The sequence below is a fragment of the Alligator mississippiensis genome, chromosome 5 (genome assembly GCF_030867095.1).
Source record: "Alligator mississippiensis isolate rAllMis1 chromosome 5, rAllMis1, whole genome shotgun sequence".
NCBI classification, from domain to species: Eukaryota; Metazoa; Chordata; order Crocodylia; family Alligatoridae; genus Alligator; species Alligator mississippiensis.
The window spans coordinates 45,705,868-45,850,046 of NC_081828.1; the positions used below are offsets into that span (position 1 = coordinate 45,705,868).

At 45.3% G+C, this 144,179-nt stretch overlaps 1 protein-coding gene and 1 long non-coding RNA gene across 4 annotated transcripts; both read right to left on the reverse strand.

Moving 5' to 3' along the window:
• Positions 1-48,170: 48,170 nt before the first annotated feature.
• On the reverse strand, positions 48,171-56,962 carry GORAB (golgin, RAB6 interacting). Of its 2 annotated transcripts, none has more exons than XM_014596068.3 (5): positions 56,790-56,939; positions 56,304-56,607; positions 53,563-53,664; positions 52,823-52,963; positions 48,171-50,177 (listed from the first exon to the last, which is right to left on the reverse strand). In XM_014596068.3, exons 1-5 carry the CDS (start codon positions 56,851-56,853, stop codon positions 49,718-49,720), a joined length of 1,071 nt encoding a protein of 356 aa, XP_014451554.2. In that variant the 5' UTR covers positions 56,854-56,939; the 3' UTR covers positions 48,171-49,717. The 2 variants fall into 2 exon arrangements, 1 of the variants encoding a protein (XP_014451554.2); XR_009462426.1 differs by having other exon boundaries at positions 50,089-50,177; positions 52,724-52,963; positions 56,790-56,962.
• Positions 56,963-57,281: 319 nt separating this feature from the next.
• Positions 57,282-86,675, reverse strand: LOC132250805 (uncharacterized). 2 transcript variants are annotated; one of them, XR_009462428.1, is made up of 3 exons: positions 86,337-86,675; positions 62,339-62,437; positions 57,282-57,379 (listed from the first exon to the last, which is right to left on the reverse strand). It is a non-coding gene; the product is annotated as an uncharacterized LOC132250805 (long non-coding RNA). The 2 variants fall into 2 exon arrangements; XR_009462427.1 differs by lacking the exon at positions 86,337-86,675 and adding an exon at positions 67,031-69,849.
• Positions 86,676-144,179: the final 57,504 nt, after the last annotated feature.

A 144,179-nucleotide genomic window follows, 5' to 3' on the forward strand; every position in this document is an offset into this window, starting at 1 on the left:
ATGGCAATCTCTCATGGCACATCTCCTCTGAGGCCCAGCATTGCGCTGGATGCCAGTGCAGCAGACTCCCACCTCACACATCAATGGGCCTCTTGACTTCTTATTTAAATCTGGCTTTTGATGGCTGTTGCGGCAGATCTGGCTTTTCTGGTGGGTGTGAGGGAAAGTTGGGTGAGCCTGGTGGGGGATTTGCATGCTCTGGCTCTGGCTAAGGGCAGCCACCATGACTCAGTTCAAGGGTTATTCTCTGTGAGGGGGATTGGGGGGGGCGGGGTGAGGCCACTCACTCCTGCCTCTGCTGAACTCCAGGGGCAGAGCTGAAAGCCAATGGAGTGCTCCCAGTTAGACACATGCCAAGTCCCTTCTCATCTGCCCCTCTGGAAACCTCTCCAGGGCAGGCAGAGACAGCCCAGCCACACTACCACAGCACGACACCTTCTCTGCCCTTCCCCTCTCCAGCACACCCTTCTAATCCAGCAGGCTCAGAGAAAAAGAAGGTGGGAAGGGACCTCCTGAGGTCATCTGGTCCAGCCCCCTCAAGGCAGGATCACCATTCACTGAACCATCCCAGGCCCATGCCTGTTCAACCTGCCCTTTCCAAGGATGGAGATTTTAGAGCATCCCCAGGAAGCCTGGTGCAGTGCTTGACCACCCTCACAGACAGAAAGTTCCTCCTTGTCTCTAACCTAGATTTTCCCTGCTGCAGCCTGAGGAAACATTTCATAAACCCCAAGCACTAGCCAGACTGGAATGGGTCTCCCTTGCTCCTGCCTATACCCCAGGGGTGCAAGGCTGAGGGAGTTTATCCCAAGGAAGAACCTGCCCTTGATTGTGTGCATCTGAGACAAGGACTGCCTGGGGACCAACTGCTGTCATTGGTCCCTGGCCCATTGGCTGCTGAGGATCTACCCTGTGGGGGTTGGGAGCCTGAGCTGAGAAGGGGTGTAAGGAGAAAGGATGGTGTAAAGAGGAAGGAACCTGCCAAGGACAGCCTTGGAAGCTGACCCCTTCCCAGGGGGCTTCAGTGCTCCGTTCCCCCTCGACATCCCAAGTCAGTATGAGCTCTCTGGGGAGAAGCCACCCAGGACCCCAGCTCCAGCAAGGACATGCCATAGTCAGCTTCCCCTGAAGGGGTGCACCCTGAGGGGCTCCTGATCCACTCTAGAGCTAAGGGGAGTGATCCCTCAGGTCTCTGCCTGAAAGCTCAGCTGCTAAACTAGAACCCCCTCCCCCACAGCCCGGGACCCCCCAACCTGTTCTCTGCCCCACAGCCGCAGGCTCCATCCCCAGCCAGTGCAGTGGGAGCAGCAGCCGGAGCAGGACATACTGCCCCCCAAGGCTTGGGGCAGAAGCTGCGGCCACCCCTGCCCACAAGTCTGCGCTGGAGCTGGCACCAGGGGTGCAGACCTACTGCTCACCGGGCATGTGTGGCGTGGACCGAGCTCTGGGGGCAGCCCCTTGCCCCACCACGGCTCAGTCAGGATGCAGAGGTGCCTGGCAAATGGCACTCAGCAGCCACGGCCTGCCGCATCAGGCACACCTGGCCCAGCCGCCAGTTTAATCTGCACCGAGGCAGAGGCCCCTGGGTGGGCCCAGGCCTACCTGGCCCATGTGTTAATCTGCTATGGCTGATATACACAGTCTGTGGTGTTTCTTTATTCCTAAATCAAGAATGCGGGACCCCATCTGCCTCTGCAGTGCTGGGGGACAGGACAAAATTAAGAGAAGTGCTAGATTTCCTTCAGAATAAACAATGTCTAGTTTAGCTCTTGATGTAGGAGACCTCATCAGTAAACCAAGCAATGGAAACAAGACCAGGCCACTAGGTTACTGGGGCAATGGTTGCAAAGGTTCCACGAGTATACAAATAGCAATGGAAAATACCTGCCTGATATGGCCACAAAGCACAACACGCAAAATAAACCCATGTACCTGTAGCTGTGTGATATTTCCATGATGCACAAACCTACAATGCAATTAAATATACAGGTAGCAATGGAAATTGTTTGCATGTTAAGTTATGACCCTGATACACATGCAACCCATACCATTACATGCCTTGCTATAGATAAGGTTTGCATGCTATTATGAGGATACACAACATTTATGATATGAAGATAGAGCCCCAGGCAGAAGAGTTACTTTGTGTGTAACTGGAAAATGTCACTATGCTTTTACCATGGTACATACCACATCCATGCATGTACCTGTACTTTTGTAAAATATTTACATCGTACTACCACTGCACACAATATAACTAAATGTACAAGCAGCTAGGTCAAATGTTAACTCGATATTATGGTGATATACAAGCCTATACCAAAAGTAAATGTGTATGTAGCTCTGTACAATGTCTGCATGCTATTACTGTGAAGGCACACATACAATATAATGAAATGCACATGTAGCCATGTAAATAGTTGACATGTTAAACTTGTTACATGTACATACAAAATAATTAAGTTTACGCTTGACTATGTAAAATGTTTGTATATCATTACCACAATACATTTACAAACAATATAATTAAATGTACATATAATGAATGACATAGACATTTAAAATGCAGAATTTAATAGATCACTTCAAAACGCTTAAAACCTTGTTCTCTTTCCTGAAACATCATTCTGTAGAATAATAAAACTACTCTTTTTCTCTATTAGATAGATATGGCATAGTTATAAACTAAATTAATATGAAATAATTTATATTATAGAAAATATTAATTTAGCTTATAACTGTGTCAGATCAAATGCATACAATCTTGTCTGAGTTTAAAAGCTAAGCACCTAGAAATCTTGGGTGCTCCTAGTACAAGCCAAGGAGCTGTGGTTAAACACTTGGCAGATCTTAGACCATAGAAACCAAGTGAATGGCAAAATGTCATTTGTCCTCATCGTTGCTACTGAGCAGACTGATGGGAATCAAACAATATTAATTTAAATATTTGCACTGCAATGATACTTCTTAAAATGTGATTCTATTTTCCTTTGATATATCAGACGTGTGTTTATTTTCCCTTTGTATGCAACTCAGGAATGAACTTCTTAAATCTGTACAAACAAGTGGAAAAAAAGCCCTTTGTGGACTATAATGTTTCCATTTATAACTTTGGGGATGTGAAAGGAATGTTCTCTCAGCTTTCCCAAAAATTTACAAAAATGTAATTGTGACAATTCAGGGAATTGGTTCATGTACCAATTATGAGTTCTGGTAGATGTTAGAATCATAGAAAAACAGAGCTGGAGGGAACCTCAGGGGGCTATCTAGCTTAATCCCTACTCATAGCAGGATCATCCCTTTCTAAAATATCTCAGCCACATTATTGGGACTCTAACTTCTCTACATAAACCATTCCAATGCTTAACCACTCTAATTCTTCCTAATATCCAACCTAAATTTCCTTTGTTGCCATTTAACACTGTCACTTCTTGTCCTCTCCCCTACAGTCAGAAAGAACTGTCAGTCACCATACTCTTTATAATCAGCCTTCATGTATTAAAATACAGATATTAAAATCTCTTATTATTCTTTTCTTCTCCAGATTAAATAATCCAAGTTCTTCAAACCTTTCTAAGTCATGTTTCCTAGACCATTTTTTGTTGCTTTCTGCCTGATTCTTTCCAGTTCGATTATCTCTGCCTTGAAGTGCAGTGTCCTAAACTGGACACAGTACTCCAGGTGAGGCCTCACCAATTCTGAACAGAATGGAAGAATCACTTCCTATCACTTGCCTGTGACTCTCTCACAGAGGAAGCTTGATAAGGAGAAAGATGCACTCAATGGGGCAAGCTCAAATGAAGCACACACAAAAGGAAGGAGTGGAGCATGTGTGTGTAGTAGAAGGGTTCACTCAGGAACAGTAAAATTGGCTGCACAGGAGGGACAAACAGACTGACTCTGTGATTCAGAGTGCAAGAAAGCAAAGCTGGACTCTGTAGTGGAATGTGACTCAAGTCCAAAGAATGCTCAAGAGAGGTGAGGAATAAGAGTCAGAAAAATGCATGTAGGCATTTATTATTTTGTCAAGAATTTTTTATATCTTGTGCTACCTAAAGTCAAGAATAATTAGCTTTTGGAACATTTACAAACCCTTTGTGTCAGGGAAAAGGTTTGGTTACACTTCTGGGAAATGCATAGGGGAAGGATTCAGCAATGTCTTGGGAAACTTAGGGGCACAAATACCACAAAAATTCCATTTCCATGAAAGGGTAACAAACAGGGAGCATGTGCCCAAGAAGTGCACTGGAGAGGCTAAGGAAGGAGCCAATGCTGTTGTGCCTACTCAGAACAAGGGGAGCACACAGGGTCCATATGGTGGGGCCCCAAATACGACAGCCTGAGCAGTGTCCAGCTGGGGGATCTCCATCAAGTGTGTGTGACAGCATGAAAATGAAATAAAATTAATGCAAGGAAACAGCAGGAGCAGCAGGTTATTTATTCACATAAAAAATGAGCAAATAACTGTCCTCAAATCAGGAGCTGGAAGCTGTGCAAAGGAGATATCTAGGTCCCCCCGCCCCCCCATGCCTACCTCCTTTATTTTATTTTATCAGACTTGTTATCTGATGCCTTTCATGAAGGCAATTACTGAACTCTTTATTGCTTATCAGTTTGGTGACTTTGGCTTCCTTCTTTGTCTAAGTATTACAGTGTGAAAGTATCACAGTCTAGGGCTTTCATAGTCAATATTTCATCCTGCTGGCCTCTTTCTTCTACACCTCAGCCCTGCTCATCTGCAAGCTCAGATCTTGCCAAGGACTGCAAACTATTGGGCACAGAGAGGCACATTTCTTCTCTCTCCCTATCTCCCGTCTGTTGCAGATTGAGGAAAATACGCGGTTGTAACTTTGAGGCCTAAGCTCAGAGGCCCTGATTAAAAGTGGATTTGGAACCTCTCCAAACAATGAACAGGAGACCCCCCTCCTCTAGCCACTTCTCTTGATCTGATTCAAGGTTAAAGCCAACCCTGGCCCTGCACAACTGTTTGTTCTTTTCTCAGGTCTTTTGTTTTCAGTCTGGAAATGTTTATTAGACCTGTTAAAAAACCTGCAAAGTTTGAATGTCAATAAAAAGCGATGCTTTAGAAATTCTGTTTCAGCTATCTAGTGCATGCAGTCTTGCCATCCAGCTAAGGTTAATTTAACTCCTTTGGAAACTTATCACTATCCATTACCATCTCCCATACATGCCCTGTTCAGATGGCTGCAGAAACAAAGCTCTGTCCAGTATCCACGTCGAAGGAAAGGGACAGAGTCTCCTGACTAGCCATAACCTAGCTCAGACGCACTCGCAGAATCTACCTTGGAATGCTACAAGTCCCAAAGCAAGAAATATTAGGGTGCTCCATGACCCAAGGGTAGGGTGGAATAGACACAGTTATGGGCTTATTATGATTAAGGCAGTGGATTGGAGGTTTGGATTTAGTTCTCAGCTGTCACTGGCATCCTGTGTGGCTTGGGATTTTTTCTTTGCCTCTGTGTTTCATCTGCAAAACCTAAATAAACAAACAAGATGGACAAAGCAAATCACAGCTGTAAGCTACCTCGGGCAGAGACTGTCCCTTTCTGTGTGTATAGAGCCCTACTGTATTGGGCCCTATCTTAGTTCCCACAGTATTTCATTATACCAGTGAGGACATCAAGCTCAGTTGCTCTCCACAAGATGTTGTGCATACCTAACAATGTTACCCTCATAGTAGCAATATGCTTCACAAATATTACACGATAAAGGCTACTGTCCTTATTTTATTTTACAGATGTGAAGAGATAATGAGGTGACTTGCCCTCAGCCAACAGCAAGTATGTAGCGGAGGGGAAGCTCCAAACCAGAGCTCTGAAGCCTCACATTAGCCACAAAACTATCCTTCCTCTACCACTCCTGGGGAGTAGGGACACAGTAACAGGATTTATATGGTGTAAGTGAACAAAGACATAGCCAAGGATGAAATAACATTTTATTTCAACACTTTCCAGGTCATGAACCTGTTATTTCAACACTTACTAACATATCACTAGCCTGCCTCAAGCCGAACACACAGTTCTCTTCCCAATGTTAAGCTGCCATCTCACCCAAACATCTTCAGCCCTTTCTCCTGGTCTTTTCAGTTATTCCAGGCTATAGCTCTACTTCTCCCCTGCTCTTTTTTCCTAGCTTGCTTCATAGTCCTTGACTTGTGCCCACTGCATTGGCGGCACATCAGTGGGGCATGGGGAGGGACATGCTTCCCCAGATTTCTGCCCAACAGTGGGGCACAGGGCCACAGCTGGCCAGAGTAAGGGCCCAGCAGCAGTGGGGTGGAGGAAGCAGCACAATTTCTATGCTAATGGTGGGGTGTGAGGCTGCAGCCTGGCTGGACTCAGTACCTGGCACCAGCATGGCAGCGCAGAGTTGTGTTTCCCCAGTCAGCACTTGCGCATTGCCAGTGGCCTGCTGTGTGCCACCAGCTGAACTCCCACTGTTTTATCAAAGCATGACATCTACCGCTTTCTAGCAGAGGGGACTTGAGTGATGTCCTCTTCTCATGATACCTTCTTAGTCATATATTGCTCCTGATCAGACTATAAAAGACCACTTCAGTGAGGATGGACTTGGCTTTAAAAGAGGTCCTATTGATCCTTCCTTCCTCAGCCTTTGGCCTAAGTGCAAGATTCTGCTACATCGGTGTCTCAGAGAGCAGAAGCAGAGGCTATTTAGGATTAGCAATCTCCTAATTTGGAAGCAGGCAGAGAAAACTAATCTATAGGTATTACTCATGTGAGTAAAGTCTGCAGGATTAGGACTGGAGCAACCTCTACCTGATTCTCTGATGGCCCTTCAGATACCTTTAAGCCTCCATTTTGCTTATCCTCTTTCAGATATCACCAGCAAACAACTGCCTGACTTATATTCCTATTGGTACAACTGATCTTACACAGCTCACCAGGCTTCTTTTTCATCTCCCATCTTCTCCCATGGGGTGAATTATGAGCTCAGCAGTAGCAACTGCAGATAAAAGATATATATTCAGAAAGCATCCCAGTTGCATATTCTGCATAATAGACAGGGGCTTGATTTCACTTTCCAAATGATGAACTTTTTAGTGCATTCTTTAACAATGTGACCTTAATTAAAAGGAACAAGGTAGTATGCTGTTTCAGAAGATAAAGTCTGAATGGGGGCAATATGGTCTGAACTGAGTTTGGAATCTACAATCTGAGCTTTCTGATTGGCTGTCAGTGATGTCATAGCCATTTCTAAAATATCCAGTGATTGGCCTAATTATTGTACGTTTTATATACCAGTAAATTCCATTTCACACCAGCAGTAAGATACAGTCCAGACTGTACATTTCTCAAGTGGTAAAAATCAGCCTTCCTGCTTTATGACACTACCTGAGGTGTGTTATCATCACTCAGAAATGTGCTGTTCACTCTCATCTTATTGTTTAAATATGTGCCTCCAGGAGACTGTGGCTACATTTTTTCAGTTTGCAAACTGTAGCTAAAAGGTGACTTCAAGACTCAGGCAGGAAAACAAGAGACATAGCTTTACAGATTACCAAAACCCTAAAGGCTGAGAAAAAGAGAGATACCGATTCAAAAATTGTGCTGCTTGAATTCAGGGGATGTAAAATTTTACTCAGGTAGAATGTGAGCTGTACAGCCACACTGAAATGGCCTGTGTTGTATCATGTTGCTCTGCATTGTGCCACCTTTGTGTTGCCCTGGTCTCTAGGTATGATCCTGGTGCCTTAACTCTAGTGATTAACCTGGGTCTCTCTCCATTTCAGAAAGACTACATTATCGGTAATCAACAACACCTTTCTGGCAAAGCACTTAAGCTAATAAGACTATTCATCAGACCAAACTGGCCAAAAGTTACATGGCGAACATCTACAGTGCAGGGATTGCAACTTGTGTAGACATCCCCAAGAGAGCTCTAGCATTGTAGCTGTGGGAACATGGAGCTTAACACAGGCTTCTTGAGTGAGTTTTACATCCTGCATAGAGCTCTGTGCTGTAAGAACTAGATTGCAAGCAGTCTCTGAACTGGCTAGCTGACAGGTGACTCAGGTCTGTCTGAATGAGCTGCAGTCACTGAAGTGTAAACATGCCCACAAAGCGTCAGGCAGAGCCAGGACATGACCTCAGATCTCAAATCCCAGGTTAATGTATCGATTGTAAGACTATCTTTCCTCTCTAAGCTTGTTGCTCAAAGCATTGTACAATAAGGGCATAGTAGTCCCATTGGTTTTAGTGTGTTATTGTACTTTTCCCCTGTACTAAAACAGGCTGCATGCAATAAAGGTGTTGTCTTCCGATTTATAAAAAACCCAAAAAACTACAAAACCCCCCCCCATTAAATTAGCTTATAAAACAGAAGTTAAATGCGAAAGAAAGGTGTTGGGTTAATAGATAGATACCCTGGCTACTCCTATCCCTTTGAGCCTGTGTATTCCAAGAGAAGGTCCTGTTAACGAAAAATTCCCTCACCCCTAATTCTAATTTATATTAAAGTAGCACCTCCAAGCCGGAACTTAGGTCAGGGCTGCATTGTGTCAGATGCAGCACAAGCACAGAATGAGAAACAGTCCTTGCCTCAATCACTTTACCACCTTTATGGATCAGAGGTATAAGAAGAAGAAAGTCATTTGTGCAAAATCACCGAGCTGGTCACTGGTAAAACCAGGGTTAGAGCCAGCATCTTGTTTTCACTCAATACTGTGTTCTGTGCACACCAGAGACACCCCAAGTTCCCACTACTCTGGCTGCCAGGTGGGTGTCAAGAGTAAGGGTAATGTCACTTGGCATGCCCATAGAATCCTGTCACTTAAAATACTATACATGCAATTCTACTTTACACTTAAATTGCACTGCTGGCCATGTTCTTAGGTTGAAGAATCAGGGAAGTGCTGAGTGCCTTCCAAGAGATACAGAGCACCTCACTGCTTTCCCAGTGAGATGCAAGGTCTCAGAAGCCCCTCCATATCTCACACAACTAGGTCTTTACATGAAACAAACACTTAGCCCCTTCTTCTGCTTGCATTGAAGTCAAAGGCTAAGCTCCAATTAACTCAAAAGATGGAGAACTGGACCTTTAAAGCTTATGCTGTAAAACATCTGGCACTGTATAAAATTCTGCTTAGCGTCAGTACAGAATTAGTAAGTGAAAAATCATATTTCATGGCTTGAATATCTGAGCTGAAGAATATATTTTTCCCTTACTAGTTGTTAATGAATACTTTGTTATGGCTTGTAGATATGCACCAGCCCTTAACATTCAATAATTATGAGTCAGCCCTGCCTGCTCCATCATAAGATTTTATTAAAAGAAACCTAATAGTTCTAAACCATTTTTAAAGATTTATTTTCTAGTTTCTTAGCCTTTGGCAGTGTCACAGGCTCAAGCTTTTGCCTACAAAACATATTTGAAAATGAAAGCTGTACAATCACATAACCTCAGGGAGCTGAAGCTTAAAAAAAGCCACCATGAAAAATTACAACAATGTCTGTGTATAGTGGGCATGTGAATGTGGTTCTGATATGAGTTGCAAGGATTTTTTTGTGAATTAAAGGCTGCCCTGTTCCAATCAAAACAACGACAGTTTTTGCAAAAGTCAACTGCAAAACTAGATTTCTTCCTACAAGTGGTTTCTGTTGGCTGGATTCACCTCAAAGATCTGGGAGGTGGTAAAACTTACTTTCATCCCCCTGTGTGCCTATGGGGATGGTGGGAAAAATCACCCTACCTGAAATCAGGCAGTGATACCACCATCTTCCACTGATCAAGGGCTCCAAAAGGAGGCTGTCAAACCAAAGCACCAAATCACCCTTCTGGCTGGGCTCCACCCCCTCCAGGGTTGGACCTACTCCCTCTGCAGTCCTGCCAGACAGTGAAATGCCCACCCCTGTAGGAACTGGAATTGCATCTGACTTGTACCTGTGCAAGCCCTCTGCTGGTGACTATTGAGGCCCTGAATTCAGCCTTGGTAAACAAATTTGACTGAAAAAGATTTTCTTCCATACATTACTGAGTGGGTATAGTTTTAACACCTTATTCCATGTCATCTTTAGGTTGGCCAAATTTCCAGCCTTAGCTGAACAAGAACTACACAGCACTTCAGAAAAGGACACATGTAGAAACATGTACATGTATATTAATGTATGAGCGCACATGTATGCATGCATATACATTTTAACATAAGTACATGTCCAAGAATGCACTCTAATGCATGCGCTCACACATTTGACACATGCATTTGCATGTAATGCATACAATATTACCAGAAATCCCCTTTCCCACTAAGCCCCAGATGTGTTTTGGGACCAGTATATATTTTCATATTCCATTCTTCATAAGGGTGCATTAGAGGATCTTTGGGTATAAGGTAGTCTACATTCATTTTACACAGCAAGCTCAGCATTTGTTTTTTAATCCCAAACATCTTGATATCATCTGGGAAATGCTACAAGCAGTTTATAATTAGGGTTTAGTGCTCCACGATTAATACAGGCGGCTTTAGGGTGAACAGACCAGAGCCCAATCAAAATTTAAATGGGGCAGCAATTTAAAATCAAGATTTATTATTCTTCTGTATTATATTTGGAGCTTGTGAGCTCGCATCATGTATAATCATTCACTTTAAGTGCACAGTGCTTTCATTGTATGCTCTTATTTTTCAAAGAGGTAGCAATCAGCTTATTGTTTTTTTCTAAATAAATATTGAGAAGATTATTTGAAGAATGCACAAATTCTGCATTCAGAATTCAGACCCTGTGCTGATGGAACACTCAAAGACATGCTTAACTTTAAGCAAGGTTGTCCCATTATTTGTGTGCTTAAAGTTAAGCATGTGTTTAAGTGCTTTGCTGGACCCTGATCTTAATGAAGAAGAAAAAATAGGGGAATGGAGCACAAGGTACTGCACTTCACATCTATTGGCCACTGACTCTGATTTGAACCAGGTAAACAGTAATTACACAAGTTGTTTGTTTTCCCTATTCAGAGGACAATGGCACCAGTGGATGAAATGGGTTGGGTGGTCTCTGCTTAGTCTACAGCAATAAAATCAGCATTGCAACTGGCATTATCAGACTTTTGACAATTCTCAGTGGTATAGTGAGGAACTAAGCAAGCTTGTAAACTCCCCTCAAAGGGATTGACTATACAAGGCTCCTGAAGGCCAAATCCAGGTGGCCATGATGGGAGCTAAACTAGAAAGGGTCTCTAGTGCAACCTTTATCAATCTTGACCTGAGTTGATGGGGCCCATGGGCCACTGGGCCACTAGAGGTACAGTTGTTTGCAGGGGTGACTGGTGCCTCCTGAGTCTGGGGGGGCACAAATTGTGGGCTGGCCCAGGGGTGGGCCAAAAGCCCCTATACTTCTGTGCCATGGCTTAGTGCCTCCCTCCTCCCTCCCACTGCAACATGCTGCCAGTCCAAGCAGCAAAAAAACTGTCCCATCTTGAGTGGTGCTGAGTTGAGGGCCAATCTCAAGGGGGACATGTGCCCCCCTGCACCCCATCTACCTCTCACCTGTGGTTGTTTGGTAAAACATCAGGGCCTCTGTGTTCAGTATAAAATGGGCTGCAGTAGCAAAGGATTCCACCAAAATCACTGCCTGATTACAGGTCCTCGTAAACACATTTATTCCTTGGTTCCAGCATTAGGAGCCAAGTATCTTGCTGGTGTCAGTTCATGGAGTTGCACTGAAGCAAATGGAGCTAGGTAATTCATTGTAGCAGAGAATCTGGCCTTCAGGATTTTAAATGGACAGTGCCCCTTTCAAGTAGCAGTATTCTATGTCAGTCAGATGCTCTGAGGATGAGGGCTCTCTAAATGTCTGAACAAGTAGATATAAAGAAGCATATATTAATTTTAATTGTATTCCTTAACACTTACATTGGTCTTCAACTCCTTTATGAGTGGAAAGAGATCACTGGTTTAATGATATAGGGCGAGATTCTAACTCTATTGTAATCTACAGTAAAGTGTTACCATGTGGGAGTAAGGAAGCAGGGCTGTGAGAAACAGCACCGTTTTATTTCGACTTCCATTTTTCGCTGTTTAGATGGGACAATGTTTCATTTTGGGGGTTTTTTCACTTTGAAAGCACTGTTCCATTTCGCTTTGCTGAAACTGTTTCGCTGTTTTGACACTGTTTCAATGTTTCGCCCATAGGCTATAATGGGGAAGCACAAAACTGCCTATAACTTTGTTATTTTTTGGCAGATTTGGATGAAAACAGCAGGGATGATAGACCCTTCTGAGGGCATGACGCTTGCCAAGTTTCAAGGAGATAGGTTTAGGGTTTCTGGGAAACTGCACTTCAAAGTCTTGAAAGCAAAACTCGTGTCACTTGTAAGTGTGAAGGCACAGGGGGTGAAAACAGCAGGCACAATAGCCCCTGCTGAGGCCACGAAGCTTGACAGGTTTCAAGGAGATAGGTGCAAGGGTTTTGGGGAAACTGCACCTCGATGCCGACAAACAAAACTCATGATGTGTGACTGTGTGTGTTCATGTTAAGGTGCTGGGGCCTCTACATGACATGGTAGTGTGCCCCAATGACGCATCCTACTCCCCTACAGCCTCATTCCAGTCCACCACTTTAAATGACAACAGGTTATAACTTAGTAAGCAGCACAGTAGCACCAGCAGCATCTCAGGCAGTTGAACAGCCACAGTCAATATGAGAACAGTACTCCCCCCCCTCATCCCCCTCCCTCCCTTTACTTTGCGTTTCCCTGCAGGCAAGCCCATCTTCAGTTTCAAAACTCGAAACATTTCAAAACTTTTGAAATGTTTCACCTGCCCTCATTTTGTTTCAAAGCTGTTTCAAAGCCCTTCGTTTTGCTTCTATTTCGAACTCAAAATGAGTCAAAACAGCATTGAAATGAAACGTCCGATGAACTTTTGCACAGCCTTATAAGGAAGTACTCCTCTTGAGTAATGGGGGTGGATTCTGGCCTTTGATTTATAGTTCCAAATCAGATTATCATTAGCCACCATTCTACACTGAGTAGTTTCCAACTCCACAAGGAGTCACACTGGAATCAATACTACAGCTTATTTATAAGGGTCTGACTTGGAGCGAGTAAAAGGGAGCCAACTTAAGCTCTGAGTCCCTGCTTTCCCATTTAATGCCAGCTGCTGTGTTAATTCCCTGTGCCTGAGACCTGAACTGATTTTCGAGGTTTTCCACAGAAGAAAGGAGAGTTTGGGTAAGCCAGCAGTTTAAACAGGTTTTATTACCAGTCAGGGTAACAAAAGCACTCAGGGGTCATCCAGAAACTTTAATCAGCACCAGGGGTCATTGGAGAGCACTTTGAGACAGCAGACAGGAGCAAGGGGGAGGGAAACCAAATAAATAAATAAATATGACTACCCCCCCCCTTCAAATGATTAATAAATATTATATATAATTTTTTAAAAAGCAACAGCAGTGTTCTTTACCATCAGAAATGTTAAAACAGCAGTAATTGCCCAATGGAAATGACAGTCTACTGCAAATTTAACCAACAGTTTTATCCACAGACTTAAAAAAAAAAAAAGTCTTCACTGCTGGAGATGAAAGTTTGGCCTTATGGCTGCTTTCAGGATGGATATCAGATATCTCTGACCCTGAAGGAAGAAACCTTCTCAGCAAACTCCTCTCCCCTTCAAAAAAAAAAAAAGGTCCCATAATCAGAGTCTGGGCAGACAAATTGGCACCACTACTTTCCCCCTACCCCACCCCCCAGCTTTCCAAAAGAGGAATAAACCTTCAGAGTTTAGTCACAACTCACAAATATTTGGGGGTATTATATTTCAGAAGGGAAAAAACCACAGAAAGGTAACTCTGAAAAGCTTAGCCCTTCAGTCATAGAAAGCAAATTTATGCTTTTCCATAAATCTCCTTTGTAAGTGGTCATTAAAACAGCATCCAATTTAATATTTTAAAATTTGTTTTTTTAAACTTTCAAATGCATTTTTTTTTTATCTTACAAACAAATTATGCTATTTGTATGGTAGTAATTAATTACCGAACAACTTCCCAATACATTTTGGGTTCTTCTAAAAGAAGACATTTTAATATCAGGCATTAATCCAGGAACACTTAAGCCTGTGCTTACTAGTAAGCATGAGTAAGAGCTCTGTTGGGTTGGTGCCTAACTCACAACTTGTTTGTTAGTCCTGGTTCCTTCAAAGACATATATTACTGTGAGCAATTACAGTATTACACACTCAACTTAAAAAAAAAAAAAAGTTCAACAGGAGTACGGGCATGCTTAGAATTAAGCACATATATAAATCTTTGCAGGATGGGAAAACTTAATTAACTGATATTCAACAGTCCCAAAATTGAATTTGATTTATTTACTTTCTTAAATCAAATACTTGCTACATTGTTTTTAAGCTACTTCTGAGGAAATGGAAACATGATTAAATGCCGGTCTCTGAAGATGGAACGTGTGAAAATACAGCCAACATTTTTTAAACTAATAAATAGATATGTTTTTAATTTAGAGACTATTAACTCTTTCAAGGCTGAATGACTATGCAGGGCATGAAACCATGCTACACAGAATATATGAACTCCTGACAATGCTGTGGGTTTGCTTTTTCAGATAATATAATGGGAAATAAATACTTCCGGTGTTCTCAGAAAACTAAGCCAGCTTTAGTATTATGGCTGTGAAAAAAATATAGTAATTTGATTCCAAGAAAACCATTTGTTGTATAGCTTGACGGTAATAAATATCAGTTTTGTTTTCTTGGTTTTTAATACATTTATGTCTGAAATAGATCATTTTATTATGTTGTAATGAACACACTCATTGTCCAGATCTCACAGGGAAGAGAACTCTAATCATGTCACTTAAACTGCAGTCAAGCACAGAGATAGGAGGGGAAAAGGGCTATCGCACACCCAGAATGATCTAACAATATGATGGAGCTGCATTTTTATCATTAATATCATAGCACCTAAAGACTCCGACCAAACACACCAACTACAGACACCCAGATTGTCATGAAGTAAGCTAAAGTGTGAACTCAGAACACATCAGCCAGTCCCCAGTAACTTGTTTAAGGTCACACAGCCAATCAATGGGAACAGAACCCAGGTCTTTCAACTCTTTAGCTAAGTACAGACAATAAAAAAGCCCGAGGTTGAATCAATTCAGTCTTCATAGGTTACTCTAGGCTGAGTAGGTTGAGTTGATAAGCAAGTGAACAGACACTCACTTTTGATTCCGGAAATGCAGCCACACGTCTGCAGTGGCTCAGGCCAGAAGCAGGAACTGGAGCAGACAGCTTGAGCCATGGCTAGCCCACCCATCCTGTGAATGGGGGAGTGTGGGGGAGGTGCAAAGCATCCTGGGATATTGGGGGACTGAGTTAACTTGGATCTGGAGGGGTCTGGGCCATAAGCTCAATAAACTGATTTAACCTAAATCAGCGAAGTGTGATACTACATCCACCCAGGTTTATCTTAAACCAGTTTCAGCCATTTTGAAAGTGTTTTATGTGTACACTGAACTTCTGTTGTGTTACAGATTTGAACTGGTTTCTGATCACCTATACCAGTTGATGTGTAACTTCTGTCCCTAACGCTAGTCTAGCATTCATGACATCACACACTCTGTCTTGTACCCTTGTAACTATTTTTCCATATAATTCAAATACTTTTTTTCCCCTCGTTGGCAACTTAAAATGTTAGAGCCAAGTCAGTTAGTCTTTCTCCAGACTAACACTCACACATTTTGCATTTTGCTTGGAGACTTCTTTTTGCAGGTACTTCCCAGCTAAATCAGGGTTCTCTCAATGTATAGTTATGCTCCCATCCTCCATCCTTTGTCCAAGATAAACAACTTTCAACAATAAAAGTGAGAGGACAGTATATGAGTAGAGCATAGGGAACTGTGGGAGATAAATAATCACTATTTCCAGAACTGGTTTTAGCAGTAAATAACAAAGGCAATTGTCCGGGGCCTCTTATAAGTCATGTTGTTAGAGTAACATTGATAGTTATTCAGTGGGTGGGTGACAGAAGGAAGGGGCCTATGCCTCAGCTTCTGCCCAGGGCCCCCACAAGTCTAATTCCAAGTCTACATATGTCCCAAAAAGGTCGCTTGAGAATTATGCTTCTTTAAGCTTATAGTGTCTAAACATGTAATCTAGATGGCACACAGCATGCAGCCCTTAAATTTCATGCACGCCCCCCAACCCCGCATTGCGTAGGTTGGCATTCTGAGAAGAATCTCCATTCCTAAGTTCTACAGGGACTGATGTCCAGATAAGCATGTACAGCACAACTGAATTATACAACAAGCTTTCCTAGGGAAAATCTAAAAATTACAGCCAGAAATAAATAGATTCTATGCTTGTCAAAACAGCTCTTTAAAGCTTTTCTTGTGGGATACAATTAGCGTGCTGGTGTGATTAAAGCTGCATTTGACTGAGAGAAGGGCCAGATGCACCCAGATAACATTTCCATTTAGCATACCAAGCAGTTCAAAGCTGAGGCATTAGTTATCTGATTTGCAGCCAATCAATTGGAAATAAAACGTTCCTTTCTGTATAGCTACATCATGCTGTTAAACAGCCAAATCCTCTTCTCTTACATGTCCTTGAGTGAGATGGGTTCCATCTGGTTTGGAGAGAAGGAGCAGGACAGGAATGGAAAGAGGAGTGAAAGCAGCAATTCTTAAAGGCTGATCCACATTCCCCAAGAAAAAAAAAGAAGTTCTTCTACTGGCTTTGGTGGGCTTTAAAGCAGGCCCTTACTGCTTTATTGCTATTTGGGACTGCTGTGCATCAGATCTGGTGACTCTACTCGCTTGAGTTTTCTTACTGGAGCAGCAAGTCCAGTGAAATCCCATTAACTGGCTTGAGAAGGGTGCTGGGCTGTACCCTCTCATCCAGTAAACCATTTTAGCACATGTTTAAGTGCTTAGCTAAATAGGGGCCTGGGACCTTGCATAGACCTGACCCAAAGTCAATGGGAGTCTTTCTATTGACTCCAATGAGCTTCAAATCAGGCCTGTGTGAGCTGCTGCAACCAATTTTCTTTCTAAATGGACTTCCATATGTCTAAAAATGTCTCCCATGCTGGCATTTGTTACAAAGCAGATCTGTGCTTTGTTACTCTGTTCCCAGTTTCAACCAATTCTCCCTCTTAATTCTGTGATCGCACGCTTCTAGCCTTTATTTTACTCACTCTAGAAGCACCTTCTAGTCTAAAGCAAACTTTTCCACTACAACAGATTTCCCCAAGTTAATTTTTCTCTTCAGGGAATTTCCATACTTTGAAATTATTTGAAAAAAGAAGTGATTTCATATGTTGAGAAAAGGTGAAAAAAACCCAAGGACATCTGACTTGCTGTTGTCTTGAAAGTGGTTTCTCCAAGATACAGATGCTTTTATGAAAAAAGGTGTTTCAATTACTTTTTGTAAGATAATTCCTATTTTCAGTTTAAAATACTTGGATTTGCATTACCAAACCAACAAACCAACCAACCAAACCAAACCAACCATACAAATTAACTGACCAAAGAACAACACTTTTGCAGTTTGCAGCTTGGAAATTCTAACAATTCTAACTTACTTAATATTTTCCAGCTTTCAGCATAAATGTGGGGAAAATATTGAAGAAAAATGTAGGCAGAAATGCACATTTTTTTTTGTTTTTGTCAAAAAAATAGCTAGATTTCTAAATATCATTTATGAAACCAAGTCACTTTTTAGACATGTAGGAGCCTAATTCTCATAGTCTTTCAGTAACATTTAGGATACATCTACAATGCACAGTTCAGTGTCAAGATACCAAGCAAGCTCTGAATGAGCTAGCTCATGTATTAGAAGCAGCATACTCACATTAGCATAAGCTAATACAGAGTATGTGAACATAGCTACTCAAGGCACCCCCTGCTGACCAGCTATACTGAAGAAGTCTTTACTTTGTCATCTCCTCTCCCCGCTGACGTGACAGGTTAGCCCAGACTGAACCTGAGAGCTCTGCTGAATCCAGAGCCAGAAGTCAAGCTTCACCCACTCTGTTCTGCAGTGCATAGCATGTTCAGACTTACACTGGAGGCCACAAACATAGGAAATCTATCAGAAGTGACACTAACTCTCTAGTCCTAACTTCCATAGGTTCTGCATCCCACTTCTTTCTGCTACCCTTAGAGCCAAACAAGACAGACAAGTGGTAGAAAATCTGATTGCTTAACTGTTCTTTCCCTCCTAAAAAAAAATAAAAAAAAAAAAAAAATAAATCAGTCTTTCCACTGCTCACATGCCACAACTGAAACACAATGCAGACAAGAGTGGTTTAGGTGGATCAGGTTATTTAAGATTACCCCCCAAATAGCAGCATAAATATATCCATACTCTGCTTCTCAGCATGGCTAATTAGGACAGGTGGAGCCCCTTCTAATGTGGAGACAAGTTTCCAGTAACCAGACTAGTTTATTTAAAGGTAGCTCAGTTGCTTCTGCACAGTACATTATTGTCATCTAAATGTACCATTCGATTCCTAGCTCTAGTCACAATAACCTTGCCAAGTAGGAAGGGAAACTAAGTCAGAGAAAAGCTAATATCTGCAGATTTTTATGAACATGTAGATGCCTAATAGGTGCATATCAGTAAAAGCCCAGCAACAAAGTTCCTTTAAAAATCTATTGCTACATGTCTAAATTACTTTTTAAAATGGGATTTAGGTTCCTAACTCACCTTGGTATTTATGAAAATTGTACTCTCTGCGTCTCGGTTTCTCTCACTGCTTCAAAGAGCTGTGGTAAACACAACTGTGTGAATAGCTGTTTTTTGTTATCTGGATGAACTGAACCATCAAAAAGTGATTTTATTTTGGGTCAACATTAAACAAATTCTGATCTCCTTGCTGAAATAACAGTCTAGGAAAAAAAGTTTGGAGGGAGGAAAGCATTTTGTTCAAAAGAAAAGATTTTTTTAATGTCAGGGTTTTACATTTATTTTAAATAAAATTTAAATGCAAGTAAACTGGGCCTTAAAGGGTTGTTTCAAAATGAAAAATCAAAATGTTTCATTTAAAGACTGTAAAAGCAAAATGTCTTGACTTTTCAATATTTTTTATTTTGGTTAATACTATTTGCCAAATTTGTTCTAGACACACACACAATTTTGTTCAATGTAAAACATACTGGTATTTTTTCAATAAGTAATATTACTTGCCTGGAAAACACATTTAGCTGTAATTGTGAGGATACTATCATCATGTAAGGATTTGCAATGATGTAAATAATGCTGGAAGAGTGATGGCTATAAAGAATAGAGAGGCGATTTTTTTCTTGTTATTTAATATATATATTATATATAAAATAATGAGAAAATGTATATGCTTCTTTCCCCCCAACATTAATGTTTTCAGCATAGAAGAAGAAAAAGAAAAGATTTAGTGCTGTTCAGAACAAGTGTTGTACTGTGCCTTATAGATTTCAGCAAGCCTCATTAAAATCAATCTTGAAATATACATATCCTTTAATAAATACAGTTTAATGTGCATAAACACTATATTGGATATAAATTATTTTAACCAAGTATGCAGGGAGAAAAAAAACAAAACTTACTGGAACTCCCCAATCCAAGGCCATTTTACAGTAGATGAGACTTCATCAGTGGTTTTATGTTTTTATTTGACTTTGGAGTTCCTGTACTAAAGCTGTAAGTTTTGTAGAGTTTATTTTGCACCTTGTAATTTAAAACATAATACACCATTGACATTTCTTTTAAAAAAAGAACCAAAGTAGTTAATGTTTTTGGGTTTAACATAGATTATATTCCACTCTTGCAAAAATTCATAAAAATAAGAGATGGGATTAGGAGTTTAACAGCCTCACACATTTGCAGAAGTGTAGTATTGACATATGTTTCTCTGTCCTTGTAGAGCTGGGAGCTTGTCTCGCTGCCTTTGGACAATCCTGAGTCACTAGAAAATGTCTAAAAATTAAACAATTGACTACTGCATATTTGTTTCTTGAAGGAACAAAACGAAGCCATCTTCCCTTGGTATTTTCTGTATTTTTTATTTTGTTGCAGGATATTCTATTCTTAGTAGAATTGATAGGAATGTGGTCCACTTATTTCATTGACACTCCAGGCATGTCTAAAGCAAGCAGGATTTGACTCTTGATTAAAGAAGCCTGTATGGTAAAGTGTTTGGAAAGTAAAACTTGTGGAGTTTTACCTCTGTCATTCTAGGGGGGATGGAAGTCTGACTTTTCCCCTCTCATGGGATCCAAATCCACTGAACACAGAGCTAAGTGAAATGTTTGGTGAAAGGTAAATTTGGCAAAAACAAAATAAAATAAGTTTTGGAGGGACAAAAAAATTCTCACAAAACTGGGTCAAATATGGGAAATAGTTTCAACTGAAACAAATGTGAGGCAAACCTTTTAAAAGTTGTAAAAACTTTTTGGTCCAACTTTTTCATACCAAAATTTTTAATCTTAAAATGCCAGTATATTTCATGTAGACATTTCCAAAATAAAAATGATTGAATCTTTGTTTTGAAATTGCATTTTTCATTTTAAAATATAGTTTAATTAAATAATAAAATTAACAGGTTTTTAAGAGCGGATTAAGTAATACCCATGTGAAACAAAACATTTAGTTTTCAGCTGAATAAAATGTTTCTGGTTGACTCACAATGCTTTCTCTTTTTTAAAATTCTATTGAAAAATGTCTGTTTTGGTTCAACCCAAACATATTTTTTCCCCAGTTTTTCAGCTTTGCTACCAACCAAAGAAATTCTCTATCTATCTATCTGCTTTTGAATGCTGAGGTTCATGTACAACAGGGATCTCCAAATGGCATTTAAATCATAGTTTAATTCATGGCCCGCAGATGCTGGCTGCACCAACACAGTGGCTCTGGCTGCCATGGTAATGGGGGGGGCGAGAAGGAGGAGGTGACAAGTGGTGGTGGCATTAACTCCTTGGCTGCTGGTGCTGACACATCAGTTCTGGCATCTACAGTGAGAAGCCCCATGGCCAAATCCAGAAGTGGGTCATCAAGCCCAGAAGTTTGTCTCCAACCCAAGAGAAGCCTTGTGATTCAGCTCCAGACTGCTAGCTCATTTGATTTGGACACACATGAGGGACACACAGATCTTGATGCACAACATCAGCTTTGTGGTCCACAAAGAAGCTTTGGGATCTCCCACTGACTCCGGCTACTCTGTCTCATTTTAAAGTATCCTCATGAATCTGCGGTCAGGGGTGATATTTTCTAGCTCTCCCTTCACCATTGCACAAAGTTCCTGGAAAAGTTTCCTTTCAGGATATATTACTCAGTCTTTTCTGGAAGTTAATTTTCTACTAGCCAGTAGAGGCTGGGAATGTCCATCAGGGCTTGAGTGCTTTGCTGCATCCTCATATGCAGAGTCATGTTAGCACTCGCTAAGGATGACGATGATGATGATTATTATGTTTTGTATTACTGTGACTACTACAGGCCTCAGCTGAAATCAGGGCCTCATTTTTGGTCAAATAAAAGATTCTGTTCCATCCAAAAATGAAACACTGAGATATAGTGTTTGAGTGGGCTCGACCTTTTTCCTTTAAAAAGAAAAAAAAAATCTTGGGCAAATTTTTAAGCAAAACATCATTTTGAAATGAAACACAGACGTTTCAGTGAGGAAAGGTCAGCCAAAAGAGTGTCATGTTTGCAAAAAAAAAAAATTCCTTCTGAAACTATTTAGCATAATTTACGAATAGTTTCAGTCAACCTGAAACTCACCCAAACTTATACAGGAAGTCAGTGGCAGAGCGAGGAATTAAACTCAGGCTTCTTTAGCATAGCCCTAATATAACCATTGGGCCAGCTTTTCTCTCTCATAACCATAACCATTAATAAAGAGCCAACTAAGAGTAGCAGTACTTTTGTTGGCAGTATTAACATTTTCTTTCTGAAAATACAAAGAGCCAGCTCCTTATCTGGTGTAAATTAATGTAGTTTTAGTCACATCAATGGAGCTTGGGTGAGTTATACCAGCTGAGAAGCTTCATGTCATGCATGAGCAGTAGTATAGAATGGTGCTCAGCCTATTTTTCATTTTTTTTGAGGTTGGATGGACACTGAGGGTTGGGTCCAAATGGAAGATTATTCAAATCTAGTCTATTCTAAAGACAATTATCTATGTTTATGTCTAGAACCACATCTATGTAGCCCAGGTAGTACCTAGTTGCATACTCCCTTCTCCAATCAAAGGGCAAAGTTAGCAGGGCAGGTGCACTATGGGGTGAAACTGCTGCTGTACACAGTTTCCCTCCTACTCCTATAGGGCCAGACCTGGACACTCTATGAACTTAACTATGTACAAATTTATTTAGTAATAAATAAGAGTTAAAAGTGAGACATACACACACACAATCCTATATACCCCCTCAGGATACAGGTAAATAACATGACAGGCTAGGATCACAGGTAAAGATAACAGGTAAAGGATTAAGACCAAGGTCTTGAATAAAGATTATACAACCTTAAACTTTATAAAATGTGAACTCACCAACATAAAACACAAATATACAAAATATAAGATGCTAATTTACAGAATGTGAGGCATAAGAACATCAGATATAAGCTTGGGGTGGAGCACAAGTGAGGTGCTCACCACTCTGGAGCTATTACAAGCTCTGTGGGAGCTTGCTTGCAGAGCAAGCAGGGAAAACCCTCCCCCAGGAACCATTTTAAGGGGGAAGGTGGGTGGCAGAGCACATCTGGTGTCTGCCACTTTAACAGCTGGTGGCAGGTGATGCCCCATCTCTGATGAGTGGCCATTTTAGATCCAGACCAGCAGAGCTGGAGGCAGTAGTTTGCTGCCTGGCACCATGGAAGGAACATCTCCTGGTGGAGCTGCTGCTCCTACAAGAATTAGGAGGTAAAAGCAAGAGCTTATGGGGATGACTAGGAGGCTCTTGGTCCTGGGCATGACCTAAAACTGCATCCTGCCAGGGAAGGGTGGCCTGGTGGGGCTTCTAGTGGCGTGGGAGCCCCCAGGAAATGCCAGGCCAGTTAACTCCCCAATGAAAGGTGAGGAGGGGTGCCTTAACCCCAGCCCCCACCTTCAAGTGGATTATTTAACACCAGATGCAAAAGAGGACCAGGCACAGCTACAGCCACCTGAGCCTGTATAGGGTACAAGACCCCAGGGAGTGGGTAGTGGGCCCAGGCATGACTGTGGCCACCTGAGCCGGTGTGGGATGCAAGACCCTGGGGAGTGAGAGTTGTGGACCAGGCATGCCAGTGAGTGATGCCTGAGCCTGTGGGAGTGTTCGACAGGGGCCACTAGGTAAGTGACAGGGGCCAGGGCAGGCTTAGGAATAAGGGGACAGCATGTGCACCTACAGGAGGCCTCAAGTGCCTCTACACAAATTCTTGAAGCATGGGGAATAAGCAGCAGGAACTTGCCCTCCTGCTACCTAGAAAAAACACAGACCTAGTGGGCCTCATGGAGACCTGGTGGGATTCTCCCCGTGACTGGGCAGTGGACATAGAGGAATACAGGCTGTACAGGTGAGACAGAGCAGGGGAAAAAGGCGGGGGCATAGCATTCTATGTCAAAGAGCAATACAAAGCCTCGATGATCAGGATGGGGTCAGAGGAGGGGCAAACTGAGGTGCTCTGGGTAAGAAAGCAAGGGGGTCGTGGGGAAAGGGACTTGACAGTGAATGTCTACTACAGACCGCCTCACTAGGGGGACGAGCTGGACCTGGAATTCTCAGGTCAGCTCTCAGAGGCTGTAAAGTCAAGGGACGTGGTTGTCATGGGTGACCTAAACTACCCAGACATCTGCTGGGAGGAGCAGTCACCCAGGTCTGACCGCTCACGTAGGTTCCTAGCTAGGATACAGGACCTCCATCTAATCCAGGAGGTGCATAGTCCCACAAGGGGAAATGCCTTGCTGGACTTGGTCCTTGCCACAGGCGATGACCTGGTAAATGTTGTGTGGGTACTCGACCACCTAGGTGACAGTGATCATCACCTGCTATCCAGTGCAGGGTGGTGAAAGCAAGCAGCAAGGTAAAAGTCCTTGACTTCAGGAGGGCCGACTTCAATGAGCTAAGAAGGTTAGCAGGAGAGGCATTGGGGTCTCGGAGCTTGAATGAGATGAAAGTCCAAGACAGGTGGTTGTTCCTCAAGGAGAGGATCCTCCAAGCTCTAAGTGAGTCAGTCCCAATGCGTACCAAGCAGGGGCAGGAGTGCTCAAAAGCACCCATGGCTCAGCAAAGGCATCCAGGAATGCCTGAGGGCAAAAAAGGAGGTGTACAAACAGTGGAAGCAAGGGGCTATCACCAAGGAGGATTACACCTCCGTTGCTTGTGATTGCAGGGAGGCTGTTAGGAATGCCAAGGCAGAGATGGAGCTAGGGCTAGCGAGCAGACTTAGAGATAACAAAAAGTCCCTTTTCAAATGCATAGGGAGAAAGAAGAAGGCACCAGGTAACATGGGGCCCCTACAGTACAGGCTTGGCAATCTGGTGATTGCCGCAAATGAAAAAGCTGACCTCTTTAACAAATTCTTTGCCTCCATATTCCTGAACAGGGACCGGAACATTTCTCCCACTAGGATTACGAATGGACTCAGGGGAGGCACTGCCATGCCTAGGGTCAGGGATGACCTAGTTAGGGAACTTTTGAAGGGGCTGGACATGTTTAAATCAGCAGGTCCAGATGCTCTTCACCCAAGGATACTGAGGGAATTGGCAGGGGTCATAGTGGGGCCCCTGGCATGGCTTTATGCGTGCTCATGGGGCTCTGGCCAGGTACCAGAGGATTGGAAAAGGGCCAATGTGGCTCCCATTTACAAGAAGGGGAGAAAGGAGGACCCCGGCAATTATAGGCCAATCAGTCTTACCTCGGTCCTTGGGAAGACCTTTGAGAAAATTATCAAGGAACACATCTGCAGGGGAGGTAATGCCCAGGGGCAACCAACATGGGTTCATTGAGGGCAGATCCTGCCTGGCTAACCTGGTTTCCTTTTATGATCAGGTCACCAAGTCCTTGGATGTGGGCACTGAGGTGGATGTCATCTACCTGGACTTCAAGGACGCCTTCGACACTGTTTCTTACCCCATTCTCATAAAGACTAGGCGACTGTGGCATTGATACCTACACAGTCAGATGGGTGGCAAATTGGCTAGATGGTTGCACCCAGAGAGTGGTGGTGTACAGGTAATTTTCGACCTGGAGGGACGTGGGAACTGGAGTCCCCCAGGCTTGGTCCTGGGGCCTAAACTGTTCAACATCTTTAACAGTGATCTGGATGTGGGTGTGGAAAGCATGCTGTCCAAATTCACTTATGACACCAAGCTGTGGGACGAGGTGGGCATGCTGGAGGGGAGGACAGAATCCAGCTAGATCTAGACAGGTTACAGAGGTGGTCAGATAAGAATGGGATGGAATTCAACGCAGACAAGTGCAGGGTACTGCATCTAGGGAGAAGGAACCAGCAATACACGTATAGGCTGGGGAACACCCTTCTAGTCAAAACAGTGGCAGAAAGGGATCTTGGAGTCATTGTTGACTCCAGGATGGACATGAGCTGCCAATGTGAGGAAGTGGTCAGTAAGGCTAACCGCACCATGTTGTGCATCTACAGATGCATCACAAGCAGGTCCAGGGAGGTGATCCTTCCCCTCTATGTGGCATTGGTCAGGCTGCAGTTAGAGTACTGCGTCCAGTTCTGGGTGCCGTACTTCAAGAGGGATGTGGCTGGCATTGAAAGGGTCCAGAGAAGGGCCACTCGCATGGTCCAGGGCCAGCGGGTCAGGCCCTACAAAGAGAGGCTAAAGGGCCTGAATCTATTTAGCCTTCACAAGAGAAGGCTGAGAGGGGATCTGGTGGCCATTTACAAACTCATGGGGCGGACCAGCAGAAATTGGATGAAGCTCTGTTCCCTCAGGCACCACCAGGGGTTACTAGGAATAATGCCCAGAAATTGTCAGAGAGAAGGTTCAGGCTGGACATCAGGAGGCATTACTTTACGGTTAGGGCTGCCAGGCTCTGGAATGGACTCCCAAGGGAGGTGGTGCTCTCTCCTACCTTGGTTATCTTCAAGAAGAATCTGGATAGATATTTGGCTGGGGTGTTATGACCCCAGCACTCATTCCTGCCTGGGGCAGGGGGTCGGACCTGATGATCTGTTTAGGTCCCTTCTGACCCTAAGCAGTATGAAACTATGACCCCAGAGCAGGGGGCAGAGTATGTGCCTCAGTGAGAGGGAGGCGGAAGTGCAGAGGGGCACCTGAAGGCTTGCATGAGACTGGTAGTTATGGGGCCCAGGAGAGAGGGGTGTGTAGAGAGTGGTAACTGTGAGGCCCTAAGAGTAAAGGGGCATGAGATAAGGCCCAGCAAGTAAAGGGGCATGAGTTGGGCCCCTGTGAGAAGTGGGCTTCAGGGTAGGTCCTTCTAGCATGGGGGCCAAGTCAGGTCCAGGTAAGCCTTTGGGTGCCTGAGGTCACAAGTGGGCCTTAGGCCAATTGGGAGGTGTGGCAGAGGAGGAGCCGCAGGTAAGCAACAGGGTGAGTCAGAAGCCCCGTGACTGAAAGCAGCTAGGTGAGTGACTCGGCAAGAGACCACAGGCTGAGTCAGATCAGTGCTCTGCGAACTGCCCAGCACTCATTCAGATGAGGGTAGTGGGAGATACCCAAAAGGCTGCACGCTTGCTGGCCAGGAAGTGATGGGACTCAAACCCGAGGACCACCCCCCAGGATAGGGCAGGTTGAGTGTGGCCCCAGGGAAGTGAGGGGCGGTATGAGTAAGGCCCAGGAAGGACAGTATGAAAGAGACCGGGTGAGAGCTAGTGGAGCAAGAGAGACCTCAGTAAGGGGGATGGCAGTATGAACGTGGCCCGTAATACGGCAGAAGACGAGAGACCTAACACTATGATGAGTTGGGTCCGGCCTCAGGCCGACTACAGCACAGCTGTTAAAAACATCTGCGAGACGCAGGACACATTAAGGGGTGGTAGGAGTGTACTTTCGGCCCTTAGACATCAGGGCCCTCGAAGGGCAGCCTCCCATTTAGTTACCAACTAATAACAGCAAGGTGTGGCAGATGAGAGAGGCAGTTGGCATGCCCAGAGGCAGTGGGAGACCAGCACTGTGGCTGGTTGGGGACCTCCCACTTTGTCAAAAAGCTTAAACCTTGAAAGGCACAAAGAACAGCCCGGGCTGCCTCTGGATTAGTAGCAGCACTCCAGAGATAAGGAAGGAGGAAAGATCCCCAATACCTCTAGGCCCTCAACCACCCAACTGGGATAGTCCACAAGAGAAGTCTCCAAACCCAGGGGTCCCTCCCCTTCAGGCTTCTCTGCCCAAGGTTAGGCTTATTGATGAGTATCTCCCCGCTCCCCTGCGGGAAATCCCCTTTCCTGGGACTCATGACTCCAAAGCCCGTTGAGGCTGTCCCCGTCTCTCCACTTGTGGCACCTTCTGGCTCAGGAGGGGCCTACAGCTGCCCTGGGCTCCTTCCTCTGTCAGCCTGCTTGGGGCCCTGTGCACCATTTCATACACCAGTAGCTCTCCCTTATGCGAAGGGGTGGAGACCCGAGCCTCCTTGTGCAATACCAAGGTCTCAGTCTGCTCCTGGACCTGGCTTGCATCATCCATGTACCGAGTTTCTGGCCTCATGCCAGGGGTTGCCTTGAGCAGCAACCAGGATTTTGATCCACTCCTGGACCCAGCATGCACTGTCCATGCACTGAGTTCCTGGTCTCATGCCAGGGGTTGGAGACCCGAGCCACCTCAAGCAGCTCTCAGGGTCTTGGTTCAGTCCCTGGACCCAGTGTGCACTGTCCATGCACTGCTTGCCGTGCTCCTTTGTGGTGGGGCTAGGGAACGTAGCCGGTTGCCACTTTCTGTCCAGTGAAGGGGGTTCTTTGGGCTCTTCAGGGCAACAGCTCTGCCCTGTTGGTCAGCTCTGCCAGCTCTTCTTTGCCCGCCCTCTTCACTGTCCCTTGACGCAGCTGCCTGTGTGCCGGGCATGCTGCTCTTTTATCCCCTCTGGAGGCTCTGCCTCTGGATTGCAAGTGGGCCAATCAGGGAGAGGGGGTGTAGTTCTCACCCAGGTCCCTATTCTTCACCTCACCCCAGGTGGGGGCAGAGCAAGCCCACCACATCTAAGTTTACATCTGTCTATTTCTCCAAATCCTTGAACAAGATCTCTGTGGTCCCAAACAAATCTTCTCTGATGCTAGGTGTCTCTTGTTTGGATGAGCCTGAACACTGCTGAAGACAGGGGAACCACCTCAATCATCCATTAACTTACTTGGCAGAAATTGAACAAGGGATTCTGGCAGCCACTTCTAGCATATATATCTACAAGTATTATCATTATTATTTTTGTGACTCTTCCCCTACTACCCAGGATTCCAGGGGGAATACACTCATGCAGGTCTAACTTAGTCACTTAGACCAAGGTATTAGTGAGATCAGAATCTTAACACCTCTTGTAGTATTTCAGTTTTATCCATCAGTGTTGCTTCCAGAAGGACCCATGGTTTTATAATAGCCATTTCACAGTTTATGCAGTACTGTTTTGATATTTCTGTTATGAGATCCCAACATGTCACAAAGAACTATTTTTAGGTTTATATCCTTCATGCCCTGAATTTTCTTCAATTACTGCTGTAACTGATAATATTTGTCAATCTCTTCTTGAATACGTTCATCAAATAGAAAAGTTCACAATGAAACATATTTCTCCATTCTTTTTTATAATCAACTTTTCTGTTTTTAAGCATGCATTTTGTGAACAGTAATGGTGGAGAACCCATTGTTTTGGCTTATAATAACCCATTGTTTTGGCTTGTTGTTTTTATTGCTATGGGACTTGCAGACCTGTAACAGAGACCAGAATCCCAAAGTGCTATAAAAACCAAACTAAATGACATTCTTTGCCCCAAAGAGCTTACAAGCTGCTTACAGACATAAGAAAATGCTGCTTTATTTGAAACTGTACATACCCCCACACCAAGCCCAGCACATGCCCAGAAGAGGCATCATGTTAGCTAGACCTGGCTAGCCCAATGTCTGTATAGATCAGACACTTAAGTGGGGATTTTTGGCTGACTGAATCAGCTATTAGATAAAAGCTATTAGACAAAAGCACCAAAAAGCCCCACTGAAGCACCCAATATATATATAGACACTGTGGAGCTGGGTCTAACTAATGCACTGCTTCTTCCAGTAGAACATGTTTTTCCCCCCCCACCATATCTGTCAGTACCCACAATCTAAGACTCAGCTCCTGCAGTGGACAGTGCCCCCCTGTCAGCTGCTGTACCCATAGAAGAGGCCTGTTAAAGTTCATGGAGCTCCATGAAGACCTATCATGTTGGTGATGGTAAGATAGGGGTCTACATAATCACACTTGTTCTGCTAGATCATACTGCTACTGACACATGCCATCGCATGTACTTATATGTATGCATAGGCATCTGGGGGACCCAAGATGACAATTTTTTTTTTTTTACCTGACCAGATAGACAATAGGGCTGTGTGAAGCTTCAGTCACTGCTTCGATTTGGCAGAGATTTGGCCCAATTCAGTGGCTGAATCTCCGAATCCAAATCAAATCAGGAGACCCTTTAATCTCTCCTAATCAAATCAGAACCCTCTGAATCAATTTGGAGCGACTCAGAAAGATTAGACACTTTGGACATAGACATAGCTTTAAATATTTTTTTCTAAATATGTCAAGGTACCAGGCAGCTCATGAATGATGAGATGCTTGGGTGGATGGAGCATCCTACAAGAGCACAGAAGGGGAGGGGGACAGTCCCCAGCGCGCGCAGACTGGGAAGTGGACCAGAAGCACTTCCGGTCTACTTCCAGGTACACTGGGGAGCATGCTGGGGGCCCCCCCACACCCTCCTGGCTCAGTGACTGGTGCCTCCTGAGTCGGGGGGGGGGGGGGGCACCCAGGGTCCCTCCATGGCTGATCGCCGAGCTGAGGGGTGGGGGGGAGGGGCCCACGTGCTTGGCAGTGGACCCAGAAGTGGACTGGAAGTACTTCTGGTCCATTTCCAGGTTTGCCGCTGAGCGCACACGGGAAGCCCCCCCCCCCGTGGGACGCTCCATCCACCCCAGCATCACAGTGTTCACAAGCCGCACCTGGTATAGAATCATAGAAGCAGGGTTGGAAGGGACCTTGTAGATCTTCAAGTCCGACCCCCTGCCTGGGCAGGAGGAAAACCGGGCTCAAATGACCCCAGCCAGGTAGGCATCCAGTCGCTTCTTAAAGACCCCCAGGGTAGGAGCCAGCACCACTTCCCTTTGGAAGTTGGTTCCAGATCCTAGCCACCCTAACTGTGAAGTAGTTCTTATGGATGTCTAATCTGAACCTACTCTCCAACAACTTGTGGCCATTATTCCTTGTTATCCTAGGGGGCGCTAGGGGAAACAAGGTCTCCCCCAAACCCTTCTGGTCTCCTCTAGTGAGTTTATAGATGGTCACCAGGTCCCCCCTCAGCCTTCTCTTGTGAAGGCTGAACAGGTTCAGGTCCCATAGCCTCTTGTTGTAGGGTCTGCCCTGCTGTCCCCGGATCATGCAGGTGGCCCTCCTCTGGACCCTCTCAATGTTGTCCACATCCCTCTTGAAGTGGGGTGCCCAGAACTGGACACAGTATTCCAGCTGTGACCTGACCAGTGTCGCGTAGAGGGGGAGGATCACCTCCTTGGCCCTACTTGAGATGCACCTGTAGATGCACGATAAGGGCCTGGTTAGCCCTGCAGACCGTGACCTCGCATTGTTGGCCCATGTTCATCTTGGAGTCAATAATGACTCCAAGATCCCTTTCTGCCTCCGTGCTCTCAAGAAGGGAGTTTCCCCATCTTATAAGTGTGCTGCTGCTTACTACTGCCCAAGTGCAGCACCCTGCACTTGTCAGTATTGAAACACATCCTGTTTTTGTTAGCCCACCCCTGCAACCTATCCAGGTCTTGCTGCAGTCTTTCCCTCCCTACTAGAGCGCCCACCTCACCCCAAATTTTGGTATCATCAGCAAATTTAAACAGGTTGCTTTTCACCCCGCCGTACAAATTGCTGATAAAGAAATTGAACAGCGCGGGCCCAAGGACCGAGCCCTGGGGGACTCCGCTGCCCACTTCCCCCCAGGTCGAATATGACCTGTCCACTGTGGGAACCGAGGGCGGTCTAAGGCTATGGCCAGTAGCCCGGACCGTCAGGTGGGTATTTTCCACAATGGAATAGAGTTAGGCACGGAAGCGTATTGATCGTATAAAGAAAGCTTTACTTACACTGCCGATGGTCACAGTGCAGGAAGAAAACTTGCTTGAATTACAGTTGCACACAAACACACAGGGGTGAGATCTCTCTTCGAACCGAACCGAGATGAGTCGTCGATGTATGACTCCATGAGCGCTCAACACGGGGGTACGTCAATATTTCCACGATGACGGGGAGTGGTTAGAGTCTGATCAGGTCCCTAAGTTCTCCTCCAAGAGGCACGCGGAGTTTGCTAGGCTCCACAGCGCGCTTAGAGTGCCCCACAAGATGGTTGAGGGGTCCTCCAACTTGGGCGGAAACTGCTCTAACCTTTTATACGGCTAGCAAACCAATCGCTAGCCACCAGGTAGGAATAATTTAGAATTGACCAATAGTGGGACACAAGTTTGCATACGTGTGGCGGGAACTCTTTTGCACTGGGGTTTTCTCTCTGCAGCTGAGAAATCCACCATGCAAAGAAAGCTCCATGTGGCGGGAACATTCCAATGTGCCAAGGCACTAAAAATCATTGGGTTATGACATCTACCACCACCCTCTGAGTACGACCCTTCAGCCAATTTGCAATCCTTCTGACTGTGTAGGCATCAATGCCACAGTTGCCTAGTTTTTTAATGAGGATGGGGTGGTTGACAGTGTCAAAGGCCTTGCTGAAGTCCAGAAAGAGTACATCCACGGTGACACCTGCATCCAATGCTTTTGTGACCTAATCGTAAAAGGCAATCAGGTTGGTTTGACATGACCTGCCCCTAATGTAACCATGCTGGTTGCCCCTGAGTATCATCCCCGATGCCGGCCCATCACAGATGTGCTCCTTGATTATCTTCTCAAAGAGTTTCCCCAGGATTGATGTAAGACTGATGGGCCTATAGTTGCCCGGGTTCTCCCCCCTCCCTTTTTTAAAGATGGGGACCACATTGGCTATCTTTCAATCATCTGGCACCTGGCCCGAGCACCACGAGCGTTTGTAAAGCCGTGCCAAGGGCCCTCCAAAAACCCCTGCTAGCTCCCTCAACACCCTGGAGTGGAGAGCATCTGGACCTGCTGATTTGCACACATCCAGCCCCTCCAGAAGCACTCTAACCTGGTCTTCTTCAACCTTAGGTTGGTACATTGAGGTATGCAGAAAAAACTTTTAAAGCTGTGTCTACGGCCGAATTGCTGATTCTCTGAATCAGCATTAAATCTTCAGATTTGGATTCGGCCGAATCGAATTGGGGACAGTGATCTGAATCAACGAATCACTGTCCCCAATTCAGGCTGAATCCAAATCCAAATTGAATGCGGCCCATTTTGCGCACCCCTAATAGAGCAAGAGATTGACAATATAGACCTGGGGGGCTCAGAATTACTCCTCCACTGGTTATTCCACTGGCCCTGTACGGGAAGCTAGTTTCCACATTCTGTTGAATCTCTACATTCTGGCTTCCTGGATTTGCAGCTGAGCTACATTCAGGTTCTAACAGTGGATGTTTTAGTGCCTGGTTCTTTTTAACTGGCACATGTTAAGAGCTTTGAATTAACAGGTGCATAAAAACTGTCAAAAAACACTTAACTCTCAAGACAGTCTGTCAGTTGTATTAAAAATATGGTTTTATGTAACCACATTCTCTCAACACTTGTAGCATATTACACCATGAGAAAGTCATTCAACTCTCCTCCCCACAGAAAGCTGCAATTTTTTAAACTCTCCCATGGAAAACAAAGGTTGTTTTTCTCTATTTCTGTCAGGGAACCGATTCCTTCTTTCCCCACCAAATATAGCATTCTCTCAGAAAAGTTCACTAGTCTAAGGTCCAAGATAGTCAACAGTCAGATAGGAAACAGTCAGTCCTATCTCAGCAACAGGCTGAAGATGTAGTTTTTCATAGCCCCATAGGATTAGATCTGGAAGATTTATTTATAAATTTAAGTGGAGAGGTTTCCGACTTTCCAATAGGAAAGCACAGTATTTGGTTGTAGGCCTTGACAGTCCTGTGAAGTCAGAGTTTCTAGTCATGACAATTTTAAGCCCAGAAAAGCTACGTTAGTCATTTTAAAACAGATTTTAAGTGTTTTTTTACAGCTTTCCTTTCTATCTAAGACTTACCATAATGAAAGTAGGTGAGGGGATGCAACCAAAGGCATAGTTGGGAAGTTTTCTACCATGGGTAGTGGTGGCACATGGGGCATTGGCTACCAGTGACAATTCTTAAATTCTCTAAAGCATTTCTGAAATGTTTCACTTGAAATACGGAGCAGATACACAATGCATTGTAGTATGCTGTTGTATAAATGTTCTATTGCACTTGAGTGACCTGCATATACCAAACATGGTTTCGATAGGTATACAAATGTGGCTTTTAAATGAGAGTCCTCCCCCTACACATCCCTTCCTACCACTCCACATAGTCACATGTTATTTTCTAGCAATGCCTAACTGGGTTATCATTTGTCAACTATCTCTGACCCAAGTTGATTTCTCTCCACTTGGAAGCATGGAATGTTGGTCAGGTTGGTTCAGAAAGTTTCTGAGCAGTGGATAGAAGAAGGAAGGAGCAACTGGACAAAAGGCAGAAAGAGAAAATTGTTACCAGAAGGGTTTGTGTTGAATAGCTTCCCTTTCTATTGTAAGCTGTTAGGGTACAGGCCATTAGGGCTGTGCAAAACAGAAGCATTCCATTTCGACCAGTGTTGCGACGTTTCGACAGAACAGTGTTTTGTTTTGACTTATGTTTTGACTCGAAACAGCTGTTCTGTTTCGTTCCGTCAAAACATTTTGCCGTTTTTACCTTGTTTTGACATTTCACCCGTAGGATCTAATGGGGAAGGCCAAAACAGGCTATAACTTTGTCATTCCTGGCCAGATTTGGATGAAACGTGCAAGAATGGTATCTCCTTCTGAGGGCATAAAGCATGCCAAGTTTCACAAAGACAGGTGCAGAGGGTTCAGAGAAACTGCACCCCAAAGTTTTGAGAGAAAAACTCATGTTACGTGTACGTGTTAAGCCACAGTGGGGTCAAAACTGCAAGTTTGGTGGCCCCTGCTGAGGCCACAAAGTCTTCTAAGTTTCAAGGAGATAGGTGCAGGAGTTTGTGGGAAACTGCACCTCAAGTTGCAGACAAGCAAAACTCATGCCATGGGTGACACTGTGTGTTAAGGCACAGCAGGGTGAAAACTGCAGGCCTGCTAGCCCACGGGTGGGCAAAACGTGGCCCGCAGGCCAGATCTGGCCCGCGGGGCCTCTAAAAATTTTAGAAAATTAATATTTATCTGCCCCTGGCTGCCTGTCATGTGGCCCTGGATGGCTTGCCAAAACTCAGTAAGCAGCCCTCTGCCCAAAATAATTGCCTGCCCCTGTGCTAGCCCCTGCTGTGGCCATGAAGCCTGCCAGCTGTCAAGGAGATAGGTGCAGGGGTTGTGGGTCCCTGCACCTCTGGCCATAGGCAGGCAAAACTCATGCCATGGGTCCTTGTGCAATTTTGTCCATCTTGGGGCAGAGTGGGGGGGGGGGGGGAAAAAAATCACTGTAGGCTTGTCTGCTAGGCCCTGCTGCGGCCAGTAAGACTGCCAGCTGTCAAGGAGATCAGTGCAGGGGGTTTCTGCACCCCTAGCTGTTCACAGGCAGAACTTGTGACATGGGTGCTTGTGCAACTGCTGCCTCTTGTCAGGCAGCAGGACTGAAAATCCCCCATCACTTGTCACCAAGACCTGAGGGTAATAATTGACCACAGTATGAACATGAGCCGGCAGTGCAATGCTGTAGCCAGCCAAACCAACAATACCCTGACATGCATCAATTGATGCATCTCCAGCAAAACCATTGCAAAGAAGCGATTCTCCTGCTGTACTCGGCAATACTCAGCACTGGCGAGACTGCAGCTGGAGTACTGCATCCAGTTCTGGGCACTGCACCTTAACAAGGACGTGGTAAAGCTTGAGAGAGTCCAAAGAAGGGCTTTCAGCCTGAAAAAGAGAAGGCTGAGAGGAGACTTGGTAGCAGGTTGCCGCTACATCAGAAGCGTACATCTAGGGCTCAGTGAGCAACTGTTCACCAGGGAACCCTTGGGGGAAACTAGGAGTAATGGTCACAAACTCCTGGAAGATCATGTCAGACTTGTTTCAGGCTCAACATTAGAAAAAAATCTACTTCACAACTAGAGTGTCCAGACTGTGACCATTACTCCTTTGAACAACTTTGCTCATGGAGTACTTCTATAATTTCCCTTTTGTGTTGTCTGACTGTTGTTGCTGAGTCCCATGCACATTTCGTTATAATTGCTTCCATTCCTCTGCCATAGTCTACCTGTCCTGTTTTTGTTTGATCTCTGTGGCAATAAAATTGATGTGTGTAATGTCCCTATTTAATTCCTTGATCCAATGTATGCAGTAGCATTTTGTTTTGAACTTTAGTGGGGCTCTTGCTTGGGAACCCAAGCTTGCACCTGAGACTTGTCCTGAAACAAATGCTGTGAGTCCAAATTCATGGTCACCATACAGGGTGCAGCAACATGCTTCTTTGTTTGATGGTCTGAACAATCTCTACTGCATGCTGCAAGTGGTCCATACACTTATCAGGTAAACCCTCCTCCAACACCAGACCTGAACAAGGGTCTGGGCAACAATGGAGCAAGTAGGATAATTCTTTTGAGCAGTTCTGTATTCAGTTTTACTGCACTGTGTATTATCATTTAGGTCACAGATTATCATTGCCCTAAAAGCAACACTTACCCTATGTTGTTTTTGTTATTGTAAAACTTTCTTCTAATTCATGGCTAGAAAGACTGCTTTTGCTTCCACTCATGGCCCACAGTTGCTTCCAAAATGTATTAACTGAATAGTGCCTAATTTCTCAAACACATAATAGTCTATAAGCTATAGACCTGGTGAAATAGTGCATAAGATACAGAGCAAACAATGCAATTAATAATAGCACCATTTACCGACCAAAAGTCAACTACCTCTATTAGCTAATGTTTCCAGAATGTGGTACTGTTATTTTGAGCTGAGGCTAAGGGAGTGGAAGCTGAGATACCCACTATTATCTGAGCCTGTATCAGTGCCTGCTATTCTCTTCTACTACTGGTAGTTTGCATGTGCTGAGATACCCTACCAGTAAGAGTTCATTTCTGTTGCTACTCCTATATGTTTGAGGGTGACTACTTCCCTTGGGGCTGGTTATTGTCAGCTGACATGATAGATACATTACAGTAGTCTGGGTATGGGGTAGGATATCATCAGGAAAAGCCCACTGCTAAATATTTTGATTTGAGAAGAGAAGAAAAACAACTGTTATTTTGGAAGCTAGAAGAAAGTTGCAGAGGCATGGAGACCCTTCTGGGAATCAGGAATGGCTTTTTAAACAACTACAAGATGTTCTCCTTACAGAAAATGCCAGAGTAGAACAAGATCTCTTTCAGCATAGGCCTGCAGCTACATGTATCTCTTTCCTTGTAGTGAAGATAACTATCAGAATGTATTTCATACCCCACCTCCTGGGATCATAGCCTCTTGGTGTGTCAAACATGACCTGTAAATTGCTAACAATACCCTAGTTTTTTGCACATGCATATTCAGCCCAAATAGCATTAAATAACGAATTCTCAAGTGTTTCTTTAAAACAAAAATCTAGATTCAGAGCAGAATTGCTGGAAATCAGAACCCATTGCTGCATCAAAGAAACTAACACACCCACAAGAACCTTTTCACAAAAAAATTAGGAAATTCCTTGAAAGGCAGCATAGCTGGATTAGATTAATTTATCAGTCAGTCTGAAGGTAATTCTATACAGTCATTAACAGGCTTACTGCATCATGTATAACTATCTAGCTAACATGGACAGCAATAGTTGTGAAGACTTGAGTATAAGCTAACAAGCTGAGTGTATGTATAGCCAGGATCCCTAGTGGATTACATAGTTTTTACAATGCTACTGTTAGCTAATTAACACACTACAAAAATTAAACCCAGATTACAAAATTTGTAATTAGGAATGGCCTGTCATCTTGGATGGAGGTATCATGCATGGTTCTTTGGGGATCTTTTTGGGATCTGATATTATTAATTATTTTTATTAACAACAGGGAGGATGCTGTGGAATATTCACATTTTAGATGGATCATAAAAATGAAAATGTAGCATAGATTTGTTACAATGGAAATAAGGAAAAGGAATAAGTTAAGACAGTGGTCATGTCTACACGAGATACTAAATGCTCAATAGACTAATTCCACTGAACATTAGCAAAGCAGGAAAAAACTGTGCTAATGAGCAGTAGAATTAGTCTACTGTGTGCATTAGCATCACAAAGAAGTGTGCACTGGCACTACTGCTCAGTAGTGCCTATTATGGTGCATTTAGTACTTGTTATTACAGGTACTAAACTTAATGCACCATAATTACGTTGCATTAATGAATGTGTAGATACGCCCATTAATGACAATACAGAATAGATCAAACCCACAGCAGGGGTGGGACATTTTGGTTAGGCAGTATCACACAGAAGAGGCTTACTCAAGTATGGGCAGGTATGACTGATTGCGAGTGAACGGTGGGATGCCGTCACAGAGAAGGCAAAGGCAGAAGGCCCATAGGTAAAACGAACAAAGTCATTATTAGGGGTGTGTGAAACAGGTCCTATTCAATTTGGATTTGGCCCAAATCAGGGACAGTGATTCGATTCGTTGATTCGGATCGCTGTCCTTGATTTTATTCGGCCAAATCCAAATCTGAAGATTCGATGTCGATTCGGAGAATCTGCGATTTGGACATAGACACAGCTTTAAAAGTTTTTTTAAGTACCTCAAGGTACCATCACGGCTCATGATTGCTGTGATGCTGGGGCGCATGGAACATCCCACAGGAGTGCGGGGGGGGGGGGGGGGGGGGCCTCCACATGCTCGGTGATGAACCTGGAAATGGACTGGAAGTACTTCCCCCCTGCCTCCCTGATCAGCTGTGGGGGGACTCCGGGTGCCCCCCCAGACCCAGGAGGCACAAGTTGCCAAGCTAGGGTAGCATGGGGGGTCCCCCTGCGCAGTCTCCGGCAAACCTGGAAGCAGACCAGAAGTGTTTCTGGTCCACTTCCGGGTCTGCTGCCGGGTGTTCTGGGGTGCTCCCCATGCTTCTGTAGGACACTCCATGCACCCCACCATCACAGCATTCATGAGCCCCTGCTGCCTAGAGTTATGTAGAAAAAAAAAAAAAACATTTAAAGCTGTGTCTATGTCCCAATTGCTGAAACTCTCCAAATCAATTTGGAGGGTTCCAATTTAACTCAGAGATTAAAGGGCCCTCTGATTCGATTAGGATTCAGCCACTGAATCAGGTCGAATCTCTGCCAAATTGAATCGGGGACTGAAGCTTTGCACAGCCCTAGTCATTATTCAGTCATCAAGGATTCCCGTTCTGGAGTAATGGATTCAGAACTGAGCACCACATGTTTTAAAAGAATCAGAAAGAAACTGAGGGGTACAGCAAAAATTATTCAAGGTTTAGAGGGAAAATCTGTATGGCAGTGTGACAGGGGGCCTCCTCGGGACCGAACTCCGTGGCCCGCCCACCTGTCTCTGGGCAACCGCCCGCCTATCTCGCCTGCCATGGCTTTGATGTTAATTGATTCAATTAAGATGTCAATTAAGTGGGAGGCTACCCATTTAGTGCCCCGATGTCAGGGGGCGCTCTCTGCGGCTCCTACCTCCCCAATACCGCAGCCCAAGCCTCGCAGATGGCATCATGGTGTTCACATAGTCACTGGCCCCACACTGGGCCCCAGAATCATCCATACAGGACCCCTCTATGATCCTCTCCTATCAGGCAACCTCTCCGCTGTCATCCTGGCTACCTAGCCCTCCCCGAAGCTACTTTTCCCCTCTCGGGTGTGGTCCCCCCGGGACCTTCGGCTAACTGGCCCTAGCCCACCTCCAGGGCGCTAGGGACCCCAGACCCCCGGCTCTTGGGCATCCCTCGCGGTGGGCCCCTGGCCCTTTTGACCCACTTGGTCCTGGCCCCAGCTTGGGCCAGTCAAGGGTACTCTCTCCTTCGGGCTGGGTCTCTAGCCCCTCACTCTCTATCCTCAGGCCTCACCGTGCCACTACTCCCTTTCTCCCAGGGGCAACCGCAGCACCACACCCTGTACGCAATCACTCTCTCAGGGTCCGCCCTCTGGGCCCCTCCACAAACATAGGGTTACCCACCCGGTGGTGGGAGCTAGGGGTTAAGGCACCCCAACCCGCCTTTCACCAGGGTGGTAACTGGCCTGGCATTTCCTAGGGGCTCCCATGCCACTGAGAGCCCCACCAGGCCACCCACTCCCAGCAGGGTGCAGTTTCAGGTCATGCCCAGGACCAGGAGCCTCCTACCAACCCCTTGCAGCTCCCCCTTACCTCCAGGCAATCTCAGCAGCCCACCCACCAGGCAACGTTGCTACCTGGCCTCTTGCAGCCAAACTGCCTTGTTTATATAGGCAGCCCTTGCCTCAAAATGGCTGCCCTCGTCAGGCACCTGGAGGCTGCCAGCTCCAGGCCCTTAAAGTGGCAGGCACACACAGTGCACTGCCACAGGCAGGTTAAAGGAAGTGGGGATGTTCAGCCTAGGGGGAGCATGAAATAGCTTTGTTTTGCTTGGTCACTTTCCTATTACTATGCTGTCCATTGTGCCATTATTTGTTTGTTGCTGGGTACTGCAGTAACCAGATGAAGCTAAGTAATGGGAAGTAGTGTGATCTAACGGACAGAATATTAGATTCCCAGTCAATAAATCTGGCTTATAATCATGGCTTAGCTACTGGCTTGCCATGCCACCTTGTTTGCATCACTTTCCCTTTTCATGTCCCCATTTCCTGGTCCCATCCTTTATCTTTTCTATTTAGAATATAACATCTTAAGGGGAGGGACAGTCTCCTGTTATATGTATGTACAGCACCTGGTACAGTGGAGCTCCATTCTTGGTTAGAAAATCTGTGTGTCACAGTAATATAAATATTAACAACTAAGTTATGGGGAAAGCCAAACTAGATCAGACCAGAAGTCCATTTAATCCAGGGCAGCTTCAACTATAAGAAATCCTGTTGAGGCAGTTATAGGATAATTTAAAGAAGTTTCTTCCTCAGACCCAATCCATAGCAATTGGCTTATGTCCTGAAGCAAGGGTTTATGTCCATACTAAAAATGATATTCCATCTACCCAAACTGTGGATGTTATTATTTCTAGGGATATCTATTTTTTTCTAATTTTGTTTAGCAACTGGCCTCAGATCTTGTTCCAGTGATTTTTCAGTCTAATCATATGCTAGGTACTGGTAGAATATTTCACTTGAAAATCAGACATCTTTCAGTGGTCTCTATGTTTTTGCATAAGGAGAAGCAGCAGTCTCCCTGTCCACTTCAGTTGACTTCAAAGAGGTCACATATGCAGGAGCAACATGAACCACAGACTGTCTGGTTTTGCATGTCCTTGTTAAACACAAGTCCTGCTTTAGTTATGAAATAGGAACATTTTCCCCAGTTAGGATGTTTTGAATGCCTCCCACCACCATCACCACACACACATGTGCATATGCACACCAGGTGCCAGAGCTGAATCAGAGACATTAAATCCCAACACTTTGCTTTGTAGAGATGGAAAAATAAAATAAGTGACAGCTCTACATAACAAACAGGTGAGAGCTGGTGGGTAAAGGAAGACAGGGGATTCAGGGTTGGAAGGGACAGGGCACTAAACATGACCAGCTCTACTAAGCACCTCATTACTGCTGATTTACGTTCAGCTAATTGAGAAAATTACCCTAGCTATACAATTCAGTCCCTAATTCCTAGAGCCCTGGAGCCTTTTAGTGCCTCTACCTGTATTTTAAAAGGTTTGATTTAAACCACATAACAAACCGATTGCCAAAGGCAAGGATTTGCAGGAAAAAAAGTTTCATTTGACATCCTATAATACTTTTTTTTTGCTTCAGTTCTCTGGTTATTTGGTTTTTCCCAACCTGGCTGCAAGGTTGCTGCTAAGACATAAATCAAAAGAAATGCCAAAGGAAACCAGTCTCATTCCCTTTCAAAGGAGCCAGCACCCATCTTAATAGGGTTAGGTGGACAAGGCTGACTCAGGCACTTAACAAACATGTGGTTTCTATTATACCAAGCAAGATTTCTACACCCCATTCCCTTGACTCCTTGAAGAAATACCTCCTTCTTAAAGGAAGCAACATAGTCTAAAGAAAAGTGAAAAGACTTCAGAACTGGAGTCTCTTGAGTTCCAAATTAGCTTCTTCACTGGCTCTGTCTGAGACTTCAAGCAAATCTAATCTCTGTTCCTTAACTTTTCCCCAACCCCCTGTAAAATAGGTATTATAGTTAACACTATATTTGCAATATACAGTATTTGTTTCCTATTGGTGTAGCTTCAACTTGAAGAATACTGGAGGTAAAACACATTTTAGACTTTTCCACTAGATACTGTTGATGGGTATTTTCAAAAGGCCATGTAAATTTAAATAGATTTCCGTAAAAGGTTCTCAAGCGGACACATCTACACTGCGTTTTACTGCACATTAGACTAATCTAATGTATAGTAAAGTGTAACTATCTACATGTGCACAGCAATTACTGCACAGGAGATTAATGTAAAGTGCCATTTGCTAGTACCGATAGAAACAGGTACTAGCCAATGGCACTTTACATTAATACTCCTGAATGCATGTGTAGATGTTGTCAGCCCAGGCAGCAGGGGGCCATAAGTGCTGCTTGGCTTAGCCCTGGAGGGCTGGGAAGGAGCTGTCTCCTGTTCTGCCAGCCCAGAGCTGCCACCAGTGTACCCTGCCAGCTCAGGGCTGGCATTGGGGAAGCCTGGAGCTCCTGGATGCTGCAGGGGGAGCAGAACAGGGCAGGAGCAGCCCTAGATTAAGCTGCTCCTGTTGAGCTCAGTTTGCTCCTGACTCAGGCACACATGTAGACACGCACCCAAGTGCAACTTAATGCACCTGAATTTTCTGGGCAGAAAATTCAGATACATGAATTGCACATGTAGGTGCACCCACAAACCATTTTTCTACCTTTATTGCTTTGTAAGAACCTAAAGTTGGGACCATTTTTCATTCTCTGTCTGTACAATGGCTAGGACATGAGGTTTCGGCCCATACGTAGTGCTCCTTGGCACTAAAGTAGTACAAATTATTATAATTGTGATTATTATTAAGACTCTCCTACATCTTAAAACCTGGGATGGAAGCTTAGTTAGAAGAGAAGGCCTCCTGAGGTTTGTAGAACTTTTTGCTTCCAGTTGGAAATGCTGCAAGACTTTTACCCAAGACGTATCCAAGAACAGCATGTTATGGAATTCCAGATCTTCCACATTTGGTCTGGAACCTAAGTTTTGGTTTGGGCCAATCTAGAAAAATGGTAACTGAATATTTTCAAACCTCCAAAATGATTTCTGGCTTGAAGCTTTGGTTAAAGCCTCACTGAAGTTAACAGGAGTTTTGCCTGTTCAGAAACTAAAAATTTAGGTCTAAAAAATGCAACGTGCTTGAATATAGCCCTGGTCAAGAAACTTAAGGACAAATGGGTGTTGGGGTGGGATGAAGGTAGGGGCAGAGTCGGAAGTCAACTTCATTTTGAAGTATTCAAGACATTTTTGTTTTAACTTCCCCCCGCCCCAAATCCTCATAAAACCAGATTCCCAGGAAGCATTTTGATAGTACTTTAAATAAACATTTCTTTACTTCTGCCACCTCATTTTTGCAAAATGTTGAAACAGTGCTGATACTTTTCATTAAAATGTTCATTTTCCAAAAAGGGTTGACTTTTCAGTAAAAATGCATTTTATTCATAAATGTGTGACCACTTTTACCTTGAGGAGCTGAAATAGAGTTCTGTATGTAATGTCACTGCAAAAAAGATAAACTCTTAACTTAGATTAGCGGAACTAAAACAGTAGTGAAAACACAACTAAGCTCTCGACTTGGGTCAACAGTTTGTAGGTAGCCTGGGATAGAACTCAAACTGTTAATCTGAGTTTAGATTCATCAGTTTGGCTTGTTTTCAGTTCTAATTTAAGATGAGTTAGTTAACATTTGAATTAGATGACCCAATTTAACAAGCGCACACTTTTTTCTTCCCCCCCAATGAAGACAAAGCATCATTTGTCCTTGGGCTTGTTAAAGATTTACATAATTATATTTTTACTGACAGTTTTTTATTTCTAACAATTAAGATGGGGAGAGTGTGCTGATGAAAGCTCTCAGATTAGCAACTGTGAAAACTAAAAATCTCAGTGGGTAAACCACCAATGACAGTTTCCTTGTCTCATAAGGAAGAATACATATATTAAAAATTGTGAGGTACTTGGGTACTACAGTAGAAAGAAGATGACGACGACTACAGGAATTGGAGCCCTCTAAGCAACTTAGATAAATATTTACCCATCTACTCAGAATAAAACAAGAATCCCATCCCAAGAAGCTTGATCCAAGTTAAACCCCTTTTTCCTCTGATATTTCTCCTCCAGGAAGCTTTGTGATGGCTAAATCCCCTGCCCCCCACCAAGTAGGGTCACCATCTTACAACAAATGCATAGGAGAAAGCCAAAAGAAACCCAGCAACAGCAAGGATTTACTGGATACCACAGTAGGGAGCATCCATCCCTGACTCAGTACTGTAACAATAGCTCAAATGGTTGTCAAAAGCAGATTTATATCTTCTTTCTTACATTCTCACTTCCGGTTTCTTTGCACGGGGGTGGTGGTATTACTCACTTGTTCCTGTAAACTGTTGTTTTGTGCACTAAATGGAGAAGCATGGTATTGCATTAGTAGCACGTCAAGGCAGTTCTGGTCATAAAATGCTTTGGAATGAAAGATGCGATATCATTGTAAATTATCTACCTTCCTCTCTCCCTGCAAGGTGTGCTAAACCCTGAGATTAATTGATTTAATAGTCACACATCTAAATGTAAACTTTTTTATTTTTGCAATGGACTGAAAAATCAGCACTCCCATTACCAATTCATATGGTCCTTTCCCTTTTGGTTTCCTATCTTTCTGAAAAGTTCCACTCCTAAGATGCCATGCTGTATAAGCATACCTGGCCCTTAGTGGTGCTCTACATGCAGTTGACTGGGTATTATGGCATGCATTAAATTCTATGAAGCTAGAAACAGATTTTCTTTGATGATTTTGATTGTTCCATTTCTTTTAAGAAGAATGCACTCGAAGTTGCACCAAACCATCTCTTGGCACTTCTAACCAATGCACATATTGTTATGATTATGATTGGACTGTTTGACTCCTGCATGGGGAGAATTTGAAATGGTCCGAGACTGGCACCCATCAAAATATTTATGAACTTACTCAAGCTGTGTCATCTAAAGTGGAAATGACACTACTGCAGTGTTCTCTCTCACACATGTCAGAGAAGTGCTTCATGACCAAGATCAAAACAATTTAACTCTTTGTTTTTCCCTGTAGAGAGAGATTGAAACAATGCTAGATTGTCTATTTGTATTTAATATCTCTTTATGGCTTGTAGCCAAATCAGTTCAGTTTGCAATTGTAGAAGCTAAACATACCTAGACATGGTCAGAATTTGGGCAGAGAACCAGCAGGGGAAGCCCAGGTACTACAGAAATCAGCATCACTGGTCTAGTAGATGGCACTGCACTCTTCCCTTGAGCTAGTAATGAGCTCCAGAACTGAGTCTAGGGCAGTGGTGAGCAAAATACAGCCCATGGGCTGCATCCAGCCTGCAAGGCCATTCTATCCAGCCCACGGGGCCCCTAAAAAGTTTAGAAAATTAATATTTATCTGCCCTTGGTCCCTGTCAAAAATGACAGGAACCAACGGCAGTAGGACCCAGGGGAAGTCCAGCAGGTTCCCACAACAGAAGGGCCCACCCAGCCCCGCCCCCCCAGCTGGAAGCCCCAGCAGGAGCTTCTGGCCTGGGACCACATGGCCGGCCCACACCGGAACCGCAGGTAAGGGGGAAGGGCAGGGAAGGACCCCAGGGAGGGAAAAGTGGCCTGGGGAAAAGCTGAGTGCGGGGGCGGGGAGGGGGGGAAAGCAGCCCTGCCCCGTGCCCAACGCCCTGCGCTGCAGTCGCTCACAGCCCGTGTGGGACTGCCTGTACCTACTCCAGACAACCCCGCACGGGCTGTGAGCAGCTGCAGCAGGAAGCCCCGGCCATGGGGTGGGGGAGGGGCCACTTTTCCCTGCACTCAATACCAGCTCCTTCCCTGTCGACGAGCAGGGGGTCAGAGCTGTGTGCTGCCCCCTGCCTCTACTGCGGGGCTGGGGGGCACTGGGAGTGAGCAGGTGTGGGAGCCAGCAGAAGCACGGGGCCTACACCGGTATCCTAGGGCCAGTGCCAGCGGGGCCCAGAGCAGGGTGGCAGGAGTGTGGTGTCCCAGCCTGCAGGGGCTGTATGGAGCCAGGCTAGCTCTCCGCTCTCCCTGCTGGTGCAGCCTAGCCCAGCTCCACAGACCCTTGCCAGCCTGTGCCCCACTTTGGGCCCCACCGTTGCTGGCCCTGGGACATTGGTCCCAAGATGGTGACCAGGGGGCGGGGCACCTGTCAAGGTGCAGGGCTACCCATGCAGCCCTCAACAACCTGCCAAAACTGGGTAAGCAGCCCTCTGCCTGAAATAATTTCCCACCCCTGGTCTAGGGGGAAACAAGGATCCTATTTTTCAGATGTTTCAGTTAGCTATGCGGCATTAACTTGAATCCAAGATGAGGTTTTTCTCTGCAGTCAGTATGGGGAAAAAGAGGACTCATCTTGGATTTGAGTATTGGCCTGGGGCAGGCAGCAGCTCAGCTCCAGCTTTGGCCTCAGGATCAAGATTGATGCCAGAGCTGAGCTGATGCCTGCCCCAGACGAGGATAGCTTATCTAGCAGGTGAGGGGGCATGGGCAAGGAAAACCCACCTGTGCAGTTTGGGAGGAGCATAAGGGAGACTGCAGCCTGCTCATCTCCTCCACCCCAGCTGTCCCTTCTTCCCCTTCCCTTCTGCTCTGGCCCCTCCAACCCCAACCCAGCCAGGTACCTGCCACTGCTTCTCCATGGCCAGAATAGGGCCACCGCTGCTGCTGACTGCCCTGTAGCTGGAGGAGAGCTGCAGAAGCAGGTAAGCAACAGGTGGGAGGGTGGGGGGAAACAGGCAGCAGGGGTCAGGTGTAAGGAGCCAAGGGGGCAGAAACAAGCATGGAGAGCAGGTAGCAGGGGGGCAGGCAGCAGGGCAGACAAGTGGCAAGGGAGCAAGGAGCAGAAGTCTGGCCCTTCTACCCCACCACTTTCCCCATCACAGAAGCAGGCAGGATGAATTTAAAACAACCTTCCACTAATTAGATTCTATACATGGAAAATTATAACAAATTAGGTATAGAATCTAGTTATGGGGGCAGGAGGTCTTAAATTCAGAGTCATCTTGGATTTGGGTAAATACAAGATGATTATAATTCAGTTCTGTGGAAGGGAACAATGGGACTTGGGTTCCTAGTGCTTAGGTTCTTTTGAAGATTTCCTTGAGACAACATTCCCTTGTTACTGTTAGTCGTTGACAGACTTTGCTACTGATCAGTTTCTTACAGTTCTCCAGGGACATCTTCAGACACATTCCAGCCTGTCGGAGGTTCAGAGTGTTCATCGTGTGCGTATGTTATTCATGAATATTGTTATAGACACTTCAGTCAGATGGTATTGCTTATACTGCCTGATTGGATAACACAACTGTAATGAAGAGTAGATCAATTCACTGGGCTTTTGATTCACTTTGGGTACAACACAGTAACTCGTAGAGAAAGAAATTAGAGCAAGAAGATCAGAAACTTTTAATAATGCTCCCTTTCCCTCATACAAGGATGGATGCTTAGCCATGGCATTACTGCTAGAAAGTTTTCACTTTGGTAATATAGAAACATGGTCTGCTTGCAGATGTAAAACAAAACAAAAAAACACTTTAATGGACGCACCATGTTACTTTAACCTGGATCTGCATGTCAGTGCTTCAGTGGGGCTTTTTGGTGCTTTTAGCTAAATATGATTCAATCAGTTATTAGATAAAAGCACCAAAAAAACCCACTAAAGCGCACAATCTTTACAGACAGACATCAGGCAAGCCCGGTCCAACCAAGGCACTGAATTAAAGTATTGGGGTTTTTTTTGTTTTTTAACGTCCGATGCAGCCATGAATTATATAGAAAATTATTTTAGTTAACTGAAAAGACCATGGCTAGGTATTTCTTTGACTTTTTAAAACCATATCTAACCATAAACTACAAAAAGTATAATGTAGCCCAAGGCTTTAGGAATGCAGAATCTTGCTGTTGAGTTAGCAAACAAAAGGAATAAATGTGGTGCTTAAGTACTCTTACTGAGGTCTCCACTTTGTCAGCTGGTGCCCTACAATCACTGTGGCAATTTATAATAATGACATGAATAAGTGAAGCCAGTCTTAATTTCAGAGTAGAGTCAGATCTCATTTTCATTTATTTCAGGACTCTTTCCAAGAGAGTAAAAGGGGTTCTTATAGCGGTGTGGCATTACCATACAGTATCCCATATACATTAGGAATTCATATGATGGACCAAAGACTATTTTTTAATTTGCTAACCTGTCATTTTGTATTTACCACAGTTATTGATAGCAATTGGGAGAGCACTTGGAGACCTTCTCTAAAACTCTGTTTCTCCATTGGAAGATACTTACCGCAGCCACTATAAAAAAGAAAATGTTTTACAGTACTGCCCCAGGTTGCAGTAAGTTAGAATACAGGTAAAAGGGTGCAGCTCTAAAGGATTTTGTTTTAATGTTTTCCTTTTGAACAGTCACCCTTAAGGTTCTGGTTTCATACAAAGGGAGGTTGCCAAACAATGTATTTAACTCTGCCTTATAAACCTTCTGTGGAAAAACAGTCTATTCAAAGTGGTAATTGAAAACAAATAAGTCACAAAAGAAGATGCACCGATTTATTTTTTTAATAAAATGAAGTGACAATTTTCAATCGTTAGTCAGAAACAACTGGTTCCCCATGTATGTATTGTGCGACATTACCCCAGTTATCTATTGATGAAGTGTGCCAGATGTATCGCATATTAGAAAAACACACAATTCCATAATGAAAGGCCATCCTTTGCCACAAAGCATGAAGCTCTGAAAACTGTCATTGGATTTGCAAAGCACAATGGGTGCCTATACATGTGCTTTTGGGTGGTGGGGACATTTTAAATTAGAGTGGATCCCAGGACCAGTTGCAAATAAAATGCCGCAGCAACTTGTTTATTCAGTGTCCCACCATTTTGAAGCATGGGACACTGAATACATGAGACACTGTGACACGCTGGAGCTTTCTAATTAGAACGCCCAGCAGACACTATTAATGGAGTCTGGTCTGACATGTTCTAATCAGAAAACATAAGAAAACATGTATAGGCACTCTATGCTTGGAGAGGTCCTCCTATTCCTGTGTATTTCCTCACCTGGTATATATATTTTTTTTAAATCCCTCCAAAACCAACAAGGCCAGATACTGAAAGGCTCACAACACATTCTTAGTGCAAGAAAATACTTTAGCTTTAGTCTACTGAGCATTTTACTTCTGGAATTATGCAATGTTGTATCAATGCCCATTTGTTTTCTGTGAATTTAAGGCAGCTATCATGGTAATGGTAATTAAAAAACTACTTAGAACAGCATCAGCCCCACTAGTGTAGTGTTTCTTTCTATAATGACTTTTATTTATTCTACCATCTACTAAGTTGTGCCACCTGATATTTGTGCAAAGTTATAACTGATGCTGTAATTTCATAAATAGGCCCCACAAAGCCAGATGTTGAGAATTTTACTATAGCTACTTCTTTTTAAAATGATAGTTACAATAAAAAACATTAGAGACAGCTTTGCCATTGTCAGTAACATTCCAATACCCAGTTTCAAACCAATTTGTAAAATTACCACCTATGATATCAAGAAGAAGGCGACTGATGTTCAGGACCTAACTAGGTTTCAAAGTGGTTGAAAACAGTCAAAGAAATTTGTTGACACATTGAAAGAAAAAGTGTCATATTGCCACAAAGGGAAAAAAGAGCATAATCTGCAATAAAACCTAATCTGACCCAACAGCTTCTCAAGTAGGTACACAACGTTTGGAATGTTTGGGAATTTTGATGAATTTCGTAGTACTCCCTTTTTATAAACCACATTTTCCCACAGCACCATGATTAGTCTGGGATCAATAAAGATATTTGGGGAAAAGAGGCCTAATGAACAAGAAATGATTCAGACAAATAGCAACCACAAGTGAAGGATGCTGACAGAAGACCACTACAAATAATCATAAATCAAAATATAGACAATAATAATAATAATGACATACACAAAGGAAGACAACTTAAGAGGACTGCACACTACTAAAACCACAGAAGCATAAGGATAACCTACTGCATGCAAGTATGCAGTAAGGTATACCATCCATCACGGGCTACCCTATGTGAATACAATAGTCATGTATCAGCGCAAGCTGGAGAGTTGTCTTGGGTAGTGTTCACTGTTTGGGTTTGATTGCTCATCTCTGAAAGGGACTCGTTACAGGAATTTCCAGGCTGTTCTGCTAACTGTTCTATCCCAGAAGCTTCATGGTCCATGCACTCATTCTCCTTTGCATGTGGAGCTGCATTTTCTGCACCAGTTTGAGACAGACTTTGTACCTGGGCAGCCTGACTCTCTGCTTCTGCTTCCTGCTGTTGCAGCATCCGTTCTACCTCTATCTCAAGTTCCAGATTTTCTTCGTCTGCCTCTACCTCAAGCTGCTGCATTAACTCCTCCAGTTTCTTGGCCTTACGGAGTTCATTCTGCTGTATGATAGTGCAAAGGTGCTCAGTGAGGTGCTCCTTGATCTCAGTCTTGCGTTGGAGATCCAGTTTTGCTGCTACATATTCCGACTCTGCCTTGTCATATCGCTTCCTGCAAAAATAGGATTTTTATTATGCTGTTCATCCTGAAGACTCGCAACATGGTTTACAAAAAATTAGATGCTTGAATGGATACTTCATTTGTCCCTGAAATGCAGTCTCCTCTGGGGGGGATTATGACACACAGAATACCACATGGGAACATTACTCAATATTTTTAAAAAAGAAAGAAAGAGACATTATGCCAACAGAAAAAAAACAGAGCATTAGATTCCCTGGTTGGTACATTTCAAAAATTAGCTCTCTAGCCCAAAATATAGAAATGGAATAAATGAAACACTTATTAGAATAGTTTTAAGAGATGCTTCACATATTCCAATGGGCAATTATCTGCTCAGAAAGCTCCAGAATTGATTCATGTTTAAAATATACTGATCAGCAATCAAAAGACACAAAGCTATTAAAATTGGTAGTGTTTCCATTTCAAATCTTCTCTAAAAAGTGTGCTTTCCCAGCTTTGCAAACACCCACACAACAAAGTGACTTGTAAAATAGACTGTCTCACCACCCAATGTTCACAACTGTTGCATAGCACTGGATGCAGAATTGTGTCATAAGTGCAGACCATGCTTACAATCCTCATACTGTCATGACATATATTCTAATGAAAAGTGACTTTTTTATATTTACTGAGGTAACTAAATATAGCACTTAGTTAATGTGAATACCAGCATCAACATAGTACAGCATTTTCAAACATGATCAAGACAACTATATATTCTAATTAAGTAGGGCACTGGTTTTCAACCAGGGGTACACACACCTTTGGGGGTACTTGGGATGGCCTCAGGGGGTACTTGGCAGCTGGTGCTGCCAACACGGTTGCCAATCGGCAGCAGGAGACACCCCCCCCCCCGATCAGGCACTGCCCCCCCTCTCCCCCCCTTACCTGGCCACTGAAGATACACTGACCCAGAAAAGGTTGAAAACCCTGAACTAGGGGAAAGATACCAGAGACTGGGAGTGTCTCTATGCAGAATGACCTCATCTTGTACCTTACGACAGAGTGCATCCTTAAGTATAATTTTTTTTGGAGATATCTGAATAAACAGAGGTCATCTTCATAAAACTAGATTCAGGTATCTCATTATCAAACAGAATGATTCAGCCGTTCTTTTATTGGTTTGAGAAAATGGAACAAAAATGCAGAAGCATGACTCACTACAAAATAACTGCACAACACTGTGCCCAGATGCAACACTGTCTCTGACAGAGACATGTCTGTAGTGTCCAGAAAATGGCCACTTCTGTTTCCCTCCCGAAGAAATTATAGATTATATAATGAAGGATTTGACTGAAGCACCCATGCAGTGAGCAGAAATTAAGATTGCTGTGGAAATTTCTGCCCAATTACAACCTCTACCTGCATTCAGTATTTTTTTTTGGCATATCCTATTTATATATATTTCATTCCATGGCAATAGTCATATGCCCCCAACTGTGTGCACACAGAACTATAAATACTGCATTTCTTGGCTGCTAAAAAGTAATTTGGACTTCAGCCTTAAAATACAAGGTAAAAACTTGAATAATTACCTAAAAAGGCACTGTTTTAAAAATACAAGATTTTTGTAGTGGGTGTTACAGTCTATAGAACTAAATCAATGGGTAATTTGTCTTTCCAAATTAAAAAAAAATGGCTATACAGAAAAACAACAAAATCATTAAGTATTTTAGATCTTTGCCTTCTTTTTCTACTAACCTTGCTTTCTTCACATTTGTTATTGAAATATCTTCTCCAATAAGCATGAGGTGGTCCTTATGTATGCTATTCTACCATTGTGAATTTAAAATGCAATTTGAATGAATATCAGTTTATCATTATAAGCTGACATAAGTTTATAATTTCTGAAGAAGTGTTTAAGTCTGACTTCTCCGTTGAAGATATGAAATTGACAGATTGCCCAGAATGTGTTGAACTGGTAAAACTGTCAGCCAGTCCCTGACACATTTTAAAGTATAACTAGTCAGCAGAAATCCTTGATTTTTAGTTACCGCTGGTATTGATTTAAAAGCTAATTACCATGTTTATTGGCCTGTGGTCAGTGTATAGCAGAAGTCATAAGGAGAATTACAAGTTTAAATACACTAAATAGCAAACTGAAAACCACAACCAAACACTACTATTTCATTAAATAGTTCTATAAACATACTGATGTTTATATACTGATGTTGTGGTTTACCCCTGAACTAATGAGGCATTCTAATTAATTTTGTGCACTAAAGGGAATCACCAAATTGGCAATCCCTTGGTAAAAGAAAATCCAACTAGAATGATTAAAAGAACCCTGAAAAGACCAAGTCTGAAGTCACCTAACTTTTGGTCCCAGCACAGAAAACCACTTCAGCATATGCATACCTCCTTAAACCTAATTCAGTCTCATTGACCGAAACAGAACTTAGGTGTTGTCCTAAACTAAACTTTGGTTTTAAATAATCCAGAAAATACAATACATGCTGTTGGCTGCTGCTGTACGTATTTAACACCCTCCTCCCCACCCCACACTTTTTTTTTTTTTAAAGGAAGAAATAGCCCACCTTCTGATAACACAGCAGTGCTTGTGAGCCATTCTTCAAACAGATTTTCTTCATAGGCTTTTCAGAGACTACTCCCCTGCTTTCCTGTTCATTGCTTACCGAGCATATGAATAGTCCACACTGGCCTGATCTATTCGGTTCCTCAGGATCCCAATATCAGCAGATACCATGTCATCCAGAGCCTGTAGCTCCTTTTGGATCCGCTTTAGTTTCACTGTTTCTGCCTGAGTTCGTTTTGATCTGGAAAATGAAAACACCTATTTTAAAACCATCCTATCATAATCTAACATGCTATGTTTTAATTACAGACCCACCAGCTTCTTGCTGGTTACCCAAATGTGTCTTTTGTTATGCTTTCTGATCTTTCTTTTCACATGCCTGGGGATCAGAAAGATCTGCTAAGATTTAGAGTGTTGACAGATGCAACAAATTGTTACAAAAAAACTTCATGACTCTGTAGCTATACAAACATAGCAAAACTGCTCCAACTTTATAACCCTTCTTCATTGAGAGTTGAAGTTGGAGTATTTAACAAACTAGTATCAATGATGTGATCCTGTCCCATCTTCTAAACAGAAGCCCGATTCATTCACATCTATATACCTCTGCTTCATGTGAAGGTAGTTGGTGACTTAGTATTGGTCTTGTTTTGCCCCCGCTTTCCCACTGTGTATTCAGTTGGAACTCAAAGCTAATTTTCTTTTATCAGACTAATTTTCCATCATGCAGATCCTTTTGAAAGGATTACAAGACAGTTTATAAGACACTCAAATGAAGAAGCATTATGAGATTTGGGTAATAAATATTATTTCTATTTTAGTGCAGAACAGGTGCCTCACCTCTCAGCAATGGCTTTGGCCAGGAGTGCCTTTTTGCGTTTATTCTTCTCTTCCATCAACCGCTGTTCCTGCTGCAGGACTTCCCATCGAGATTTCTCCTGCCTGGTCATGATAAACAAACAGGGTTATCAGTAAAGGCTATCTCTTTCCTGTCTGTAAACCAGCAGTCAGATTCTCCTTGGTTTAATTTGTTGATTCAGGGGAAATCCTTGATGTGCACTCCAAGGGCAGATCAACACCCTGGTTCCATGTGCATCAAAAAGGTAGACTGTTGTGTTATCAATGTATTAACATGAGATGGTGAACAAATTTAAGTCTGGAAATACAGGCAAGGGTTTCCTATGAAAGGAAGAGCTTAAGGTTAATTCTTCCTTTAACCAGGCCTAAATATCCCTTACTAGACTGAGGGCATATAGAATCTGTCTAGAAACAGGTGGGATCTTTCACTCTAAATTGATGCATATCAAGCAACAGACCCTAATCCCAATCCAAGAGAACAAGCTATGGTTTCAGATAAAAAGTGACAAAAATAAGTGGCATTTGAATTTGTTCAAAAAGGACTGAAGTCTGCATGTTGCTTTACCATGTGTGAACAGTCTATTCCCCTCCCAAGCACTGTCTGTTCTGAAGTCTCCTCAGCCCAAGGTGACACCAAAGTAAACACAGCTGTATTATTTTAAGATAAATTTACTTTCCACAAAATGAAATTTACCCTTTGATCAGGGGTGTCAATCTCATCTGGCAAGCCAAAAGAGTGGCTTGGGACCAGCCCACGGCCAGATCAGGCCCAAGGACCCCCTGATCGGTGGCTGCTCCAGCCAGTCTAGAACCCACACTGTATGGCGTAGATCCCAGAGAAGCCAGAACAGGCAATGCATACAACACAGTCTGGCTGGAGCAGCAGCTACACTACACGCAGAACCTACTCCAGCAAGTGAGGGACACATACAGCGCACAGTAGGTATGAGCACCATGTGCAGCACAGGTCCTGAACTGCCTGGAGCAGGCACCACACAAGGTGTATGTCCTAGTGCAGATGCCATGTGTGGCACAGTCTGGCCACGGCAGCACTGGGGGCTGGATGCTGGGGCTCTGCAAGCCAGATCCAGTCTGTGCGCCATAAGTTTGATACCTCCACCTTAGACTTCCCTATTAGAGACCTAATGGCCAGCATGGAAGAATATTTTATAGCAGGGCTATTCAACTTCAGAGTGGCCAGGGGTTGCACACTGCTCCAGTTGCATGCCCTGAGCCACATGCCAAGTGCAGGTTCCCTGGGACCTCTGCTGCATGTAGCCCCTGCCCCCTCCTTTCCCTGCATCAGACTGCCTTCTGCCACCAATGCAGGCAATCCCTCTACCCCTGCCAACCCCACTCCTGCATGAACAGTGTGAATCCCACACCCAAGCCCCCTTACTGCTGTGTGAGCAGCAAGCTCACTGAGCCTCCCACCATGCTCCCCTTCCCCAGAGACTCTGGCTGCTACCCTTGTAGCAACTGGAGCAATGGGAGAAGTCACAGTTGGGCAGGGTGCAACCTGCAGGCTGTACACTGACAGCCCCACCCCAAGTGGGATGAAGCCTGGGGGCCAATGGTTAGACAGCCCAGTTGGATAACAAGCTATGAATTCATCTTAGTTGGACAAGATATTTTTCCAATATAGCTGCTGGTGGCTAAGTGTCCTTTTTTTACCCCAACACACCACATATTACCAGGGTGAAGTTTCATCTATCTGCTTTACAGAAAGAATGATCAGAATACTATGCAGAACTAGTACTAAGACAGCACTAGTACTAAGTATCAAGAACAAGACACTACATGGATATATTCATGTAAAGAAGCCCAAGATGTAACACATGCACACACACACAAAATAACTGTCTGTCTGTCTGAGTACAGCATGCACCTTAGATACCCATCTTTTATATACAAGACAAATAATACATATATAAAACACACAATACAGCTAACTATTTATACAACATCCTAATCAACACCAAAGGAAGGTGGAATTTATTTTGGTAAACCGCTATCCAAAGTCTGAATCAAAAACACAAGAACTGGTGTACTCCATGAAACACTAAGGCCATCTAGGTCCAGGACCCTTCTCTGATGCTTAGCAGCAGCAGAAGCTACAGGAAAGGAGTACAAGAAACCCTATTAAGGGCCACAGTAGAGGTAACTGGAGCCTTATGAGGGTCTCATCCTAACCCTACCAGTTACACTTCTCCTTAAACTCTGAAACAACATTTTGGTTCCTTTCCTTTAAGATTTTGTTGTTTCTACGAATTCAGAAATATCTAGAAACAAACATGGGCAAAACAGTTATGGTAAACAAAGGCAAGGTGTTTCTGATCTGGCTGGCTAAAGTATCAAAACCAAGCAAGTCACAAGAATTATTCTGATTTAAAGAAATTCAGGGAGACTCATGAGGTGCCGTGGGCAGGCTCCAGTACACGGAACCGGTCTGTAGGCCTGATCCAGCCCTGTGCCCCTCACCTGGCGCAGGGGCTGGATGAGTTTGACACCCCAGCTCCCGAGCTCATGGTTCCAGCCTCCCGTCTGTAAGGATCAGATCGCAGGACTTGGGCCTATGTCAGGTTTCGACCCAAATTGGAGGACGACCAAAAGACAAACGCGAGGGAAGTGAAAATATTGCTTATTCTTCCACAAAAAAGTACAGCATGACTTAATATTAAAGCTTTGGTTTAGCGCGCCCTCGCCTTCACAGACTTACTAACAATTCCACTTTCTTTTTCTCTGGCAGCTTGGCAGGGAGGCTCGGGACGTCTTCCCTGCCGTTAGGGCTGTCCAGGCCCAGGTCCTGGTGCGGGTGCCCGGCATCTTGCTGCCCTGGCTCTGCCGGCGGGCAGGGACTGCCAGGAGGAGGACGCGGCCGGCGCCCGGGCACGGACAGCAGCTGCTCGGGGGGCGCGGAGGCCGGCAGCCCCGGCCCCTGGCTTTGCTGCTGAAGCGCTCGCTCTCGCTGCAGCTGCTTGCGGCTCTTGCCGGCCGACGGGGGGCGGCGCGGGGGCTCGGCAGCATCTGCTCGGGAAGAAGGACACAGCGCTGAGGGGGGAGCAGGCCACTCCCCGTGTCGCGCACGGCGGCGACGGCGGCGGCGGGAAGGGTTTCCCCGGACACCCAGGCGCGGCCCGGCCCGGCCCGGAGCCGGGCTGACGGGCACCGCCTCCCCGCGGCCCCTGCCTAGCTCCGGCTCCCACTACCTGCGCGCTGCCCCCGCAGCCTCCGCAGCTCCTGGTCGGAGAAGCCGGCCCAGCCCCCCGCCATGGCGCCGCCGCCGCTTCCGCCTCCCGCTGCCACGTCCGGGCCGCGCGAGCAGGCAGCGCGACGGGCAACTCGGCTGGGCCTAGCGCGTTACCATGGGCACGGGGGCGGGTTGAGACCCGCGCGGCAGGTCGGGCCTCACAGGGAAGCAGCGGGGGGAGGGGCGTTCGCAGGGGATGCTGGGAGCTGGGAACGGCGTGGAAGAGAGAGGCTGCGCGTGGGGCGGGGAGGGAAGGGCTTGCCCATGGAGTGGGGTCGGGATATGGGGCCAAGAGCCAGAAAGGGACGCGTGATGGGGCAAAGGGTGAAGCTGGGGGGAAACAGGCCAAGGGGTCTGGGCCCGGGAGAGCGCACGCACCTTGGCCGCCTAGCACATCTTCCCCAGGAGCACAGAGTCCAGAACCGCTGGTGGAGGATCTGCCGCGCTGGTGTGCGCAGGGCAGTCGCCTGCTGCTGCCACCCGCTCCTCTGAGCTCTGCGCCCACCCGCACGTGTGGATGCCAGTCGCACTGTTACAACGAATGAAACCCTGCAAGGAGATAAAAAAAGCTATCTTAAGTTACATCACTCATTTTGGTCTAGGTCCCAAAGGGGCACAAGGAGCTAAACAGCAGTGTTTTGGTGTCGTGATCCCCCCACACTAGAGAATAATCCCATTCAGGTTCCAAGGTCAAGCAGCCAGTAGTTAGGAAATCCCAGAATTAAGGTTAGAGTTAAGATTTTTAATTGGGTTTTAATTAGCCCTCATCTATATGCATTGTGATCACAAATTAAGCCATCATAGAGTATTTTTTGCACAGGACTCCTACTTTAAAGCAGTGCACAGACTGGACGTCCTCAGGGGATGAGGTAGGTGTGCGTAGTGAAGGAGGCTGTTGTCTAGCAGGTCCTCATTTTGTGTGGGAAGTGGGAGATACTAAAGCAGGTGTAGCAGGAATAATAGGAACAGAGAAGGTGGGCTCCTAGTTAAGGCAGATGAATGCTAGCTTGAGGGTTTTTCAGTGATCATTGCTACACATATATGTCCCTCATTTTGGGGGGTGAGGTCTTGAGACAGCAGTGTCTGATTTACAGAAGTGCTGGGCAATGTTTTCTAATCCTGTACTCAGAAAAATCAATATCTTGGCTAGCCAAAAAAAAATTAAAAAATTACCAGATACTTGTGACCAGAGCGTGGGTGGCAAATAAAACCTGCGGCTACACACTGACAAAAGAATAAAATATTGATTCAGTACTTAGCAAGTGAGCACTGTCCTTCCTATGGACCAAGTGAGACAGGGTCACGAGGAGAAAGGAAAAAAAACCACCCATAAACATGAGATCATGTAATTAAACCCTGTAACATAAATTTGTCCCCTTCATGCATATCTATTATGTTGCACAGGTAACTTTAATTCTGGCTTTTCCTATTTTGAGTGCATGGTTTTACCACCATGCTTTTTCAGCACAGGAATGGAGGTGTGCATGCGTTTGTGCATGCACACACTTGTTTTCAAACAGCATGAATGAAATTTCAAGGTATTTTAGCTAAAGTGTACTCGCCTCTTGTATGCATAGTGCATCATTCATTTAACCACATCATGTCAGTCCCAGTTTCTTACCCAATGTTGAAATTTAGCCTCTTTTTTTTGCACATTAAGTCAGTGGTTCTCAACCTCAAGGCACCCCTGCATGACTTGGGAATTGAGTGGCACCCCATTCAAAAGCTAATTTATTACAGTACTTGCCTCCTTGCAAAGAGGCCATGTAGCGTGAGCAGGGGAGCAGCCAGACAGGGAGAGACTAAGCCTGCCCATATCTGCTTATCTCCTTGCACCTTCACTTATCGCCTCATACTTCCTGCAGTACCCTTCTAAAGGATCTTGTGTTACCCCATGCCTCAACACTCCAGTTGAGAATCACTGGATTAAAGTGCATGAAGCACTTAAGTGTATAGCATTGTCCAGCCCCAGTGTCTACTTGGAAACTCAATTGTTAGCTGTTAACTCCATGGTGTCCAACCTCCTGGTCCCACAGTCCAGATGAGGGACACGGACTCAGACTGTGCACCAGATCCAACATGATGGTCTGACCCTATATGCCTGGATGCAATGAAGCTATGTACCAGTATGCAAAACCATGGTATCTGGCCTGCAAGGCTTCCTCAAGGGTCCAGAAATTTGGCAGTAGGAGTGTGGCAATAACACGGCTATCACTCTCCCACTGCCAAATATCCAGACCCTTAGGAAGCCCCATGAGCCAAATGATATACCTCTGTGGTCCAGAATGTGGACCATGGGATGGGGGATGAACACCCCTAGGTTAAACTGCATAGTTATAGTAAGTGTTTATAACTAATTGTACTCCTTCTAACTGCACTAGAAATAGAGAAAGGCAATCAACTGGCAAAAGGCTGCTATTGGAAGCCTTGAAAAAGTGACAGGGACTAGTTATTCAAAGCTGGTAATACCAGAGCATGGTAAACAATTAAATAATTATATACACAGTTCAAGTTGATAGTGCTCTATCAGGGGCACTAATGCTCTAGATCAGGGGTGCTCAATAGGCCTGTGCAAAACAGCAAATATTCTCTTCAGATTTGGCCAATTCAGAGGGACAGCAATTCAAATTACTGTGCTGATTTAATTTGGCCAATTCAGATGCAAAGATTCGGAGATTTGGCCACTGAGATTTGGGTCCCCCGTGTGCTCGGCGGCAGACCCGGAAGTAGACCAGAAGTTTTTTTGGTCCACTTCTGGGTTCAGTTCAGAGTGCGTGGGGGATCCCCTGCCCCTCCGGCTTGGCAGCAAGGGGACCCCAGGTGCCCCACCAGATCCAGGAGGCACCAGTTGCTGAGCTAGGGGTGGAGGGGGTTCCCCCACAGGGTCTGCCGCCAAGCACGTGGGGGATCCTCCCGTGCTCCTGTAGGATGCTCCATCTGCCCCACCATCTCAGCGTTCACAAGCCATGCCTGGCACCTCAAGGTACATAGAAAAAACATAACGCTGTGTCTATGGCCGATCATCAAATCTCTCCAAATGGTTTTAGAAGCTTTAGATTTGTTTTGGAGAGATTAATGGGTCTCCTGATTTGATTTGGAATTGGAGAATTGACTGCTGAATTGGGCTGAATCTCCTCCGAATTGAATCAGTGATTGAACAGGCAGCAGTCCTCACCACACTGGACACAAGCTGCCTCCAGCTGGTCAGTCTGTTGTGGTGGGCAAAGAGGGGAGGGAAGGGGCATTGGGGGGGGGCAGATCAATGCCCCCACAGTGAGGGAGGGATTGGGGCTGGGACAAAGCTGTCCAACTGGGGCAGGGGGGTGCGGGACACAGGGAGTGGGCCTCCCACTGTGTGCCACTCACTGGTCCAGGGGGGCATGGGATTGGGCATGTGCCCCCAGATCTGTGCAGGGCGGGTGGGACCAGGCTGCACTCTGAACGGGCAGCAGAAGGCACTGGGAGTGGGGGCTATACCTTTCCACTGCTTGCCCAGCCTCCCTGCACCTCCCAGACAATCCACAGCTTTGCCCCAGCTGGGTGAGCAGTGGCAGGACATGGGGGCAGACACATGCACTCAGATCGGAGCGGAGCTGGCTGGACCAGCCTGGGTGGTAGAAGGCGCTGGGAGCAGGGGCTATACCCTCCCACCGCTCACCCAGCCTCCCTGTGCCTCTTGGATAAGCTGCAGCTTTGCCCTGGCTGGGCGACCAGCGGCAGGGCATGGGGTTGGGTGCATGCACCTGGATCGGAGCAGGACCAGCAGTAGGGGCTATGGGGAATTTTAGGGTGACTGCAGCCCCCCCTGCCCCCATAACCTCCGCTCCACTGTGCTCTGCGGGGCGGGTGGAACCAGGGCTGAGCTCCGGGCTGTGGATGGGGCTAGCCATCCAGAGCGCAGCCCTGGCTCCACCCGCCCCATGGAGCACAGCCCGGCAGCAGGTGGCTGGGGCTAGCCTCCTGGAGCACAACCTGGCCCAGGCCACCATGCGCAGATCTGGGGGCACACCCCTGCTCCCATACCCTTCCGGACCAGCAGTGCGCAGTGGCAGGAGCCCCCTTCCTAGAGTCCTGTGTCACCCCCACCCCAGCTTGGCAGCTTGTCCCAGCCCCAATCCCTCCCTCCCCCATACCCACTTCCTCCGCCCTCTGTCCACCACAGACTTACCAGCTGGAGGCAGCTGTGTCCAGCGTGGTGAGGACTGCTGCCTGTTTAGTCTATGGCCAAATCTCCAAATTGGAGCCAGATCTTTTCTGAATTTATTTGGTGGCTTCCAATTTGATTCGGAGCTTTTAACTGGTCTCCCAATTCGATTCAGATTTGGAGATTCAGCCGCTAAATCAGGCCAAATTGAAAAACGGCTACCAAAGCTTTGCATAGCCCTGGTGCTCAACCCCCTTGCCCACAGAACCATGCGATCTGGAAATACGGTGAACGGGACCAGCAACAAAGCTGCCATGGCTCCCCCACCACCAAAATTTCCAAGCCTCATGGGTCAAATGACATGGTCCTGTGTGAGGGGTCAGGGCCCAGACTAGCAGACCCAGGTTGACAGAACTGATATAGCATGGGGCTGTGGCCACAGTGGTTGTGGTCACATGGTCATTAGACCCACAGATTGGATCTGGCCTATGGATCCATTTCACACCACACATCCAACCCAGCCCACAGGGTCAAAGGTTGGATACTACTGCTCTAAATCAATGGGGGCCAACCTTTTTTGATAGGTTGGTCACAAGTTAGCCCTTCACCAAACCTAAGTACCACTCCAATCCTTTTTCCTTTGCCTGATCTGAGGCTCTGCTTCCTGCTCCCTGCCCTGTTGCATGTCACATACAGAGGCTGCCTATGCCATTTGTGCTGCAGGCTAGCCACCCCTGCCCTTGATTGGCAGCCCTAATACTATCTTCTACCATTTTCAGGGCTACTCAGTTTCAGGCCTGCTATTAGAGGCTGGTCAGTATCATAGCTGCTAATACCACAGCACCCATAATACAGTGTACTTAATGAGCACGGTTTATATCAAGTTCAGTGACGTACATGCTCCAGAAAGGGTATAACTTTTTTTTCCCCCAGTTCTGAGGTAGTGCATGTAAGAGTTCATTGTGCTGTGGAAGCCAGAAAAGAATCTGTAACATCTCAAAGTGAAAATAGTATGGAGTGCCCAAAATATTCATTTTCAGACTTTTGGATTTAACTTGTTTGGATTTATTTCTAGTTTAATCTTAACTATCATGCATAATGCTCATTTTACATACTACAGGGATACTTTATTTATTATGTACTCCATGCCTCAGCTCCATTCTAATAAAGTATTGGCAGGAGGGTGGGACAGACGATGGGATGACACAAATACAGCTAAAGGAAAAAAAAAAAAAAGGCAATCAATAATACTATTAGCTCACAGAGATAGCCTTGGAATGCAAGTATTTTGTCTATCTAGTATATAAGTCTTATGATAGGTTTAAATATATTATAGGCCCAAATAAATATAGCTCAAAATTTACCTGCAGTCAAAAAAAAATCCCAGCATGGAATGCAGAGACACGAGCAATCTGCCTTTGTTAACTTCACCCAACAGACCAGAGGCTTATGTAATACATCATCTGCAATAAAAGGAGATGTTTTCAGTGTCTAACCACATCCCTCCCACTTTCCATCATATTCCAATCTGTAAGGGATTATCCAGGCTCTGAAGTTTTGCCATCTCCAAGCCCTTCGAGAGAGAACTCATAACTAGATAGCCATGTATAATCCTGAGATTTATCTATGAAATACTAACAGGTTCTGCATGACTAACTCATCCCATATACGCTGGTTCCACTCAGGGGAGGAAAAGGGTTGTATTTCTACCTCCAGTAGGAATTAGTAGGTCTGCTAGAACCTGTGAGATAGCCCCAGAGGAATGAACCATCCTATCGTATTTCAGGCTTTGGTATGGGAAGAAGATAGAAAGAGAGGCATCCTTGTTGATTATATTAATTCTATAAGTACTAGTAACCCTGAGGTTTTGCTATCTTGCCTGTAGGGATTTCAGGATTGGGGTTTGACTGCACAGACCTTTGTGACTTCCTCTTGGAGACATTCCAAGCCCAGAAGAAATCCATATTCAAGGCAAAATCCAAATATTCTCAGACTTGGTGGATCCAAAATGGTGGAAGATCTGGATGTAAATCTCAAATTTTATAGTTGCACATGTAGTGACTTGCTATAATGGGCTGAGCTCAAGCTACACATTCTCATCCTAGACTTGTGGAGTTACAAAATACAGATCTGGATTTTGAACTTCAGGACTTTCTTTTCTTCCAATTTTTTTGTACTAAAACCAAAAATGAAGCATCATTTTCTCTTTATTGCTACAGATATTCCAAGCATAAAAATCCCATGTGTTTTATAGAACACTTTTTTTTTTTAATATATAAAAACTTTTGAATTGTTAACTAAAACGCCGCTAGGCAAAACAGCTCTCCTGTTTAACAGTTTCCATCAGTCCCCAGTTTAATTACCAGCCTTTTTGGCCATTTTTCTCCAGAAACGATTATGGATATGGTGAAGTCATTTCACTGGATGTTTACAAACATCATACGTATAAAAATGGAGGTCATCAATGGTCTCTGCAAGACCGTGACCTAGATCTTTGAATTTGCTGTTTCTGTCTTACAATATTTCTACAGCAACCATCACTGGAACAGTTTACTGGGGGACGAAAAAGGAGATAAAGGCTACGCACCTGCCAGGCCTCCAACATCTTGTCCCGGGCTTCCTTAATTCGAGTGCTCACTGGTACTTGCTTTGCCGTTGCAGGTGGTCTTATGGGAGATCTTTACACGGGCTGCAAGCTGCCCCTTTCTCGCCTGCCACGACTTTGAATCTTTCACAGTGGGTGGGGCTTTGTGCGGTGCGGTTGCCCTCTTTGGATGCCTGTACCTTTGGTGTTTTCTGTGAGGCTCCACCTCCCCTGTACCTCGCCCTTTACCCAGCCCGGCGGATCCCGGTCGCTTCCGTGGCCGACCTTGTGCTCCCCTGAACACCCCAAACAATGAGCCCACCGCTCGCTCTCTCGCTTTTCCTGCCTCCGCTCGACCTCAACCCCTTCTGTCACAGGGAAACATAAAACACCCTTCTCTTATCCAAAGAAAAACTTAACGAATCCTAAGAAAAGTGTCACCCCACCACTACTGGGCTTCCTTGTGGAGCACAGATAGCCCCTCTGCATATCAGCTTGCTGACGAGGCCTCCTCTCTGTGGCCCAACTCTGTGGCCCCGCTCCACCTGTCCTGGTTTAGAGCTGCTCTCTCTCCAGTTTCCCGCTGTTGTGACCCTCTCTCTGGGTCTTCGAGATGTGTCTGCCCTCTCTCTGGGTCCTCCTGGAGCAGCTGCCCTCTCTCTGGGTCTTCCCAGCACAGCCGCCCTCTCTCTGGGTCTTCGCCTCGCAGCAGCCCTCTCTCTGGGTCTTCCCAGGTCCGTTCTCCTCCCTGCGCCCTGAGTCCTCTTACCGGCTCACCTCCTGCCTTGCCTGTGGCTGGAACTCCTGCTCTGGGCGCTGACTCGCCGTCTGGATCATCTGCCCCTCCACAGCCAGTGTGCGTAGGGTCTTCCGGCGTCCCACACCCCTGGCTGACCCCACCGGTCGGGCTCTCTCTCTGTGTCCGTGCACGCCTGTCCCCTCTCACCGCCGGCCCTCTTATTTCTGCCGACCAGTGATTGGGGCTGACATCATCCGCTGGCCGCAGCTGAATAAAGGCGCGGTTAATGATTCGCGCGGGCTTTCCCCATTGTCCTCGCTCTTCCTCCCATCCTGCTGCAAGTAATTTTCTTTTTTTTACTTTCACTTTTCTTGTTTCACCCCCGGCTCCTGGCCCTAGGGTTTCCTTCGTGGGCTTGGGAGTCTCCCCGGTTTGCCTCTCCCTGAGACAGGCTATTATTCTCCTGTCCTACTTTTAGGCCAAGGGTGGATAAATTGGATCAAATGTGTGGAAAAGTGGGTCAAAAAACTTTGTCTAGAACTGGCTTGTCCAACATACGGCCTGCCAAGCCATTTTCTGAGGCCCAAGGTGCTGTGACAAGAAATGAATGTAAACACTGTTTACTGTCGTTCCCACCCCTTGTCCCCCCCCAGCCCCTCAACAGGTGACCAGCGAACACGACTATGAGGCAGTTGGCTGCCCAGTGACTGCTGACCCTCTCCCTAGGGGGAGCAGGGCCCATCTCTCAGATCCCCCGACCACAGCCATGGAGGCTGGGGCAGGTAAGCTTGCACCAGGCAGATCTCAGGGCCTGGGCCAAGGCACCCCCTCTCCACCCCCTCCGTGCCCATCACGCGGCTCCTTTAAGTCCCATGCCGGGGGCAGTCTGCACTGCATTGGTGGGGAAGGGGCGGCGTGGGCTGGGGTGGCACAGTCCGGTGTGGGGATGAGCGTGCGAGTTGTGAAACACGGCTGCCCAGCTGTCAGCAGAGCCGCGTCCTCAGTTGAGATGCTGAGGAGCCCACACGGGGGTGCCACATGCATGCGTACACTCATGAGGAGGAAGCACAAGGTCATACTCACGCATTCCTCCTCCTTCATAAGAGCCAGGGGCAAGGAGGGAGGCAGGCAGGCTGCGCGTGCGTGCGTGACCATGTGAAGACCAGGCTCCTCGTCCCCAATGGAGCCAGGCAGCATCCTGAGGCGCTGCTGCTCCTCCTCCTCCTCGCTGCTGCTGCTGGAGGCCAACAGCCGGCTGCTCCTCCACGGCTTTCTCTACCTGGTGCTGTATGCCCAGGTGTCCCAGGGCAAGCCTGCATTATACTTCTTTCATTCATTGAGAAGTGAGTAGAAGCAACAATGTTTATTTTAGTCAAGTGTTAGTTGTTATTTCATTGTTGCTTTTATATTGTTTTTATTTTGGATTTTAAATTTCCAGACCCATTTCATTGTCACTTCCTGCAACTTCATTGGTGTCAAAGGTCACATGACATCACTTCCTGATGTGATACCACTTCCTGTGAGGTCTTTGAATATGGCTCACCAGCCCACCGGCTGATAAAAAGTTCATAATCCGGCCCCACATTCAAAAAGTTTGGACACCCCTGGTCTAGAACAAGAACCAACTTCAAATCCCAGATCTTTTGGGCAACCAAAGCCAAAAACAACAACACCAAACAAACAAACAAACAAACAAACTTTCCAACAACTCCATCATCCTCCCACCATTTTTGCCACATCTATTAGTTTCAATTTTTGTACTCTCCTCTTCATGATTCAGCCCAGAACTGATTGTAGAAGATGATGTAACACCACTAGAACATCTTTTCCCATGATATTTCCAATCCAGATTGGAAATACCTTCTTAAATTACCTAGCTAAGATTTTGGGGGCTAGAGGGAAGCCCCAAGGTAGACATAATATACACAGGTGCAGACAATTTATATCAGTGTCACAGCAGGGTCCTGCAGGAGGACCGTGATCTCCTCAAGGCCCCCTTCCCGTGCCAAGTTGGCTCAAGGCCACCCTCAAATTCTCGCCCGCCACGTCTTTGATAACACTATATATTTGGGAGGCTGCCTTTTACGCCCTCTCAGTCACGTCTTGCCAGTTACTCGGACCCCGTGGTTTTCCGGACTCTTTGTGGGTCCCGCTCTACAATGGGTGCTTCAGGGGCACCCTAGCCTTAGGGGCTTTGCGTGGCTCCAAACACCCCCATACCACGCCCCAAGCTTCGCAGATGTGCCTGACATTGTTAGGTCTCTCTCTCACCGCGACCTCTCTAGCGCTCGGGCTCTCCCCAGTCCCGCCTCTCTCTCTCTTTCTGCGCCCTCTCTCTGGGGCCTTCTCAGTAACGCCGCTCTTCTCTCTCTGGGGCCTTCTCAGTTGAGCTGCCCCCTTCTCCAGGGCTTCTCAAGTGCTGCCCCCTTCTCCAGGGCTTCTCAAGTGCTGCCCCCTTCTCCAGGGCTCACTGCACCTGCACTGGGGCTTCTCAGCAACGCCCCCTCTCTGGGGCTTCTCAGCTGCCCCTCTCTGGGGCTGGGGTCTGTGCACCCCAAATGCTGCACCCTCACTGGCGCTGGGGTCCTCACACTGCTGTGAGTCCCCTATGAGGCCTCCTCCAACCCCTAATAGCCTCACCCAAACCACCCGTGACAAACAGCAACCTAAACACCAGCCTTTTGGCTATAACGTAAACAGAAGCCGCCCGGCCATAACAACGTTCAAGTGTACCAGAGATTCTTTATCTTGCAGCAGTGTCAGATATGCTCCTGCATCATGCTTCTCCTCTCTCCCATGGCAGAGAGCTCCTTCCTCCTGAGCTGCTGGCAGGGAACCACCTCTGGCCTCATCCCCTAGGGTTTATAAGGGAGCCAGGCCCTGCCCCTTTCTGTCAGCTGACCGCTGGCAGGTGTGATCTGTTGCTAGCTCCAGTTGCCCTGGCAACCAACAGCTGGACTCCTGATTCACTGCTAGGGCTCTTTCCCTAATAGTTTTCCCCTCTTTAGAAGCAGGGCACCTCAGTGCTCTGTGACAATCAGTATTAGAGAGTGACATTAGCTTTGTTAATTAGAGGCTAATCCTTTCACTTCAGAAGGTATTATGTGTGGGCTGATGCCTCTTTTTTTTTAATAAATGAGTGGAGGCTGCATTTTATAGTCCTATGTTAGAAACTTTTTTTAAAAATACAGTCATTTCACATACTGCACTGTTAGCAGAAAAAGGTTTTACAGAAATATGTTATAAGTAAAAGCAAGCTTTTATCACAATAATGAGCCAATTTTGTTTTCTGTTGTTTTTACTCAAGTAGGAAACAATTTTAAAAAAGGAAGCAAACTCACAAGAAGGCCACATTGTTGTCAGGTGCAGTTCAAGATCTCATATGGTCTGAAATTTGGAGAAACACTCATTTTACTGAAAAAGACAATTTCATTCAAACCCTGCTGAAAGACATATCAAAGCAGACAGTCTTTTAATACTATAGGAGCTCTTACAAAATAATGCATGGAAGGCAGAACAATATTTGGCGCTCTCATGTTATGTATGGGAATAAATACACATGGTCCAATTAAAACTATATTTACTTCTAAATTTAACATCCCCAAAGAAATAGCTATTGTAATTTGTGCAGTGAAGATTATTGATGACTCTATCAATAATCCAAGGTTCTAAAAAACTGATTAAGTTTATTAAATGGGATTAAAAACAATTAAGGATTTCAACAACCAGGAGCAAGTTTGGGCTTTGAGTCTATAAATACTTACATATGGGCTTACCTTTCAGAACATGAACAGGTCTGACTGATTAAGAAACTACATTTAGGCTAAAAACAGATGATCAGTTTAATCTGGGGCTGATTGTCCCAGGTTCTGACGTGTATCAAAACAGACCAGGACGATCATTTACATACACAGCTTGAATGGTAATTACTTTGAATTAGTTTAGACTATCCCAGGGCAAAATTTGGATATTTCATAGGTACTTGAACTGGGACAATAAACCGGTGTGTCTGTAAGATTACAGAATAAAATTCTTTGTCTTGGAAGAAAACAGTCATCTGTTTTTAGCCTTAGACACATGTCTGAAGGAACTGTGCCTAAGGTCTCAACCCTATAGAAGTCAGTATAACAGAAGGGCTTGGCATAGATGCTCAGCACCCAGCAGAGGTTCATATCTTCCTTTGTTAAGAGCAGGGTTCAAATTACGCTCCGACTCTTGGGGTGGGGGTGGTCGGGTGGTCCTGGTGTGGTGGCAGCCAGAAGTCAGAAGGAGCTGTTGCCCCTTAAGCTGCTTAGAAAGATACAAGGCAGGCCGGAGGCTCTTGTCTCTTATGGGGGTGGGGGTGGCTCAGCCCCTTAAACCTTCCCTTTTCTGAACCCTGGTGGTAGCCTTTTCACCAGCTTCTGTGGCCTATGGATCAGGCTCTTGGCCCTGATTCAGGGAAACATTTTAGCATGTGTTTAACTACAACCATATGTTTAGGTCATTTTGAAGTCAACGGGACTTAAGCACTTTCTTAATGTTAAGGGCCTTTTTAAGTGTTTCCCTTAATTGACACTTATGGGATCCATGGTGGGAGGTGTTGAGATCTCCAACATGCACTTAAATTATCCCTGCCAACATGGAACAGCATAGGAAAACACTGCAAGGAGGATCTCATGGGTTCTAGCTTTGGATTTACCATGGGAGAAAGCAATATGGCCTAGTATGTCTATGTCAACTATCCAGACCAATAACTTAGTAATGTCAACAGGGGGATGATTCTCCAGGGGCAGAAAAACAAGTCATATATACAGACCCTGATACTGCAAACAGTTATACATATACTTAACCCTACTGCTATGAACATATTTATTGAAACAAGTGGCACTACTCACAGTAATGAAGATAGAGATAAACTCCAGTCCTGTAAACACACACATGCCTAATACTCTGCTCAAAGCAGAGCCTGTTGGCAAGGGCCAATTATTTTTCATGGAACATTATCCATAAAAAAAAAATAAAATTTTATTTTTGGTTACAAAACTGAACCACAAAATGCTCCCGTTAAAAAAAAAATCTTTAACACCTGTGTATGTTAGTAAAAGTATCCAGCATTCAAGCAACAGAACCCCAAAATATTTTTATCCCAAACGTGAACATTTAACAGCAAAATACTGGAACTATTTTACTAAAATTGTATTCTTTTTGTTGTTGTTGTTGTTGAAAACAATCAAAACATTGCAAATAGTGAAAAAAATTTACACACACAAAAATTTAAAGAACCATTTTCTTTTTGATGTAGAGAGACAGCTTCTACTTAATGATATTAGAGGGGGAAAACACACACACAAACAAACAAACAAAAAACAAATGAGGCTACAGCAGTGGAGATTTGGTGCCAGGAATCTGAAGTGTGATTAGTTTGTGCACTTCAGAGACGGACAGCTTATAAATGAAGCAACAGCAAGCAGAATAAGGCAGATATTATGGATACATTTTTATAGCTTGAAAGACAAAGTAGACACATTTTTGCAACTAATAGTTTAAAGATGCACTCTATTCCCCGCCCCCCCGCCAAGTTCTATACTTCTTGATAACTTTTTAATGCTTTTCATTATGCTGCTTGGACAAAAAAAACCCCCAAAAAACACAAAATGTAGGCTTGATCTGTATAAAGCCAGTGTAGAAATAACTCACGTCTTAACAATTTTGGCTAAACATCTGCATTCTAACTGGCAAAACAGTTGGTGAAATGTTTCTAAACTTCCATTGGATTTGAAGTTCTGCCTTTTATGGTTGAGGATGGATCTGAAGATTAGTAAAGGCGGAGCTGGAAATATGCTGTTTTTTTGTTATTTTTGGCTTATGGTAAATTTTGAACTGCTGAACTAAAGAGTTTGAACTTTTAAAAACAAACATTGTTTTTACATGCTCCAGTGCAATTTTTACTACTTTGCTCCAGCCCTACCTCTGTCACTAACTGTGCCACATGTGTCATACTCATGAAAAGACCTTTCTGCTTTGTCCCATGTTGCCCTTCATGGCCCTGATCCAGCACAGACTTAGGCAGAGGCTTAAATAAAGTACACAGCTTGTCAAGTTAAGCACATTCCCAGTACATATGTTTAAGAAAACATATAAATCCTTTCAAGATCAGGGCTAGCATCCAGGATTCTTTTCCTGGTTCCTAACACTATCACGTCTCTTCCATCGTTATAACTTTTCAAGATCCCCTCCTAACACTGCAAAGATCACTATAAAAAACAATCAATTTATAATGGCTACCTGGAAGGTCTGATGGGGACAGCTAACTCATTTTGCTTTAGCAAGATAAAAGAATAATGTGCTAATCACTCATTTCTTAACATTGGATAACACATCAAATATTCCCAACTGCCTCTTATTTGCATGTGGACTCCGATCCTGCAAACACTTGGAACTGGATTACTTATTATATTCAAGTTAAGCAAGTGTTTGCAGAATCAGGGTCTATATTTGAATCCTCTCATGTTTCAAGTGTTACTTGCCCCTTACATTGTAAGTTCTTAGCCTTTGGAGCCAGGAGAGATGCCCCCTCTCCCCTCAATTAATGCTACTGGTTTATGGAACTTATTTTCTTCTAAGGCAGGGGTGAATAACCTGTGGCATGGGTGCCACAGGTAGCATGGGCAGCCTGTGTGTGGCACAGCAGACAGAGTACAGGGGCTGATTGATCTGATGCTCTGCTTTCTGTCCTGACAGGGAGCAGAACTCAGAGCAGCAGCTCAGTTAGGGATCACAGTGCAGGAAGCAGGGAGCTGAATAGCAGGTTATGTAAAGGGTAGGCCTGTGCAAACAGGAAACTATTAGATTTGGATTCAGCTGATTTGGGTGCCAGAGATTCGAGTTGGAGATGCAAATCATTTCTCCAATTCGATTCAGCCGAATTGCTCCAGAAGATTCAGAGCCGATTTGGAGATTCGGCCATAGAGTATAATGGGGAATCAATTAAATATCTATAACTTCATTGTCTCTTGGGTTATTCAGATGAAACTTGCAGGGATGATAGCCTCTACTGATAGCATGATATGTGACAAGTTTCAAGATGATAGGTAGAGGGGTTTCTGGGAAACTGCACCTCAACATCCTGAAAGCAAAACTCATGACATAGGTGACACTGTGTGTGTGTGTGAAGGCACAGGGGGGTGAAAACTGCACGGATAGTAGCCCCTGCTGAGTACATAAAGACTGCCAAGTTTCAAGGAGATGGGTGCAGGGGTTTCAGGGAAACTGTACCTCAAGCTGCAGACAAGCAAAACTTGTAACATGGGTGACACTGTGTGTAATAAGGCACAGCAAGGTGAAAGCTTCCAGCCTGCTAGCCCAGGGTTGGGCAAAATACAGCCCATGAGGCCATTCTATCCAACCCATGGAGGCCCCTAAAAAAATTTAGAAAATTAATATTGATCTGTCCTTGGTTCCTGTCAAAAATAACAGAAACCAGGGGCAGTAGGGCCCAGGGGAAGCCTGGTGGGCTCCCTCAACAGCAGGGCATGCCCAGCCCCGCCCCGCCCCCCTCCCTCCCACCCCCGCCGCCAGAAGACCCAGCAGGGGCTTCTGGCTTGGGACCATGCAAGTGCACCACACCAGAACTTCAGGGGAGGGGGTGGAGGCGACGCACGGCAGCAGCAGCTGTGGGCCTCCCAGCTTACCACGCCAGGCAGTGTTTGCTGCTGCTGCCCACCCGGAGCTCATGTGCTGGGCAGCACAGAGACAATGGCAAACACTGCCTGGCATGGCACCATAAGACGTCGAGTGGGTAAGGTAATTCACCATAAGATGTTGAGTGGGTAAGGTAACTAGTAGGGTGAAAGTACTAGACTTTAGGAAAGCTGATTTAAATGAACTCAGGCGATTAGTCAAGGACGCACTGCAGAGTAGGAGTTTTGAAATGAAGGGAGCCCAAGAAGGGTGGCTGTGCCTTAAGGAAACGATCCTTCGGGCACAAAGTGAGACAATCCCCATGTGGGGTAAAAGAGGGAAAGGGGCCAGGAGGCTTCCCTGCCTGACCGCAGAAATCCAGGGCAGCCTAAGGGCCAAAAGGGGAGCACACAAAAAGTGGAAACAAGGAGAGATCACCAAAGATGAATATACCTCCTCTGCTCGTGCTTGTAGGGAGGCACTTAGACAGGCCAAAGCTACCATGGAGCTGAGGATGGCATCCCAAGTAAAGGACAACAAGAAATTGTTTTTTAGATATATAGGGAGTAAAAGGAAGGCCCAGGGAGGAATAGGACCCCTGCTAAATGGGCAGAAACAATTGGTGATGGACAGGGGGGTACAAGGCTGAACTCCTCAACGAGTTCTTTGCCTCAGTGTTCCTAAGTGAGGGGCAGGACAAGGCTCTCACTGGGATTGTAGAGAGGCAGCAGCAAGGCGCCAAACTACCATGTGTAGACCCTAAGATGGTGCAGAGTCACTTGGAAGAACTGGATGCCTTTAAGTCGGCAGGCCCAGATGAGCTCCATCCAAGGGTGCTGAAGGCACTGGCCGACATCATTGCAGAGCCACTAGCGGGAATATTCGAATGCTCATGGTGCACGGGCCAAGTCCCGGAGGACTGGAAAAGGGCCAATGTGGTCCCCATTTTCAAGAAGGGGAGGAAGGAGGACCCGGGCAACTATAGGCCAGTCAGTCTCACCTCCATCCTTGGCAAAGTCTTTGAAAAAATTATCAAGGCTCACATATGCGAGAGCCCGGCAGGAAAAATTATGCTGAGGGGAAACCAGCATGGGTTCGTAGCAGGTAGATCATGTCTGACTAATCTAGTCTCTTTTTATGACCAGGTTACGGAACGCCTGGACACAGGAGGAGGGGTGGATGTCATATACTTAGACTTCAGGAAGGCCTTCGATATGGTATCCCACCCCATACTGGTGAACAAGTTAAGAGGCTGTGACTTGGATGACTACACAGTCCGGTGGGTGGCGAACTGGCTGGAGGGTGGCACCCAGAGAGTTGTGGTGGATGGGTTGGCTTCGACCTGGAAGGGTGTGGGCAGTGGGGTCCAGCAGGGCTCAGTCCTTGGACCGATACTCTTTAATGTCTTCATCAGCGACTTGGACGAGGGAGTGAAATGTACTCTGTCCAAGTTTGCAGATGACACAAAGCTATGGGGAGAAGTGGACATGCCGGAGGGCAGGGAACAGCTGCAAGCAGACCTGGACAGGTTGGATAAGTGGGCAGAAAACAACAATGCAGTTCAACAAGGAGAAATGCAAAGTGCTGCACCTAGGGAGGAAAAATGTCCAGCACACCTACAGCCTGGGGAATGACCTGCTGGGTGGCACAGAGGTGGAAAGGGATCTTGGAGTCCTAGTGGACTCCAAGATGAACATGAGTTGGCAGTGTGACGAAGCCATCAGAAAAGCCAATGGCACTTTATCGTGCATCAGCAGATGCATGATGAATAGGTCCAAGGAGGTGATACTTCCCCTCTATCGGGCACTAGTCAGACCGCAGTTGGAGTACTGCGTGCAATTCTGGGCGCCGCAATTCAAGAAGGATGCGGATAACCTGGAGAGGGTCCAGAGAAGGGCCACTCGTATGGTTAAGGGCCTGCAGACCAAGCCCTACGACGAGAGACTAGAGAAACTGGACCTTTTCAGCCTCCTCAAGAGAAGGTTGAGAGGCGACCTTGTGGCTGCCTATAAGTTCATCACAGGGGCACAGAAGGGAATTGGTGAGTATTTATTCACCAAGGCGCCCCCGGGGGTTACAAGAAATAATGGCCACAAGCTAGCAGAGAGCAGATTTAGATTGGACATTAGGAGGAACTTCTTCACAGTTCGAGTGGCCAAGGTCTGGAATGGGCTCCCAAGGGAGGTGGTGCTCTCCCCTACCCTGGGGGTCTTCAAGAGGAGGTTAGATAACCATCTAGCTGGGGTCATCTAGACCCAGCACTCTTTCCTGCCTATGCAGGGGATCGGACTCGATGATCTATTGAGGTCCCTTCCGACCCTAACATCTATGAATCTATGGCAAGCAGGGGGGTGCAACTGCTGCCACTGCAGTGCAGCCCCTACGGGTGATCCCAGAGCCGGTGTGGGGCCCAGGCTGGCAGCAGGGGTGGGTTACAAGCTGCTGCTGAGCATGGGAAAAGCAGCCACTTGCCCGCCCTGTGCCTGGCACTCCATGCTGCAGCTGCTCACAGCCCACATGGTGCTGCCTGTGCCGGCTCAGGACAGCCCTGCGTGGACTGCAAGCAACTGCAGAAGGGAGTGCTGGCCACAGGGTGGGCGAGGGGCCACTTTCCATCACACTCAGCACCAGCTCATTCCTTGCAGGTGAGCAGGGGGTTGGGGCTGTGTGCTGCCCCCTGCCTGTACTGTGGGGCTGGGGGTACTGGGAGTGAACAGGAGCATGGGGAGTACACCAGTGTCCTGGGGCCAGTGCTAGCAGGGCCCAGAGCAGGGCAGCAGGAGTACAGGGTCCCGGCTGGCAGGGGCTCTATGGAGCTGGGCCAGCTCCCCCCTCTCCCTGCTGGTGCAGCCCAGCCCGGCTCCACAGACCCCTGCCAGCCTGCGCCCCAGTCTGGGCCCCACCAATGCTGGCTAACATTAGTCCCAAGATATTGAGAGATTGGTTCCAAGATGGTGACCAAGGGGCAGGGCACCTGTTAAGGGGCCCTCGACAGCTTGCCAAAATTGGGTAAGCAGCCCTCCATCCAAAATAATTGCCTGCCCCTGTGCTAGCCCCTGCTGAGGCCATGAAGTCTGCCAGCTGTCAAGGAGCTAGGTACAGGGGCTTCTGGGGCCCTGCATCTCTAGCTGCTGACAGGCAAAACTCATGTCCTGGGTGCTTGTGCAACTGTGTCTGTCTTGGGACGGGGGTGGGGAGAGTACTGCAGGCCTGGCTACTAAACTACTGTGTTACCAGTTACCAATCAATCATGATTCACTCAGGGACCAGCTCAATACACAGTAGCTAGCAAGGATAATGAGCTAATGAACAAGGATTAACACCTACAAAATCACAGACTAAGGACAGGAAAGAATCAATACAGAGCCGGGAACTGCTTCTGCCCCAAGACAGAGACAGACAGTTGCACAAGCATCCATGTCATGAGTTTCACCTGTCACTAGCTAGGGGTGCAGGGCCCCAGAACCCAGAAGCCCTGCACCTATCTCCTCAACAGCTAGCACGCTTCATGATCTCAGCAGGGGCTAGCACTCCTGCAGCTGTCACCCCGCTGCGCCTTAATACACACAGGGTCACCCATGTCACAAGTTTTGCTTATCTGCAGCTTGAGGTACAGTTTTCCCCAAACCCCTGCACCAATCTCCTTGAACCTTGGCAGGCTTTGTGGCCTCAGCAGGGCCTACCATCCCTGAAGTTTTCACCTCCCTCCCCCCCCCCCCACCCCCTGTGCCTTAACACATACAGTGTCACCTATGTCATGAGTTTTGCTTTCAGGATGTTGAGGTGCAGTTTCCCAGAAACCCCTACACCTATCACCTTTAACTTAGCACACATCATGCTCTCAGCAAAGGCTACCATCCCTGCAAAGTTCATCTGAATCAGCCAAAAGACAACAAAGTTATATATATATTTCATTGATTCTCCATTATAACCTATGGCTGAATCTCTGAATCTTTTCCAAATTGATTCAGAAAGCCTAAAACTTCCAGCAATTTGATTGGGATTCGTAGATTTGGCCTCTGAATCATCCGAATCATCTCCGAATCTGAATCATGATCCAAAGCTTTGCACAGCCCTAGTAAAGGGAAGGGATCAGAGTGGCACTCAGGGCTAACTTGTGACCCACCTACTAAAAAAATTGGCCCAAAATGTTCTAAAGCAGAGGTTCCCAAACTTTTTCTTATTATGTAGTGTACCCCCTTCCAGATTTACCAGCTGCCAGCCTACGCTTAAATAGCATACTTCAACCCCATTAAATGCCAATTATACTGAAAATTATATCCACCCTTACACAATTTATCCTGCATACCCCCCAGAGGTGTCTACTGTACCCCCCAGAGGTACACATATCACAGTTCGGGAATCCCTGTTCTAAAGCACTGGGATGCTGGCCATGGCTAAGGCCAAGAGTTTTTGACCAAGATATTCCAAGGTTCCTACTTGTATTATAGCCAGGAACTTTTGGGTTTTGAGGGTCTTGCTCTTCTACTCAGGTTCATATCAAGCACCAGTTTGGGTGCAGAAAAATAATTTTCCCCTAAATGAGATTGGCATAGAGTATAGACTGTTGGGGGGCAGGAGGGTGGAGAGAGACTGCATTCTTTTGCAGTGTCAGGTATGGTGCATTCCCTACGATATTCTAAGCCTATCAACGACTTCCCTGGTATTGCAGCGCCAGGGCATTTGCAGTGCCCCCTTGCTCTCCCCATTCTTTTACCCAAAATGCCATTGGGTGTTCTTGGCCCATTTCAGCTATTGTCCCCTGTAGTCATGGATAAGGGTTTAAAGCGGTGATTTTGGGGAGTTCTTGGATTAACAATTTCCTGCAGATGCAGGGGGCTGGGCTCAAAGGCCCAGTCCGCACATTTTAGTTCTCAGCGCCCATGGTCCTTTGGGACAAAGACCATTTCTTCAGTTAATTTGCATAGTGCACAGTAGAGGCTCAGTCAAATCTCTGGATACTCTTGTAATAATAAAAATAAGAAATCATTTACTGGACCTCAAAAAGCATAAGAATATTTGGAAATCAACAGATTGTAAAAAGTTTACAGGCAAAGACTATCCCTAACTCTCAATGGACCCAGTCCAATGGCTCCAATTTTTGGAAGTCTTGACCAGTTATTTGCGCCACCCTGTGGAAAACCCATCCATGCAGAATTCCCACTGCATAGCGATATAAGTTTGTGGCCTTTAACTGAGCAAAAAACAAAGAAAGAAAAACCTCACTGATGTAAGGAACACAAATTTTTGTCCTTTGAGCTTAGTGCTAGAATCTGGCATGCAAAGAGGTTTTTGCTTTGCTAGCTGAACCAAGAACTTGTGGAAGACTTTTTTCTTGTGTTGAACCAAAGAAAGAAAAAAAATTAAAAGATTAAATGAGAACCCTCCCCCCCACAAAAATCCTTTTGGGTAAACCCAAAGCATTTTCTGCAATCTATAACAAAATGCTTTATTACGTTTTATTGATTTATTTCTAAGAACAGATTTTAAATACAAATTCATTTGGAGCAGTCAAAAAGAGATTCATTAAGAAAGGAGCAAAAGAGAAAGAAGCAAAAGAAGTTTCAAAATTAAAAATTTAATTCGTAAAGATCCAAATGAAAGGTGTCAAGGATTTTCTCCCTTCTTTAATAGTCTCCCCATTTCGTAGGGGGCTGAAACCAAATCCATGAATGGTGTTGGCCCTTGCATTTTTAGCTAAATTTACTGGGGGTGGGGAATTGCCCAGTTTTTAATGCATGTGAAAAACAAAACCTCACTCCAAGTCTAGTACAGTTTACCAGACCTAGATTGATATAGGATCAGAGTTGAAAAATCAGCTGAAGTCTCACACATGTCCACTGAGTTTTACTTTGAGTTTGGAGTTTTAAATCAAACTCTGAACATCTCTCAGGATAGCCTGGGGGGAACTGTAGTCAATGAAGGGCATGTAATCCTCAAACCAAACAGTGGTTAAATTCTGTGAATTCTGTCACTTGCATTGCACACCACAGAAGTTCAGAATCAAAATCCTGTGATATATTAGGAGGTATTCAAGATTTACCCAAATCACAAAGTATGAACAAGTATTAATAGTTAACAGATTCATAGCAAGATCAATAGTGCCAGAAGAGCTACAGTAATTATGCAAACATGTTGTGTGCAGTGTTACAACCACAAAGAAAGGGTTGAGGTCTCAAGTACAGCAGACAAGAAGTAGGAATGTCTGAGTTCTACAACGGCAGACAAGGTTCCTTGGGTGAATTTGATATCTTTTATTAGACCAACCCAAATGGTTGGAGAATAGTTATTAAGCAAGCTTTCGGGTTCAAAAACCCTTTGTTCTACAACTGCACTTCCTGGGACAGTCTAGGGATGACTGCCATTCCAACAGCATTTGCTCCCATGACAAAGGAACTGTTCCCCAGCATCCCTTGGCATGACACTGGGCTGACTATTTCTACAGTGCATATTGCTACTGATGCTTGGATTTTTCATCTAGCTCAGCTAAATCAAATGGAAATCATGCTTTGGAAACAGTTTCATCTATGTAACCTTATTTCTTCTGTGATCGCCCAGTCAAAAGAACATTGGTAACCTTGTTCCTTTCCGTTTTCTACAGAGTTTTTGGGATCATGGATTTCTGCATAAGCTACAAAACAAGACAGATGAAACAACCTCTGGGGTGACTGGCCTCATAGCACAGACATTACTTCAATTCCTTTAGCCCATGCCCATCAATTTATTTCTCCTACAAACTGATTTTTCATGAAGAGATGTTTCCAAACTTGCTCAGCTCCCCTAAAATCTCAGCAGCACCAGCCAAACAGAAGGGAAGCTCTAAAAAGAATTCCAGAGATCAACATCTCACCTAAACAACACCCAGGCAGGCAGGTTAGATCTTCAGGGGCCAGTATATCACAGATTGCCCAGACTTGCTAAAGCAGATCACATGTGAAATGACAGCTGCCTCGGATTCCTCCCCCACCCCGGATAATTTAGCACTTTTTTTTTTTAATGACATAGCTCTTATACCAGGGTCTTTTTTTCCTAGCAGAGGGAGTGAGAGAATGCTGCTCAACTCCCATTGCTTTTAGAGTTTCTGCAAATTCTAAAAATGACCATAATCCCAGCTTCCCCCATCTTTCTCACCCCCAAGAAATGTGCCTCTCCTCCCTCTATTCATTTTATCATTCACCCCTCAATTGCTCTTATTTAAAACCTTGTGTCCTCATCTCATCCTCTTGGATGCACCTTCTATTCCAACTTTGTGAAACAATTTCCTCTCCACCCCTTCTAATCATCTAGTCCAGGCAATTATTTTGGTCTGAGGGCTGCTTACTGAGTTTTGGCAAGCTGTCAAGGGATGCATGGGTAGCCCCACCCCTTGACAGGTGCTCTGCCCCCTGGTCACCATTTTGTGACCAGAAGTCCCACTCCATAACCCCCCGACCTTTGCCACCAGAAGTACTCCTTTCATCAAGGGGTTTTGCCATCTCGGAACCTGGAACATACCAAATTATATTCTAAAATCAAACATTTACAACATTCATTAATTTGATTTAAAAAAATATTTTTGTCCTGATTTACATGTGTTTGTGTAGTGTACATAGAGGCAATTTTACAATAGCTTAAAATGAAATCTTACTCTTGTATATTGTGGGGGGGGGCGGTATGTGGGAGGCTGTATGTGGGGGGGAGGGTAGCTGGGATGTGCGAGGGGATGTGGGGTCTGCATGTATGGCAGTGTGAGGTGGGGTGCATGTGCATGGTGCAGTGTTAATGTGGGACTTCCCTTATGAACACACACCCACACACCGACTCTGCCCCTCCCTCATTGCTCACTCCATCTCTCTCTCCCCCTCCCTCATCACTCGGGTGCATGTACATCCCCCTCATTCTGCTCCTGGCTCTGGGATACTAGTGTATGTTCCGGCCATGCAGCTATGATCCAGGTGGTGCAGGAGTGGCTGGTGGGCGGGCAGGGAGGTGCTGAAAGCAGTGGCAAGTGGGAGAGAGTGGGAGTGCACAGGTACACAGGAGCTCAGTGACAGCTGGGTGGGAGCGCGGGACTGCACCAGTGTCCCAGGGCTGGCACTAGCAGAGCTGAGAGTGGGGCAGCAGGAGCACAGGGTCCTGGCCAGCAGGAGCTCTGTGGATCTGGGCAGCGTCCCCCGTCTCCCTGCTGGTGCAGCCCAGCCTGGCTCCATGCTCCTACTACCCCACTCTAGGCCCTGGCCACTGCTGGGCCCAGAACACTGTTGCAGCCCCACACTCCCACCCATCTATCACTGTGCTCCCATGCACCTGCTACCTCTCAGCCTACCCCCTCCCCCAACCACCAATACCACTTTCCCTACTTTCCTGTCTATCGCTGCAGTGCTCCAGCACCATGTGGTTCCTGGCTGCATGGCCATGACTGCAGAACTCAGTAGGAGCCAGCCCAGCTCCAAGGACTGGGGCAGTCACCTGTGGTCCTCCCCTTACTCCCTCCCTCACCCCCATGTTATTATCTGAATTTCACAATCCAGCACAGGGAGGCAGGAACAGCCCCACAGTCCAAGGCCAGAATCCTCTGCTAGGCAGGGGCTTCCAGCTGTGGGGACGAGCGTGGGAGACTGGGGTGGGGGGGCAGTGCCACGTGGGCCTTGCTGCTGGGTCCTACTGCCCCCGACTCCTGTCAGCTTTGACAGGCAGCCAGAGCAGATAAATATTATTTTTCTAAATTTGTATGGGCCCCACCGGCTGGATAGAGTGGCCTGGAAGGCTGAATCTGGGCTGTATTTCACCTGCCCTGATCTAGTCTTTCAGTACAAGAGCATTCTCCTTTGCAGCTCCTGCTATGTTACAAAATGTTCCTGAAGCTCTTTGGTCTCATTGGTTCTTCATCTCATTTCAAACCTGGCAGAAAACACAACCTTTCCCACTCCCATGTCAAGTCAAGTCAGTTCTGAGGCCACTGTGACCTGGGGCACCTTGGATGCTGTGTATCATTGGGTATTCTTTGGGCAAAGTGACCAGGTGGCACCCACCTCCTCTCCAGGTATGGCTAGCTGCTGGCTCACAGGGAAGCTCAACTGCCCTTTGACAGGTCTTGTTTTTAGTCTTGTTGGGTGTCCACACACCCTCCTCACCCAGGCTAGCCCAGGTGAGGGTACTGATTTAGTCACTGACAACCCAAACATGGAACAGGCTGTACTGGTTTACATTGTACCAGATTGCCCCAAGGGATGACAAGGTCGAATGGTCATAAACTCCTCCATGACCGTTTCAGGCTGGACATAAGGAAGAACTTCTTTACTGTCCAAGCCCCCAAGGTTTGGAATAGCCTGCCGCTGGAGGTGGTTCAAGCACCTACTTTGAATGCCTTTAAGAGACATTTGGATGTTTATCTTGCTGGGATCCTATGATCCCTGCTGACTTTCTGCCTCTGAGGCAGGGGGCTGGACTCAGTGATCTTCTGAGGTCCCTTCCAGCCCTAATGTCTATGAAATCTATGAGATTGCAAACCAAGAGAGGCCTGGCCTGACCTGACAGGGCCTCTCCCATGACTTTACATTATTCTCTGTCTTCAGCCTTCTGATTGGGAACTCTCATGTGTTCATTGTAGTTTGGTCCAGATTACAGGAACATCAGGAGGGGTCTTCCCCCCACATTGTGGCAAGCATGGAGAATTCCCTGAAGTGATTATATCAAAATGGTAATTTTGAAGAGTTTGGGGTTAAAAAGCCACCCCCCCAAATCTGCTGAATCTCTTACAAAGTTTTCCAACGGCCACCCACTATCTAACTTTTCTTGAAGTTTGAGCAAGAAGTAGTTTAGTCTTTATGAAGCAGAGAGCAGAGCAGGGTGGCCCCTTGGAAACTAAGTGATTCAGAAATGAATAACATCAGAAGTAAGCTGTTGCCTACTTTTATGTTTCTGAATGAGTTATTCACCAAGAAGCTACCCTGCCCTGCCTTCTATTTGACTTCAGACTAACAACCAGTCTTAAGGAATTTAAAATCCCTGTAAGTCCTTTTGAACAGCTCTAGTACTAAAATAAGGAGGTTTAAATTATTTAACTTAAACCTAAACACAGTCCTATTGGGAGAAAAGCCCTTAGGTGAACATGGGTTTTGATATGGTTAAACTATGCTTCACTTAAAGTTGTACCCTGCCTATCCCAATTAATGATCTGATATCATAGACAAATGGCTTGGTTTCATATGGTGCAATTTGAGTTAAAGACCATGAAGATGCATTTTCAGACAGGACTGAAGGTGAACAGGGCATTACAGATTTGGCATTTCCCAGACTCAAGCACTTCCACTGTGCAACCACAATGGTTTTCTTGATCAGATTTTGATTAAATACCCATGTGCAATCTGAAGGTGCTATCCCATTTTGTTGTATCCTTATAGAATCATATTCTCTTTTGCTAAAAGTTAAAAATCTTTCTTTTCTGCTATCTCTTCACCTGGACCATAGTAGAAATCCACTTCTCTTAAATGATTCATTCATAGTTGTTCAATAGATACACTTTTCTATCCAACAATATGCCAATCTTAATATCCACCCTCATAGTACCCTGGTAGCTTAATATTATTTCCACTTCCCAAGGATTCAGAGAATGAGAACAGCATTCCAATACATTTTCTCAGGCTGAGTAATGTAGTCTGTTCCACTTAGAAGGGCTTGGTCCAACTTGTATGCAAGTTATATGCTTGCTTAAGGCTAGATTTGACTGCAGTTACCCACGTGATTTACACTCCTAGGCCGTGTCCACACGAGCATGGACATTCAGTTCCCGGGGGACAGCTAGCAGTGGGACACCTTGTGCCACTGCTAGTTGTCCCCAGGGAATGCCCATGCCTTGCGCCCTCTGGCACGTGGCAGGTTAGCCCAGGTGGGGTAGGGAAGACTGGGGCCAGCACTTGGCTGGAGTGTGGTAACTGAACTGTGGGTCTGGCCAGCCAGGCTTTGGTTCTGAGCAGTACACACTGTCCCAGCATGCATTGCTCCACTTTTTTCGTGCAGGTTTTTTTGACCCCTGGATATCTAGGAATCAAACTTCTCCCCCCCCCCCATGCTGCTCCCTTGCAGTGCAGAGAGCAGCTGACTGTGGGGAATGTGGCACTGCAGATGTGTCTACGGTGCCACATACTGTATGGCTATGTTCATCTGGATGCAGCAGTAGAGACCAGTGGGACCATTAGTGCAGAAAGGGACTGCTTCATGGAATGGTGGTACTGCTGGGAACACAGATTTTAAAGTGAGCTTGGGAACACAGATTTTAAAGTGAGCTAAGGTTTAGCATGGGTAGTCTGGAGCACGGGTGCTAGAGAATGCCCTCCTATGCAATACTTGGAGTTCTGTCTATATGCCATTGACCAAAGAGACAGAAGCCACATGATGACAGAAAGGAACCACTGATATAAAGGAGGAAACATGATGTTTCAGCATCCTCTTGTGCTGGCAGGGCCAAATACATTAGTTTCTCTCTCATACATACATAGTGCCATGGATTTATAGAACTGTAAATCTGTTAAGGTGCACAAAAAGGATACAAATGGCTATGAGGGAATAAGCTTTGCCAGAAACCCACACTAAGCATCTTCTGCAATTCTGCGGGGAGCAGAACATACACACCCTTTCTTTTGCAGCCTCAGAACACTTTCATTGGGAAAAGCTACAGCCATTTGGCCCATCACTGGAAAGCTATTAGCAGGAAAATGAGTGACAGCGGATCAAGGATAGCAAACCCCAGACGAGGCCCTCAGGGCACTACAGCACCAAGGCGCCTAGGCTACCTTAACTGCTAATTTGCTGGACACTCACACAGCCCAGCTCTGCACCCTCCCTTAGGCTGTAGCTGAGTGGAACCCATTAACATTTAAAAATACTTGCAGAAATCAGAGGGGAAAAATGGTATGTGTGGAGGCCCATTACTCAGCGCACTTTCATGTGTGCCAAAGTTTGCTGGCATGGCTTTGAGTTTGATAGGGAACATCTGGGCTGCTGTTGCTGTGTGTAGATTGGCTAAGGGCAGTGAACAAAAGGGGTTTGTGCAGGAATGCACGAGGGGGGAAAATGTCTCCGAGAAGGAAACACAAAAAAACTCTTTTGTGAAGAAAGCCTAATGTACATCCCATGTTCATGCTTTTTAAGAGGAATGAAAGGCTTTTCCTCCTCAAAAGAATGCCACAATAGTGAATGTTAAGGCACTGGTCTTAAACACAGACCAGTGGCCTTGTGCCTCTGTGCATTTGCTTATTACTTCAGTCTGGTAAAACTATTTTGATTCAAGGGGACCACATTAGCAACAGTGGAGAAAAAAAATCATGTATGAAAACAGCAGCTCTTTTCAGCACAGGCTCTGAAATCCTTTCATACTTCTATTGCAGGATGCTGTATGTATCATTGCTATTGTTACCCTATGTTGCTGACAAAAACTGAAGCGCAGAAAGCCTAAACATGGGATTTTCTGAAGCACAGCATCGACTTAACACCCAATGGTAAAATTCACCATGATTTCAGTGAGATATTCCCAAGCACCTAGCATTGGTTTATCTCCCCCTCTTAAGAAGGCACTGCTTAGAAATTTAAAGATTGTGGAAACATCAGTGAAAATATGCATTGTTAAACTTTAAATATCTTATACAAAAGGTTATATATTTTTTAGTTCTAGATCTTTTTGGGGAAAGGATGATAGGATTTCAATAGATTTTTTCAAGGGAGGATATATTGATAACTTATACAGAGATATTATGATAGATAGTTTCAGTAATAGTCCTCTTAATTTTCAACCTATACTCTTCCTTGCTTTTTTTTTTTTTTTAAACTGTTGCTGCTCATTGAGAAGAGCTATTTTCCACCCCATAAGAGCACCTAACCAATAGAGGAGACAGGGTCTAATTTTCAAAAGTAACCTAGAGTCCACGAGGCATTAACATTTCTAGCCTGCTTAAGCACTTTTTTTCCATAAGCCAACCTGGTCTTTACTTGCATCTCTAGACTAAAGTACCTTAGAAAAACTGGAGCCTAGGAGATTAAGTCCTATTGAATTTCAAGAAGCCTGGGGTTCATAATTTCAAAATCCTAGATCTGCTCATGGGCAGGTAAAGGGGGTTGGCAGATGATGTGGTACATCATTGCATATAACACATTTTTCTCCAGGTAAAAAGAAACTAGCAACTTTACTAATATGCTAAGGGCCTGGGGGTATATTATTCAACTTAAGATCAAAGCAGAAACTAATATAACTTTACTGAATTGTGTGATTTGCTATATTGTACATCTTGTATTAAAACACTACACACTAGGCAAAAGCAATTACAAAAAAGTATTGTTTCTTTAGTCTTGTACTCATTAGAATTAAATCATGTACACCCCTCAGATTCATAAAACAAAAATCAAGCCATCTGGAGCATCTTTATAGTCCATCCAATACTTTACTGAAAGATATTTCCACACCTGAGTTAATGTTTTAGTTAGACTTAAAAACAGTCTGTAGGGCTGTGAAATAGGTGCTATATTCCTAGGAGGAACTAAGAGGCAGCAGAATTGCAGAGGAAAGAATAGCTAGATTAGTGCAACATCAATACCTTCAAAAAAGGAGAGGGTCATTAACACCTGTGGAATGAAGAGTTTGCAGGAATCAGGTAGATTGTAATGATCTATAAAGTCAAGCAACTCCCTCGCTGCTGCTCGAATAGAAATGCTACTACCACTGCCAAGTTTGTTTTAAACTTTGGGCAAACCAGGAATGAAGTGTGGGTGGGGGAGGTGAAACTGTACCACTGGACTCAAATGAGGCTCAGGTTCTTGTGTTGCTTATACCATTAAGACACTTTTCTCTTCAGTCTTTTCCCTGAGTGATTACAATTAATTTAAAATCCAGCAATTCTGGCTCAAGTTAGTAGCCCAGATTGTTCCTAGTAACATATTTCACTTTCAATTTATACATCCATCTCAGCCATAGCTAGTCAGGATTTTGGTTTTAAATTTTAATTAAGAAAACATCTATTGAAAATAGACTTTTAATTGGTTTTGACACATTTTTCAACTTTAAAAAAAAATTGAGAACTTTTTAATGTCTAAATATTTTGCTCAACATTATGTAAAAAGAAAAAATAATACAGTTTTCCAGCTTAAAATGTAAGCTAGTAATCCAACAAAGAAAGTAAAAAAGTCAAAACAAGTTTCAAAATGATCAAAACTTAATATTTTGATTGAGCCAGAATGATTTCCCCCAGATGTTCAGTTCACAAGTTTTATGAGATTGTAAAATGTTCTTATCTTTGGCTTTTCATTGCAGTTAATCACAAAAATTCTTTGCAGAATAAGAAACCCCTTCTATCTAATAAGAATTAGAGTTCCATCCATCACTAATTCTTATTCACAAGAAAACTTTTACCTCTCACTTGTGCTTGCTTGGTTTCTTCAATTTCTTCCCGCACAGAAATTACCCAAGGCATCAGAAACATCCAGTCATAGAAGAGAGACAATTAATATTCTATCTACTGTATTAGTGATGCACTCAACACCACAAAGGCTTGATTTTTTCCTTTGTAGATTTTCCGGTCATCTTTCTCATACAATATTCTCCAAAATGTTTCATAGTTCCATTTTTGAGGACTTTCATAAGGATTGTATCACCCACTTTTCATGCTGCTAATAACTAATTTTGCTGTAAGTCTAGGGGAAATATTTAGGTATCTTTTTAACAATGCAAAAAGGTTGGGTTTTTTTTGGGGGGGGGGTTAAACCATCCCATAAATCAAGAGTGACTGGAGGGATTTTGCTCAGTTTCCAGAAAAATTCACCTCTGGGCAGAAGCCAAGCCTGAAGAATTTCAGCCTAAAAAGAGAATGTTTCAGAAGTTATGAGCTTGTGAAAACAGGGGTTATTATGGAAATTGTTTTTTACTACCATAATAATAACACCACGAACAGTGTCTGCTGCAATATATAATATTATCAAGCTCTTGTCAGCATTTAATAGATCTCTTAATTAACTGCTGCAGAGCAATGTGACAACATTTTATTTTTGAGAAAACTTTTGGGAGTTGCAGATTTTTAAAGCATTTTTAAAAATTCGTCTCTCTGGGAACCTTAGTAAAGTTCACAGAATAGACTAAATACAAGACACAAGTGTGTATCTTGTTGGCATTGCTTAATGAGAGCATTTCTTTTCTGTTAAACTACATAATCCAGAAACAACAACAATGTTTGGGTTGGCTATAAGCCAGACATTTTGGATCTGAATTTAACTCTCCCAATCTTGGGTGCTATTTAGAACCACAACTTGGTTCAGCTTATTATAAAGCGGGTATTTGCAAAACATGGACCTGGACTCATGTTTGACTTTTGAACCTTCACCCACCATCCCTAAGTTTCATGTTGTGTGACTGGTTTCCATCTTCAAGATAACGGTTTACAGTCAGATAATGTTCTGCTGCCTCCCAACCTTGGGATGCAGAGGAGCCATGCTTAATACAGAGGAGCATGTGCAGGCCCAGAGGAGGGTCAAAAAGCTATGAAGTAAAGGCAAGAGTGGGTGGTGTTCCACCTTAGCACCTCTGATCCTGAAGCTTGCCGGGGACTGAATGGTCTCTTAGTGCAACTTAGAGCGACCTCAAGACTACTCTAGGTTTTGCCTAGTGGTCTCAAAAGGGCCACTGAGATAACAGAACAGAGCACTGCAGGATCCTGACCCCACTCTTCTCACTAAAAGGACACCTCTCTTGTGTGATATAGGACTGGACTGGCTATATTAGCTCCATGCCAATGCAGGAGTCCCTTATATCTGGGGAAACCCAGCTGGGAACTATGCCATTTAAGTTTGCTTTTCAGGGCCAGTGACATCAAAGCAGACTTAATGGGGAAGAGGATATGCCTCCCACATTTTCCAAGGATCTGTTCCATGAAGAAACGTTCTTTTTAGTACCTTTATATCACCCACACTGAGGACACTACAGAGTGGGCATACTGCTAAAGAGAGGGGAGAAAGGGGTTTCAATATCCTTTTAGTCTCAGCAGGAAATGGATTATGTTCTGAGCCAGGGAGTCAGAGATAAGGATTTTGCTGCAGCATTACAGAAAGGGGGCATAAAAGTACTCAAGGCAAATAGATACATCCCAGCTACTCTCTTACGCTACCAAGCATATGCTAGGTAATATTATATAACAGTAGCATTTAAATGCCCCACTGCGCTAGGAGCTGTACAGGCACACAGAAAGAAACAACTGCTGACCTGCAGAATTTGCAGTCTAAATAGGTAGGGCAGACACAGGAGAAAGAGAAGCACAGGGAGATTAAATGATTTGCCCAGGTCACTCAATTTCTCAAGTCCAATATCCAACTCATCAGACCATAGTTTCCTTTTGCCAGAAGGCTGAAATCTCTCTCCAGGTACAGGAAATGCCCATGGATTCAGCAATAACAAGCACCAGGAAACATGCAGAGACACCAGGCCAGGAGATGTAGTGCTTGGGTAGTTCCTGCATGTGAGTTCAGATGATTAGACAACTAAGTCATTCTGTAATGAATTACTGCTTGTTTCCATCTGGCAGCTTGTACTGGTAAGTCATGTCATAATTTAAAAGTCAGGACTGGTTACACTTTAATTACTTCATGGTTGTCAGGTACTTACTTGGACAGCAAAAGCTTCAGTACTGTTACTACTCAGCTAATATAGCACTGACAATTCCTCAGATAAACTCTTATTCTGAAATAACCTGTCTGCTCTGCTCCACTTCCTACAGCTGCATCATTACCCTGGTTAAGGGCATGAGTGACAGGTGTAGTAGCTTGCTTTTCTACACCCCTTCTCTGTTACAGAAATGACACAAATCCTCCCAGCACTGCAACCTTGTTGAGCATTTATACATCCCTTTGATAATGCTGATTGCTGAACAGCTGCTCTCCCTCTTCAAAGATTAGTTTGTTTTCCTAACACAATTACTGCCACATGGCTCTGTTTTCTACAAGGATCAAGTCTGAATAGAGATAAAGAGCTGATAAGATCTAACACTGCTACCAAACACTTACCAGCTTTTTTTTTGGTTTGGCTAGTATGATACCTCTGCTATGCATATTGCTTCCTACCCTCAGATTTATGTCATTCCAGCAGCAATTTACCTGCTATGTTCAGTGCTAAAGAGAAAGGCTAAATCTGTGGCTGAACTTGTGGACCACACCTCAGGTGAGGTGGATGACTCTACTGTAGTTTTCCTGTGTACTTTAGCTATGTCACTTAATCTTTTTGCATCTCATTTGTCTAGGTGATAAAAGAAAAGGAGCAATAACTTAAATTTCTGCAGAAAAAAAACTCACTTCACAGAATAAGGTTCTATCTTTGTGTGGGGTACTGTGGCTGTGCCTACACAGCAAAACCAAGGGGCAATTGTAGCATATGTTAGTACCTCTTCGTTAGCTGAGTCTAGCTGGCATAGGTTACAACAGCACTGAAGATGCAGGACATAGGTGTCCGCATCTACTAGTAAACAGATAGAGAAAAATTTGCATTAAGGTTTTTAGTCCATACGAAAACCTGTATCACTATATCTTCATGGTAGCTGATACCGTAGCGAGATAGAAGTGCATTACGATAAGTTTTTTCCTTTGTTTTGTAGCATAGCTTTATACAGCTATCTGTACACGATTTAACACAATCAGGTTCTGAGCTTGGTTGGGACTTCTGGGAGCTACTATAATAAAAATAATAAATAGATCTGATATGTAAAATGAATGCTAAAGGCAGGCCTTGCATTCAGCAAAGATCCATTCTTGCGTTCCAGATCTGGAGATAACTGAATAGGAAACCATTCCTGAACAATTACTCCGGAGTGGTATGTAAGAAATAAGGCATACAGGGAAAAGACATTCGGGAGGAATCTATCTGTTTCCAGATAGTCCAGCATCCTTGCCAGATGCATCTCATAAAGCTGCTAATACTTTATTTTAATTACAAGCCTTAATGTATTAATTGAAGGCTATCAATGACCTGAGATGCATTTCCCTCTCCTATTGTAACAGACTGTGGGAATCTGGAAGCCACTACATTGCAGTTAGTAACTTTAATTGTACAAGACCTAAAATAGACAACTGAAAAAACAAACAAACTCACTGTTTCCAATCAAGAAAGGATTTTCTGTTAATTCTTTTGCCACTGGCATTCTTCTTTAGTGAGCAGTTTCAATAGATCCTCAAACATGGGGCTGAGAAGGTTATGATGAACTGTATCTGTATGTCTTTCACCGGGCCAGAGAAAGTGTGTCGAATCATTCCTTATTGACAGATCCTAGTTGGAAAGAAAGGACTAAGCCTAAATATTAGTGACTTAATTAAAGTCATGAATTGATGGGCACATAAATGGTGGATCACAATTAATATATGTTGCCCATACACAAGTGTGCTTTATCAACTGTGAGAAATGGACAGATAGATAGCTACTCGCTCACCTAATTTTTTCAACGTGCCCTTACAATGGTTTCCAACTGGTCAATTCTTCCAGAATCTTCTCCCCTAGCCATGATGGCACAAAGAAAATGTATATCTGGAAAATGTAGTGGGGAGACTTTAACTGGGGTTTCTGTGTTATGTACCTTTACATGGGAAGAGACCTGGGTCCTGGCTTAACTCCTAGGAAGATCGAGGTATTTCTGCTGAAGGGCAGTTCTCGCAATCATTACAATAGCCCTGTCTTCTGTGGTTCTTTCATGGTGATTTATATTTCTTCTTTTATTGAGTTCATATGGAATAAAAGCCATCTAGGATGAAATGAAATGTACATTTTGTAGATCTGGTTAGAAAACAGTTCTTTCTCCTATGGAAATTTTTTTTCTTGAAGTTTTCAGCAGCAATTTCAAAAGCATATATATAAAAAAAGAAAACCCCAAAACCCAAAAATATTCAACTGAAAACAGATGAAAAAAGATTTTTGGCTGAAAAAAAAAAATTGGCCAAAGATTGCTGAGATCTGAACCTGGTGTTCAGAAAAAAATTAAAACTTTTTTTTCAGTTGACATTTTTTAGTTTTGAAACTTGAACATTTTGAAACAGAAACTGTCCATAAAAATATTCATTTAATAAAAACATTTTGTGGAAAAATGAAGTGTCAATGGAATTTTTTTGACCAGCACCAAAGCTTTGTTCTTTGCATATGGAAAAAGCAGTGCATCTGACTTGTGTCTCACATCTTGTAGAACCTGCTCTCACATCCCTGTCAGACACATGATGCTAAAATGGCAATTTCTCCAGCATAAGCTGAACTTTTATTAAAAACACTTCACTTCTGTTTTCCTTACTTAAGTGTAATTATGCTACATTTCCCTCACGTCCTTGTTGCGATAAGGTACTTAGCAGAAGTCACAGGCTTGCTTCTGCTATGGCCTCAAACTTGTGATCTCCAGGCTGTCAACTGTGTACCTTTGTACATGTGCCATCCTAGCCCCATGCCAGCCTTTACTGTTCATTACTAGAGGAGGTTACGTAAGTAGGTTTATATTACGAAAACTTGTGGTTGGCATTGCATACCAAACCCAAAGCCTAGTATAATGGAAATATTATAAAACCCTTTGAAATAAAAACTCAACCTTTCTTTCTCAGTTCTTCATCTAAAAAGTCAAGGTGGAACATGAGGAGAGCATTTGAGTAACACCTGCCAAAATGTGCAGGTGTTAGATTAGTCAAGGGACTTAGACTACATTGAGTCACCAGAATTCTCAGCATGTTAATTAATATTCCATAAAGCAAAAGGACTCACATGTTGTATTTTAGGCAACAGGATCCAAAATGCAGTCATTGGTTCATTCTAAGCTCTTCCACTCAAAACATCACAAAAGATAGACGTGGCACTCTAGCCTGTGTCTTCTACATGCATATTAATTAAATACTCTCCTTAAATATCAGGACAATAAAGTAGGGAAAAATGTGTTTTACATGGAGAGGAGAAATATACTGTGACCCAAAGAAGTTTTAATAAAAGTGCAGCCTCAATGTGATTCAAACTGACTCTCTTTGGAATGAGGAATAAATTTAGTCTCTGGCCTGTCCTGTAAATAATTTACAGGTAATGTTAGCTCATGTGGTTCCTTAAATTCACTAAAAATTTTATTGAGGATGACAAAAAAATAATTAACTAAAAAATAAGCAATATCCTCAGCCAGAGTAAATCAGCAAAGCTCTGCTGCCTTCACTGAAGCCATACTGCTTTATATTATCAGAGGATCTGACCCATAGACCATCAATTGAAAAACAGTTGGTTGATTAAGATCTATTTATGTTCAAAACTTAATTCAAATCAACCCTAATGAGTCATCTGATTTGCTTTTTCAGCCAAATAGATAAAAATGAAAAATGAGTTTTGTATGTTTTGACTATCTATTTCTCCATAAACAAGGTGGTTAGTTAAACTGTGGTTTTGCATGCTGTCAGAATGATTTGTTCCGTGTCAAAGCCATAAAACAAAAATTGTTCTAACCCCAATTCATGGAAGCATCTCTATTCAGGAAAACACATAAGCATGTGTTTAAATCCCATTGAAGAAGGGCAGAATCCTATTTCACTTTGTGTCCAAATGGCATTCACTTAGCCATGTAACTGGCAGCTTGCCACTTATGCACAGTTTGCAACGCTGCTTCATGTATAACATGAAGCCATAAATGTCCATATGGTTACTAAGCCTGTGGAGTAGGCAGCACACTGGCTGAACAGGTCATGTCTCTGCATGTGTACACCTGTCTTGGGCAAGCGTAGGTGATAAAATTGTATCTGGCAAAACTTCATGCCTCATGGGTGGTAGACGATCAAAGAAATGGAGGAGAAGGGTTCTTTCATGTTTTAGCCCAATAGCTGATGGCACTCACCAAGGAATCAGGACACTTGGGTTCTAGACTTCCCTTACCTAGAAAGGGTTTTAGCCTACAGGGATCCTCTGGGTTCTAGCATGAACTTTTGTTCTCAGTGGGAGTGTCTATACAAGACACTTAATGCACATTGGACTAATTCCACTGCACAGTAACGTGGCTGGCAAAAACTGTGCTAATGCACAGTAGACAAAAAGTTCATTTGTGCTAATGTGCAGTAGCACCAATTACAGTGCACTAAGTTACATTTAATGCACTGTAATTATAGCACATTAATGAACATGTAGATACACCCAGAGGGGCAGACATGCCCCTGCTGCTCTACATCCATTTGATCTATTGAATATTAAATGTGAGGTGCAGTAGCTCTTCAAGAGGAGGGCTGCAGAGGGGCTTGGACTGGATAATCCTTAACCTGTGGCCTGGTGGTTAAAGTATTGTGCTAAAAGGTTACAGAGATGTAGGTTACCACACAACCTGTGGGAACCTACATCTCTATAACTTCTTATACAGTAGTTTAATCACCAGGCCACAGGTGGTTATTGAACTAAAACATGAGAGGGTCTACTTCCTCATTTTTTCAAGGTCAGAGTTTTGGGACTTACATCCAGCTATGCATGCATGGAGCCATGTATCTATCCAGACAGAGCACAACTTACTGTGCATGCTCAGTAGTCATGTGGACACTTACATGAGTGCCCTAATGGCAGCTATGTGGCTTGGTAACTGCCATGTGGTCATATGAGGTGAAATAGGATTCTGTCCTAAGTGTAAGTGGTATTTAGGTTTTTAAGCATAATCCTATTTCACTCTGCTCAAGTGCCTGCAACACCACTAAAGCAAAAATTATATAGGTCTTCTTGGCCGCTTTTTGGGTACATCTACACACATTATTTGCATGGAGCAATAAATTCTGGCACATATTGTGCCAGAGTTTGTTGCTCCCAGGCACCACATTTGAATGTGCACCCAAGATCACAGCACATTGAGTCAAGTCAGAGCAGCCCCAGCTGGCAGGGGGCCTGGGTGATCAGCCTGCCAGTCTGGAGCTGCTTGCCATGGCTCAGTATGCTGTGGAGGGGCTGGTTGGAGTAGGAAGGTGCTCCAATGTGTGGGGCTAGCTGGCAGGCAGCCCCCACACTGAAGCACCCTTGTGCTGCAGCAAGCCACATCAGTGTCTACACATGCGGTGCTGCTCACTAAAGAACTCAACCATAGGATGGCACTTATATTTATGTAACCTGAGCGTACCTGATTGTGTACTCCCTTCTCCAATTGAAGAGAAATGTTAGCAGGGCAGGTGTGCTGTGGGGGAAAACTGCTGGCTGTACACAGCTTCCCTCCTTCCCCTACAGAGAGCCAAACCAGGACACTATATAACTTAACTATATACAAGTTTATTAATATTTACAACACATTAAAAGATAAATATGCATATAAACACAAACATAAATATTTACATATTCTGTAAGACTATTACCCTATTCTTTATATATATCTCTATAGATATAGAGATATATATAGATATAGATGTATTGGGGCTGTGCGAAACAGCACCATTCCGTTTCAACTTGAGTTTCAACAGAACAGCATTGTGTTTCGAATTTCATTTCTATTTGAAACTGCTGTTCCATTTTGTTTAATTGTTTTGATGCTGTTTCGACATTTTCCCCTTACGCTATAATGGGGAAGCTCAAAACAGCCTCTCTCATCTGGCAGGCAGATGAGGGCCTGCAACCCCAGGAGGGCTGTGGGGGCTATGCCAGTCCTCCTGGGGTTGCGGCCCCAATCTGCCTGACAGATGAGGGAGGGAAGTGGGTGCTGTCACCTGGGACCAGGAAGCTGGGGAAAATATAGCACTACGATCAGGCTGGGGAAAGAAACTCAGCCCAGATGAGCTGAGTTCCCATCCCTAGTGCTACAATCGGGCTGGGGAAAGAAACAGCCCCGCTGAGCTGAGTTCCCATCCCCAGCGCTGAGCTGAGTTCCTTTCCCCTATGCTGAGGTTCTGCTACCGGCAGCCCGACTGCTGGAGGCGGGGAGAGCCAGAGCTGCGCTCCCGGCTGAGCCACATGGGGCTGCAGAACTGCTGGAAGCGCAGCCCTGGTTCTCCCGTCTCCCACCACCTGGCTGCTTTGAAATTCAAAACGTTTCAACTAGCCTCATTTTGTTTTGAGGCTGTTTCAAAGCCCTTTGTTTCAATTCAATTTTGCTATTTTGAGCACGAAATGAATCAAAACAGTGTCAAATTGAAACAGCCGGTGAAATTTCACACAGCCCTTATATATATACATACATACATACATCACAAAGAAAAACAGGTGAATCAAAAATAAATACTACAGAGGAGGAGGATCCTAGTTGGGCCTCACTAAAAATTACACACTCTAACTTCTATCATATTATAAATTTACAAATATAAAGATATACAAAATATAGCGTACAATATTGAACTCCATTTAAATCTAAATTTACATAAACATTGAATACACATCTACTAACGTATACACTCCTATACCTCCATTTTAAACAAATAGCCCTACAAGATTAAACTATTTCAATATAAATGACACAATCTTAAACTCTATCACATTACAGCTACTTAACTACAAATATACAAAATACAAGGTGCAAAACCCCTTGAACATATGTTAACTCTTTAGGGACACCAAGGCTCAGGCTTCCCTGGGGCCTTGGCTGGGTTCCCATGACTGTGATGGGGAAGGAGAAGCTCCCTGGGTGCCCTTTAGGCTTTCCCCCCCAGCCCAGCCAAAATATGTTTTACTAACCTGAAACTCCAAACTCAGGGAGCCCTGTCCCTTTGGGCTTCCCCTGCAAGGGTCAAACTCACCAATCTGGGTAAATTCCCCCCTTCTCTGTGGGAGTCATTTCCCCAGTAACTCACAACTCTGGGGCCTTGCTGGAGGTTCCCTGTCTCCTCTGGTGAGTTATTCCTCATCTCAGGGTGCCTCCTGGATCTCTGGCCCTGACTGGGCCTGCTGGCCACTGATGGCCCTGTGCACCAAAGTGTGCACCAAGGGCTTCATTATTCCACCCAGGGTTGGGATCCCGAGCAGCCTTGCAGGTTCTGGGGTCTTGGTTTTGACAAAGGTCCCCTGTGCAAGCCCCCCAACCTTGACTGCCTGGCCTTGTGCCAGGGGGCTTGCAGGCCCCAGCCACCCCATGTGGCTCTTGGCCTCGTGCCAGGGGTGGGGAGACCTGAGCTGCCTCATACAACTCCAGGGTCCTGGTTTCGCATGGACTGTGCTGTGCACCATCCGTGCACCGAGGACCTGGCTGCTTGCCAGGGAATGAGGACCTGAGCTGCCCCGTGCAACTTCCAGGCAACCGCTCCACCCTAGCCTCATGCCAAGGCTGGAGACCTGAGCCCCCTCATAGGGCTCCAGGGCCTCAGCTTATGCACTACCCATGCACAGCACCTCTGGCCACATGCCAGAGGCGCAGACCCAAGCTGCCTCATACAGCTCCCAGAGTTTACCTCCGTGCACCACTTGTGCACCAACTTCTCCCTCTTCAGTGGCAGGGCTGGGGACATGACCACTTGCTGCTCATCTGATGAAGTGGGTCTTCAGGCTCTTCTGGGGCCACTGCATTCGTTCCACTGGGCAGCTGTCCCCAGCTCTTCTTTAGCCCATCTTCCTTCTTCTCTGTCCCTCACAGCTCTGTCCAGTTGCCAGGCACACAGTTCTTTTATAGTCTCCAGAGGCTCCAACCCTGGATTGCAAAAGGACCAATCAGGGTGAGGGGCAATAGGGTCCTCACCCAGGTCCAGTCTCTTCACCTTGCCCCAGGCAGGGGCAGGGCAGCCTCTCCTTCATCGCCTCCTGATTGGTGGGAAAGTCCCACCAATGACTCAATGCCCTTTTGAGCCAGCAAGCCGGGCACCAGCATGCCCACCACATTTGCAAGTACTAACCTGTGATGGAGATGGAGTTAATTAATTTCCTAGGGCCTAATAGGGCCACACATGTAGATGCTGAGACTTTACTGCAGGGCTAATTAGCAGGGATGCTGGTTGTGGCAGTGCACTGTGTGTGCCTGCCACTTGCAACCAGTGGGTTGCGTACGGGGGGTATAGACCCCGGCCCCAGTGAGGGGGCGGCCCCAAGAGAAGGGGCTGTGGAGAGATGCCCCAAGAGAGGGGGCAGTGTGATCAGGCCCCAGAGAGGGGACGGTGATAAGGTGCAACCGGTGGGTTGCATGCGGGGAGCAGGGACCCCGGCCCCAGGAAGGGGGTGGTAATGAGGCCTCAGAGGTGGGGCAGCGGTGAGAACCCCCCCCCCCCAGTGAGGATGTGATGAGCCCGCGGAGAGTGATGGGGGTGTGGCGCTGCAGTTGTCCCGGTGGAGAGGGGATAGCAGTGCAGTGAAGCCCGAGGGGATAGAATGAGGGGCTAGAGACCCAGCCCGAAGGGGAGAGTACCCTCGACTGGCCCAAGCTGGGGCCAGGACTACGGTAGTCAAAAGGGCCGGGGGCCCACCGCGAGGGACACCCAAGAGCCGGGGGCCTGGGGTCCTGACTGGCCTTGAGGTGGGCCAGGGCTAGGTGCCAAAGGCCCCGGAGGACCACACCCGAGAGGGGAAGAAGGCTTCGGGGAGGGCAGTGACGTAGAGCCCCAAGCGACGTAGAACCCCGGTGTGAGCGGGCGGAGCCCCAGTGTGAGGGGGCAGCGACGAGGAGCCCCAGTGTGAGGGGGCAGCAATGAGGAGCCCCAGTGTGAGCGGGCAGTGATAATTTAAGGGGGGAGGTGTCCGGAGGTAAGGGGGAGCTGCAAGGGGATGGTAAGGAGGCTCCTGGTCCTGGGCATGACCTGAAGCTGCACCCTGCCAGGAGTGGGTGGCCTGGTGGGGCTCTCAGTGGCGCGGGAGCCCCCAGGAAATGCCAGGCCAGTTATCACCCTGGTGAAAGGCGGGTCAGGGTGCCTTAACCCCTAGCTCCCACCACCGGGTGGGTGACCCTGAGTGTTTGGAGGGGCCCAGAGAGGGCGGACCCCGAGAGTGTGATAGTGTACAGGGCGTGGTGCTGCGGTTGCCCCTTTGGAGAAAGGGAGTAGTGGCACGGTGAGGCCTGAGGATGCGAGTGAGGGGCTAGAGAGACCCAGCCTGAAAGGGAGAGTACCCTTGACTGGCCCAAGCTGGGGCCAGGACTATGAGAGTCAAAAGGGCCAGGGGCCCACCGCAAGGGATGCCCAAGAGCCGGGGGCCTGGGGTCCCAACTGGCCTTGAGGTGGGCCAGGGCAAGAGGCCGAAGGTTCCGGGGGAACCACACCCGAAAGGGGAAAGTAGCTTCGGGGGGGCTAGGTAGCCTGGATGACAGCGGAGAGGCCGCCTGACTGGAAGGGATCATAGAGGGGTCCTGTATGGATGATTCTGGGGCCCAGTATGGGGCCGGTGATTAGGTGAACACCATGATGCCATCTGCGAGGCTTGGGCTGCGGTATTAGGGGAGGTCGGAGCTGCAGAGCACCCCCTGGCATCGGGGCATTACAATGGGTAGCCTCCTGCTTAATTGACACCGGATCGAATCAATTATCATGAAAGGCGTGGCGAGCGAGATAGGCAGGTGGTTGCCCAGAGACAGGTGGGTGGGCCACGAAGAGCTTGGCCCTGAGTAGGCCCCCTGTCATGGTGACAGGCGGGCGGGCCACAGAGCTCAGCCCCAGGAGGCCCCCTGTCACACTGGTTTTCTCTAATTAAAAAAAATCCCTATTTTTTGGTTAAAAAAAGTAACCCCAAATCCACATTTTTCCATGATTAAAATGAAACACCATTAATATATATATATATATATATATATAGTGTGTGTGTATGCATATATATATCTATATATATATGTATAAACATACACGCACACAATATATATATTAATGGTTATATTACTATTAATATTAACATTAATTAATATTAATATTAATATGTTATATTAAATAACATATATGTTAATTAATGGGGTTTCATTTAAATTGCAGGGAAAATGTGGATTTGGGGTTACTTTTTTGACCAAAAATTGGGGATTTTTTTAAATCAGAGCAAACCAATGTGGAAGTGCCCATTCCTATGTCATGAGGCACACTTCAACTTTCCAATGGATCTTTTTCAGTCTCAGCTCCCCTATGAGCGAACAGCTTGCTTTTAGCCTTGTATAACTGGAACTGGAGCAAGGCCAACCACTCTCACATGCCATGACTTGTTCTTCAATATAAATTGGAAGGAAGATCTTAATTCTCATGCATGTTGTCCTTAATCCAGCCCTTGCACTGTCTTCTGGGGCTCCACCTCCCCTACACTCCGCCTTATGCCATCCTCTGAGGTCTTAAATAGATGGTCAAGGGTACAAAGACTATACTCTCTTGTGGTGCCTTCTGAAGTAGATAATGCATAAAAGAAAACCATACACAACTTAAAGATTACTCTAGATCTTAGTCTACTCTTACAGTCTTTTGGCCCAGAGTTGGACCACATGGTCCTTGTCCTGTGAGACCCTTCTGTCCTTAGGATCCGAAGTCAGATTGGTCCACTGTGAGCTATTGTTGCCCCATTGTACTCACAACTCCTCTCTGTTACCGTCTCTGTCTTCTCTTTCAGGTTCGGCATTCCTGCTCAGGTCCCAATCGTCTACTGCTGACTGACAGGACAATCCTGCCAGTAAGTTGTTCAGCTCCAAGCCATCTCAGTAGGCTTGCTGCCGACAGGCTTCTCTCTGCCATTCACCCCTCCTGGGGCTTCCAGACCGCACTTCTGGTCTGTCCGTCTGTCTCCACAGACCGGGCTGCTTTTAACCCGGGCATGGGGTTTCTCCTTATCAAGTGACGGTGGCATATGCTTATGAAACATGACCACACCAGCATTGGGGTTGCCCCAGTATTCATCTTCTTACTCGGCGCCATTTCTCTCACTGCTGTTTCACTGCTCCCCACGCTCTGCAGGTACAATTCTTCTGGTCCTTCCTCCACTCCATCACAACCAGGACCCCTGCTAATTAGACAGCTCCGCAGTAAATGTCTCATGTAGATGAGTCCTCTGTGACTTAGTCTTGAAGCTAAGGTAAAGGTGCATTACAAAAGTGGATGAGTCAACAGCTTTTCAGAGATTCAAATAGGTTGAAATAGGATTATTCCTAGATACTTAGGGTGCCTGTAGACATGAGGGAACATTGCTCCAACACACTGTGATTACAGCATTTAAAAGCACAGTCAATTAAATGAGTCTGCTAGAAAGTGCTAATTAGCATGTTTCAGCAGCTTCTGCATCTCATATATTCAGCATCCCTGTGCTTCAAAATGGCAGCTGGGAAACTGGCTGCGGAGGGGGGGAGGCTTTAACTGAAGCTCATTGAATGAGCCATTTTGAAGTGCAGCATTTTGAAGTGCCGCCATGTTAAAGTGCAGGGCACTGAATACATGAGACTGTGGGCATTTTAATTAGAGTGGCTTTTGGAGCCGCTCTAATTAAAGCATCCCCACCCCCTGCAGCATATGTGACGATATCCTTAAGTGCTATTTAGTTGCCTAATAGTTGGGATAAGATCTGACCCCAATGTTTAAAAGCTAGGTGCTAGGCACTACAATCCAGTAGAACCCAGATGCTCAAAGGAATTAGGCAACTCATATTGATTTCCAGGCAAGTGAGGGACCTAAATGCTTTTGAGGAATGGGGCATAAGCACTTACTGGCATCTTTACTCTCCTAAAATACCCTCAAAATGTCCTTAAGTAATTTTGCAAAGAGGGTGGAATTAAGTACACATTCAAGAGCTTTCCAGACAAAAGTGATAATACCCAGTTTCATCAACCCAATTCCTTCTGAGTCTGTAGCTTCTACCATAGGAACAGGAGTACTTGCCTAACTCAACTCATGTCAGTGCCATGGGTCTGTATGTATTTAAGTCCTGAACACAGAATGGTTAAACTCAGTTCCCTGGCCTTTAGATGGTCTCTACTTATTAGATTTCCTAGTGGAAACAAACATTCAGTTCATCTAAGGATCAAATGCCTCAGGCTGTCATTTTATTAATGAAATAGTTGTGGACTCAGCTCTAGAGTCCTGGAACAGATGCTTTGAAGATTTTTTGGGTCTGGTCCTCAAAATGATGTAAATCAGTGCAGCTCCACTGACATGATGGCAGCAACATGGAAACACAAGAGTTGCAGATTTGTCCCTAAATTCCTACTGTTCAAGAAAACTCACAACATAGGGAAAGAACCAAATCCAATAAAAATCACCCTATACTTTTACAGCTCCTTTTTCCTAGTCTTCTCCTTTTAAATCCTCCTGCCAACCTTTGATAAAATGTCTGAGATACATAATCATCAAATACACGAGGGGATGAAAATTATGGCAATAAACCTACAATGTTGGTAAAGCCACGTGTAACACTCTAGACCTCCCTGAGGCTTGTACTATTAATTTTCCATCATTATACACCCAGGTTTCAAGTGAGCTCTTTATATCAAAGCCATGAGGCAAACTGGTTGAAAGTTTTCCATTTAAAACAGAGGTGTCAGACATACAGCCCACAAGCTGGATCCAACCCATACAACCTTGTTATCCAGCCCATGAGTCACTGGACCAACTCATGCACTGGACCCCCATCCTACCCCTCGTGCTGTACACGTGCATATGGAATAGGTGGGCTGGACCCCCTCTGCCTCATGCAATGCCAGGTCCATGCCATATGCCACAGGCAGCACATACCCCATGCCTAGTGAGCCCCAGAGCAGGCACATGCTGCAAGGCTGGACTGACTGTAAACCTTGCACAAAGCACAGGGGACTGGCATGGGGTGTGTGCTGCTCACAACACACAGGCTGGACCCAGTACTACAGGAAGTACAGGGGGTCAGTCCAGGGGGCTGAGTACAGCCTGTGCCCCAGGTCTCCTGTGCAGCACTGGGTCCAGCCCTTGGGCACTAGGGCTGTGCGAAATTTTACCAGGTGTTTCGATTTGAAGCTGTTTTGACATGTTTCGAGCTTGAAACAGTGATATCTAAATGAAACAAAAGGCTTTGAAACAGCTTCAAAACAAACGAGGGCACCAGAAGCAGTTCAAAAGTTTTGAGTTTTGAAGCCAGGTTTACATGGTTTCAGTGCCGGTCTCAGGCAGCAGTGGCAGCCTTCTCTCATCTGGCATGCAGATCCGGGGGCCTGCACCCCTGGAAGGGCTACAGGGCTGTGCCAGACTCCTCCCAGGGGTGCAAGCCCCTGGATCTGAGCCCCAGATGAGAGGAGGCTGCTGCTGCCGCCTGGGACTGGCAGCAGCAGCAATCTTTCCTGGCACTGGGCGCAGGCTGTGCCCAGCGCCAGTCCCAGGTGGCAGCAGCAGCCTTCTCTCATCTGGCAAGCAGATCCAGGGGCTTGTACCCCTGGGAGGAGTCTGGCACAGTCCGGCAGCCCTCCTGGGGTGCAAGCCCCTGGATCTGCACCCAGGATGAGAGGAGGCTGCCTCTGCCACCTGGGACCAGCGCTGGGCATGGGCTCTGCCTAGCACCAGAAAAGATTGCTACGGATGAGTGTCCAGATGAGTGTCAGCCTCCTCTCATCCGGTGCACAGATCCGGGAGCTCATGCCCCTAGGAGGGCTGCCAAGCTGTGCAGGACTCCTCCCAGCGGTTCAAGCCCCAGGATCTGCATGCTGGATGAAAGGAGACTGCCACTGCCAGAAGCAGCAACCTTCTCCTCTCATCCAGTGCACAACCTTCTCCAGTCCCAGGCAGCAGCGGCAGCCTCCTCTCATCCGGCGCGCAGATCCGGGGGCCTGCACCCCCAGGAGGAGTCCAGCACAGCCCCACAGCCGTCCCAGGGGTGTGAGCCCCTGGATCTGCACACCAGATGAGAGGAAGCTGCCACTGCTGGCAAGTGTCAGGAGTTGTATTTTGAACTGTTTGAGGTGCAGCTTCCCAGAAACCTCTGCACCTGTCTCCTTAAAACGTGGCCAGCTTTCATGCCCTCAGAAGGGGCTACCATCCCTGCAATTTTCATCCAAATCAGGCAAGAAATGACAAAGTTTTAGGCATTTTCATGATTCCCCCATATAGCCTATGGGTGAAACGTCAAAACACGTCAAAACAGCAAAACAGTTTGAATGAAATGAAACAGGACAGTGCTTTCTAACGAAATGAAATGATGAAATGAAACACTGTCTCTTTGAAAAGGCAAACAGACATCAAAATGAAACAACGGTGTTTCACACAGCCCTACCGGGTACTGTATGCAGCACGCTCTATCTGACATGAAGTGTGTGCTGCCCACAACACATGGAACACAGCTGAAACCAGCACTGCATACAGCATAAGGAGTCTGGGGCATGGGCTGCCTGCCGGTGTCAGGTGCCAACATCTGCTTCCTGCAGTGCACAGCTGGCCTTCCCACCATGGCTGCTGCACAGACTGTCAGATTCAGCCTGCAGATAACCTAGTGACACTCATCCGTTCCACAGGGCTGGATGTTTTCAACACCCCACATCACAGGCGGATCTAGACTTTTGAAAAGGGGGGGTGCAGATGGTGAGATGCATCATCCCGTAGAAAACAACACACATTTTTCTCCAATTACAAATAAACTAGAAGCTTTACTAACATGCTAAGGACCAAGGGCTGTAATATTCTGTTTAAGATTGAAGCAAAAAAGATAATTTCACTGGAATGAGTTAAAAACAATCTTCAGGGCCATGAAATGGGAGCTTCATTACCAGAAGCAACTAAAAGACAGCAGAATTGCAGAACAAAGATTAGCTTGACTGGTGGAACATCAAGACCATTTAAAAGAAGAGAAGTTCATTAACACCTGTGGCATGAAGAGTTTAGAAGGGATCAGGTAGATGATAATGAGCTATAACGTCAATTGATTCCCTCTGCACTGCCTGATTAGAAATGCTGCTGCTATTGCTAGACAGTTGGTTTTAAACTTTGGGCAGAGAAGGAATGAAGAAAGGGGGCAGGCAAGTACACTCCCCTGGATCCTCCCCTGTCCCTGATCCAAAATATTTTAATAGACATCAATTTTTCTCTAAACGGATATTTTTAGAAGAAAAAAAATTTCTACTAAAATTGTTTGTCTTTTGCTAAAATATCAGAAACTTAAAAACAATAATTTTGTTCTTAAACTGAAAAAAATTGCTTTTAAGCCCCCAAAATTGATTTTCAGTTTTTTAATTAAAAGTATTTATGAAAGAAATATATAGAATTTTGTTTTGTTTGTTATTAGCGTTTATCATGGAGTGACAATTCATTTCAATTATCTAAAATCCTTGGAAAAACTCCTTCAAAAAAGGTTACTGAGGGAATTAGTACCCATCATAGGAGAGGGAGAGAACAGGTATAGATTAGAAAATGGCTAAGAAGAACAAAGATAAATTATAAGACTTTAACATAACATCAAGTTAACAGCTGAACGTCCACAAGTTTGGTACTAGAACTCCTGTTTAATGTATTTCTTCATAATCTGGAAAGGAGAATGAAAAATGAGGTGGTAAATTTTGCAGATGACATGAAACTATTTAAGTTAGGAAAGACTAAAAATAGACTGAAAACATTTCAGTGGGGCAAAGTAAATGAGAAATACAATGAGTAGTGGAAGGAGTAAACTACATTTATAATAGACACCAATGGAATCCTACACTAACTGTAACCAGTCAAAGGCTGGGAATCTGTGTTGACTGTTATCAATTGTGGAAATGCTGTAAAGGGAGCAGTATGGTACACAGGGCTTTAAGCTTTCTAACTTTTTGAGTGCAGCTTTCTAGTTCAGGGGCTGTCTATTTTATGTTCACCTCACAGTTGGTACCTTCTTTGGCAACCTCAGCATGGAAGCCAAGGACTGCATGAGCCATGGGAGATGATTTCCCCTCTCCCCTAGCAATGAGACCCCCAACATCAGGATGAGGTAGTGAATAAGGAAATTGCCTACTGCCACTCATTGTCCTCACCCTCCATGCAGTGTGTTGTTCTGTGGCTTCCTTTCCTACCCCCAGTGCTACTAACCTGATGACAAAATTAGAATTAAAAGGTGGAAAGAAACTACTTTGGCCTGCTTTATTATTATGGTCTCACTTAGAATACCCACTGTGCTAGGTGCCATATACATACCAAGTGAGACATGATGTGTGGCCCAAAGAACTTATATTTGAGACAAAACAGAGAATCAGCAGAAAAATGATTTGCTTAAGGCCCCAAACAAGCTCAGCAACAGAAAGAGGTCTTAAACCTCAGTCTTAGGCTTCTGTCCTACCAGTACACCACATAGCCTCTCTTAAGTTTTGTGTCATTTAGGCACGGTTTAGGACAGATAACTGGCCTTCAAACAGCCCTGTGGTCTGTTCACACTGTTGGGGATTTCTGCTTTACACGCATCAGATGATTTTTTTCAGCGTTTGATGGGAGGATATTTGGCACATTAGCTTATTTTGACTACACAGTTTGCTTTCAGGTTACGCCCTTTGAACAACTATTACGAGGCGTAAACACAGAACCCTATTCCAAGATTTTTTTAATCCAAAAAGATTGTATGATTCTGGCCATTTCATCACAAAGCATTTGATCAGGGACCATACTTAATGCAAAATTTAAAGATGCTGAAAGACCTTAAGAGATATCAAGAACAGCTAGACAGACAGTGAGTAGGAAGTACGGTGTTACAAGGCTTCTGTGGAAAATTCAAAACACCTTACACTTAACACAATGCCAAAACTGATTATGGATGTTTATTGCTAATCTCTGGGGTGTGACCACTGCCTTTTCGGCTTGACTCTAGGACCAGGGCTTGAGGGGAGGTGTAAGCCTCATTAGTTCTGCACTCTTTCTATCAGGCTTCACTCAAAGCTGCCGACACCCAGATGTGTTACAAGTGAATGTTAATTCTCCCTCCGCATCTGGATCCCATGTTTAGCAAGTGGCAAGATTTATATTCTGCTGAAGCATTCCACAGTTTTTAGCACAGAAATGATTGAACTCCAGATGTTAACAAGATGCAGGATCCTTTTGCATTATTAAAAACGTGATTTCTTATTTTGCTCATGACAAAACCCATCAAATTAACTTATTAGGAGCAGAACTGCCATCAGCTTCAGTAGAAGCAGAGTCTGCTGTGCCCATTTGAAAGCATATCAGATCCCTCATAAAGAACGACTACTTCTCTCAGTGCAAAGGCATATTGGTTCATACGCCTAAACTGAGCAGTACAGGCTAACGGAAAGGGCAGTGGACTGGGATTAAGAAGACCTGGGTCTTTTTCCTGGCTCTGTGGTTGGGTGACTTTCAACAAGTTATTTTTAGTTCTGCCTCTGTTTCCTCACCTATAAAACAGAGATAATGGCACTGCCCTCCCACTTTCTGAAGTCCTTTGAGACCTGCAGGTGTAAAGCAATTTAGAAGTGGCAGGAGATATAAGGGCATTAGGAACTGTCTGCACCAATCATTCTGTTTTCTGCAGGTTCTTTATCACCCTCATCACTACATGCGCTAGAGCTGGAATAAAATTTTTGAATGAACATTTTCCTGTCAAAGAGTGCCATGAAATCAGAATGTTTTGCAGAGATGCCTTGATTTTAGCCAAGTTGCGATGGAACCCAGACAGGCTTCCAAACCTGCCTCATTTCCTACCCGCTCATTCACCATACTCCTTGGGAGTCTGGCTGGTGGGTTGACAGGGAGCTGAGAGCCTAGAAGCACTGGTTCCCAAGTTCCCATGCTTATGGCTTCTTGGCACTGATTACTCCCAGACCGCCCAGAATCCAAAGCTCTAGAGCAGCCTGCCAGGCTAAATGCCCCAGAACTGGCAATCTACCAAGCAGACTGCCCGGAGCCGCAGCTCCGTTCCCTTTTATGAAGGATTTTGCAATTTTTAATTTTCATTTCAAGTGGGAATAGAACCAGATTTGTAAAGATCAAAATCATTTGCAAGTCCTAATTACATTTTGGCATTCATTTCTCACAGGAGAGCCTTCCAGCAGTGCATTAAATGAAATAACTAACATCTTTCTACCTGCTGACTTAGAAAGCTGTCTGTTTAGAGCTGACACTCATTCAAATTCATTTCAATAATCATGTTGTGGCCTCTTTACATAGCAAGGCGGAGTGGGTGCGTGATAGCTTCTCAACCCCCTCCCATGATGTAATATCATCACATGCTAATATGTTTTCATAAGAACAATGCAACATTGAGCACATTGTGTTGCCGTGTAATGATGTCAAAACAACCACAATAAATTCAGGATTTCATTAAACTGCAAGCTGAGCTCACAGCATGGAACAAGGGCTGCATGCACCAGGTCTAGGATGTGTGAGATATCTGTAGGTGTGTACATCTTTCTGATTTCATATAGTTCCCAACAAGACTAAGGAAAGCCACAGTTGTCCAAAGGAAGGTAAACCTTTATGTTTATAACTAGAATCTCCCCTTACATCAGGGGTAGGCAATTATTTTGGGCAGAGGGCTGCTTACTGAGTTTTGGCAAGCCATCAAGGGTTGCATGACAGGCAGCCCAGGGCAGATAAATATTAATTTTCTAAATTTTTTAGGGGCCCCATGGGCCATGGGCTGCATCTGGCCCCTGGGCTGCATTTTACCCACCCCTGCCTTACATGCATACCTGGCCATGCCCATGGCCCTGAAGCAAAATCAGAACATGAGTTGGCTTCCTGTTGCTTGTACCATTCCCCATATTCTTTTGATGCAACTCATTCATCCAAGCCAGGCTCCTTCTAGCTAAGAAGAGCAAGAGTTTGAAGAGGGATACAGCAACAGAACCGCTATCAGAATCAGGCAGCACAAGGATGCAATGAAACAGTGTACACTGGGCTGTGTATACCTTCTAAACTCACAAGTTACATCTATGCTGCATTTTAGAGGTATAATGATAGCATGGGAGGCATGATTGGGCATGATTCAGCTCAACTGAAATACCATATTTACTTGATTCTAACATGAGGTTTATGCCCCCATTTATCATGGGGGGAGAGCCCCTCATCTTAGAATTAAGTATGAGGGCGGTGGGGAGGCAGGCGGCTGCTGTAGCTCAGGCTCCAGCCCTTACCCAGTGTGAGGGCCACAGTGGTATCTGCTGCCTGTTCCTTCCCCACGTATGCATGCTACCATCTGCCCCCTGCAGCTTCTTCTCTTCTCTCCCCACTCCGTGCAGCCTCTGCTACCCCATTTGCCCCTCTTCTTTCTCCCTTACCCTTGCTCTGCGCTGGCAGGCTCCATCCATGCTGTAGCCCGGGCCATGGAGCACAATCCCAGCTTGGCCCTGCAGTAGCAATGCACAGCCCACACAACTACTACAGGGGCTGAGCTGAGGCCATGCTCTGTGCTTCAGGCTAGAATGGTGATGGGGCCTGCTGGCATGAAGCAAGGTTAAGGAAGGGGTAGGGGGTAGCAGAAGCTGGGGTAGGGAGCAGGGACTGGGGGAGACAGGCAGGAGAGGGGAGAAGTGAAGGGGAAGGGAGGGACAAAGCTGTGGGAGGACAGGAAGGGAGCAGAGGTCGCAGTGGGGCAGGCACAAGGCAGGGGATTTGGGGGGGGGCAAACTGCTTGACCTCCCCGTACCACCTGCCAATCCAGTGGTGGTGGGGGCCTGCCCCCTGCAGTGGGGGGGATGAATTAAAGGCAACCCTTCAATAATTAGAATCTATGCATGGAAAATTATAACAAATGTATAATTTTTCCATGTATAGAATCTAATTATTAGGAGGTCATTTTTGATTCAGGGTCATCTTAGATTCAAGTAAATACAGTTGTCAAGAAAACATCACAGTCATGGCGTCATGGCCTTCAGACATGGTTTCGTGGCTCTAGCCATCCATATATAACCCTGTAAGGAAATACTCAGTCTTCAGGGGGCTGAAACCCAGCTGCAGGCAGTCAGGAGTTAATAGTCTACCTGGCTGGAAGGCTGGAAGCCAGCTGCAACTGATGACCAGTAAATGAAGGTGGAGTCACAGAGAGGGTTAAGAGCTCTAGGAGCAGAGAACAAGGGGAGGGAAGAGAGAAGGCTGTGGTGCAGAGAGATAAGCCCCTCTCAAGGCCAGTTTTGGTTTTGTTTGTGCTTTGTTTATTGTGGACGAGGTTGCCCCACATAAAATAAACTGGCTTAAGAAAGCTGGTGAGTGACCTACTTGCAGTACCCAGAATCCTGACAGCACATGTGTAGCCCATGCTGAAACCAGTCATACCATTTCCTCAGTACTGCTCACCTCACCTCTGACTACAGTACAGGCAGTCTCCAAGCAGTCACTAACTCTAGCCACCCAAAAAACAAAACTTTAATGCTGTCATGTGGAGGACCCCATTTCACTCCTAAATACTAAAGTTCAACAAAGATCTCTGGGTGTCAGTAGACATTACCCTTCTCACATGTTAAACATGCTTAAGACAGGAGCGCCCTCACATTAAGGCAGGAAAAGACAAGCTAAATGCACACTGAGGGTGCATCTACATGTAACGCTACAGCGACATAGTGATGCACTACAATGATGTAGCATCAGCGGACACAAACCCTGACACTGACACTATGTCCCCATAGCAATGAGCTACCTCACTATAGCATGTCGCTACTGTGCTGTAGCTGCTAAAAATTACTGTGCGCCACCAGGATGGTGCACTAATGGCTGTTACTGCACCATCATTTAGTACCTCCTAAAAAAAGCACAAAATGATGGTGTAGTAACAGCTACACCATGGGGGGCACATGTAGACATGCCCTGAGTGTCACAAATTTACACCTTTTTGGACAAGGAGTATTTCTGGCTGGTGTTATGCAGCTCCTGTTGCGGTAATGTCAGATTTCTCCATGGAGCATTTTGTGGATTCCAGCATCCCGAGATGCATAGCTCCCAGCCCACAGCCCCTCACATTTAGACTGACCCTCACATTCCCAGCCCACTGCCCCTCACAACACCATGCCAGGCCCAGCAGTTTTTGGCTCCTGTTAGCCCCTGAAGCCACTGGTTGATTAAAGCAGCTTCTTCAAAACAAAGTGCCATTTATTCACACAAAGGTACACAGGAAGCAGAGCAAAGGGCTAAAGTAACAAAAAAAAAAAAAATACGGTCTGCCTGACTCTTACCTAAATTTACTCTTGCCTTACAAACTTTGGATTAGTTCTGTTCAGCCTACATCCTCTTGTTCTTGGCCTAGGAGTGACAGGCACCTGTTGCTGCTTTCATTGTCAGACACTCATCTCCAGTTGCTGCTGCTTCCAATACTCTTCCTCTCCAGGGCCAGGCATTTGATGGATTAGTGCTTCTTTGATCCTAGAGTCAGGCCTGACTAAAAACAACATACTAGCATGGTTGCAGCTAGGAAAGTGGGCATGTCCACACTTAATAGTTCCCCCACTCTTCCCTAAATGACACATGGAATTCTCTCTGGCTGATCCTTTGACATCTCCTCGTTTCTTGATTGTTTCTTTCTAACAGCCTTTTAAAAACTTAATTGTATGTAGCCAGGCAGCACAAGGTCACACAGATAAAATAAGATGGTTGTGATATTCATTCAGCTGTTACAGGTACCTCCTTCACTCTCCAGGGAAGGCTATACAGCAGAAGAAAGGGAGAAGAAGAAAACAAAGGCAAAGTGGCTAGCCAAATGTCACACAGCAGTTCTGTAGCAGAGAGGAACAGAACCCAGACACCAGACTGCCAGCCCAGTTCCTAATCCTCTGGACCATACCATACCACCTTACAAGCCTCTCCCTGCAAAGCATACGTCCCTCTAATCCCCACCATCAGAAAGCTTTTAGGCATCCTCAGCTTGTCTCTGACCAATTCCCCACTGTGCTTAGGTCCTCTGTGCATTGCTTTCCTAACTAGCCTTCAGAAAAAGAGTCATCAGGCAAGCAGGGCAACTCTGGCAATGAAGAACACGAAGGAACATGCTTGTCCATAAAGTGCCAGGAATGCCGATAAAGCTATATAAATAATAAGCAAACAAAACACTATTGAAAGGGTTAATAACTCAGACTGCCCATTCTTGTAGTCTAAAGGAATGCAAGAAGAAGTAGAATGCACCATAAAGAGGACAGTGATTTCAGATTTAAAACACAGCAAGAAAATATTTTATGATATTTTCATAGTGTTTGAGCCAGGATTAAAGGAGGGCAGGCACTAGTTACAGTCCCAGAAAAAAAGGTTCCTGTGGAGTACCATGCTACAAACACACCTTGCTTTCACCTTCTTCAATTTACATTCTCACTAAAGAAATTAAGAGTTTTCTTCTAGGGGTAGAGGAAACTCCTTCCATCACCATATGGTGAAGGTGCATTGTGAAGATGAAGTGCAATATGGTGATTCTGTTGTGAAATGTTAACATCATGTCTGAGGCTGACCTTCAACAGCTTATGCTAAAGCATCATTTCTCAGCCCATGGGTTGTGACCCAAAAGTGGGTCGCAAGAATGTACCAAAGGGTTGTGAATAAACTTGAAAAATGCTTGAGGCTGGAGGGAGCAAGAGGAGGCCTGCAGGGGGCTCCATGTGCATGTGTGCTGAATTATATGAAGAGATTGGCATTCTACAGGAACTGAACACTCTGGACAAACTTCTTCCACTTAAATATGCAACAGCATTAGCTCCTGCTAAAAAAAGACTCTGGTGGTAGACTATACCTTTAAAAGGCTCTGGGAGAAGCAAGCTGGAAATGGTGTCTGTGTTGTGCTGAAGTTTATCTGGCACAATGCCAAGCAGGTAGAACTCAGATCATAATTGTAGCTGACAGTTGGCAGAGTGCTTGGCTCTAGGTGATATCTGAACACCACATTTCTGGATCTTGCCTGTCCAGTACCTGCTGAAGTGAGTAGACATGAGTGTGGCAGAGCACCTTTGGTGTCTGCCACTTTAAGGCTGAGAGCAGGCAGCCAGCAGGTTGGCAGCAGCCTGCTGCTGCAGCTGAAGGAACAACACCTAGCTGAGCTGCTTCTCACAACACCTCAGAGGTAAGGGAGGAACTTTGGGGATGGTAGGAGGTTCCTGGGGGCCTGGTAGGGTCCCAAACCCCTAGGAAAAGGCTTTGGGCCTAACATCAGGAGGCCAGCTTTGAAAAGGGACTGAGAGCTTGCAGGCTTACACAGGGGCTAGGTAGCCCCTGATTTAGAACAAACAGGGGTGAGGCCTGGGGCTCAGGTGAGCCCAGTGGAGAGTAGAGCTGTATGGCAGGGCCTAGAAGGGGACCCCAGTTGTCTAAGGAGACCAGCTACTGTGGGGCTGAGACCAATGAACCCCGATTGGTCAATGCAACAGGGCCAGGGCCAGAAGACCAAAGGACAATGAAGCCCAATGCAAGGGACAGGCCTGGGCCATGATGAACCATCTAGCACCCTGACTGGCTTGGAGGTAGGGCCAGAGCCTAAGGAGGTTGATATCCCCCCTTGATGGTGGGGGACATCACTGTCTAGGGGGAGAAAGGCTCAGTGAGACAGAAGGCTGTAATGAAGGAGGCTGAAACTCAGCCTCTGGACAAGGAGGGGTCCAGAGAGTTGAGCCAGTGAGAGGCAGCCAGCAGCAGCCCAGAAACAGCTAGTAGCCCACTAGGAAGGAGGCCAGGGCAGGTAGACTTCCATGGTCCTCGGTAAGACTGAAAACTGCACACTGCCATGGAAGTATGGTCTGGTGGAGCTGTCCATGGCAGGACAGGCCCCCAGAAATTCCAGGCCAGTTACCTCCTTGGTGAAAAGTGCGGAGGGGTGCCTTAAAACCCCAGCCCCCACATCCTGCTGGGTTACCCACACCTAGGGACAGGCATGAGGGCCAGGCACATCTCCAGACACCTGACCCCCATGGGGTGCAAGACCCTGGAGGCTTCAGTGAGCAGGCAGAGATGCAGAATGGCCTGAGTGAGAGGACATATGTGGAAGGCCCTAGTGAGAGGGCATATACAGAAGTGAAGCCCTAGCGAGAGGATAAAGGAGAACAGCCCTAGTAGGAAGGCATAAGTTAAAGCCCCAGGAAGGGGGCAGATGGGCCAAGGTAAGTTTTCAGATGGTTGAGGCCGCAACTGGACCAGAGGCCAAGAGACCAGTAAGCCCTCAGATGTGGCGAGGCCAAGTTTGGGTCAGAAGTGAAGAACTTTGGGCAAATAGTTGGCCTTAATGAGGAGGCGAGAATGACTAGATACCCGGAGAGGAGCCTGGGTCAGAGCTCCACCCAGGGTGAGACAAATTGGTTGGTCACCTTTCAGATGAGGGTCACGAGAGGGCCCAAGAGGCTGCACACAGGCCAGTCAAGGTGTATGAGTAGGCAAGCCTGATGGCCTACACGGTCACTCAAGGGAGCAGGAAAGGTTGGGTATGGCCCAGTGAGGGGCAGCATGTAAGAGGCCCGGTGAGAGAGGGTGGAATGGAAGAGGCCCCAGTGAGAGGGAGCAGTATGAATGAGGCTCGATGCAGGGGAGTGAAAGGAAGAATGCATGAGGCCTAGCAAGGGGCTGAGTTTGGCCTGGCCACAAGCCAGAGTAAAGAACAACTCAAGGATGCCATCAGCGAGGCATGGGACATAATAAAGGTAGGTCAGTGTTGTGTATAGGACCCCCTGGCATCAGGGCATTAAAATGGGTAGCCTCCTGCATTTTACACCAGTTATGGGATACAGCAAAGTTGTGGCAGGCGAGACAGGGCGGACTTCCCTAGACAGAGGGGTGGGTCAGCACTGCAACTGGCCACATGTTCTTCCCCCTGTCACAATGAGCATATAAACTTAGCCTGTCTCCTACAGCTGGGCACTAGTATTTTCTTCCTTCAAACAACACTAATTCTAAAGGACCTTCTGGACAGCACCTGTAACAGTGCATACTGGGACGTCTCATAGGAAGTAGCAAGGAACTGTTTCTTGGCTTTAGTAAAGCTGTGCAGCACCTATCAGGAGGGGGTGTTGCCTGCATCCCAGTTATGAGACATACCTGATAGAACCTGCTCTGACAAAAGCTTCTTTCACTCTGCAGCATTCCCAGGCCCAGCCAGTTGCAGGCTCTTCTGGAACATGCCTCACAATTGAAATCCCATCAAACAAAGGGGAATGACGATGGATGCTGTATCAGGACCTTGGTAAAAAGGGTTTATCTCCACGTTATTTATTGAGCAAAACAGAATTCACCTTTTTTTTCCCTTTAACCTTTCACAGAAATGTTCCGGTTTCTCAACAAAACCTATATGTTTCTGTCTCCCAGCCCCAAATCAACTGAAAACCAAAGAGATTTTAGTTTTTAAATACCTGAAAAATGAAGAGAGGGAAGACCACATTTCCGTGTTTCACCAAAAATAAAAAATAAAAAAGAAACTAAAATTTCCCTTGAAAACCATCGTTTGAATAATAAAGTGCATTTGCCTTTGGAAAAAAAAAGTTCACATGAAAAATTACAGGCTAGATCCATTACCTAGCCCATAGTAGTGTATTCTGGGATATATGTCTATGAGAAGAACTCCTGGCCATGGTCAGTAGCAGTGCATGCTGGGAAATTAATCCTGTTTGGAGCACTAACTCCACAGATCCTCATTGGCAGGGTCAGTGGCACAACATGCTGGGATATGCGCCATCTGGGAAGAACTAACTATGTACTGTGCTGACACTAATCATTTTTCCCCCTGTTCTTGGCACAGTGCATTCTGCTCAAACACACTTCAAAGGGGCTGCTTTATAGAAAGAATGTTTCAAAAATATAATATTTCCATCTGTTATTCCAATAGTATATGCGGTGGGACTCGCCTTATGAACTATTTTCCTTTCTTTGCTCACTTTTAGATGTCCAAATATTTGATTATAAAGCCCTCAGGGCCGGTCAGCCAATCAGGATGTTGGATCATGAACAGAACCCTAACCCTATAATTTGGTCTGAAGTGGGCACAACCCCCTGCTGTAGAACTAAGGAAGCTTGTTCCATTATAACTATAAGATTGTTCCGTTTGAAGGTTTCCCTGTGAAAGGGGGTCAGGAAGGGAGCATGCTCTTAAATCCAATAGGATAAACTGTATTTGTTTACTTCCCTGTTTGCACGCTATCTTTGCTTTATAATAAATGTATATGAAGATTGTGGGGTCCTGTGGTTTATCTTAGAAGGGAAGTTTTACATATTTTGTTTGGGATACAACAGCCCAGCTTCAATTAATAGTAAAATCTCAGAGCCAGAATTGTTTATGGAACAAATATGTGCACCATGAGACCCTGATGCACCTCACCACACAAATGCACATATACAGAGAGATGCAGCCCATCATGTACTTAGGGCATAAATAGATTAAGGCTAAGTGCAGGCATTCAAGCCTGCAGCAGAAGTGCTTTACCTTTCAAGCTTTTCTCGACATGCTCCAAGTCAGGTCAGGAGGAAGCAGAACACATATTAGCCGTTGTAGGGGTGGGGGTTGGGCTCAGAGTCTGGCTGCATATCCCAAGCCCAGCAGGAAGTTGGGGGCATCGCACACCTTCCAACATGCTCCATGAACTCCCTAGGCTGCTGAAGACTCCCAAGTAGAGCCAAATGGCTAAGCAACCCCTGATTGGCTGGTGGGGACATTATGGTCACCCACCTGGATTTGATGCGGCAGTGGCTTATCATGGCATGCACCCTCATGGCCATGGGCCAGCAGTCAGCTGTCTCACGCATGACCACCCAACACACCCTGTGCCCGCCACATGTATGAGCATGTATGTGCCCAGATACCTGTAACCTCCCTTCCCCCCCAATATTGGTAGCCCCAGGCCCACACCGTGTTAAGCTGTCCAGATCTGCAAAGCCCTGGCCAACTAACTCCTCATCTCCACCTCACCTGTGTGGACTAGGAGCCCTCTTCAGATGAGTAGGGCTGGAGGGCTTCGAGTGCCCCCACTCTGGCACTAGACCATGGGTCTCCAGGCACAGGCTCCTCTGCCCCTGCACCCCAAGCACCGCTGCTCACAATCCATACCCCACCCTTCTCCCACTGCAACCCCCCATCCCCTGGGCCTGGGCGACTCATTCAAGTGCCATGGAACTACCATTGCAAGCAATCACCAACCTATCTATTCTAACCCCACAAAGGGTCCCATTTGATCCTCATGTCACCCGCACCATATACACGTCTCCAGTGCTCTGTTGGTGTCTGGCAGACCATCCTGGATACAGCATCTCAGGCTCTACAACTGCGCCTCCTGCACACAAATGCGGAGCTGCAGATAAGGGAGACACTGAGACCTCTGGTAAGTCCCCTGTCCAGACCCTTTCCCCACCTGGGGCTGGAAGCCATGCAGCTCCTCATGACCAAGCACTGACCATGGCACAGAATGCCTGTGCTCCACCTGCAAGCTGGGAAAAACTGGAGCCCTGGGTTCCATCCCCCTGCTGTGGGGACGAGGAGGGCTGAGGAACCCAAGTGTCAGGGCTCAGAGGGATGAGCCTTCTTCAGTTTTCCAGGAAGAAAGGGAGGGAGCGAGTGAGGGGAGTGTTTTGCTAGGGAGAATTCCCATTTCCTGCTGTGCCTTACCTGCAGTGGTGCTCATTTGTAGCTGCTCTGCCAAACAGTGCCTGGAGGATCACCAGCAAAAATGCAGTTTCACCTGTTGGTTACACCATGGCTGGAGGGCTTGAAAAAAGCTTTCAGTGTATATTGGGTTCTGCTTGTGTTAGGGGTTGTGTCAGGTGGATCTGGGTAAACACACTGGATTCTCTGTGCTCCTGTACGGTCCAGAGGTTGTCTCACTGAAAAGCTCAATACTATACTTAACAGAGACTCATAACAGGCTGCACAACTTACACACACATAGATGTATTCCCTGCACTCTTGGGCATCAGACCAAGTGACATAAGAAGACAGACCTAACCACTCCCCTGTTGCCAGATTTATGGGGCCATGGAGAGGCCAACAGGCCGGGTACTGTGACTTCGTGTGTTGTGTTAAATTTAGATAAGGGGTGGGGCGAATGGAAATGAAATGATTATGCAGAGTAATCAGATGTGAAATCTATTCCTCCAGTGTTTTATATCAACACCAAATGAGTCCCTGATCAGGCACGACCTTGACAGAAAAGCATGGGTCAAGCTGAACAGACTAAGCTCTGGATACAGATGCTTCAAAACAATATTGTACAAAATGAACAACTTGGACAACCCCCTATGTAAAAGCTGTGTCCAGCAATCAGCGCAGCCCTTAATCGAAAGCTGTAATCTTTACAAACGCCTAGACAGGGTAGATGGAATCCACACACTGAGTGATGGGGCAGACCACACAAGCTCTGATCAAGGCTAGTACACCACCCCTGGATGGGGGTGAGTGGGGTGCTGCAAAGCTCCATGGGGTGCCGGTAGAATGCAACCTAATGTGAGTTGGGATGGGATCTGGTACAGTTTTTCATTACAGCTCTCTAACCTACAGCACTGAAGTCTGATACCATATCCATCCAGGGTTATCTTAGAATGGGATCTGCTATTTTTACAGTGCTCTATGTGCCCTGACCATCTGTTCAGTTATGGCTGTAGAGCGCTTTCTGTGTGCATACCACACAATAAGGGTAACTTTTGTACCTGGCCTCCATGTTTACATAGGTGTCACTGGTATTAAAGTAATCATGGACAGATCATGCAAACACATCATCCAGTCAGGTGGAGAATTACCCCATAATAAATAAGGGGTAACTTATATTGTACTGATATAAATTATACAGGTTTAAATTTTGTCTGCTACATCCATCTTGGGGTAGCTGTTTTTACAATAATAGATGCCTACTGCATGCAACTACCCCAAGATAACTGCACATCTGTCTGTTCCTGATCCTGACATCATTTACATGGGCATACAAAACAAATGTAAATTATACTAGAGTATGTATTAGCCTGCCTGCCCTTCTTTTTTGGTATATCTATGCCAGCAAAACTCCTGGTGTGAAAGCATCTATGCTGACAGAAGAAGGTTTTTGTGGGTTTCCCTTCTGTCATTCAGCAAGATGATATAGCTGTACTGGCAGAAAAAGCCTTTCTGCAGATGATACTGTCTTCACTACAGGGTTCTGTTGAAGTACCTGTAGCAACAGAGGCTCTATAATATAAGCACACTCTAAGTTGAACATTGGTCTGCTTATTTGACACTACAATAAAACACCTGCATTAATTATAATTATCTACAGTGGGCTCCCCAGCATGCTCAGCGGCAGATCTGGAAGTGGACCAGAAGTACTTCCAGTCCACTTTTGGGTCCACCAGGGAGTGTGCTGGGGCCCCCTGCACCTCCCCCAGCTCAGCGACTCGTGCTTCCTGGGTCTGGCGGGGCACCCAGGGTCCCCCCGCAGCCAATCACTAAGCTGGAAGGGTGCAGGGATGGGGGGGGGGGGGAATACTTCTGGTCCACTTCTGAGTTTGCTGCTGAGCACATGGAGGCCCCCCCCCCCCCCCCGCACTCCTGTGGGATGCTCCATCTGCCTTAGCATCTCAGCGATCAGAAGCCGTGCTGGTACCTCAAGGTATGTAGAAAAAACATTTAAAGCTGTGTCTGTCCAAATTGCTGATTGTCCAAATCAGCATCAAATCTTCAGATTTGGATTTAGCCAAATTGAATCAGGGATAGAGATCTGAATCAACGAACTGAATCACTGTCCCTGATTAGGGCTAAATCTGAATCCTAATTGAATAGGGCCCGCTTCGCACACCCCTAATGTATAGACACCCAATGGTTCTTTCTGTTCTAGCCTGAGTCAGTTTAAGGCACTTCTGAATTGTGTATTATTAATCAGACTGTTCAGAGAGGGAGACAGACAGTTCACAAAAATGCCAAACCTGATTTCACTCAAAGCCTGTTAGAGAGGCTATTTTATTTTTTCTTTCCAGGGAGATCTAGAACTTCACGAGCAAAATGTATAGAATGCAAGTCTTGTTCACGTCCCCTCCTGTAGCCAAACGTTTTATAATATTAGCATAGAGAAGGCTTCTCACCCCATTTTGAGAGAGAGAGAGAGAGAGAGAGAGAGAGAGAGATGATAACTTCCATTTGTTAGCCAAGGTCAGAACAAAATGAGTCTTTCTTTTTGTACAGTCCATTAAAATCCATTACTTAATGCCCCCCCGCCCCCCCCCAGGTGCCCAAAGTAGCATTCTTTAATGAAAATGTCATCAGAGCTTGCATTAGTGCCATGCTGTATATTAACCAAGTAGAAGAGACCCTGAAATAAGGGGGAGATGAAAGCCTAGGGCTGGAACTGAACCCCACAGGGCATAGGTGAAGGTCAGATCCCATCCATACAGCAAGCTATTCAAGCACATTAGTATTTTTCCCCTATGACCCAAAATGTTGTGCTCAATCTACTTAGCTGAAAATAAGAGCTTTTATTATGTGCTCAGTCATTTTAAATCACTTTTTATTAAACAAACTTTTTTGCCATTTAAAATGTTCCCAAATGTCAAATCTTGCAAAATCTGAAATGTTTCCAGCATCTTCCTGATCCTCTTCCATGAGCAATAGCTGATTTAATTGCATTGGAACTGAAAAAAATCAGAGGTATGGAAATTCTATAAATAAATAGGGTCTGCTCTAATGACACTGCTAACAACAAAAATGTAGACCCACAATGGATGTTCACATTCCACAGATTCAGTCTCCTGAAACTGTCACCATGTCAGAGCATTCTGAATTTTTCCTGGTGCTAGTAAGCAGCATTATCTTGCTGTAACGTATTACCACATTCTGATATGACACCATCATGTTATAACACAGGGTCCTCATATTGCAAGGCATCATTGCAACCTTACAATCCACCATCCCTTCATGAAAGGTACAATTTCACAACGTCACCACAAATCAACACCACCCCAATGAAATATTGAGGCAGTTGCAAAGGACTTGACATCAGTCATTATTATGTATGCTTTAATATTCATCATGCTTATTTGTAGAGCGAAACAGTGAATGGTAACATCTAGGTGTCATTACAAGTCTGTAAGGTTAAGATTTTAGTGAGACTAATGACAGAAATGGGAATTCATACCTCTTAGTCATTGGCTGAGACTGTCTACAGACTCAGGCAGACAATGTTCTAGTGACTATATTTGGGTCATTGTGGAAGGGTGTGTTTGTTCTTATTGGTATGATTTCTTCTTTTTTGTGCAAGCATGGGACATTGCTTTTTAATGAAAGTTCAGAACCTACAGCATATGAAACCTACCAAGCAGACCACATAAATATATCAAAAAGGCTGGGTGTTTGAAATACTCCCTTTCACATAAGTGTAGTATAATAAAATAGAAAAAGTATCATAAACTGGCCAAAGTAGTAGGGGTGTGTGAAAGGGATTGTATTTGATTTGGATTTGGATTCAGCCTGAATCAGGGACAGTGATTTGATTGGTTGATTCAGATCATTGCCCCTGATTCGATTCAGCCAAATCCAGATCTGAAGATTCGATGCTGATTCAGAGAGTCAGTGATTCAGCCATAGACACAGCTTTAAATGTTTTTTCTACATACCTTGAGGTACCAGCGCGGCTCATGAGCGCTGTGATGCTGGGGCAGATGGAGCATCCCACAGGAGCGCAGGGGGCCCTCCCACTTGGTCAGCGGTGAACCCGGAAGTGGATCCGAAATACTTCCAGTCCGCTTCCAGGTCCACTAGGGAACACACACGAAGGACCCTCTGTGCCCCCCCAGCTCAGCAATTGGCCATGGGGGGATTCCCCCAACCCAGGAGGCACCAGTCACTGAGCCATGGAGGCATGGGAGGGCCCTGGTGCACTCCCCAGTGGACCTAGAAGTGGACCAGGAGTGCTTCTGGTCAACTTCCGGGTCTGCTGCCGAGTGCGCTGGGGAGCCTCCCACGCTCCTGTGGGACACTCCATCTGCCCCATCATCTCAGCATTCATGAGCTGCCTGGTACCTCAAGGTATGTAGAAAAAACATTTAAAGCTGTGTCTATATCCAAATCTCCGAATCTTTCCAAATTGATTCAGAGGGTTCCGATTCAATTCAGATTCAGAGATTCAGCCACTGAATCGGGCCAAATCTCTGCCAAATCAAATCAGAGACTAAAGCTTCACACAGCACTACGAAGTAGCTTTTCAAAATTTAGTTACAAAATGAACTTGTTCAATAATTAGGTCACATTAATTGAAAGAGTATCAATAACATTTACTATCACTTCTTCCTAATACTGGATTGTCATTGAATAATGTTATTATTTATGTGTTGCATACAGAAATATTGTTATGTAATTGTATTGATAAGACTTTCAATCTGAATATAGACATATGGGCAATTCACAGTTAGGTTGAAGGAGGAGGCCCTTTACCACTTATCAGCTGCTCCATTGTAACAGCCTATGTGCATACTCATACCACATAGTAAACTAAACTCCAATAACTTATCCTTCTTTCATTTAGGATCAAGATGGTATGGTTCACCTTCTACTTACTGAAGGATAGGGGCATGCATGTAAGCAGTCACCACAATGTAGCTGATGTATAGTCAATTCCCACCCTCTTACAACTCTTGGTAAATAGCTTATATATCCATATCCTCGATATGAAACAGGGATCAAATCTTTCCACAAATCCTTATGTGAAATAATAATAAAAATAACAACAATAATAATACCCTGATGGAAAAATGCATAGGATATCTTTGGGATTAAAACTAGTCACCTTATTCAAAGAAGAAGAAGGTCCCCATCTGTCATGGAATATCAGTCAGAAGATCTGAGTTCTTTTGGCCTTTCTGAGATCTGATATAATTTCTGCGTGCTGTGGAGCCCAATTCACCACAACCTGGATCTCATGTTATATTCTCACATAACTGAGTCCGGGGGAAGCACTTTCCACCAAAGTAAATTACAGCGCAGGAGAGGCAAAGCAGGTTTGAAATGTCTTCAGCTTTTTGGGGAACAGCAATTAAATGTGTTTTCACATCCAGCATAGATTTGCTGAGATACTCCTTCTTATCCACTGCCCTCCACCTGAATTCTGAATCATTCACTGAATATGCTTTTGTCTGCACACCAGCCAGGAAAAATGCTAATGTGCTCAAGCAAAATCTACGAGGCAAATTAAACTTTGATGATGCCCCCCCTGCTCTCCCCTCCCAAACTAATTTCCTGAGTTCTTGGTCTTGGGAATATATTGGTATAGTAGATTCCTTTCACTTCACGGTGTACATTCATACATCAAACTCCCTCAATGGAACAGTCTTGGAGAACAGCAGCTCCTTTTGCTGGAGTGGGGGCTCCTGGAAATGTCAGATGGGGTCAGGGAAAAAGAAGTTACACAAATATACAGTGGAGCCCTCTCAGAGTGAAGTGGTTTGGGGTTTGGCACAAAAATGGTTCACAGCAGGTTCAATTACCCTCTGTGTAAAGAGCCAGAACAAGGTCTGTGCACCACTTAAGCTCTATTTTGAGTGCTTAAGTGAAGCCTAAGTGGAACCCAGGGCTCACACTGGTCCTCCCAAAAGCAGAGAATTGCATCTTGTATAAGTAAGGTTTCATTCTGGCAGACTAAGGCATGACTAACTGAAGGCTCATCCTCCCTTCATCCCAGTAGTGGGCCCTTTCTTCCACGTTCCCAATACTGGAGTAGGAACTTAACTGTTCCCTTACAGAAGGGAGCGACCATAATAATACTGACTCCTAGTCCCTCTTGTAGAAGCTACAGCACTACTGGGAAACAGGGTTTTTATCCACCACCCCACCTGTTTCCCACCAGGGTGATCTTGGCAACTTCTCCTGTCCCTCCTCTGCTTTGCCATCTGGAATGATATTTCTATCCCATCTCCCTAACGCCTTTTCCCTAGAAGCTACATTCAAAATTGCTGAGCAGTTTTCAAGCAAGAATATTACAAGAGTTTAAAACCAGTGGAGCTAATTCTGCTTCCCCTTTCTAGTTCCTATCTACTAATCTGGCTATGTACAAGGACTGTGAATAAGCTGAAAGAGGACTAGGAAAATTGTTCCAAGTACAGCAGCAGTGTAGAGCTCAGATTAACAAAATCACATATAGAGCTGGGTGTAATGTTTCAAGTGAGCAGTCTATCTATTGGCGGTGGGGGGGAAGCAGCTTTCAGTTGATCGAAACAATTTGCAAATTCAGACTGGATTTGGCAGATTTGTCTGAAAAGAGAAAAAAAGTTTTAAAAAGTCAAAAATTTTCATTTGTTCTTCAGGAGAAAATGTTTCAATTGCCACAAAACAGTGTTTTGCTTTGAAATCTAGCTAACTATAATTTTTTTAAAAGACTGCACACCCAAAAATGGAAAGAAACATTTTAGGAAGAATTTTCTCACTAGGAGGGTAGTAAAGCACTGGATCAGGTTACCCAGAGCAGTGGTGGAATCTCCTTCCTTGGAGGTTTTTTAAACCCGGCTAGACAAAGCTTTGGCTGGGATGATCTAGTTGGGGATGGTCCTGCTTTGAGCGGGAAGGGACGGGGTGGTGTAGATGACCTCCTGAGGTCACCTCCAACCCTAATTTTCTATGATTCTATGATTTTGTTTGATCGCAAGTTATTTTTTTTTCCAAAAGCCTTTTTTGTTTCAGGAAGTAAGACAAAAGTTTTCATTCTAGGTTGACTCAAAATCAGTTTTTCTTTTTCACTTCAGCCATCAACCTTAAAAAAAACAGTTATTCACTGCTATAGCTCTGTGCCTGTGACCTCTGTCAACTTGCAAGCTAGATGTAGAGAGCAAATGGGTGTGTGCCACTGCAGAAGAGCTCAGTGCTATGAAGATTATGGTCTTCAGTTCAACCATTATGCAGTCCCAAGAAAGCTGCTCTAACTTATCATAGATTCATAGATGTTAGGGTCGGAAGGGACCTCAATAGATCATCAAGTCCTGCATAAGCAGGAAAGAGTGCTGGGTCTAGATGACCCCAGCTAGATACTCGTCTAACCTCCTCTTGAAGACCCCCAGGATAGGGGAGAGCACCACCTCCCTTGGGAGCCCGTTCCAGACCTTGGCCACTCGAACTGTGAAGAAGTTCTTCCTTATGTCCAGTCTAAATCTGCTCTCTACTAGCTTGTGGCCATTGTTTCTTGTAACCCCCGGGGGCGCCTTGGTGAATAAATCCTCACCAATTCCCTTCTGTGCCCCCGTGATGAACTTATAGGCAGCTACAAGGTCGCCTCTCAACCTTCTCTTGCGGAGGCTGAACAGGTCCAGTTTCTCTAGTCTCTCCTCGTAGGGCTTGGTCTGCAGGCCCTTGACCATACGAGTTGCCCTTCGCTGTACCCTCTCCAGGTTATCCGCATCCTTCTTGAAGTGTGGCGCCCAGAATTGCACGCAGTACTCCAACTGCGGTCTGACCAACGCCCTATAGAGGGGAAGTATCACCTCCCTGGACCTATTCGTCATGCATCTGCTGATGCACGATAAAGTGCCATTGGCTTTTCTGATAGCTTCGTCACACTGCCGGCTCATGTTCATCTTGGAGTCCACTAGGACTCCAAGATCCCTTTCCACCTCTGTGCCACCCAGCAGGTCATTCCCTAGGCTGTAGGTGTGCTGGACATTTTTCCTCCCTAGGTGCAGCACTTTGCATTTCTCCTTGTTGAACTGCATCCTGTTGTTCTCTGCCCACTTGTGCAACCTATCCAGGTCTGCCTGCAGCTGTTCCCTGCCCTCCGGCGTGTCCACTTCTCCCCATAGCTTTGTGTCATCTGCAAACTTGGACAGAGTACATTTCACTCCCACGTCCAAGTCGCTGATGAAGACATTAAAGATTATCGGTCCAAGGACCGAACCCTGCGGGACCCCACTGCCCACACCCTTCCAGGTCGAGACCGACCCATCTACCACGACTCTTTGGGTGCGACCCTCTAGCCAATTCGCCACCCACCGGACTGTGCAGTCATCCACATCACAGCCTCTTAACTTGTTCACCAGTATGGGGTGGGATACCGTATCGAAGGCCTTCCTGAAGTCTAAGTATACGACATCCACCCCTCCTCCTGTGTCCAGGCGTTTCGTAACCTGGTCATAGAAAGAGACTAGGTTGGTCAGGCACGATCTGCCCGCCACAAACCCATGCTGGTTTCCCCTCAGCATAATTTGTCCTGCCGGGCTCTCACAAATGTGAGCCTTGATAATTTTTTCAAATACTTTACCAAGGATGGAGGTGAGACTGACCGGCCTATAGCTGCCCGGGTCCTCCTTCCTCCCCTTTTTGAAAATGGGGACCACGTTAGCCCTTTTCCAGTCCTCCGGGACTTGGCCCGTGCGCCACAAGCATTCGAATATTCCCGCCAGTGGCTCTGCAATGACGTCGGCCAGTGCCTTCAGCACCCTCGGATGGAGCCCATCCGGGCCTGCCGACTTAAAGGCATCCAGTTCTTCCAAGTGACTCTGCACCACCTCAGGATCTACGCATGGAAGTCTGGCGCCTTGCTGCTGCCTCTCTACAACCCCAGTGAGAGACTTGTCGTGCCCCTCGCTTAGGAACACTGAGGCAAAGAACTCGTTGAGGAGTTCAGCCTTGTCCCCCCTATCTGTCACCAATTGTTTCTGCCCATTTAGCAGCGGTCCTATTCCTCCCTGGGCCTTCCTTTTACTCCCAATATATCTAAAAAACAATTTCTTGTTGTCCTTTACTTGGGTTGCCATCCTCAGCTCCATGGTAGCTTTGGCCCATCTAACTGCCTCCCTACAAGCACGAGCAGAGGAGGTATATTCATCTTTAGTGATCTCACCCTGTTTCCACTTTTTATGTGCTCCCCTTTTGGCCCTTAGGCTGCCCTGGATTTCTCTGGTCAGCCATGGAAGCCTCCTGGCCCCTTTCCCTCTTTTGCCTCGCTCGGGGATCGTCTTGCTTTGTGCCCAAAGGATCGTTTCCTTTAGGCACAGCCACCCTTCTTGGGCTCCCATCCCTTCAAAACTCCTACTCTGCAGTGCTTCCTTGACTAATCGCCTGAGTGCAATGAGATCAGCTTTCCTAAAGTCTAGCACTTTTACCCTACTAGTTACCTTACCCACTCGCCGTCTTATGTTGAATTCTATTATAAGGTGATCACTGTCTCCCAGATAGCTACCGATCTGGAGGTCCCCTATCATGTCATCTCCCGTTGCCAATACCAGATCCAGTATGGCATTCCCCCTAGTGGGACCATGCACCTCCTGTGTCAGGTAGAGGTCCTGTACACAAGTTAGAAACCTGCGTGAGCGATGGGACCTTGCTGTCTGCATCTTCCAGCAGATGTCCGGGTAGTTTAGGTCCCCCATGACTACCACCTCTTTAGCTTTTATGGTCTCCGAGAGTTGCCTCTGGAGCCAACTTTTGCAGTAGCCCTGACTCTGAGTGACAAAAAGGTATGATGTAGCACAGACTCTGATTACAACTTGCATTCGACTAGGGCTGTCAAACTCAGCTTGCATCCCAGGCTGGATTCAGGCTGTGGGACTTGAGACCCAGATCTAGCCTGGGGCATGTGGTGGCAGCAGCTTTGCCTCCAATCCAGGGCATGCGGCAGAGGCAGTGGCAACTCCAGCATGGGGAATGTGGCTCAGCTCTGGCTTCCACTGCCTGTCCCATGCTAGAGCTGGAGCTGTCACCACATGCCTTATGCCACAGTGGCAGTTCTAGTTTCAGTATGGGCTACAGGGCATGGAGCAAAGGGCAGTAGCATGCAGCAACAGTGGCAGTGGCAATGGCCACTCTAGCATGAGGTGGTGACAGGGACAGCAGCTGGGGTAAGGGGCATGGGGCATGCAGTGGTGGTGGCAGTGACAGGGCCAGCAACTGAGGAGCTGAGCCCACAGAAGTGCTGATGGGCAAAGCGGCCAGAGGACAACCAGGACTTTATCAGACTTCGCTTGCCCTCTTGCTGCCAATCACCATGTGCACTGAGGCCCAAGGTCCTTGGATTCTGTGGCAGGACATGGACCCAACCATGCCTCCCAACCTTCAGTGACCTGCTGGTAACCTGTCAAGCCAGACAGGCTGTCTCCATGGGCCAGATACAGCCCACAGGCCATATGTTTGATACCTCCACATTAAACTATGTTAAACAAAAACCCACACATTTCCCATTGTTCCACTGGAACCCTTGAGTGTATCAAAAAAGTGAGTGGCCCTTCCAGTCTTTAGAAGCTTACAGTCAAAGTTACCAGTGTTGCAAACATTTATACACATGGTTAGGTTTTGAATTAGTGATATGCTAACTGACCTAAGTGACACAAATGACAGAAGTAAAATTAAGCATATATTTGCAAAATTGACACAAGGTGTCAGAACTGAGTAAAACAAACAAATGGAATAAGGAGGATGAGGCTATGCAGTGAAACTACATGCACCATCTGCAGGGCTTTCCTAAACATTTCAATATTTAATGGATATTGATGCTATCAGCCATTCCCCTTGTAGTCACCTGCCCAGGGGTATAAGTTCCACATAAGGAATGAATTAGTGAAACAATGGACATAAGTAGTAATGAGAATTGGTATTCTGTAGATGTCCAAATGAGTATAACTTACATGATGCCTCAGTAATCTTACTTAAAACCACCCATTAGCTTCTTTTCCTTCTTCTTCCCATTACCAACAGATTCAATGGGTAAGTACTTCATTTTGCACAACACTTCCTGGTTGGTAGTTTGGCATTCAAACCTGTTTTCTGATCAATTTTCAATTGATGTGTAACTCCAGTTTCCAACATCTTTCAACTCAATCCAGAGGCTTGAAATCATTTACACCTAAATCTGGATTATATTAATTTCAAAAAGATGAATCCACCTATAAGAAACATAGGCATTAGATCGTTAGTTGGTGTGAATTGATGTTACTTCAAAAATGTCAGTGAAGTTCTGTCAATTTATGCCAGATGAGGAACTGGACCACTCCTTTCTAAAAATGTAATTTATTAACACAAGATATATCCATTCCTTGGACAAAGAGGTCAATTAGAAATAATTAATGAGCCAAAAATATACCATAAGGTGGATACCAGTTTTATGACTATTCCCAGAGCTAACTAGTAATTTTTGAAATCTTTCCCTTGTAAACCAAGCCTCTTTCTTTGAGTTTTACCTCAATGCTGGGAATGACTGAAGAAGGAGCCAGTAAACAAATGGGGCATAAAATAGCTAGTGCTTAAAAGCTAATATTCAGCTGCACATTGACACAACTCTAGTCATCTGTGAGTAATTAGAAAATATAAAGTATTAGCAACAGAACTTTGATTCCTGTGCTCAGTAAGAAGTTAATGGAGGCGTTATGTGATTTTCTTCAGCCAGAAAATTCTTCTTACCATGATTAATTATTCGTTTTTTTTACCAGGTTGGATGATTACAATGGAAAATCATCAAAGAAGAAACATATTCACTTTTGGCAAAGCTTACATGGGTGAACATCAGTTCTCTACAGGGCCATGGAACAGTATGTATGAGGGAGAGAGAGAGAGAGAGAGAAAGAAAGAATATGAGTTCACCTGAGTATATACAGGGGCATATCTATATTGAATCTAAAATGAGAAACAGCTGATTATAAGATAGCTTTCCTCAACTGGTTACGAGACAGTGACATTTGATACTGTAATGGAACTTATCTGCATCTCTGAAACCATACATGATTAAAATACAGTTTAAAAATAAATTAGTACTATGGGACAAAATGGCACCATGTTACCTGGCTTCAGGGACAGAAGCATTTTATTTATGTATTAGTTTATTTTTAGATTTATATCCCATCCTATCTAAAAGGGTTCAGCATAGTTTACAACAATCAAATTGTATCTGGATCTCTCTAAACCCGGGGTGAGAAATTATTTGGGCCAGAGGGCCACTTAGGGAGTTTTGGTGAGTTGTCATGGGCCGGGTGGGTCTGCACCTCCTTCCCTCCTTCCCCTGCTCTGCTGTACCATCTCAGCATCCTTCCCCTGCAACAGCTTTCCAAAATTCCCTAAGTGACTCTGCCATAGGACCATGGTCACCACCTGGCAATCCCAAGGTCTCCATGGAGACCAGCCAAGGACCCACATGGGTGGGGTGCACTCAGCCAGGCAGATGGTATGGGGCTGCGGGCAAGCGGGGAGCAGGATGGGTGGGTGGGGCAAGGACTGGGACTGGAATCGGGGCTGGGATTGGGATTGTGGGGCAGTGACAGCACAAGACTGGGGCAGAGCTGTGAATTGTTCCCTGCATACTCCTGCCCGCAGAACTGGCGCCAGTCACAGGGATGTGCAGACAGCAGATCATGGCTCTGCCCCAGGCTCTGGCCCCACACTGTCAACACCCCATGATCCCGATCCCAGATGTAGCCATGGCCACCCATCCTGCTCCCAGACACCATTCCCTGCCCACCAGGACCCATACAGGCAGGGTGCATGGTCAGGACTGGCCTTCAGGGAGACCCTGCTCACCCACTCCATCCAGTGCCCCCGGCAATGGGTATGGGGTGGACAAGCTAGGGTGCCTGGACAGCGTTGCTGGGTCCAGTGGTGACAGCCAGAAGGAGCCACTGCCACCATGGCTGCTGGGAAGTGAGTCTGGCCACCATGCCAGCACAGCCCTACTGCACACCCAGGGGTGGCAGAACCAGCCACACATATACCACAGCCTGGGCTGCCCCCCAAGTCTGAGCCAGGTCAGGCCAAGGGACCCCATGGGTCAGACAAATCCCTTGGTAGGCTGGATCCACCCCACCAGCAGTATTTTGCCAGCCCCTGCTCTAAATTGATGTAGCAAATATAGATGGTGCCTGTATCTGTATGTATGCACAGTAGTTTTTTATTCCTGTAAGTGCATAAGTCATTGCATGTGCGGTTTTGTTCTGCATGCAAGTGTGAGCATAAATGTATATGTTACCTATAGAAACAATGAATGAGTGACTCTTAAAAGATGCAGTGGTTTGTCTTTCAAAAGTATAATCAAAACATAAGCTTCTTCAGCTGAGAATCTGGCCACAAAAATTCATGAGAACAGACTTTCTGGCGAGTTATTTCTGGCACTGAGCTTCAAGACAGAATCAGGGGTAAGATGACATTAGTGTCCAACCATTAGCCACATTTTATGAACTTTTGTACTGGACACTTAGTCTAACCGCAGCCTGAGTCAGCCTCATTCACAGCTGATCTGCCTCCAAGACGCTGCCAGTAAGAGTCCAGCCCTTCAAGGTGTCATCAATACTCAGTTAATGTGGATCCCCTCACTAAAGAAAAAACTGAAATATTTGAGGCAGTTTGTCATCTTCACTCCCAAAACATCGGTGAAATATCTCCTACTTTCCAAAAAAGAAATGCAATATATTTGCACAATGCATTTGTGCATAATGCTATTTTCAGACATGGATGTAAGTCCTACAGTGGGAACCAACAGGCAAACCCTTATAAAAACAGATGCACATTGGCATTGCCAGAATGGATCAAACAACTAGCCCATTTGATCCAGTGCACTCTCCCTAACAGCACTTAGCACCAAATGTTCCAAAGGAGGGTACAGGAAACCAGAAGTGGAATGGTCCAAAATCTATTTGGCCTTCAAGGAGCCCCAAGAAGAGTAATTTGCAGGGTTGGGGACTCAAAAAGTCCCCACATATCAATCCTCTTCATTTGGACTTTGATTCTTGCAATCATTCATTTCAGAGGCAGCTTGAGTACAGACACATGACTAACATGAAGTTCTTTATCATCACTTGCCTTCATCTTAAATTATAAAAGGTTTTGCCTGCATTATATTCCAGACCTTATGCAAACCAAGACTAAAATTATTGCTGTGGAAGATATGGTTTGCATCATCAAATCATCATTTATAATAAAATGGAAAAGCAGCTCTGTGGAGGGTAAGAGAAAAGAGTTCAGCAGATTTTATCAATAATGCAGTGAGATTCCTACCGTGCAGCTAAGAGAGTTGCTATGGTTATTATGACAGATTTACTATTATTGTAACTTAATGCACCATAATAAATATATGCATAGTTATTATTGTTTTACAATGGTAACTATAATTCAACCACAGCTTTACGACTAGGTTTGTAACATTATTACAATGTTCTGGGAAGACTCAGGGAATTGGAAGCAGGAAAATCCACATGCTTTCACAGAATATTTTACTTAAAGGAAAAAAAAAAAAAGATTCTTTTGGTTTCTCTTTTTTTCTTTCCTTTTTGATCATTTCTTTGAGAATGATTTTTGTGGTTTGGTTATTGTTGATTTGGGAATCAGTGTTCATCTTTCTGAGTCAACATACCAAGCTGGTTGAGAAATGGTATTTTTTCCTCAGCAAAATTTTTCATGGAAAAAAACCCCCCAAAAAAACAGGAAATTTTTTTCATCTTAAAGTTCTGACTGACAAAGTTTGGAAAGCAGATACTGGGTATTGGAAAATGAAGTATGAAATAATCTAAACAAATATGTTCAAATTCTGCTTAAAGAAAAAGCTTTGGACATTTGAAAAAATAATTTTCAGTGCTTTTTTTTTTTTCTCCCTGGTTAAAAAATATTTTTGTAAAAACCTGGCTTGCCAACATAATAATTGCTTATTGTTATATTTTAACCAGTACTAGCACTGAAGCAATGGGAAATTGGACAAGATACCCCACTCCAAGAGAACCTCAAGTCTTTTTTTCTGGATACAGCAATAGCATACTTATCATCACTCTACTGATGCATATACTGCTGAAGCCTCTTGGAACTGAACAGATAAGTACTATATGATAAAGTGTAACCCAGGTACACCCAAGTATGTGCTCCCCTCTCCAAACAGAAGGGATGAGTGGCCAGGCAGGAGAGCTGTGAGGGGGATATGTAATACCAGCTCACTCCCTCTGTTCTCTATAGAGTCAGGCCAGGACAAAAAATAATTTAATTTTATACATGTTTATTAATATTATACACACACACACTACACAACGCCAAAAGCGATAGTAATAAATATATACAATATTTACACTTTACATATAAGGCTATATTCTATAATTGGCAACTAGGAAATTATACCACCACCAATGGCCCTGAACCCAGTACAGGTAAGTAACTGATCTGAAACAGGTAAGCACAGGTAAGTCCAAATAACCAACAAGTAAATATACGTGAACAGCAAATAAATACTGGCAAACCACGGGGAGCAGGGTATGAACAAGGGATTCAACAAGACAGGTAAATATATATACAATAAATAACAATTAAACAACAGCTCAAATTAGAAATAACAAAATATAAGGCACTACCTACAAAATATGCAACGTCTGTACACCCTTCAGTGTATCAACAACACTGTGAGTACTGGAGACTCCCCTTTAATGCTAGGAGCCTTGGCACTGCTCCAAAAAGGGGAGAAGGAAGGGGCCCCAGAACCTCTCAGCCCTTTGCAGGCTTGCTGGGGACCCTTTCCAAACTCGGCCCTCTGCTAGACCCCCTTCCAGGGGCTTCCTCCCCTGTGGGAACCCTTTCCCCGATAACTCATAGCTCCAATGGGCAATGTGGGGTCCTTGTCACCCCAGCCAGGGTTTCTTTCAGCTGGCACAGATGCAGGCCTCTGGCTCCTGTGGGGCCTCCGATTCCCTCGCAACCCTGTGCTCCACTTCAGGCACCGAGGGCTCTGCCTGCTGCTCATGGATGGGGGCTCAAGCCACCTTCTACAGCTCCGAGGCCCAGGTCCCCACCTGGGACCAGCCACACACCGAGCGTACATGCGAGTCCTGGCAGCATGACAGGAAATTGTGGACCCGAGCCGCCTCGAGCAGCTCCCAGGGTCGGGGTCCCGCTGCACCACACCGCACTACGCTGCTGACTCCGGGTTCCTGGCTTCACACCAGGAGTTGCAGACCCAAGCTGCCTTGTGAAGCTCCCAGGGTTTGGGGTTCTGTGTACTGCTGTGTGCAGGGGTCTCCGTGCACCAAGTGGCTGGAGACCCGAGTTGCCTCACACAACTCCCAGGGTCTCGCCCCATGCGCTGAACTATGCACCAATGGGCTGAAGCCATCCACTGCTCCTGTCTGGCGAGAGGGGTCTTCAGGGGCTCTTCAGGGCAACAATCCGCTCACTGGGATGCTCTTCCCTAGCTCTTCTTAGCCCCGCTTTCTCCTCTGTCCCTCGGCACGTCTGCCCGAGTGTCCAGCATGCTGTTCTTTTATCCCCTCCAGAGGCTCCGCCCCTCCAGATTGTAAAGGGACCAATCAGGATAAGGTGGAGCTAGTCTACAACCAGGTCCAGACTCTTCACCTTGCCCTGGGTAGGGGCAGGCCAGCCCCTCACCAAGTGTTATCCGATTGGTGGGAAAAGCCCACCAATCAAAATCAAGATTCTCTGAGCCTGGCACGCCAGGCAGTGGCCAACGAGCCCATCACAAAGTCTAACATCTTCTCTTTGCTGATGGTTTATATCAGGTGTAGTAAGTAAGACCTACTTTGACCTGGCCTACACATAAACCCTAAGTCTACTCCACACAAATCATCTTCAACTCTCTAAATGCTCCCTCCACCCCCTTTGTCTTTTCCCTGAAGATTCCTTCTGAAACATTGCCCTCAGTAAGCCTTAGAGACCAGTTTCATGAATGCTAACACAGTGCTTGTCATCCCATCCATCACCACAAACCATGGAACTCAACGCTGACATGAGACATCCTCAGTCCCTCAAGGAATGAGCTGCTTTATATAAAGCTATATCTACCTAGGAAACACACCTGCAGATGAATGCTGGCATTCAAGTCTATGGTGCTTTGCACAATCAATAGCACTTTCTCATAGTTGTTCTTCATGTCTGCTTATTATGGCACTCCCCCTTACTGCTGCCATTTCCAGGAACACTTGGCATCTTCAGGGCCAGAGTTAATGCTGTGTTTAGGAGATATCTCTACCTGATTTCATTTTCCCACTCTCAAGAGATCTGAGCGTAGCTGAACCTGTCCAGTACCATAACTATTAGGGGTGTGCGAAGTGGGCCCTATTCAATTTGGATTTGGCCTGAATCAGGGACAGTGATTTGATTCATTGATTCAGATCTCTGTCCCTGATTCGATTCAGCTGAATCCAAATCTGAAGATTCAATGCTGATTTGGAGAATCCACGATTCAGACACAGACACAGCTTTAAATATTTTTTCTACATACCTTGAGGTAGCAGGTGCAGCTTGTGATTGCTGCAATGCTGGGGTGCATGGATCATCCCACAGGAGTGTGGGGGGGGCCCTCCTCATACTCGGCAGGAAACCCAGAATTACTTCCAGTCCACTTCTGGGTCTCCTAAGGAGCGCATGGGGGGAGCCCCCCGCATCCCTCCTAGCTCAGTGATCAGCTGCAGGGGGACCCTGGGTACCCCTCAGACCCAGGAGGCACCAGTTGCTGAGCCAGAGGGGTGCTAGGGGGCCCCCCCAGCATGCTTTCTGGCAGACCCAGAAGCAGACTGGAAGTGCTTCTGGTTCACTTCCAGGTCTGCTGCTGAGCGTGCTGGGGAGCCCTCTACACTTCTGTGGGACACTCCATGCATCCCAGCATCACAGCAATCATGAGCCACCTGCTACCTAGAGTATGTAGAAAAAAAACATTAAAATCTGTGTCTATGTCCAAATCTCTGAATCTCTCCGAATCAATTCGGAGGGTTCCGATTCGATTCGGAGAGATTAAAGGGTCCTCTGATTCAATTTGGATTTAGAGATTCAGCCACCAATTTGAGCCAAGTCTCTGCCAAATCAAATCAGGGACCGAAGCTTTGCACAGCCCTAATAACTATGGGGTGACTGGGGTACTAATCACAATAAAATGGGGTCACTTGGCAAAGGGGATGCAAAAATGGCATCTACTGTCACTCGGGGCACAGAACTGTCAATTCTACCTCTGAACCTCATATCCAGGAAGGGCACAGCGTGCAACCAGCAGCTTTAACATTTTGGGGCGCAGGGTAACAAAGGTCGAAATGGAACACGGTTCCATTCAGATACAACGTCTTAAAACCTTAAGATAAAATTAAGCATAGGCTTCCTCAAGAAAGAATCAGGCCATAAGAGGATTCTTCTTGCTTTGATGCCAGAGGAGGGTCCAGCAGGGAAGCTGCTCATCAAATCATAGGACTAGAAGTTATATTTACAATCATCTACCTCGCCCTAACACAGGCAGGGGTAAGGAGCTGAGGTTTCAGACAGCTTACAGGAATTTTAAAGAGCAAGTGAATGTTAAAGAACATGAACTAGTTTCAGATAATATACCGAATTGCTTCCCCTCTCACATTCCACCTACCCCCCACCCCCATATCCCCCCATTTTGCCTTCTGGTACCTTCCAGCATCTCCTACAGAATGGAAATATGTCCATGAAGAATCAGAGTAAAGCATACCAGAGGATGGAATGATACATTGCAGCCAGTCCTATGGGAAAAGGGAGAGAAAATTCAAACCTGAAATGATACCCAAGGCTGTTTGTAAGATGTGCTAGCCTTTTCTAAACTGTGTTAACTGATTCACATCATATAGTTCTAATCAAATTTCAGTTTGAATTAAAGGTAAATAGAGGATCATCTACCATCAGAGATGTTTGTGTGCATTTCTGCACTTCTGCAGTAAAGATGGCAGGAGGCATCTGGTGCTACACCAAGTGGTGGGCATGAGCAACAGCAGGCCCTAGATACCTGCTGTATATACATGTTAATTAATCCAGTTTAAATTACCTAGTTCAGACTGCCCTAGTCTGCATTAATTTTAATCCTCATTCAATGAGGATTAGTTCATTCAGACTGGAGCAAATTTTAATTCGAACTACAGATGTCCATGTGTACATAGTGACAGCTGTAGTGCAGATTAAACCTAGAAAAATATAATGTCTATAAACAGCTCAAGTTTTCAACAGCTTGCTATGCACCCTGATTTACAGAGGAGCCCCCTTCTTGAAAGCCACTCTCCCATTCAGAGACTTAGCTCCTTCTTAAGTTTCCTGGTAAATGCTGTATTGCCAAATACATTGCCTAACTTATAGGAAGGTCTGGGCTTTGTCCCTCCTTTATTCTGTCTATCAAGCAATCCTCCCTTGTTGGCTCTGTAGAAAGTTAATGCTTCCTGTAAGCAGGAGACACCTATTGTAACAGGAGTGGAGTAAATTAAAATGAAAGGACATGATTTTCCAGCCCCTGTTGCTCATTATTCACATTGTTCTGCCCTCTGGAACGCTAATATTAACACATCAAATAAGGGAGAAAGCCATTTCCTGAGTAGCTGCCCCATTATTTTCCATTTCACTTCTATTAACATTGATAGAGAAAGTTCGCAGCTGTCACAGTCCTTCCAAAGCACACTGGACCCACCAGACTTAAACAGAGTCTACACATTCCAACCATGTCGTCAGCCACTAATCCCTGCCATGGCTGTCTTTTCTTCTCAAGCCTTTTTCTTTCCTTTTATTTCTGGAACCTCAAGTCTTCATTCTGCCAGTGCTTTTTCCCCAACCCCTCAGCAGAAAGGCCTGTACGTTACTTGCTCATTCCAGGGGCAGTCTGAAAGGGAGCATAAAGATGAGTCTCTAATTGTTCACAGGTAGAAATTTCATCCCAAGAAGATGGGCTCTCTGTTCTGAGAGCAAATCACAAGATCTCAGTGCTAATGGACCAAAGCATAAGTTTTACCCTAACTGTAAACTACCTCTAGAATTGGACTTAAGCCTTCCCTCCTTGACTCATCTCAGTTCTTAGGTACTTTAGTTTAGAGCTCATAGTTCTTATTTAGGTAGAATTATAATGCTATTATCTCTTCTGGGCATAGGGGGAGGAAAAGCATCTTATTAACCCAGGTCTCATAATCCAGCACTTTGTGAGAATCCCAACTTTTACTTAATAAAATTAAGCTTCTAGCCCTTGTGGTTCCAATAAAAAGATGAAAAACCTGTTTCAAGCAAGCCTGAGGACTCAAACAACTAAAACTATATAAGCAACCCCAAACATCTGTTATCATGAAATATAGTTTTGAAACCAGCTTCATGATTTTTGAATGCTTAGGATGCACATTGCAGTAGTGAAGCCAAGACATGGCACCACTCGATCTGGTTCCCCACACACACTGGCAGGGTGTGATGCACTGATACTGTTCCTTCTCCTTCTCCCTCTCCAAAACCTTGTATCTGGTTGCATCACTACAATCACCTGTGTCAAAGTGGAAGCACTCACAGTACTTTAAGTTTTGAGTACAGGGTAGATTATAAAGAGTGGGGAAGTAATTCTAATGTCAAATGAAGGCCAGCATAGAGGCCGCTTCCTCTAACTGTTCCAGGAAGTGGTGCCATGAAAACACACTCCCCATGCACTTGCTCCTGCTCTACATATATAACACAACATATATTTTTCTCCAATTAAAGAGAAACTAGAAGCTTTAGTAATATGCTAGGGGCCTAGTGACACATTATTCTGCGTAAAATCAAAGCAAAATCAAATATAACCATTGGAATGTGCACTAATTTTCTAGAATATATATTAAATTAAAAAACCACAAACTGGGCAAAAAATAGTCAAAAGATATTGTTTCATTAGCTCTGTAGTCATTATAGTGAAATGTATATCTCTTGTTCAGCTTCATAAAACAAAACCTAGTCTTCATGGGCGTTTTGATAGTGCCTCGAGTACTTCAAAGTTAGTTATGTCTACACCTGAGTTAATAGAACCACACCTGAGTCAAGGTTTTTAGACAGAGCTAAAAAGAGTCTGCAAGGCTGTGAAACAGAAGAGAGACATTACCAGGAATGGCCAACAGACCACAAAGCTGCAGAAGAAAGGATAGTTTGAATAGTGGAACATCAAGACCATTTAAAAGTAGAGAGGTTTGTGAAGGGGAGAAAGAGAAGCAGACTTCAGGTAAATATGAATGAGTCATGAAGTCAGTTGAGTCCCTCAGCACTGCCTGAATAGAAACGCCCATGCTCCTTTCAGGCAGTTGGTTTTAAAGTCTGGGTGGGGGCAGGAATCAAAGGGGAATGCAAGTGCACCAAAGCATCCCCCCTAGATCTGCCCCTAATCAGGGGATAAAAAAAAAAAAAAAAAAAAGTAATGTAGTTGCTATTGGAGAGGCACTAATCACAGATCAGTAAGCACTCCTTAGGCCAAACATAGATTCATAGATGCTACGGTTGGAAGGGACCTCAATAAATCAACGAGTCTGACCCCCTGCATAGACAGGAAAGAGTGCTGGGTCTAGATGACCCCAGCTAGATGCCCATCTAACCTCCTCTTGAAGACCCCCAGGGTAGGGGAGAGCACCACCTCCTTTGGGAGCCCGTTCCAGACCTTGGCCACTCGAACTGTGAAGAAGTTCTTCCTAATGTCCAGTCTAAATCTGCTGTCTGCTAGCTTGTGGCCATTATTTCCCCCAGGAAATGCCTTGTAACCCCCAAGGGCGCCTTGGTGAATAAAACCTCACCAATTCCCTTCTGTGCCCCCGTGATGAACTTACAGGCAGCCACAAGGTCGCTTCTCAACCTTCTCTTGCGGAGGCTGAAGAGGTCCAGGTGCCCCAGTCTCTCCTCATAGGGCTTGGCCTGCAAGCCCTTAACCATATGAGTGGCCCTTCTCTGGACCCTCTCCAGGTTATCCACATCTCTCTTGAAGTGTGGCACCCAAAATTGAATGCAGTATTCCAACTGCGGTCTGACCAGCGCCCGATAGAGGGGAAGTATCACCTCCTTGGATCTGTTCGTCACGCATCTGCTGATGCACGATAAAGTGCCATTAGCTTTTCTGATGGCTTCGTCACACTGACGACTCTTGTTCATCTTGGAGTCCACTAGGATGACCCTTCCGCTTCCGTGCCACCAAGCAGGTAATTTCCTAGGCAATAGGTATGCTGGACATTTTTCCTCCCTAGGTTCAGCACTTTGCACTTCTCCTTATTGAATTGCATTCTGTTGTTTTCTGCCCATATGTCCAACCTGTCCAGGTCTGCTTGTAGTTGTTCCCTGCCCTCCGGCATGTCTACTTCTCCCCACATTTTTGTGTCATCTGCAAACTTGGACAGAGTACACTTCACTCCCTCGTCCAAGTCGCTGATGAAGACATTGAAGAGTATTGGTCCTAGGACCGAGCCCTGTGGGACCCCACTGCCCACACCCTTCCAGGTCGATACCAACCCATCCACTACGACTCTCTGGGTGTGACCCTCTAGCCAATTAGCCATCCACTAGACTGTGTAGTCATCCAAGTCGCAGCCTCTTAACTTGTTCACCAGTATGGTGTGGGAAACCATATTAAAGGCCTTCCTGAAGTCTAAGTATATGACGTTAACCCCTACTCCTGCGTCCAGGCGTTTTGTAACCTGGTCATAAAAAGAGACTAGATTAGTCAGGCATGATCTACCTGCTACGAACCCGTGCTGGTTTCCCCTCAGCATAATTTTTCCTGCCGGGCTCTCACAAATGTGAGCCTTGATCATTTTTCCAAAGACTTTGCCAAGGATGGAGGTGAAACTGACTGGCCTGTAGTTGCCTGGGTCCTCCTTCCTCCCCTTCTTGAAAATGGGGACCACACTGGCCCTTTTCCAGTCCTCCGGGACCTGGCCTGTGCACCATGAGTGTTCAAATATTCCCGCCAGTGGCTGTGCAATGATGTCGGCCAGTGCCTTCAGTACCCTCAGATGGAGCTCAACCGGGCCTGCCGACTTAAAGGCATCCAGTTCTTCCAAGTGACTCTGCACCATCTCAGGGTCTACGCACGGTAGTCTGGCACCTTGCTGCTGCCTCTCTACCATCCCAGTGAGAGACTTGTCTTACCCCTCACTTAGGAACACTGAGGCAAAGAACTCATTGAGGAGTTCAGCCTTGTCCCCTCTGTCCATCACCAATTGCTTCTGCCCATTTAGTAGGGGTCCTATTCCACCCTGGGCCTTCCTTTTACTCCCTATATAGCTGAAAAACAATTTCTTGTTATCCTTAACTTGGGATGCCATCCTCAGCTCCATGGTAGCTTTGGCCCGTCTAACTGCCTCCCTACAAGCGCGAGCAGAGGCGGTATACTCCTCTTTGGTAATCTCTCCCTGTTTCCACTTTTTATATGCTCCCCTTTTAGCCCGTAGGCTGCTCTGGATTTCTCTGGTCAGCCAGGGAAGCTTTCTGGCCCCTTTCCCTCTTTTTCCTTGCATTGGGATCGTCTCCCTCTGTGCCCAAAGGATCATTTCCTTAAGGCACAGCCACCCACATGGCACAGGCATGTGCCAAACATCAGCTACAGCACTTTTTTCACCATTAGGTACACAGTGGGCATGTCTACACTTGCACATTTACTGTGCAGTAACTGAAATTACTACGCAGTATGGGTGCATGTCTACACATGCATGCCCACCCTTTGCAGTAAATATGATGACTTATACTGACTTGAGAGTAAATTTGATACCTGCAAGATGCAGGTATCAAATTTATGCCCAGTTAGTTACTGCACAGTAACACATGTGTAGATGCCTTACTGCATAGTAACATTGTGTGTGTGGATGACTTGAGGCTAACTTTAGTCCCAAGTCAGTCCACACACAGCATTAACACCTGCACATGTAGATACCGGCCTATTCCCGCTTACTGTGCGGTAACCTACTGCACAGTAAATTAAAGCCAGTGTAAATGTACTTGTAGACATGCCAACTGAGGGGAAGCAAGTGAGACTGATGTGTTTTCACCTCAGTGCTTGCTAATCTGGTCAGAGGCAGTACAGACATGCCCATTCATGGATCAGCAGAGGAGGAGGGACTGATCAGTGACATTTCAGTGGTAAGGTTGCCATCTTGGGGAACGACAGATTGGGTTCAATTCCCTGAATGGTATGACCTTGGGCTTATCATTTGAATGCTTTAAAAACAGTCTACCCTCTATGCCTCAGTTACCCATCAGCATGATAAGGACCAATATGGGTTCCAATCTCACAGGGGAGTCCTGGAAAGAAAAATATAGTAGAGACAGTGAGGTGTCCAGGAACCACAGAACAAAGGCCATCGGTAGGTTTCAAGTTGAAAAACAATCTATGTATAAAGCCAGAAACCATAAATGCTCTTTCTTCCAAGAATAATATGTGTAGTGGAGGTGAGGAGGGGGTTATATCATCCCCACCCACCCCTGTTGTTGATATATGAGAGTAAATCTAGGAAAATCTAGTCATAAAATTAATGGAGGCAGCATTAACTCACAGATCATAAACTCACAGGGGTTTGTAGGTTTTTTTGTTGAAACCATGCAATTTACCAAAGAGCATAATCCATAGCAGCTGTACCTTCACATCCCCCAACTCCCGTGCCATATTTGAAGGTTTACGACAACACAATATTGAAAATCTTCAGCAATTTAATGACATATAAAGGTCTCATAAGCAAAAAAAGTATTTGTTATATAGTGACCCAAATCAAAATATCAGAGAAGGAAAGTTCTGTCCTGTCCTAGAAAGGTCATTATCTGCATGATGGAACTCTGCTTTTTCAAAGACAGGCCTCATGTCTGTGACATGAATCACCCACACTTAAGGCCAAGGCATAAGCAGCCATTCTTCCATTCCCCCAGAAACAGGAGGTGAGATCCAGCTTGTCTCTGCTGGCAAGGTCAAGGAAGGGGTTCACAAGCTCATGGGTAGGCCGGGTCTCCCTGAGCCAAAACAAGGAGAGGGAAGGACTCCATTAAGGTCTGTGAAGTGCCTCCCTTTGCCTCACATGGATCTGCAGGGAGTTCTTAAACTCAAGTCTTTAGCCAGGGCAAGTCTTTTAAAAGTTTTTTGATATTAATCTAAAGACATTAATATCAAATTAATGGCTTTTGACTCAGGTTTGCATGATCAGGTCTATTGATGGGAATAGGGTTTCAGTATACATGCTACCATATACAGAACCAGTGAGGACACACAGAACAGTGCTGGGAATAACTAACAGATATTGGGGGCTTGTAATTCCTTGGTGGGTCTAGGTCCACCATTTGAGTCTAAGAAATATTACTGACTCCCTTCTGCTACTGACCTACAAAAGCAACGAGAAATGTCAGCACTGAAGAGCATAATGACTCAGGGTGTTTTTCCTGCTTCTGGGGATTAAGGCTTGGATTTTTCCGCAATACACTTTGCTACACCAATATGTAACAAGATTTGTCTGAGCACCTCCTGTAGGCCACTCACCAGATTACTGTCAGGGAACTCAACCCACTGCATCTGCAGGTTTTAATCAGGAATCTAAACTGAGCCTCAGCACCATTGTTTAGTACTGGGGGCCACAAGGCTCAGTTCCAGGGTGCAGACCCTTTGTCCTGCAAACCAAAATCCATTGCCCAGCTTCTTGTCCTAGATCCATCCTGGCTCCCCAAACTCCTGATAAGTCTTAAACACACACATTCTCAGGATCTCTCCAACAGGGTATATAAGTGGATTCCTCAAGAGTCCACCTATGAAAACACATATCCAGAACAACTTTGCATGGTTTCTAAACATGTTGTTTTTCCTTAAAGAATAAAGCATGAGAGCTTGCAGATAACAAGAGGGAACAACATACTTCCTAAAAATAGTGCCCCTCAGTCTAATTCGCTCTTCCCTTGGTTTATTCATTTGCATTCAAAAGGCAGAGTTTCCTTCACCTCGTCAAGATCCTGTGGAAGGCATCTCTTCCCTAGTTCCAGTTCTTTTATAACTTCCCTGTCCCTGTGCCTAGTGACCTTTAGATCAGTTTCTAACAAGTGCTCACAAACCCCTGCCAAGTGACTTCTTTGCTAGGGTGATCTATTCCCTAACAACCCAGTTCTCCTCAGAAGGAGCTAGCTTTTTGTCTAGGACAGGGGTGGCCAACCTGCGGCACAGGTACCACAAGTGGCACGGGTAGCCTCTGTGTATGGCATATAGCAAATGAGTGAGGGGGCAGGCAGCACAGTGACAGGGTAGGGAACAGAAGGCAGAGCATCAGATCAGGCAGGGAGCACACAGCAGGGAACAGAAAGCAGAGTAGCAGATTGAGTAGGGGAAGGGATCAGAGTGGTACTCAGAGAGCGTGCAGGACTAATTTGTGAGATGCTTGCCAAAAAGGTTGGCCCCCACTGATCTAGGACAGTAGTTCAGTGATGCAGTATTTTAGTCAATTAACATCTATTGTTAGACTTGGTCCATCACCTCTTGGGAATTTTAGTCCAATGTAGAGAATGAAGAATATTGAGATGCTAAAAACCACTGTTCTAATCATAACAGAGTGGGCAGTTATACAGGCATAGACAGCTCATCACCACAATCCATAAGCTGTTCAGAAACTAAATTATTACACTAAATTACTACAATTTTTTGTTCCATAATAACAAAGAATAATAACAAAAAAGAGCCATTCTGCCTTTCAATTTGGACAGTACAAAAATCACATGAAAGCCATCTGCTCCCCATCTAGTGAGCACTGTCATCCTGACCTGCCTCTTAAAAGTTACAAGGCAGTTTGGAGTTTCTATGGTACACTTTCTGCTTCCCCAAACACCTGTAACATGAGCTCTTAATCCAGGATCAAAGGCTGGCCATATCCACCCCTAGATTTCTGCATTTTAAGGAACACCTGCCTCTGAGAGGGAATTTGGCCTGCTGGGTGCTGGAAGGGCTCCTACACCTGTAATGCCTGGAAGGAAACAATCAGCTGTGAAATGTTATCTTTTGCAGAGTTAATAGAACACATCACTATGCCTGTCTATTCGAGTGATGTAGCATTTACTTCAATGCTGTTGGGAGGCTGAATAATGTTTCTGAAGTATTCAAATGTTCCTGCATGCAAGACACTGAATACAACACCAGTATAAGAATGGTGTGAATCGTACTTATTGCAGGCTATAACATGCTAGATGGAACCAATATCTCTTAAATTCCTCTTGTCCATTCATAGTAGACACTGCTGCTGGTGACCAGAAAGTATATGTATGGAGAGATAGAGGGCATTTGAATAGGATTCCACAATAACCACAGTATTTTTCCCTAACTCCTGGCTTGTATTCACATTGGGCTTTGCAAGCACATAACTGAAAGAGAACTCCTGTTCCTAAACGTTTGCTGTCTGACATTTTCAATTTCTGCTACTCATCCTTCTCCTGGTGCATTTACTTCTATGTCCTGTTGGCTTACTGTAAATGTGTTGGAAGTGGAGAACATCTCGATTCCATGTGTGGAGCTGTCAAAGTCTTGTGAAGCCTTGAATGCTCTTCAGCTTCTCTGCCATTGTCCTCTTCCTCCCCTTCTTCTTTTGTCCTCAGAAAATTCCCATTTCCATTTCATTCTCCATAGCAGATTTTAGCTGTGAGAGCTGCCAAAACAACTTGGTAATTTAGACCGGGATTTTCAGGAAAACTAACAGAGGTGATTGGTCAACTCTCACTGAAAGTGTCTTGGTGTAGGATACCTGACTTTCCCCTTTGAAAAGCCCAGACTCTGTCACTTTCAGTAAACAGCCAAATAAACCACTACCAGCTGTGTCTACACATTGCCATATGGCGACACTCCTATGGTACCATGCTTTAATGCTTCTTTTTGAGGCAGTAGGACCCAGGGGAAGCCCAGCAGGCTCCCGCAACAGCAGGGCCCATCCAGCCGCGCCCCCC

Coding starts and splice junctions, on each gene's coding strand:
- GORAB (XM_014596068.3), bottom strand. CDS start 56,853: ATGGCGGGGGGCTGGGCCGGCTTCTCCGACCAGGAGCTGCGGAGGCTG. Junction 53,665..56,303: donor GAGAAAAAGAAAGTGGAATT/GTTAGTAAGTCT, acceptor TATCATGACCAG/GCAGGAGAAATCTCGATGGG. Junction 50,178..52,822: donor GTGGACTATTCATATGCTCG/GTAAGCAATGAA, acceptor CTATTTTTGCAG/GAAGCGATATGACAAGGCAG.